The sequence below is a fragment of the Amia ocellicauda genome, chromosome 5 (assembly GCF_036373705.1).
Source record: "Amia ocellicauda isolate fAmiCal2 chromosome 5, fAmiCal2.hap1, whole genome shotgun sequence".
Taxonomy (NCBI): domain Eukaryota; kingdom Metazoa; phylum Chordata; class Actinopteri; order Amiiformes; family Amiidae; genus Amia; species Amia ocellicauda.
In genome coordinates, this window is record NC_089854.1 from 760,005 (window position 1) to 904,183 (window position 144,179).

The 144,179-nt window shown below is 42.6% G+C and overlaps 5 protein-coding genes across 7 annotated transcripts; all 5 read right to left on the reverse strand.

Moving 5' to 3' along the window:
* Nucleotides 1-32,432: 32,432 nt before the first annotated feature.
* LOC136749118 (sodium- and chloride-dependent GABA transporter 2) lies at nucleotides 32,433-47,514 on the reverse strand. 2 transcript variants are annotated; one of them, XM_066703080.1, is made up of 14 exons: nucleotides 47,245-47,514; nucleotides 46,909-47,043; nucleotides 46,296-46,436; nucleotides 45,640-45,727; nucleotides 41,351-41,483; nucleotides 37,620-37,754; nucleotides 37,148-37,251; nucleotides 36,443-36,567; nucleotides 34,837-34,949; nucleotides 34,608-34,745; nucleotides 34,390-34,492; nucleotides 33,149-33,249; nucleotides 32,815-32,985; nucleotides 32,433-32,685 (listed from the first exon to the last, which is right to left on the reverse strand). In XM_066703080.1, the coding sequence occupies exons 1-14, from the start codon at nucleotides 47,447-47,449 to the stop codon at nucleotides 32,548-32,550; spliced, it is 1,830 nt and encodes a 609-aa protein (XP_066559177.1). In that variant the 5' UTR covers nucleotides 47,450-47,514; the 3' UTR covers nucleotides 32,433-32,547. The 2 variants fall into 2 exon arrangements, with proteins under 2 accessions (XP_066559177.1, XP_066559176.1); XM_066703079.1 differs by having other exon boundaries at nucleotides 32,433-32,715; nucleotides 47,245-47,513.
* An 18,422-nt stretch (nucleotides 47,515-65,936) lies between these two features.
* Nucleotides 65,937-71,464, reverse strand: LOC136749120 (sodium- and chloride-dependent GABA transporter 2-like). The gene is made up of 9 exons (XM_066703083.1): nucleotides 71,342-71,464; nucleotides 71,029-71,163; nucleotides 70,106-70,209; nucleotides 69,643-69,767; nucleotides 69,268-69,380; nucleotides 69,039-69,176; nucleotides 66,999-67,101; nucleotides 66,591-66,691; nucleotides 65,937-66,467 (listed from the first exon to the last, which is right to left on the reverse strand). The coding sequence occupies exons 2-9, from the start codon at nucleotides 71,128-71,130 to the stop codon at nucleotides 66,141-66,143; spliced, it is 1,113 nt and encodes a 370-aa protein (XP_066559180.1). The 5' UTR covers nucleotides 71,131-71,163; nucleotides 71,342-71,464; the 3' UTR covers nucleotides 65,937-66,140.
* A 124-nt stretch (nucleotides 71,465-71,588) lies between these two features.
* LOC136749121 (sodium- and chloride-dependent betaine transporter-like) lies at nucleotides 71,589-77,945 on the reverse strand. The gene is made up of 4 exons (XM_066703084.1): nucleotides 77,743-77,945; nucleotides 77,442-77,576; nucleotides 76,822-76,962; nucleotides 71,589-71,680 (listed from the first exon to the last, which is right to left on the reverse strand). The coding sequence occupies exons 1-4, from the start codon at nucleotides 77,936-77,938 to the stop codon at nucleotides 71,589-71,591; spliced, it is 564 nt and encodes a 187-aa protein (XP_066559181.1). The 5' UTR covers nucleotides 77,939-77,945.
* Nucleotides 77,946-107,779: 29,834 nt separating this feature from the next.
* Nucleotides 107,780-135,235, reverse strand: LOC136749119 (sodium- and chloride-dependent GABA transporter 2). 2 transcript variants are annotated; one of them, XM_066703081.1, is made up of 15 exons: nucleotides 134,625-135,235; nucleotides 122,846-123,042; nucleotides 120,507-120,641; nucleotides 120,195-120,335; nucleotides 118,951-119,038; nucleotides 118,667-118,799; nucleotides 113,969-114,103; nucleotides 113,494-113,597; nucleotides 113,099-113,223; nucleotides 112,025-112,137; nucleotides 111,751-111,888; nucleotides 111,328-111,430; nucleotides 108,487-108,587; nucleotides 108,173-108,343; nucleotides 107,780-108,067 (listed from the first exon to the last, which is right to left on the reverse strand). In XM_066703081.1, the coding sequence occupies exons 2-15, from the start codon at nucleotides 123,039-123,041 to the stop codon at nucleotides 107,897-107,899; spliced, it is 1,854 nt and encodes a 617-aa protein (XP_066559178.1). In that variant the 5' UTR covers nucleotide 123,042; nucleotides 134,625-135,235; the 3' UTR covers nucleotides 107,780-107,896. The 2 variants fall into 2 exon arrangements, with proteins under 2 accessions (XP_066559178.1, XP_066559179.1); XM_066703082.1 differs by lacking the exon at nucleotides 122,846-123,042.
* LOC136750490 (octapeptide-repeat protein T2-like) lies at nucleotides 129,997-130,634 on the reverse strand. Its single transcript, XM_066705648.1, has 2 exons — nucleotides 130,592-130,634; nucleotides 129,997-130,547 (listed from the first exon to the last, which is right to left on the reverse strand). Exons 1-2 carry the CDS (start codon nucleotides 130,632-130,634, stop codon nucleotides 129,997-129,999), a joined length of 594 nt encoding a protein of 197 aa, XP_066561745.1.
* Nucleotides 135,236-144,179: the final 8,944 nt, after the last annotated feature.

Genomic DNA, 144,179 nt, shown 5'->3' on the forward strand with positions numbered 1-144,179 from the left:
TTTACTTAAATACATTCTAGGGTCTTAAAGCTCATAAGAGTTAGACTTAAGATAAGGATATGCTTTTAAGTTATTTTAGCGGTCTCAATCCCTGATGATAAGGAATCATTTAAAAAATAAAAACAACTGATCACTCAATGCTAAATAGATCACAACACTCAAGGCTAAATCACTCACACCATGGGGGGCGGGGGTGGGCTCAGACAACAGTAGGTATGGCGTGTGGTATCAAAATATTCAGAATACTTTTAAACTATATAATTTATAAGCTTTGTAAAATAAACCCAAATATCTCTTTTGCGGGGATAAACGCTGTTCTGAGTAGTTTGTGACTTGTTTAATACCAAACAAAGCATCACTATTAAAAAAAAAAAAAAAAAAAAATCACTGTAAAAGCGCTAGTTATTTTAGATCTTTATAGTTATTTGACTATAGGTCTAGATGCTTAAAAATGTTTTTTTGAGAGACCAAAAGGTTCTAATAAAAGTTTAGAGTAGAGAGGAGAGAGATCGTCTCCATCTTGGTTTCTATTTGAAATTTGATGCAGTGTCATTTTATTGGTTGGTTTTGATATGTTAATTGGTAACAGGGCGGTACAAAGGCCAGACCAGAACAATGCCTTACAAGCAGATCCGGCATGTGGCCATCAGTATAAGTATGAAGGTCTGGTCTTCAGCTCGACAGACTCATACTGACCTTTCGATTTAAGACTAAAGATCAACAATGTCCGGAAACAACATCAGCGACTTCGATTTAAACGAGTTTTTAGGCAAGTCTTCAGATTATTTTCATTGACTCAGAGCGTGTTGTGTGCATGTATTGTAAATAAGGCTATAGCATCTGTTTTAAGTTCTGTAAAATTATTTTTCAGCCAGTCAACAGGAGTTAATTCCCAACGCTGAGGAGATCATCTGGAACAACGACGGTAAGCTTTTTGTGTTTGCGCTCATGGGTTCTTATGTATGGGTGTGTGTGGTTTTGAAGCGGCTCATTAGAGTTATGAAAACGTTTTAATATATATTAATGCCGGTCTCTTTAATTACACAGAAACTATCGAAAGGCCTGTGATTAATGTCTCCGAGGATCGACCAAGAGAAGTGGTTGTCCCTAGACAGGCTGTCTGCCGACCGGGTAAGAACTAAACCCCCGTTTGTTTGTATAACGTTTCTGTAAGATGTTTGAGTCCAGTTTTGTTAATTAAAAAAAATTATCCTTTCTAACAGTATTAAGAAACGTGGTTCGAGACAACGAAAGGCCTTCCACATCGAGGGCTTGTTTCGTTTTACCTTTGAGAACCGTAACCTTTCAAGAATCTGAAAGGCCGTCAGCCCCAGTATCTGATAGCTGTGAGTATATATCTGCAGTCTGTAAATAAGAGGTTAAAGCTTTTTATAAAGCGGTGTGGTTAAAGGTTAAACATGTCTCTTACCTTCACAGCGGTGCAAAAAGCTAAACCAGCCGAAAAACATAAGAAACGGTTATTCTGTGGAGGTAAGTAAGATCTTTCAAACTTTAATGTTTTTAAAAGGGCTTTGTTTGTCCGTTGAGGGCTAATATTTAAGTGATGTGTGCCTGTTTCCTGTAGGGCGGGGGGTTCTGGGAAAGATCTTTAGAAGTCCGGACAGGCTTGTTTCTGGGAAACGTGTTTAGAAATGACCGATTGCCGTACCGTCTGGTTAGGAAGTTAAGCCGTCCGAAAGGGTTTAGTAAGTTGTTTGGCTTATCTCCCGCTATTATACTTCTGTTTTAAAGTGGTTGTAGGAAAAGGCTTGAAGGTATTCATTGTATTTAATATTTAAACAGATCGTGAAAACGTTTGTGAAACAGGAAGTCCCGGGATCAGGAAGCGTTTACACTTGGAAGGTTCGTTTAAAAATGAAATGTTGTTGTGTGTGTGTGTATAAAAGTTTTTTATTAACAATATTACAGTTTTTAAAGAAACATTTAAGAAACAGTTTATTTACAGCGGCTTCTCTGTTTTACATTTTTTATAAGGTTTTAGATTTTATCAAGTCCTAATAAATATATTGTCTGTAAATAATAAGGCGTTGTAGTGAATGTCTAAGGCTATTTTCAAAGGTCTAAAAAAGCTAAAGGTTTTGAATGTCCTGGACATGTTGTTTTAAGTTTGATTTCTGTCGCCGTTTAAAGATGTAAATGTAATGTATATTTTTATTCTTCCCAAGACTCTTGGGATAGTCATTCTGTGGATGAGCTATTGAGGACAATTACCCCGTCTAAGTGGGATCAAACATCTTCCCCGGTGAGATCACTGAGAGGATCCCCCACGGTGGTCTTGGAGACCCCCCAACATCTACTCAGGCCACAGCCTTCTGGGGGTAATTCAACACCCCAGATTCAGCCCGCCGCATTGTCGGGCGGAACAAATACAGCCATCCAACAACCTCAGGGGTCGCCGTCAGTCAGGGCTGACACACCACCCAATGACGGCCTGGTTTCAACATCGTCCCTCCAGACCCGTTTCTTGGCTACAGAAACGCGGAACAGTACCCTGCGCTTGGCCAGAGTGTCACCGCAAAGGCCTTCTTGGTCTCCGTCCGTGAGTATACGCTCGCTCCCTGCCTCCTTCGACCGAGATTTACCGGAGCGACCATCCTTTGAAGCTGAGCCAGGCCACCAGCCCCCGGAGCTACTTCCTGAAGGTCGGCATGAGTTGCTACATACTTTGTTACAAAATCAAAGACTTGTGTTAGTGGGGCAAAACCTGGTGATAGAGAGCCAAAACACCCTTATTAATACCCTTACTAACGAATTGTACCGTATTTAATGTTTTAATAGACACAAAACGCCTTACTATTGTGGGTTGTTGGCAAAATAAAAAATAAATTAAAAAATGTCCGGACTTGGTAAAAGAACTCACGAACTAAAGGATTATGAACAAGCTAGGGCCCCAAAAAGACCTTCCCGAGAGAACATCCCCGGCCCTGTTGTGAACTCCTCTGATGTCCCAATGAACCTGGAACTATTACAAATGATAAATGATTTAAATAACCCCCAACTACCACCGATAGAATGTGAATTAACAGACTTACCGGTGAACCCCGACCTGTTAGAGATGGTCAATGATCTAAATAACCACCTCCCACCGGTAGCGCTTATAGAGGTTCACCCCCTAGTTCACCCCGATTTGTTTGAAATAGTGGAGGCTTTGGAGGAGTTACCCCGACCAAATTCTGCCCCTATTATAAATGATTTGAGTCAATTAGAACACAGGATGGCGGCAGAAGCAGCCGTCTCTATAGAGGAGGGTCTTGACATTAACCGGTTGGATATCTTTGAAGGACTTTTACAGGCTTTAAATGAGCCTCCTCAAAAAGGGGGTTTTGTAGATGTCAGCAGTGGGGGTGTTCGGAATGTGGAGGGTTCTGAGACTGATAAGGCTGTGGAGGACATGCTCTGTGAGAATGTAGGGGGTGGAGGCTTTGTTCAAAATGATGATGTGTCCAAGAGTTCCAGTGATCCCGTGATTATAGATAGACCGGACTATAACAATTTTGAAATGATTCAGCGTTTTAATTTTGCAGAACTTTTAAATTGTGACAATTATGCAGAAATATTTGTCAACATACACGAGGCCTTGCAAAACATGCTTGAACAGGTTGCTGAAAGGGTCAGACCTCGAGATGTTGTACAGTTAGAACTCAGAGGGGATGATTTGTTTAGCAACCTATCTGTAATGCTGAGTGGAGATAATTTAGATGTTGATGAATTTCTGGCTAAAATCGAAGCGTTGTTGCAAAGTAACGCAGCCATCTTAGCTGATGAAAGTCTGTCTCTGGTAATGAATGTGGTTCGTAACCCTGAGGGTAGGGCGCTTAGAAGACTGTCAAAATGCTTGAAGAACGACATAATTAGGACCAAGCTCAGGCAATTAGTGGTGAGTTCCAGTGGGGACAATAACAGTTTTATTACAGTTTAATAAAACTACTCACCTCCGACATGCCTGAACCCCAAGCTCTGCAAGAGGCTTTAATGCTTCATCAGAGGGCCGGCTTAAACTCTCAACAGATGGTTGCCTTTTCAGACATTACCAAGTTTGAGGAGTTGTTGTCTTTAAAAATTGTTGTGTGGTACCGTTGTGAGGTAAAGGAAGTATTTGTGAAATTTCAGACACATCCTGAAACCCATACACAGACACTGTTTCTCTTCCTAAGTGATAGTCATTACTTTGGAATAAAGAGTTTGACGGCTTTTTTGGGTTGTTCGTATGTTTGTCATTGGTGTTATAAGGCCTTCAATGATAAGCTTAAGCACCGCTGTGACGGTTACTGTAACGTCTGTTTCAATCCGCAATGTCGTAAGGGTTTGGCCCCTACCATCCGATGTAAAGATTGCTTAAGGATTTGTCTCTCAGCGTTCTGTTTTTCCGAGCATAAGGTACAGAGGGCCGCTGCTGAGGGGGTTAAAAAACTGAGTTATTGTGATCAAACTAAATATTGCCCGCAGTGTTGCCTCCAGTACCGTTTTCATGAGGTTAAACCACACAAATGTCTGGAGCCGAGATGCAGGATCTGTAATGCTGATTTAACCCCGGGGTCCAAACACCAGTGCTTTATTCAGCCGGTTAAAAAGGAGCCGCCGCACAACCGGTATGTCTTTTTTGATTTTGAATGTCGGCAAGAAAACGGGGTCCACGTTGCTAATTATATACACTGTATTGACATGTTGGATCGTGAGTGGTCAGCTAGCGGTGAGAGTTGTGTCAGGGATTTCTTTACGCGGTATCGCGGTCCAAAATACCTCAATTACACATATATTGCCCACAATGCTAAGGGTTATGATTCTTACATTTTGATGAAGTATCTGGTGGAAAATGGGGTGACCCCAAAAATAATAGCTCAGGGTAGCAAGATCATGTGTTTCACCGACGAAGCTTTCAACCAACGTTACATAGACTCGTTAAATTTCCTCCCCATGAAATTGAGCGCTTTGCCTAAAGCTCTGGGTTATGAGGCTCAGAAGAAAGGTTGGTTCTGCCATTTTTTTAATACTAAGGACACTCAAAATTATCGAGGGTCCTACCCGCCCGCCTCTTATTATGGGGTTGATACTATGATGTCTCATGAGAGGGAGGAATTCTTTAAATGGTACAATACGGTTAAGGGAGGTGTTTTTGATTTCCGAGAAGAGATGGCCGCTTATTGTAAAAATGATGTGGTGATCCTTAAAGAAGCCTGTGTGCGTTTCCGCGCTGAGGTTATCAACACCTCGGGTCTCGACCATTTGCAAAGTGTGATCATAGCGTCTCTCTGCATGAAAATGTATCGGTCCAATTTCTTGCAGAAAAACACTATAGCGGTCACCACTTCTGACAACTATCGTGCTAGACAAAAGAACTTTTCGACTGTCTCCATACAGTGGCTGGAATACCTGAGTGCCCGGGATAACATCTTCAGCAAACATGCTTTAAATCAAGGGGAAGTCAAAATGGGGCCTTACTACTTAGACGGTTTTAGTGACGTGTCCGGGCGGCGTACTGCTTATGAGTTTGCTGGTTGTATTTACCATGGCTGTCCTCAGTGCTTCGACCCAAACACCTTTAACCCCGTAACACAAAAACTCTGCGGTGATATGTACTATGATTTCCAGGAACGAATTGAAACTTTAAAAAACACCTATGGTTTGAACGTGCTGGTGATTTGGGAACACGAGTGGACGACCCTGAAGCAACAGGATGCGGGGGTACAACAGTTTATGGAAACCTTGGACTTTCCTGAACATCTAGAGCACCGGGATGCGTTATTTGGGGGTCGTACCAACGCCCTCTGTTTACATTATGAGGTAAAGGAGGGTGAGAGAGTAGAATACTATGATTTCACCAGTCTGTACCCTTATGTCAACAAGACCAAAATGTACCCGGTGGGGCATCCAACCATTGTTTTTCGTGACTTTCTCGAAATCGGACATTACTTTGGTTTGATCAAAGTCACCATGTACCCTCCTCGCGAGCTGTCCGTGTTGCCTTACAGGTGTTCGGGAAAATTGATGTTCCCTCTGTGTAGAACGTGTGTGGAAACTGAAAATCAAACTACCTCTTGTCTGCACAGTGATGAAGAGAGAGCGCTGACGGGTGTCTGGTGTAGCATTGAGCTTGACAAGGTGGTGGAGAAAGGTTAAGTCGGTAAGATGTCGGTAAGGTGTATGAGGTTTGGCATTTTTCTGAAAAATCTGATTACATTATGACCCATCTGAAAGGGAAACAGGAGGCATCGGGCTATCCCTCATGGTGTGTTGACACCGCGGCCAAAGAGCGATACGTTCAGCAATATTTTGAAAAGGAAGGGATCCGTCTAGAGCCGGGGAACATAACTGTAAACCCCGCCAAGAGACACATGTCCAAACTGATTTTAAACAGTCTGTGGGGTAAGTTTGAGGAAAGAAATAACCGTCTAAACACAACCTTGATTAAAACCCCTGAACAGTTTATAGAATTTATGTTTTCCAAACAACATGCTGTATCACACTTTCAATTCTTAAATGACCACGTGGCACAGGTCCAGTGGAGGGCCCCTAAAGATTTCCCCACCAAACAGGGGAACGTTAATGTTTTCATAGCGGTTTTTACCACGGCTTACGCCCGGCTTGAACTGTACAACTTAATGGATCAGTTGCAGGAACGCACGCTCTATCATGATACTGACTCTGTAATCTTTGTCACCAGGCCAGGGGATTGGGTCCCTCCCCTCGGGGACTACCTTGGGGAGTTAACGAGCGAACTAGATCCTCAGGACCACATAGTGGAGTTTGTTTCAGGGGGTCCTAAGACTTACGCATACAGAACGGCTGCGGGTAAGACCTGTATGAAAGTTAAGGGTTTCACTCTGAACCATTGTAACAACAAGCTCATTAACATCAAGTCTCTGACGACCCTGGTACAAAGTTTTGTAACCGAGAAAGACCCGCCTCCTCGTGAGATTATTACAGCCGGAAATCAGATCTATCGCAATAAAAAGGGGTACACGTTGGAAAATAGATCACTAAACAAACGGTTCAGGGTGGTGTACAATAAAAGAGTGTTGAAGACTGATTATACCACTCTGCCTTATGGATATTAGCGGTGGTTTTGATAACAGACTTCAACACCCTTTCTCCTGTATTATAGCCGGTCCCTCCAATTCGGGTAAGAGCTATCTTATAAAGAACATCATAGAAGATGTGGACGCAACCGTGTCCCAAGCTCTTGACAACATAGTGTGGTGTTACTCTTGCTGGCAACCTCTCTATGATGATTTGGCTTCGAAAAAAAATAATCTGAAATTTGTGCAAGGTCTCCCCGCCTCGTTGTGTGACGATGACTTGTTCCCGCCCGGTCTAGTGATCCTTGATGACCTGATGGAGCAGGCCGGTGACAACAGTGAAGTGGAAAAAGCTTTCACAAAGTACACTCATCATAGGAATTTAAGTATTATTTATTTAGTTCAAAATCTATTTTTTCAAGGTAAAAAAAGCCGCACTATTAATTTAAACACCAATTATATAATTCTTTTTAAAAACCCCAGAGATAAACTACAGGTCACCGTCTTGGCTCGTAAAATGTACCCTAACCAGACCAAGTTCTTTTTGGAGGCATTTGAGGATGCCACCAAAAAACCCTACGGGTACTTGATTGCGGACTTAAAAGCACAAACCCCAGAAGACTTTCGCCTCAGAACAGGTTTGTGCCCGCCCGATTGGCCGGCAGTGTATGTGCTAAAGAAAAGGAAATAAATAAGAATGTCTGTTCGGATTAAAAGAAATCTGCCACTTTTGCAAATGTTATTTGAGGGGAGCCCGCGCCATAGGAAAGCTGTGCTGGCAGGGGCCCCCTCGGATTTGATCGAGACCCTGTGTGAAATAGCTTTTGACATCTTACGCGGTAATATACCCCTAACCCCTTCTCAACATTCTAAACTCAAAAAACAAAAAGCGGTTATCAAGATCATCGCTAATAAGAAGTATTCTATTAAAAGAAAAAGAAAGAATATTAATCAAACCGGGGGTTTTATTGGACCGCTGTTGAGCATAGCCGTGCCTTTCCTAACCAGTCTTCTACCTTCCAGAGTGGGTTAATAATGGAATATGCTCAGAAAATGTTTTTGATCCCTCAGGAGCAGCTTGAGAAACTGAGAAAAAATGTTGTTCGGGCCAGAGCCCATTAGACAAACGGCTGAAAACAACCTGGACTCTGAAATGAAAGCTATACTGGCCAGGGCCGATTTAAATCAGTATTCGAAAGCCCAGTTGTATAGCAACACGTTACAGCGCTACCTCCGTCTGGTTAGACAGGGTGAAAAAAATCAAAACATTTTAACTTTAACCATGGCCTCTCAAGAAAATGGTTCTGGGGCTGATGCGGGGAGTACGGTTGATAAAGATGTTGCGGTGACCGAACCTGTTGAGAGTTCAGAGGGAGATGTTGTAACGGATGTTTTGAGAAACATGCCGGCCAGAAGCAAAAGACATGCAGAATATATCCTGCACAAAATGGTTCAGAAACCGCGGGTAATGGCTTGGAATGAACAGGGTGAATTTGTTTTTAAAGGACAACTGATCAAAGGTTCACACATGTTTGATTTGTTGAAGAGTGTCACTAGCACTAATAAGGTACCCGATAGTCGCCAACCTGTAGGCTGGAATGCTTTCCTACAGGCGATGGCCTGTCTGAACATGCCCCAATCAACAGTTCCTAACCAAGAAGAGGTGGAGACTGATCTGACTCCGATATCTCATTACTCTGACCGTGCTGAGCGACCATCCTCAGGATCTATCCATCGTTGGGAAGCTTATTATCTCATGTTTTTATTTGTCTCCCCTGTAAATAATGACCCGACAAACATTTTTTTATTTTATTTATTTTATTTTCAAATGTTGTACATTTATTTATAACATAACCCCTGCTTTGTATAAGAATTGTGTTGAATAAAAACAAAACTAATGATTCAAAGGCTGTTTTCATTATTTTTTCACCTTAACACGCATGACATCTTTTAAAATCCTCACAAGAACACCCCATCTGTATACATGGCTGGCTAGGGTCGTAAGTCATTGTGTTATAAGGGGGGGTCCACAGTGTCCTGACAAACTCTGCCACTTTTTTATCATTTTGGCCTAAATCCTCACTGTACAAGGCCATAATATCGGGGTATGACCTTCCTTTAGATCTATGATATAAGAAAAACACACAGTGTTGACCACAAGTGAAGGTCTGAAGACTTTGTACTTGACGACCGCTGTAAATGGTTTCTTGACAGTTGTTGAGCAGAAAGTTATTGATCTTCAGAGGGAAAGGTCTGAAATCCGGGGGGTTTGCATAGGAATCAAAAAATTCACCACGGTGGTCCTCCCTTAGATAAATAGCCAGCCAATGTTCTCCGGGCATATTTTTAGGGTGTGTGTTGATTATGTACATTGCAGGTAAATTCTTGATCTTAAATTTAGGCAGCTGGTCGCAGGCGTAGACTCCTTGAAACAGTTTCCGTGAGCCGGCCAGGGCATTCATGATGTGGTTGAGCTCTCTGGTGTTCATTTTAATAATAATCATACAGAACGTTTCTCTGATTCACCTCAATAATGTTGTCAAACACAGCATACACGACCATATTTACAGTGCGTGGTAGAGGCTGCTTGAAACGCATCTCCAAACGCATATTGCCCGTCTTCATCAGTGAAAAATGTTGTCCACACTCTTCATCAGGGGTCAGGTTGAAACCGTACAGGGTGTAACCGCTGCAGTATTCCCGGCGATCGATCAGCAGAGGTTGATCCTTGAGATGGCGACCCGTAGCCAGTACTAGACTGTAATATTCACGAACCGCATTGCCGTTTTCAAAGTCAGGTTGAAAAGGTCTGGATGGAACCTGCACACCATCGACGTACAACGCTATAAATTCCGCGTTATAATGTTTAAAGTTAAAGGGGTTCTTGTTGTAAACCCCGGTAAATGCATCATTATCCACGAGACCTATAATAACCTGTTTTGGGAGCTGTCCTAGAAACAGATTTTCCTGGTTCATCACCCGTGTCCCTGCGGGGATACTGTGGACTTTCATATAGACTCTTTCGATCGGGTACTTGGCGTTTGCCGTCATTAACCGCCGGGGAGACGGACACTTTTTTCACAAACAGCGAGGCCGATAATATGGTCAGTTTATATTTTTCAGTATCAGGGGTCATCAGACAAAAAGCACTTTTACTACGGATCATTTTAATTTTAATGTTTACCCCGTTGAGCATGAGTTTTTCTTGGAAAAATATGTCTGCATGGATATGCCCCATTAGCTCAAAGGTCCGCCCTTCTGTTGAAAAGGCCGTTCTTTTTTGCAAACCCTTATTGAGTCCCTCTGGATCCTTGTCGTCCATAGCTTCCGGGGTGTCTTTGAAGAAAAGGCCGGGGCTGAACTGTTTGCTTAGGGTCTCCTCACTATAATTAAGGATACACTCCATCATGGCTCTATAGGGGTAAGTATTGCTGCTTTGACTAATGAGCCGATCTCCCAGGGTCACATCCACCTGTGAAAACATGGTGGCCACCGGGTAATTGATGACCCCAGCGTTGGCCGTCTTCTCGATTGCATCGCCATCCTCATCAGTCACTTTACAGTTCATTAAAATAAATGTGTTATTCAAATCAATATAATCCTCGCCATTGCCAGCTATAAAAAACTCCAGAGGGGCCGTGTCTGAAATTGCGGAAAGAGGGGGAATCTCTACATATATGCTCTTATCTATACTCGTTTGAGTGTATGGAACTGTAAACAGATCAAGTTCTGATTTGACGCATTCTTCCGATAGACTGTGGACAAAAGACATGTTTAAAAGATGTATCCTAAGGCTCTATTTGTCTTTCTTTGAGACTTTCTTTTTGAAGGTTTTTTCTTGTGCTGCTTCCTTCTCCGAGTGTTTCCACGATATGTTGGAGAATGAGCGATTCTTCGTTTTTTGTTAGCCACGGATCTTCGTCGCCCTGGTGGACACATGCTGTTTCTTCTTTTACCCCCCCTCCTCGCCATTACCATGAGACCCGAACCCTCCTGATGCTCATGGCTAGCTGCCCGGTTCATAACATTGGTGAACACGTCACTAACAATATTTTTAGCAGCTGATTTCAAGTGGGGTCTGGCTATAGCAAAGCCTCTCTTAAGCAGGGGTACGGCCATTCTAAAGAGACCACGAAAGAGTCCTCCTAGACCGGCACCATACATTGTGGGGGCTCCTACAAAACCGGGCAAGCCGTTCCCGGCTTGCGTCTTGTAATAATCCACATAGGCGCTAGGATCTACATAACCCCTCGAGGTAGCCATTTTAATAATGTACACACTGTTTCAGGGGTCGAAAATGTAGTTTGACAATAACTTTACCGAAGCGGAAGGGTACGATTTTACTTCGATCGTGATGTTGTCAAAGTGGGTCTTTGAGACTGGTATGTAGTGTGGCTTGTCATAAGTAATTGTGACCATGTCATTGCTTTTACCTTTAATAAGTACATTTCTCAAAAGGGGGACATAACTATCCCTGACCCTCTGGTGGGTTATGATATCCGTATACACATAAAGAGTGTAAAAGCCGCCCCTGATGTCAGCCGGGAAGGGGGCCACCACTTCTGAGAACTCTGTGTCAGAATAGAACTCTAATATACACCCCAGTTGGCCGCTGGTTTGAATGCTAATACCTGGTTTTGACACTCTGTTTTTAATAGGGTTGTAATATAGCTTGATGTTGGGGGTGCCTTCTGAGAACTGTTTATGCATCTCATCTAATATTTTATCCACATTGTCATAATAACCTCCTTGTATCGTGAATGTCCATTGACTCTTTTTAACATCATCAAAAATGGCGAAGGTGGCATCCTTATCTTGTAAAACAGCCCAAGTGTAAGGATACTGTATTTCCGCCAACCCCACTTCCCACGACCCCGTTAGATCTATAGATTTTCCAAATTGTACCATGTAACTGGATATTTCATTTTTAGGATATATATCGAGAGAGGCGTTACTGGGTAGAGTCACGTAGAAGCCTCCTGATTCCATCTTGAGTATCGAAAGTAATGCCCCCAACACACCCACGGGCATGTTGTTATAAGGATTGAATATCGCAAACCTGTTGTTCCGGGACCCAACTATTGAACTTTTCAGGCTATCCAAGCCATTTCACCAACACATATTTTTTCCGGTTCTGGGTTTTTTCAGCTAATATCTTTTCAACTCTGTATACACTGTCTTTACCCACAATAATTTTTTGTAACTCGGCTTCATAAAACGTTCCTTCTATATCCTCCCTGTCATAGTCTTTTAACCGGTACACGGGGGGGTCTCTAGCCAACTGTTCGGTAACTGTAAAATATTCGTCAGAAAATGTTTGTTCATAACCTTTGGCAAAAGTACTCCTTAGCTTTGAAACGCGAACCACATCACCGATGTTGAACTTATAAGTAGTTTTTCCCTTCTTAATAAATGGTCCGTATACATTTTTATAGACCTTAAAAGAATTACTTTGATCTACATCTATAGGCTTCATTTTAATACTGGTGTGATACCCTTGGTTGTAAGCATCGATAAAATCCTGAACTTTATCAAAATACCGCTGTAAAATATCTCCACATTTTGGTCTTTATGGTGCGGTTAAACCTCTCCACTACCGATGCCTTAAGCTCATTACCGGTGGTGAAATTATGTATTTTGTGTCTCTTCAGTAGATTCTGAAATTCTCTGTTGAGAAACTCTTTTCCTTTATCAGTCTGCAGTTTTTTAGGACATCGACCCTGAGACAATATATCCTCAAAGGCCCTTGTCACCGCCCGACCTGTTTTATTATGTAGAATGCGAGCCCAGGCATATTTTGATAACACATCGATACACATCAACATAAATTTGTGACCATTGTTATGTTTTGATAAATTTGACATATCGACTAGATCCATTTGCCATTGTGAGTCTATGTCATTTGCATATACGCGGTTTCTTTTAAAGTTAATCCTGAGAGGTTTATGTAAGGTATAGGCGTCTTGTTCCCGTAACCATTCTGAAACAACCACATCATTAACCTTCACTCCGGCCTCAGCGAGTCCTCTTTGAAAATCCTTCTTACCCGCCAAACCCCCAATCTTGGCTGGGTTGTAGTATAGTTCCTGCATTTGGGGAGCTTGCCGAGTCATTCTGTCAAATAATCACACAGACCCACACTATGCGCAAAGTTTTTATACAAGGTTTTTTATTCAACTTCAGGAGAGCAGATACCCCTTTTTAGACATTTGAGAAAAGTATAACATACACAACAATTTTTTCTACGGTCCAGACAAAAAGAAATCAGATGATTGGTTACTTGATCTATATCAACAAATACCTGTTTCTTTATCTTGTAGGCACACACCTCAGTTACATATGTAAATAAAACGACAATATGACCTATTTTAAAATTTGGCCCCCTTGAGCGCTTCATCCCAGTGTTCGTACCCCCCGGTCTTTGTTACAGCAGCCATTAACTTTTCCAGGTTTAAAAGTTGATCCTCATCGATGGTTAAATCTGTAGAGAAAAGGCTCGCGTTGGCTACTTTTCTGTCAAGCACATGGTGTAATAGTGCTCTCAGGTTAGCTGCAGAGTGTTGATGACAGAACCAGTTGCAGAAGCAGTCCAGAACATTCCCCATGTTCAAAGTCCCTTAGTTCAGGTCAGAGTCTGAATCAGTGGCGTAGATGTCGAATTCTTCGTCGCTGCCCCCAGCTTTAACTTCTTTACGGAAGAAATAAGCTTTTAGCTTGCCAGCGGTTTTTCTACTCGGCTCATCCAGGTAATTGAGCAGCTGCCCAAGTTTCTCTATTATAAACGGCTCCTTTTTCAGCTCCAGCAAAATCTCATCTATGATTTTCTGGACTTATCCCGCAGTGACATGTATGTGGGAGTAAGACAGCGCCTTGATTAGTGCCGGTTTCAGCCACGGTTTGTTCAGTCTTCTGTAAAACACGTTGAAATAAAACAGGAAATAGTAACAGTCTGGTTCAAACAAACAACTGGGGTGATTCACTTCACACCCCCGACAGACTTCTTTCAGAGCTCGGTCGATGAGAGCACTCAGAATATACACCAGGGTGCTTTTAACCACTCTGCTTACTTGGTCACATACCCCGGGCATAAATCCTGCATCTTCATCACGCCCCCGGGACAGTCCGATGCTCATTGGGTCGCCTGGTGGTTTGTGGGGTGTTTCTACATCCATTGGACTGACCCCCTCCTGAGACACACAGATGGTAGACAGTTCGGCAAAATCGAGGCCCTCCATGAGCTCCAGAGGCTGGGGATCCCCGAGACTCATTTGGACATCCATCGCACCGCATGTTGTTTCGTCCTGAGGGACCGGGGTCTGAGGTCTTGGAGGGTAACCGCAGTCAGAGGGTTCCGGAGTGAATACAAAATCTGGGGAATAGAACCAGGGGTGATCCCGGGTTTGAAGAGGCCTGTAGAGCCTGTCGACGTCCGCAGCTTTCGGGTAAGACATTCTCTTTAATTTTAAACCATGAATGAATTGTTGCGTCTTTTCCTATCTCTTCACTACGTCACGACACACCACCCTCTTAGAAGAGAGTAGCCCCTGAGCTGTCAGACCCCCCTCCAAAACCCCACACGTCGTCTGTTTTATCATCGTCGTCGTCCTTCAAGGGGGATATATAATCCATAATCCAGCATATTCTCCTTCTAACCGAATCCAGTTGCGAACATTTGGTCAAGATGTCAAAACCGTCATTTATACAGGTTATGACCTCTTTCAAGAACGGCCAGTCCACGGCGTCAAACATAATTTCAGTAACCTGTTTTTCTAGATCCTCCACACCCCCTTCAATAGGGTTTGTAATCAGGGTACTGCTAAACAAAACCTTACGATCTGTAGTTAGAGATAGACTCTTCACCACTCTACCATAGTTCTGCAAGTTTTCCCATTCACACCTTTCAAAACCCTGAGTCGGAGACTCCGTTTCGCATTCTCTTGGACCCTCTTGCAAGCCTTCTAGAGTCTTATCCACAAGCCCCAGATCTCTCCAGGCCATCACCTTCAACCAGTCCTCATAAGAGTATTCAATTACCGTCTCAAAAGGTTCCAACGTACCCTCCTTCTCTCCCAAAGCAAAAAGCTTCACTCCAACATAGCTGGGGTCTCTTTTAAAGCGGTAACCCTGTCGAGCCCCCCAGAACAACACCCAGGAGCGTTCAATCTTCAAATTGGTGAATACAGGAACCCTTGCCCGGGATTGTTTCTTGCGGGGTTTCATGTTGATGTCGCTGGACATGTTGAAGAAGCGGGATGTTTCAGATGCTGAGAATTAAAGAGGTATTGCCTAAAAGCAGCGCGGGTTCTTAAATAGAGAGGAGAGTTTCGGGGCGTTGCCTTCAGAGGGGTGGGGGTATTTATGGGTGGCCTTGTTGTTCAGGGTTTTATGGGTGTACACTTTCTGACGGATATGACGTAGGAATAATTAAGGAAATAACTCTACCTAAAATCACGCCCCCCAATTATGACGTAGGAATATTAATGTATTAATGGTGGTGGGATCCAGTGATTGTCCAGCTCTTGACTGCAGGTCTCTGCACACACAGGGTGTTTAAGGAGTTGCTGAACCGGCGCTGCTGTTGAAACTGAGTCAATCAATTCCCATCCCACACAGAGATCACCCAGACCAGCCCACCCTGCTCACTGATTGGGTCAGGAAGAACCGTCACTCAAACCTACTGGACCAATGGAGACCCATGATCCACGCCTCCCTGTAAATCCGGCCCTCATGACAAAACAGCGCCTAAACTCGTAAGGAAAAAATAAAACAAAGACAAAGAAACTGGGGTGAAAGCGAGGCTCGCAGCATCGCACCCACAGACAGGGCTGCAGGCAGCGTGTCAGTGAAATGGACTCCATCAGTTCGAGTTTTGTGCTCGATTTAACATTATTTGCTTTCAATTTTTTTTTTTTTTTGCTTTTGATATATATTTTTTTGTTTACAATTCTATACATTTTGCTTTCGATTATTTTATTTTTGATCTCTCTTATGTTGACTGTAAGACTTTGATATTGACTTTATTTACCTAATATCACTGACGTGCATGTGAAAGCCCCTGCCCTCACAGCCAAGTGCCCCCGTATAGGCGCGATACATCAGCCCCCCCACCAATCGAGAGACCACCAGGAACCGCCCCCCAACCCACTGCCTGAGAACATTTCATAAAACGTTGTTTTTCACAATGAGCCAATTAAATAACACTTTAAATTTAAGTTATGCTATGCTCTATTTCCTACTGGCTGTAATTTCCAGTGTGCATCTACTGTTGATTTGCCTTGATGCTGCAGGGTAGAGTTCTGTATTCAATCTCTGAAATTCTGTATTACACCTTCTTTCCTTGTGAAATACTGCATTAATGCAAACATAGGTTACTATTTAATTTCAATATTGGAGCCATTTGACAGTATTAAGAACTGCTTGCTTTTGCAATTTGTCCGTATACAAAACACACATAATGTAGGTGCATAAAACAGAATATTTTGCTTAAAATGATGCTGTTTGAAGTCCATGTCTTTTTGGAATATAAGGCTCCTTACCATCTTCTCACTTTATGTATTCATATAACATGTAGATTTTTTATTTAGTATTATGTATTGGTGGCGTTTCTTACTATTATTAATAATAGGAGTTGTAATTATTCTCAATTATACTATCCAGTGTGAGGTCCCAGGTGAAAATGGACTGGTCACTGAATATAGTAACTGTCCGAACCTGTTTACTCAGGTATTGTAGAAAGCGGTCTTGATGGGTGAACAAATTGAGTCAGAGTCAGCAATATTCTGAAGGAAAAAAAAAAAGGTATTTAACTATGCCCTTAGTATCCAGACACAAACAAGTCAAGAAATCATTCTTGACCAAAAAAAAAAACAAAATCCATAACTAATTGAAAACAATCTAAATCAGTACTAAGAAAAAACAACTCAAAACAACAGTAAAAACCATACCACTAAATGCTAGTAACCATCCTCATCATCGGAAGAAAAAGAAAACCCCCTCCTTGTCTGTTTGTTCAGCCTTTATACTAATTCCCCAGAAATGGAAGAGTCCACCTGTCACAATGCAAAGATAGGTGAAAAAAAGCAATCAAAACAAACATTACATTTGTACTGAATCTATGCACAGAATAACCTACACTAATATTCATTTCAATCAACCTAACAAGATAATACTTTACAATACTTTCCCCCCCCCCCTCCTCCCTCCATAGCAATATGCATAAACACACGCCTTTAAAACAGGAGAACTAATTCCTCCCCGGTTGAAACCCCTACAGCACTGCCGCCGTGCAGAACCAAAGGAAAGGCACACTTCCCATACCCATACACAGATCAGTTGCCTTACAAAAGCCCCCTCGCACAATAAACATGCATCCAATAGATTACATATTAAAAACAACGAACATCTTCAGATCGGCTCCCCGCGGCAGACCCCGACCTGAACAGAAGCAAAGGTAAATACCAGTGTTTTAAAGTATCAACTCCTCACATTTATACGCACATAAATAGATCTTCGATTACAACGAAAAACCAGCGGAAACTACGATACAACAATAGACATCAGGACCCCGAAGCAGAAGAACGCTAACGCTAACGCTAGACTTCTTAACATTCTGAGTAATTTAAGTTTTACTAAAAAGGTCTGATCTGATCGCGCTGGGTAGAGTCCAGCTTAAAAAAAAAAAAAAAAAAAAAAGATCCGGCCTCTACCGAGACCAGCCTGTCGAGACCAAAAGGTTAAAAGCTGCAAGGAATCCGTCCCCATACATTCACAGCTGCTCTCGTATCTTAACTCCATGACACAGATCCTTCAGAGTAGACCAAAAAGTAAAATGTAACATTAAAACAGTACAAATGCGGGGTGTCTGTCTAGTTAGTTAGATAGCTGTATTAATTCTCAGCATTAACACTGTTAGTAAGGTCTTGATGTTTTTATTTTTATTTTCTAAAGTATTTACATTTCTATACAGGATCAGTAAACTAAAGGAAAATAAAATAAAATGTCTGTGCTTTAAATGATTAATTTCACTTTACATTTGTATAGATTTTTATCTCAAATAACTTAAAGAAGACCTAAACTGACCACCCACCACCGCCTGTTCAGGAAGAAAGGTTTCTGTGAGCGCTAAAGACAAATTAAACTTTCCAAATAGCGACATTAAAAATAAACTAAGTTGAAAGTGTAAAGATTGCATCTAAGAGGGGTTTAAAATTAAATGACTATGACTACGTTTTAACAGATTAGTAATTGTAAGAATAAGTAGCATCTTAATAGTTACCTCAAATTCATGCAGACAGTTAACGGACATGGCAATTAAGCCTGGTTGAACATTATTCAAAATATAACACTGGTCATTGTCTGGAGCGTTACACAAATTGGTGGACATGATTTCTCAGGCTCTAAGGAGATTGAACCATCGTCACACGTTCCACATCATAGCAAACTTAAGAACATGAGAACCTAAGAAAGTTTACAAACGAGAGGAGGCCATTCGACCCATCGTGCTCGTTTGGTGTCCATTAATAACTATCCAGTCTATTTTTAAATTTCCCCAAATTTTCAGCATCTACCACATCGCTGGGGAGTTTATTCCAGATTTTGACTACTCTCTGTGTAAAGAAGCGTCTCCTGTTTTCTGTCTTGAATGCCTTGAAGCCCAATTTCAATTTGTGTCCCCGGGTGCGTGTGTCCCTGCTGATCTGGAAAAGCTCCTCTGGTTTGATGTGTTCGATGCCTTTCATGATTTTGAAGACTTGGATCAAGTCCCCATGTAGTCTCCTCTGTTCCAGAGTGAAAAGGTTCAGTTCCCTCAGTCTCTCAGTAGAACATTCCCTTCAGACCTGGAATAAGTCTGGTTGCTCTCTTCTGAACTGCCTCTAGAGCAGCGATATCTTTCTTGAAGTGTGGAGCCCAGAACTGTCCACAGTATCCAGATGAGCTCTAACTAGTGCATTGTACAGTCTGAACATTACTGCCCTTATTTCTTCAGTGACCCAAGGTTACAAAAGGCGTAGACATCTCCTCACCACCCCCCTAGCTCAAAACTACCACACCAACATAACCCCTGTCCATTTGAAAGCGTTAAACCCTTTGGACATGTTGAAGAGACAGAAATAGAGATATAGACAGATATAGAGAAAAATATCTATTTTACTAAAGAATCAGGATGGCTTAAATATAACTGTTATGGAGGGTTTGAAAAACAGTTGAAGACCCCCACCACCCTTCAGTGCCCTGTGAACTCCACCCTGTAATATTATAATTTTCAGTGCCCAGTCAACTCCGCCTCTAATATTCAAATTCTTATTCAGTGATGTGGGACACGCCCCCCTAGGAAGGGGCCCTTGAGTTCAACTCAAGTTCAAGGTCAAAGGTAAAATCCCAGCAGCCCCTCTTCCGAAAAAGTGCCCTATATAACTACTTGGATATTTTGTTAAGGAAATCAATTAATTCATTAACTAAAATAATGGAGTGACATACATATAAAAAATATATATATATGTATTGATAAATAACCCGAATACATTTCTAATAAGAAATTAGGAATAGGAAAATGAACAGCTGTTGGCAATGTAAGCAATGTTAACCACACAGTATAAAAGGGTTTGAGAATTGAAAAGGATTAAAAGGCTGAGAAATGAAAGAATGTGTGAAAGAAATGTGCTGCCACTTTCAGCACTAGAGTTTCTGATGGTGATGTAATGGAATATGATGGAAAATAAGGAATTTACTTATAGTATAACTTAATGTAAAATAAATAAATAATTGAATGAGATATAGTCATGGCAAGTGTAATTCATGATACTGTATGGAAATAGTCCTTTCACAAATGGAAAGACCCTAATGATCTACCTAATGTGAAATTGTCTATGTCCTGAGCTCCCCCTGCTCCGTCAGACAGCTCTCTCACAGAAGAAAAATGTCCTGGGAAATAAAGAATAGTAATTGATGTTGATACAGACGAAAAGAAAAATAACTGCTATTAATAACTACTACAACAATGAATATCTCTCATGCTCATCCCACAGGTCCCCTACCCAGATGCCATGACACATCAAAGTACATATTCTCCCCTCTCACATTGGCCTCCGCTCCTAGTGGTGCGGCCCATAATCCGTTCTCATGGCCACTGATGCCAGTGTCTGTGTGGACGGACAGGAGGGAGGGGGATGGTGGAAGCATAAAGTAAATAAAAAGTAATAATCTAACTAACTCTGCTGATTCCAACAGGAGGGTGGCGATGAAAGTGCTGAAAATAACATAATTTTATCTTTCAGGAAAATTGGAGAAAGGCCTGAAGAAATCATAGAAAGAGACAATACATTGAAAAGGGAATTGCTGTGTAGGCAAACAAATGATTATGGAAATACAAGAAAAGGAAACATGAATAGTCATACAAACTACAACCTCTTTTAAATCTAAGCGCAACCGAAGGATACAGTCTGGTGGGACTATGGGCATTTCATGAACTATCCTTTCCATAGTTTAATAGATTGACTACTGGATTTAAGGAATTATGGTGTTTGGCTGTATGACTGAAATGTGAAATGATATGTGATGTTTCAATGTAACTATAAGTGGGTACACATTGAATAATATTACTATAGTAACTTTTGAAGTATGTTATATTGGAATAGTGTTCAAAAACTAGTTCTATAATCTTATGAGGTAACAAAGCCAGTGCTTTGTAATGAACGAATAATACATATTTGCTGTAGTCAAAAAGGTATATAGCATAATCAGTCTACTGGGCGATAGAATTGACTTTAGAGCAGGTTCTAACTTTTGGGAAATTATAGATGATAATGTTTATACAAAGACGTGTACAGCAGTCATCACAATATTTAGTTTCGTAGAATAAGGATGGGATTATGTTATCCATTATTAAAGATGAAGGTTTATTAGAATATGAATGTCCATTAACGGGTAAAATACAAATCAAGACAATGGTCTTAGATACTTATACATTAGATAAATCGAAAGAGATAAGCACAATGTTTTGAAAGTTTGACAGCTCCACACAAAAACAGAGTATCTACACTAGGAAGCTGATTCAGTAACACAGGAGATATGATGCTGCTGACGACAGCTGAGTGCTCTACTGAAATAATTTGTGATAAATTGGAATCAAGGTTATTATTATTTTGAATTATCCCTATACTGGAAACCTTATAGATTGTGTGAATGTCAACTACTGTACGTGTGATAGAGATGCCTTTTATAAGGAGGATCTCTGATGTTGTGTGAACCACACATTGTGTCTTCAGATGACCGATCTATTCCACATGGCAGATATGCTCATTATGAATCGTGTCCTGAAGGAACCAATGACCCGTAGTGGCAGAGGTGCATATGGAGAATATGCTGGTGTTCTCGTTGAGACACAGTAGGCCGAGGGCACGGCTTTAAAGACAGCCACACGGCATCTTGAACAGACCGATGTTGAGGTCCACAACGCCGAGGTGATGGTTGACTTAATGGAGAAATAAGTTAAAATATTATAACTGAAGGTTTCCCAGATTATAGGCATCTACAATACAGTGGGGGAAAAAAGTATTTGATCCCCTGCTGATTTTGTACGTTTGCCCACTGACAAAGAAATGATCAGTCTATAATTTTAATGGTAGGTGTATTTTAACAGTGAGAGACAGAATAACAACAACAAAATCCAGAAAAACGCATTTCAAATAAGTTATAAATTGATTTGCATGTTAATGATGGAAATAAGTATTTGACCCCTTCGACTTAGTACTTGGTGGCAAAACCCTTGTTGGCAATCACAGAGGTCAGACGTTTCTTGTAGTTGGCCACCAGGTTTGCACACATCTCAGGAGGGATTTTGTCCCACTCCTCTTTGCAGATCCTCTCCAAGTCATTAAGGTTTCGAGGCTGACGTTTGGCAACTCGAACCTTCAGCTGCCTCCACAGATTTTCTATGGGATTAAGGTTTGGAGACTGGCTATGCCACTCCAGGACCTTAATGTGCTTCTTCTTGAGCCACTCCTTTGTTGCCTTGGCTGTGTGTTTCTGGTCATTGTCATGCTGGAATACCCATCCACGACCCATTTTCAATGCCCTGGCTGAGGGAAGGAGGTTCTCACCCAAGATTTGACGGTACATGGCCCTGTCCATCGTCCCTTTGATGCGGTGCAGTTGTCCTGTCCCCTTAGCAGAAAACCCCCCCCAAAGCATAATGTTTCCACCTCCATGTTTGACGGTGGGGATGGTGTTCTTGGGGTCATTCCTCCTCCTCCAAACACGGCGAGTTGAGTTGATGCCAAAGAGCTTGATTTTGGTCTCATCTGACCACAACACTTTCACCCAGTTCTCCTCTGAATCATTCAGATGTTGGCAAACTTCAGACGGGCCTGTACATGTGCTTTCTTGAGCTGGGGGGCCTTGCGGGCATTAACGGCGTAGTGTGTTACTAATTGTTTTCTTGGAGACTATGGTCCCAGCTGCCTTGAGATCATTAACAAGATCCTCCCGTGTAGTTCTGGGCTGATTCCTCACCGTTCTCATGATCATTGAAACTCCACGAGGTGAGATCTTGCATGGAGCCCCAGACCAAGGGAGACTGACAGTAATTTTGTATTTCTTCCATTTGCGAATAATCACCTTCTCACCAAGCTGCTTGGTGATGGTCTTGTAGCCCATTCCAGCCTTGTGTAGGTCTACAATATTGTCCCTGACATCCTTGGACAGCTCTTTGGTCTTGGCCATGGTGGAGAGTTTGGAATCTGATTGATTGATTGCTTCTGTGGACAGGTGTCTTTTATACAGGTAACGAGCTGAGATTAGGAGCATTCCCTTTAAGAGAGTGCTCCTAATCTCAGCTCGTTACCTGTACAAAAGACACCTGGTAGCCAGAAATCTTGCTGATTGATAGGGGATCAAATACTTATTTCCCTCATTAACATGCAAATAAATGTATAACTTTTTTGAAATGTGTTTTTCTTGATTTTTTTGTTGTTATTCTGTCTCTCACTGTTAAAATACACCTACCATTAAAATTATAGACTGATCATTTCACTGTCAGTGGGCAAACATACAAAATCAGCAGGGGATCAAATACTCAGATGGCGTCCGCAGTAGCATACATTCTTGTATTGATAGTTTAATTTATAATGTACTTTTGTAGGAGATGTCAAATTATTCAAACAATTACAATAAGAGCCATGAGGTAAGCATAAGTCCATTGACCTTCTCTTAAGATTGACTAAGGGAGAGATTTGTAGAATTTGCAATGTTCATAAGTTAAGATGCAACAGAAATATATATGTAAACTGAATTTGTAAAAACAACAAGAATTACTGAACTAAAGAGTGACTTTTGTATTCTGTAAGAAGCAACAAAATGGTTACACAATCATTGTTTGCCTGACCAAGCAAAGAAATGGACATTCCTACCCCCTGATTATTTGAATACCTCGCCATACATACATACACACCTCGTAGGTGGCAGACTGGGATGAATGGGAGCTGAAAACACAGCACCAGACCACCTGCCCCTCAGGAGGAAGAAATTATTGTAACTGATAAACACAATTATTGTGGCTTCTTTCTGCTTTCGCTCTATTGCCAACAGGTGGGACTGAAGAACCAGTATAAGAGTTTTGTAGTAACTGTATAATGTTTTATATTAATAGTATCATTAGAAATAATAGTATGTATACAGATTGAGCCAATTGGATCTATCAGGCTAGCAAAAGTCTGTTAGAAATTCCTCTCCATGACAAAAGGACCACACAGTGGATATAAGCCCACAGTTGCTCATTTGCTAGGATGTGGACTTAATTGTTTTTCCAGACAGGCTGGAGAGGTCACATGATAATGGTTGATTGACAGTTGTTAATGATGACCATGGGACTGGACTTCTCGGAGTGCATCAAAGGAAGACATCTGGTTTTCGCATCCCACACCTCCCCCTGGGAAGACAGATTACAAACATTCCAAAGCTACACTTATTGGAAGCATGTGCCTGGACCCTGCCCACAGAACCACGTGTCATGCTTTCTATAAATGCTGTTACATTTTGTTGTTCAGAGAGACTTTGCTGAGATTGGGGAGCTTCTATGTAGGGGCCTTCCAGGCCAGGCATGTTAAATAAACATATTATTCTCTGTGCCTCCAAGACTTACATTCTTTACAGGGTTCTTCACCAATAATCATACAATCATCGCATAGATCACACATATCCCCATTCTAATGATTGGTCAAACAACAACTAAACCTCTGGACCATGTCTGTATGCTTTATATATTGAGTACAACATAATTAACTGTTTAGCTATTTGCATTAATGAGCAGGTGTACCTAATAAAGTGGCCACTGAGTGTAGATTTGTTAATTTGCATGTATTTAAAATGAATGGCATTTACAGGAACCAGGAACACCAACTAACAGACCTTATTTGAACAGCTCTTACATGGTTATTATGAACATCATTATCATGTCTCAAAGAGCTTTATACAGTAATGGAAATAACAGCTCACACCATGTGCTCATCATGCTGCATGTCAGTGATATACATGACAAAAGAGTGTAAGTCTTATTTTGAGGAATAGAACATAAACATTGTTAATATGAAAATATATATTGAACATCATCTTACCTTAAGAGCAGTTTTTATGGATGTTGATAGAGCACACGAGGAGCTCTGTGTCTGCAGCTGATCAGTCTGTCTGCTCCAAAGTCACTGACAGACTCCCCCACCACCCCCGACACTGTGTGACACTTTAAATGATGACCCCAGAGAAACATGAACTCTGTAAATACTTACATCTATTAAAACTGCAGAGGTGGAATTGGTGCTTTTGACTGGTGTCAAAATATATTGGTATTTTTAAAAAGCACATATTCAAGTACAATCAAAGAACAGTTATTTGAAGTTATTAGGGACAAATTGATTGACACAGTCATGTGAATGATAAAGTAAAGCACCTCTGAGATCTGAGATAAAAATTATGTTTAACTGTAAATTCAATGTTTAAAAAACATTTTATCTTTTTTTAACATTTTCTATTTTATTGATGGCCGCTAGTTACAATCATTACAATACCAATGCACACTAGTGGTCATCCTTACAGTACACTTACATTGCTTTCAGCTACAGCAGCAAATGAGTGAGCATGTGCAGTAAGCACCTTGTCGTGTCCCCATACCCCCAGTCATGCATGCGCAGTACTGACCTCTGAGCTCTTTGCATGAGGGTCCACCCGAGTCTGAGAGGCTGAACTCAGTACAGCGGGATGGCAGAGAACAGCGCTGGACATTTGATGAGTTCATTCATAACAATGAGTTTGGAGGAAAAGATGCGACTGATGGATCAATGCTACTGTGTAGGAAAAAATAAGCACAATGGCGCAACAGCCTCATCCTGTCATAAGTGATCGACTGCATGTGATTGTATGGTGCTTATGAGCGCATTGTGTGGACATGACGAAACCGATTCATCTTTGACACCGGGAGTGTTTTATTATTATTATTATTATTATTATTATTATTATTATTATTATTTCTTGGCAGATGCCCTTATACAACATAAGTGCAAAAATACAGTGAAGTACAAGGTATCAATCATTACAAATTCAATTTAGCTAAAACAGCAATTCAAAATAATAGTTCCAGTTTACAATTTACACAAGTACAGTAAGTGACTTCCTACATCCTGGATGGTGAAAGCTAAGTACTGTAGAGATGTAGGGTCACAGACAAGGGCTACGGGAAAGGGAGCAAGGAGGAAAACAATCAAGAACGCGAGAAGCATAATAAAAACTGTGAAGTGTTATCTAGCAGGGATAGAGGACTAATATTACAAGTACTGTCGGAAAAGATGCGTCTTGAGTAAGCGCCGGAATGAGGTCAAAGACTCTGCTGTTTTGACTTCGGTGGGCAGGTCGTTCCACCATTTAGGGGCCAGGGATGAGAAGGAGCGGCTCTGGAGGAAGGAGAGTGGAGAGGAGGCATAGTTAGTCTTCTGGCATTGGAGGAGCGCAGTGGTCTGGAGGGGATGTACGGAGAGACGAGTGTCTGAAGGTAGCTTGGTGCAGTGTGGTCGAGACAGCGGTAGGTGAGGGTCAAAGACTTGAACTGAACTATCGGGAGCCAGTGGAGGGAGCGGAGCAGTGGAGTAGCGTGTGCGAATCGTGGCAGAGAGAATACCAGACGAGCTGCAGAGTTCTGGATGAGCTGGAGCGGCGGGTAGTAGATGCAGGCAGGCCGGCCAGGAGGGAGTTGTAGTAGTCCAGGCGGGAGAGGACCAGTGACTGGACGAGTAGCTGAGTCGAGTAGTTGGTGAGGAAGGGACAGATCCGGCGTATGTTGCTCAGGAAGAATCTACAGGTGCGTGTCAGCATGGTTTTAGGGCTCCCTCTGTCATTCTGTTATTGCCCAATCTGCACATATTGCATACCCAGGTTTTATCTACTAAAGTAAGGATTTAATTTTTATATAGCCTAGTTCTTTCCTGGTGTTTCTCTCTCCTTTTACTATAACTGATTTTTAGATTCTAGGGCTATTTTTCTGGATATTTTTCCTGTTATACCAAAGGTAGTGGCAGCTACACACTACTCTGCGTCGATCCAGTTAGAACACAACTTTACTAGGACAGGTTTCAATAAAGTATATCGGGCAGTGTTATATTTCCGGTAACAGGAGAGTCCAGATTCGTACTTAAAGGTGGCTACACTGTGAGTAAGAAAGCTCCATATGGCTTGTCGTGGTGTGAGTGTTCAGCTGGAGTAAGGGCTATAAAAACCACCTCTGTATAAGCGCCAAAGAGAGCCAGAATCCCAGGCAAACCCTTTTTGGTTAACCTAGTGGAACTGGGACCCCACCACAAGAGCAGTAGAAGGTGGGAGGGAAAACCTTACCATACAAAACTTAGCAACATGTCTGCCTAAGTAAATAACACACAATGAACAGCCATGATGAGATCATTACATTGAGCATGTGACCAGTGTGCTCCTCCACACAAGTCTGCAGCTATGACACTTATTTTGACAGCCGAAAGTCCCGCCCTCCCTATGACCTTTGAACCGGAACTTCTCTCTCCTTCCCAGCACCCCCCTCAGATACCCTTTGACCCTCCCTCCTTATGTACCTTTGAACCGGAAATCTTCTCTGCTTCCCAGCACCCCCCTGGGTCACCCTTTGACCCTCCCTATGTACCTTTGAACCGGAACTCCTCTATCCTTCCCAGCACCCCCCTGGGTTACCCTTTGACCCTCCCTTGTCAGCCATCTTGGCTGATATCGGCCATTTTGGATGTCAGCCATCTTGGCTGATATCAGCCATTTTGGATGTCAGCCATCTTGGCTGATATCGGCCATTTGTAAGGTCATAGGTCATCTGGTAAGATGGTAGCCATTTTGTTAGGGTGACATCCATCATAGTCAGTGTCCAAGGGCACTTCACCCTGCTGGTGTGGAGGTGTAATGTTTAATACCATAAACTGTGTTTTTAAGGTTATATTGTTTTGTGATACTGTGTTGGACAATTAAAAAATAAGAAAATAAAAGTTTTATGATAATGTTTAAGTAAATAAAAAGAGAATAAGAAAAGTTTTAATATATATATATATATATATATATATATATATATATATATATATATATATATATATATATTATTTTAGTTTATATTTTTTATGATACTGTTTTAGTAAATTAAAAAACAAGAAAAGTTTTATATATATATTAGGTTATATTGTTGTATGATACTGTTTTAGTAAATAAAAAGAATAAGAAACTTAAAGTTTTAAATACATATATATATATATATATATATATATATATATATATATATTATTTTAGTTTATATTGTTTTATGATACTGTTTTAGTAAATTAAAAAATAAGAAAAATGTAAGTTTTATGTATATATATATATTAGGTACACTCCATAGAATGGGATATATTTTCTTTCATTGTGAGTGTTGGGTTCTTTCATTCATTATGTTGTTTCTTGACTTTCTCTATTATTATTATTATTAAGGACATCAGCTCATGTATGACATTTAAAGAAAATGTGTGTACCATAACTACTGGTAGACAGTATTTATAATTACATTAAAGCTATTGACATATTTAAATAGTTCCCAGTTGTCACTTTGTTTAATATATAGTATATTTTCATGAGTTTTAAAAAACCACAATACTGTTTTTTCCATTAGTTAGTACAATATTTCATGGTTTACCTCGTAAGGCCATGACTTTATGACCAAATATTACCTTTGATATGTTATTTGTTCTATAATGGAGTGAATAGTTTCCATTCACATGAAGGAACCAAGAGCATCTCTAACTTGTAGACACCCGATGAAGTTTAGACCCACAATGATTTACTGCATTTGGAAAAGCTTTGAGAAGCAGCCAGAGCAGCAGTTTCCAGCTCAAGAGTGAGAGGACAGTGTAGCAGCTTTGGTCTGAAATCTCCTACAGGAAGCCAGACATACAGAGGGACAAGGCTGCCCGGACATATTACTCTTCACAGAGACAGAAATAATTGCCTTCAAAGTTTCAGTTTCTTTACTACAATTATCAAACAAAGGCCTCCCCTCCTACTTCAAAATCCTCCGGTGCTGACATGACCATTCATTGTTTTTACACAAAACCATGGTGTTATATCACTTAACGTTCTATGTATATCATGTTTTATCATCATGCCATGTTATGGTTCTTTGTTAGGTGTACATGTGCTAAAAGAATACCTGTGCCAGTCATATATCTCTCTGTGGATAAACCAGTATAAACATGTTTACCTTGACATGTTTTTAAAAAAGATTTCAACTTGTTTACATTGTTTTAGAACATAAAATGGTCATCTGAAGATTTCATAACTGAATAACTGTTTTGTTTGAATAGGGTGAAATACTGTACACCCCAAACTGCAATACAGACTAAGATTACAAGAGAGCATAGTAAGTGTAGCATGGTAAAATAATAAAGTACAAAACACTCATTCAATTTAGACTGACAGATTTAAATAATTAAAAAAAACACTCTGAGTACTGGGTTCGTAGAACTGCTACATAAACTAGATTTCTGTGGCTCTGTCGTTGGGGTGTTATGGCCATGCCTGGTTGTAGAGCCTTATCTAGAACGTAGCCATCGCTTGCTACTGATAACCGCATTCAGGGCTCTGCTGTTTCCCACCCAATCTGATAAGTATGTGCTGTCCTTCTCCAGGACACTAATCCAGAGAGAAAACTAAGAATAACAATAAAAGAAGGAATATGTAATCAGACCAGGTTTCATGGCTTTTACTACAGAGTAGTTTAATTATTGCCGCACAGTCTTTGTGTGCCATATTCAGTTTACTTATTTTAATAGCACAAATGAGTTGTTTCTATACAGTTCCCTTTAAGAGACCAATATTGACACATTTCTGTGTAAATATTTCTGTTATCTGCACATTTTAGGTATTCAACATATTGATAATGGCAAAAATGATGAAGGTTTGATTAAAAAAATAGACAGTTCTTTGTCTTTGGTTAAATCCCTCTCACTTTTAAAAGTTGGTACATGTGAGACAGATCCAAAAAGCTTTAATTCAGACTGTAGGTTGTTTATGTACATGAGTAAATTACTTTTGCTAGCCTAGTATAGTACTATACACTCACCTAAAGGATTATTAGGAACACCATACTAATACTGTGTTTGACCCCCTTTCGCCTTCAGAACTGCCTTAATTCTACGTGGCATTGATTCAACAAGGTGCTGAAAGCATTCTTTAGAAATGTTGGCCCATATTGATAGGATAGCATCTTGCAGTTGATGGAGATTTGTGGGATGCACATCCAGGGCACGAAGCTCCCGTTCCACCACATCCCAAAGATGCTCTATTGGGTTGAGATCTGGTGACTGTGGGGGCCAGTTTAGTACAGTGAACTCATTGTCATGTTCAAGAAACCAATTTGAAATGATTCGACCTTTGTGACATGGTGCATTATCCTGCTGGAAGTAGCCATCAGAGGATGGGTACATGGTGGTCATAAAGGGACGGACATGGTCAGAAACAATGCTCAGGTAGGCCGTGGCATTTAAACGATGCCCAATTGGCACTAAGGGGCCTAAAGTGTGCCAAGAAAACATCCCCCACACCATTACACCACCACCACCAGCCTGCACAGTGGTAACAAGGCATGATGGATCCATGTTCTCATTCTGTTTACGCCAAATTCTGACTCTACCATCTGAATGTCTCAACAGAAATCGAGACTCATCAGACCAGGCAACATTTTTCCAGTCTTCAACTGTCCAATTTTGGTGAGCTTGTGCAAATTGTAGCCTCTTTTTCCTATTTGTAGTGGAGATGAGTGGTACCCGGTGGGGTCTTCTGCTGTTGTAGCCCATCCGCCTCAAGGTTGTATGTGTTGTGGCTTCACAAATGCTTTGCTGCATACCTCGGTTGTAACGAGTGGTTATTTCAGTCAAAGTTGCTCTTCTATCAGCTTGAATCAGTCGGCCCATTCTCCTCTGACCTCTAGCATCAACAAGGCATTTTCGCCCACAGGACTGCCGCATACTGGATGTTTTTCCCTTTCAACACCATTCTTTGTAAACCCTAGAAATGGTTGTGCGTGAAAATCCCAGTAACTGAGCAGATTGTGAAATACTCAGACCGGCCCGTCTGGCACCAACAACCATGCCACGCTCAAAATTGCTTAAATCACCTTTCTTTCCCATTCAGACATTCAGTTTGGAGTTCAGGAGATTGTCTTGACCAGGACCACACCCCTAAATGCATTGAAGCAACTGCCATGTGATTGGTTGATTAGATAATTGCATTAATGAGAAATTGAACAGGTGTTCCTAATAATCCTTTAGGTGAGTGTATATGTGTGTGTGTGTGTGTGTGTGTGTGTGTGTGTGTGTGTGTGTGTGTGTGTAATGAAATGAAATGAAATGCAGTATATTCTTAAATATGATACATGTTAAGGCTACGTTTGAGCATTCACTATTGGAACAAATATAATAAGTACAGGGCTGGTCAAAATGTACAGATATAATTCTATACATTTCACTTTTGTTCTCTAAGAAAAGTGCTGTATTTGTCTTTAGTGTCTATTGATAAATATAAGAAGTATGTGTGTTTATCTGTGTTTGCTTAAATATATATGTAATGACATGCAATATATGCAAGTCTATACATTTCTTAATTAATTTTTTCTTACCTTTTTATTTTGCCAACTAAAAACACATGGACGTATGGCCATGTGGGTTCAAATCCCACTCTGGGTAAATATTCATTTTTCTTTTTAATTTACTAAAACAGTATCATAAAACAATATAACCTTAAATATATATAAAACGATTATTTTTCTTATTTTTTAATTTACTAAAACAGTATAATCAAACATTATAATCTAAAATAAAATATATATATGTATTTAAAACTTTTCTTATTCTCTTTTTATTTACTAAAACAGTATCATAAAACAATATAACCTAATATATATAACTTTTCTTATTCTCTTTTTATTTACATAAACAGTATCATAAAACTTTTATTTTCTTATTTTTTCATTGGCCAACACAGTATCATAAAACAATATAACCTTAAAAACACAGTTTATGCTATTAAACATTACACCTCCACACCAGCAGGGTGAGGTGCCCTTGGACACTCTAACATGTCACCCTAACAAAATGGCTACCATCTTACCAGATGACCTATGACCTTACAAATGGCCGATATCAGCCAAGATGGCTGACAAGGGAGGGTCAAAGGGTAACCCAGGGGGGTGCTGGGAAAGAGAGAGAAGTTCCGGTTCAAAGGTCATAGGGAGGGTGGGACTTCCGGCTGTCAAAATAAGTGATGCCGCCATCTAGACTACTTACCTGAATGCAAATGCACTTTAATTTCCATCCTTGACTTGTTAACAGCTACTTAGTAATAGAGGGGTTTAACTAGAGCATTTTAAATCGGAGTTACAATGGACAGAGGGGATCTCACAATACCCTGTATTGAAGTTCTCATTTCTAAACATATACATTAAAATACAGCAGAATACAGAACACATACAAGTGTAAAAAGATAACTGTGGAGAGAGATAACCCCCTTCCCACACACACAGAATTAACCAGTACGACTGCAAATCAGTCAGCAAAGACAGTAAAGACACCAACCGAGAGAGAGCACTGAAGTCTCCCTAGTAGTTTTTGTCAAAGAATCAATGTTATCCCATGACTCAATTGCCAGACTTCTGCACAGCTGACCAGTGTGAGCCCATTGTGCGCAGGGTGCTCGTCAGCACAAGAGCACGGTGTTGGACACTGTTCTAATGGGCCTCCCGTACAGAACTGCTCTTACAATGAAAGGTTCCAAAGAGAATAAACACATTGGGCTCAGAGCCACTGAGGAGTAGGAGCATTCATATCAAATCACACACAAGGGTGAAATCACTGCTGTGTTTATTTAACATCAGAAATACATTAACAGCATTCAAGCCATATTAGAGATGGCCAGTGGTTTCTGATCTCCCTGTCCTTAGGGCATTACTGTTAGCAACTCAGCAGACAGAGGTGTCCAGGTCAGGGGCTCCAGGCCTTGCTGCAGTCTCCCTCTGCCTCTCATCAGCACCCAGAGCAACAGGGTCCGATTCCAAGATAGAATAGTCTCCTTTCTGCTTCTGGGTGAGAGGCAGGTCCTGGGAAGGGCGACACAGGAGACGCAGACGCTTTGGAGACATAACCAGCAGACAGGCCAGTCACTGACCTCCGCTCAGAGGGAGAGAGAGAGAGAGAGAGAGAGAGAGAGAGAGATAGGAAGCGGATACCTGGCGCAGAGTTCCTGGAGTCTGGCTGAGTTTATACACCATCCACACAGGGACACAGACAGCAGAGGACAGTGTGAGGCACCAGCCCAGGACATACACCCAGCCTGGGTACACATAGGTGTTGTTATACTTCAGAGGGGAGTATCTGACTAGGGAGTAGATGAAGGTTCCCTGGGGGAGGAGAGGAGAAGAGTCAACTCCACCATAGAGGTCCCAGACGCGCGCACACACACTCACACACACACACACACACACACACACACACACACACACACACTTACAGTGATTCACCAGTAAAACAGAGTTTAAAGGAGGACCCTGGAGCAACACTCACGGTGCACACAGCCGGGGTGATGTAGAGCCAGCAGTACCCAACCAGAGGCCAAGGACGATAGCCAATCATGTCCTCGATGCAGCTGTAGATGAGATCAGCTCCTGTAAAACCAGGCACTGCAGTGATGATGTGATTACTGATTCAACACACTCACTCCGTGATGCGAGCTTAATTCTGTGAGACGTCTGAAAGCCTGTCAAGACCCCCTGAGGGCTAGGTGCAACTGATTTAAAATTATGGCATATACTGTATCATTGGGGGTTTGCAGCATTGATACTGCATTGATTGAGTCCCTTTCACACTAGCATCCTTCACACAGGTCGACCCTGCCCAGGTTTTGACATGGTGTCCAGCGGGTCGGGTATGTATTCTCACACTGTGGCTTCAATAAGATCTGCAGGACGTCCACAGTGTGCAGTGCCTCCCGTCTCACCCAACCCCAGGTCAGTGCTGGTGTAACGAGTATTAATATTAATTTGTGTGTATTTCACCCAAATCCTCCTTTTAGATTTTATTTTTACATATCCTTGAAGGGTATCGATTGCTCTGTAGTGTATTGCTCTGTAGTGTATCGGTTGCTCTGTAGTGTATTACTCTGTAGTGTATCGGTTGCTCTGTAGTGTATCGGTTGCTCTGTAGTGTATTGCTCTGTAGTGTATCGGTTGCTCTGTAGTGTATTGCTCTGTAGTGTATCGGTTGCTCTGTAGTGTATTGCTCTGTAGTGTATCGGTTGCTCTGTAGTGTATTGCTCTGTAGTGTATCGGTTGCTCTGTAGTGTATTGCTCTGTAGTGTATTGCTCTGTAGTGTATCGCTCTGTAGTGTATTGCTCTGTAGTGTATCGGTTGCTCTGTAGTGTATCGGTTGCTCTGTAGTGTATTGCTCTGTAGTGTATCGGTTGCTCTATAGTGTATTACTCTGTAGTGTATCGGTTGCTCTGTAGTGTATTCCAGAGTCCTGTTCATTATACATACACCAGAACACAACGCAGAATCGTAGTAAGACGGGCTACACTGGCTGGCTGACCTACCTCCTGAGTCGACACGCTTTCTACCCTGCCTGGCTTTCACTCTCATGACAATCAGAGAGCGGGTCATTGGTGGGTGTGCTAGTGCGAGGGGAGCTCAGAAGCACTGCATGTCAGGGAATTCACAAAGGCAATAAACTCAATATTAATTTTAACAAAGATCAGTTATCTGAAAATAAAGAGGGTTTGAAGAGCAGTGATACTGCGTACACCTACCATACACCCATCCCACACAAATGGTCTGAAACACAGCGATGGACAGAAGGCAGGTCCCATTGCAGGCATAGTAGTCAAACAGCTGGAACACATATATTCCACCCTGCAGAGAGACGGGTGAGTCTGTGAGAGACGACACTGTCGGGATATTGAAGTATCTGTTCCATAGCTGTTGGCAGATTGACTACACCGGCCATTACTGTTCCTTCAGCTCTTACCTCAGTGAGCATGAGGAGCCCAATCAGGAAGCAGAGCATGGAGAACAGCAGCAGCAGGAGCTCCCGTCGGTACACCCTCCGTAGGGCTGAGGGTGACGAATCCAAGATGGCCGTCATCACCGCCTCAACACCCACAAACTGCAGAGCGACAAACAGCACTGCCCTGTGATTCCTCTGAACAGGTTCCTGCCCCTTCCCAGAGCACAGGGACCCGCAGACAAAGACTCACATGTGTATCCAGCCCCAGCAGGATGATCATGATGAAGAAGCAGCCGGCCCAGAGCTGGGGCAGGGGCATCATGGCCACCGCCCGGGGGTAAGCGATGAAAGCCAGCCCTGGACCTGCACAGACACACAAGGAGAGGGGGACAATACAACTAGGATGATCTGAAATGGGGAAATGCCATATTAAATATGAATATGTACAGCAGAGTATAATTTCTGGGCAGTTATACACTCACCTAAAGGATTATTAGGAACACCTGTTCAATTTCTCATTAATGCAATTATCTAATCAACCAATCACATGGCAGTTGCTTCAATGCATTTAGGGGTGTGGTCCTGGTCAAGACAATCTCCTGAACTCCAAACTGAATGTCTGAATGGGAAAGAAAGGTGATTTAAGCAATTTTGAGCGTGGCGTGGTTGTTGGTGCCAGACGGGCCGGTCTGAGTATTTCACAATCTGCTCAGTTACTGGGATTTTCACGCACAACCATTTCTAGGGTTTACAAAGAATGGTGTTGAAAGGGAAAAACATCCAGTATGCGGCAGTCCTGTGGGCGAAAATGCCTTGTTGATGCTAGAGGTCAGAGGAGAATGGGCCGACTGATTCAAGCTGATAGAAGAGCAACTTTGACTGAAATAACCACTCGTTACAACCGAGGTATGCAGCAAAGCATTTGTGAAGCCACAACACATACAACCTTGAGGCGGATGGGCTACAACAGCAGAAGACCCCACCGGGTACCACTCATCTCCACTACAAATAGGAAAAAGAGGCTACAATTTGCACAAGCTCACCAAAATTGGACAGTTGAAGACTGGAAAAATGTTGCCTGGTCTGATGAGTCTCGATTTCTGTTGAGACATTCAGATGGTAGAGTCAGAATTTGGCGTAAACAGAATGAGAACATGGATCCATCATGCCTTGTTACCACTGTGCAGGCTGGTGGTGGTGGTGTAATGGTGTGGGGGATGTTTTCTTGGCACACTGTAGGCCCCTTAGTGCCAATTGGGCATCGTTTAAATGCCACGGCCTACCTGAGCATTGTTTCTGACCATGTCCGTCCCTTTATGACCACCATGTACCCATCCTCTGATGGCTACTTCCAGCAGGATAATGCACCATGTCACAAAGGTCAAATCATTTCAAATTGGTTTCTTGAACATGACAATGAGTTCACTGTACTAAACTGGCCCCCACAGTCACCAGATCTCAACCCAATAGAGCATCTTCGGGATGTGGTGGAACGGGAGCTTCGTGCCCTGGATGTGCATCCCACAAATCTCCATCAACTGCAAGATGCTATCCTATCAATATGGGCCAACATTTCTAAAGAATGCTTTCAGCACCTTGTTGAATCAATGCCACGTAGAATTAAGGCAGTTCTGAAGGCGAAAGGGGGTCAAACACAGTATTAGTATGGTGTTCCTAATAATCCTTTAGGTGAGTGTATATATTACAGTTATCAAAGAAATCTAACAGCAGATGCCATTGGTAAGCTCAATATACGCTCCATTAGTGTTTACATGAACAGGAAGCTGATACTATGCCTGCTTTCAACAGACCATGACAGGGCAGTGCTTTCAGTGGCCAGCAGATCTGCTGCTTACCAGACTCGGCCACCAGTGAGATGGGCACTCCCTGCTCCTGCGCCATGAAACCCAGCACAGAGAAGATGGCGAACCCGGCCACGAAGCTGGTGCCGCTGTTCAGCAGACACAGGTAGAGGGAGTCCCTGCAATGGGAGAGGCCATGAGCACCCCCTGACCAGCACAGCACAGCCTAGAGCTGACCCTGAGGCGACAACAGCCAACAGCTGCGTGTGCGTTCATAAACAGAATCTGTGTGCAGTGTTGTCTGGGGGGATTCGCACAGGAATACAGGAGTACAACAATACAAGCAACAGTACTAGTAATATTAGTGCTTTTAATCCCCATTAGATAGCGCTTCAAAGCATTTCATCATGCTTCTTGCATTATTGATTGATTTCCTCCTTGCTCCCTTTCCCATAACCCTTGACTGTGACCCTACATCTTGACAGCACTTAACTTTACTTTCCAGGATGTATGAACTCACTTACTGTACTTAACTGTATAAATTGGAAATTGTAAAATGTATTATATCAGGAATTGCTTTGTTTAATGCAAATTTGAATTTGTAATATTTGATGCCTTGTACTTAACTGTATTCTTGCACTTTGTATTGCACTTATGTTGTAAGTCGCCCTGGATAAGGGCGTCTGCCAATAAATAAAAAAAATAATAAAAAAATAAAAATAACTAGAAGTTATCTGCCAGCATGGTCACCGCACTCACTTGTAGAAGTTGTTGTGATATTTGTTGTAACTGCCAAGCGCCAGTAACCCTCCCTCACAAACACTGTACGAGAAGAAAATCTGTGTTCCTGCGTCTATCCACACCTGGGGGACACAGACAAAGAGCATGCGTGATTTTCTATTATTTAACCATAACAATGTGGACATCTGGAAATGTTAGGACTTGAGAACTTAGACCATAACAATAAGGTAGAGAACAGACTTTGTGTTGTGCTTGAAAAAACTGTTCCATGGTGTAAAAGTTAACATCAAAACAACAATATAAACTTCAAACATGAGTGTCAGAAAATATCCTACTAAAATCTTACTGTTAATGACTACCTGTCTTTAATATTGCATCAGGTTTGAAAGGGAGGGTTTGTGTTAGTCTCATACTGTTCATGGATAGGGGGGTCATGAGATAAATGTCTTCTGAGCTCAAGACTGTGGGGACAGCATGTGTCCTGATGTACCTGTGGGTCGGTGAGCCGGGCGGGGTCGGGGTAGAGGTAGAAGAGCAGCCCGTCAGCGGCACCAGGCAGGGTGAGCCCTCTGACCAGCAGCACCAGCAGCATCACATAGGGGAACGTGGCTGTGAAGTACACCACCTGAGGGCAGACGCACGCAATGGATTTCTATACCTTCTTTAGTTATCTATAGCAGGGACACGCAACCTGCATCCTGTTTATCATATTGTAATGCTGTCCTGCCAGGAGATGGCACTGTGTTGAGGAGGGGGGGCTGCTCCATCATTTGCATAAGGGACAGAGGCATGCTGGGAGTAGCCCCCTTGTAGGAGATGGACAGGACTGGGGGGGAGAGTGGGAGACTGTAAATAGTTTGACCATTAAGGTTGTAAATGTGACATTGTCCTGTGAGCCCCTAACCCTTCTGTGTTCACCCTTGTCTGTCCACCCTGGAGGAGGTACGATTCTAATACCGCCCCTCTATTTTTCTTACCTGTCACTCTGAGTTATGGGTTCATTGCTGTTTTTTTTTTTTTTTTTTAAGAACATCTGAGAAAAGGTAATTTGGTTCCTTTTATCCACATTAAGATTTTAAAAGTTTTAAGTGATTTAGGCTGTTTCTTTTAACAAATTTTAATTTTGAATGTTTTTATTTTTCATAATGTAAAATACTTCAACCCAATAAACACCTGAGCAAAGACTTTAAATAAAAGAGCATCTTGGACTTTGGTTTCTTTTCACCAGTAGGGGGACTTGGAGTAGATTTTCTTGGCAGAGATTGATATTTGACAGAGGCAGTGTGGAGGTGTTCTTGACTGTGCGGTGCTCCAAATCCAGTTCTGGTACAAGGGAGGCCCAGCTGTAGATGATCCACGTGAGGGGAGTATCTGAGGAACAATACCTGCCTGGCCCAGTGGGACTGAAGAGCGAGGAGGACCTTGATCGGCAACCAGGCTTCAGTGAGGCAGTGAGTTCTCGGAGTCCAGGATCAGACCTCAGCGGGAGGAGTGCAGCCCACTGGAGCAGTGATGTCGGTCAAGCCTCTTCTCCAACACCAGCCCACTGGAACCTCCACCACCAGCAGGAGACCCAGGCAAGGACCAGACCTCGGTGTGCAACCCTGATCAATGGAGTGGGCCTTCAATCTTGAACTTGGGGAGCACTGTCCCTCTGTCATCTGGACCAGGCTGGGAGCAGCCCCACCTGTCTCTAAGTTTCATTTTTTGTTTGTTTGTTCTCTGCCTTTGTCTCACCTCTCCTAATTAAGATCTTCAGGGAGAGTCCAGAAGCAGAGGAGGCCAACCAGTCCTGTGAATTACTTCGCCTACTTCACCCGCCCCCTGGAGACAGCTAAGCGGCGATGGAGTTTTACACCTGTTGAAGGAGACCAGTGGATGTCGAGACTCCAGTTCAGCAGGGAGGTACTACAGAAAGGTATGGGCTTTGCTCCTAAAGTCCTAAACTGTCTGGTGAAGCTGCTGCACAAAGAAAAAGACATCTTCGAGGTTAGCTTTGCTAATCACGATTTGCTGGAGGAGTGCTACAGCTTCTATAGTAAAGAGAAATTTGGAGTGGTGGTGGGTTTTGTGATGATAATCCTGTCGGACATCCGTTACAGAATAGTAACAGAGACGGTCTCTGGCAAGGACGGTGAGATCTGGCTCGTGAGGTTCAGTGAGCTCTCGATGAGAATAGATAAGGTGCTGGATAAGGACGGTGTATGGGGGGGATCGTGGCAGAACCAGATCCAGTTGAGACGGAGTGTCGAGAGCCTGGAGAAGGTCTGCCACCTCCCCAGCACTATGCAGATTGGGGAAGCCAGGGGGCTGGTCTACTATGACGGGATGCCAAAACTCTGCAGGCGTTGTCAGGGCTGAAACCACGTTGTTGCCAGGGCACAGCGGTGGTCTGCGGCAGTTGTAAGGGAGGACACCTGACACACACCTGCAGAGAAAAGATACTCTGCAACCTCTGCAGATGGGAGGGCCATACTTTCAAGAACTGCCCCCAGTCATACGCGAATAGAGTCGGGTCTCCCTTCTCACAGACCAGCAATTTGGTTCCGGACCCTGAGTCGGAACAAGAGGGAGACCCAGTATGGGAGGAGGAGAAAGGGAGAAGATGAACGGATATATGCCTTGGCTCCAGAACCTCCCCCTACCCCAAAGGAACCACCCAAGAGAAAGGGGGAACATCTGGAGGGGAGGGGTTGGGTGAAGGTAGGCACTAAAAAGAGAAAAGTGGTGGACAGAAAGGAGAATACTGGTAAGAAACCGAACATTGTCTCCTCTCTGGAGGAAGCCCAAGATAGTTGAGACAGAGTGTTAGGGTATATTGTCAAAAGTGTAGAATTGAGAACAAGGGCAGTGATGTTCAGACTGTACAATGCACTAGTTAGAGCTCATCTGGATACTGTGGACAGTTCTGGGCTCCACACTTCAAGAAAGATATCGCTGCTCTAGAGGCAGTTCAGAGGAGAGCAACCAGACTTATTCCAGGTCTGAAGGGAATGTCCTACTGAGAGACTGAGGGAACTGAACCTTTTCACCCTGGGACAGAGGAGACTACGTGGGGACTTGATCCAAGTCTTCAAAATCATGAAAGGCATCGACCACATCAAAACAGAGGAGCTTTTCCAGATCAGCAGGGACGCATGCACCCGGGGACACAAATGGAAATTGGGCTTCAAGGCATTCAAGACAGAAAACAGGAGACGCTTCTTTACACAGAGAGTAGTCAAAATCTGGAATAAACTCCCCAGCGATGTGGTAGATGCTGAAAATTTGGGGAAATTTAAAAATAGACTGGATAGTTATTAATGGACAACAAACGAGCACGATGGGTCGAATGGCCTCCTCTCGTTTGTAAACTTTCTTATGTTCTTATGTTCTTATGTATCAGACGCTTCTGTTCTAGTAGAAGTAAAAACACATCTAATCTTAATTAACATGGAAGTCCAAAAGTTTATTAAGAGCATCCAAAAAGAGCATCGAATGGGAAGAGTTGTTCTGCGCAAACTAAAATGGTAAGCTTTGTTCATCTTACTTGCAAGTTTGCAAGATGTATAACATAAAAATAGGATACACTTTGAAACTAAGCATGCAGATTTCACACACAGTATCCCGCTGAGACAGTGTAAAAACAATCTAACAAATAAGAATCTGAAAATGTATGCTAAAGTTGTCACACTGTTGCCCTGACTCTCAGTTTCATTTTGTATTTAAGCAGCATTTCACATTTCCTGGCTTCTCATTACAAAAATAAATGAATACATCAATAAAGAAATAAAGAAATAAATGCATCAATAAATCAATCAATCAATCAATCAATCAATCAATCAATCCATTTAGCAGTCCCACTGAGTAAGTCCATTTTGCTTTGTCTTACTATGCCTTGTGAGTGTGTACTGTATATAAAAGTTAATTGTAATTGAACATTAATTAATTCTATGGCTATAGATAGAATAATTACCTCAGCCTGTGTTTTGCAACTGAGGATGAGTATGGCAGATTACACTGAAGTATGTATTTATGTAATTGTTCTTTAGCTTTATGTGGCCCTTTTCAACACATGGTTAAATCAATATGACCTTTGATCTATGGTGCTCACAACAGGGATACAAGTTCAACCCAGCTTTCAGCATCCTGACACAGTCTCTCTCAGGGCTAATATTTCATCAGTGCTCCTGTTTCATATGGAAAAAATATCCCAAAACCTCAGTGGCCCCAGGTAATCACCTTCCCTGTGGATTTCACCCCCTTCCAGACACAGACGTAGCAGATGATCCAGGCGAGCAGGAGGCACAGGGCCAACTCCCATCTCAGGGCACCCACCTGGTCGATCCCCCCCGAGACGCCCAGAACTCGTCTCCTGCAGGAAGCAGGAAGAAACCGTTCAAGATCATATAAAATACAAATCTGTTTAGTGGAAGGTCTTTGCATATGATTGTGTGGCTTTTTACTAAGGAATTATACAGAGGAATTTATTCAAATGTTAATGCAAAATGGAATATCATTATGCAATCCAACAATTGCATAATCATGTTCCATTTATGCACACATTATTTGGGACAAAAGTAAATTGAAAATGCAATAATCCTATTTGCATTTTAATTTCCATATACTAGTATATATTCACAGACAATATTAAATTCTTAATGCAAAACCCAATTGCAATTGCATTTTCAAAAACTTCCCCCACTTTATGGTGGACTTTATTCAAATGATTATGTATTTGTGAAAACAGAACAACACCGCCCTTCTTTGCAAATACATGTCCTAGCTCTTACACCGTTTTCTGGACAAAATGGAAATGCAAATGTCAAACGCTATTGTAAATGCATGATCATCCCGCTTCAAGATGGACTTCATTCAATTGATAATGCAATTTTGAAATGAGAGAAACAGCGCCCCTCTTTGCAAATGCATGTCATACCTCTTACTCCGTTTACCAAACAAATTGTAAATGTAATGTCAAACGCTATTGTAAATACATGATCATGCTCTACTGACCTCTAACCTTCGACCTCTGAACTTCTGAACACACCCACGGGAATGAAGCTCTGCCATTGGTCAGCGATCTCTGTTCGCTGTTCTCTATTCATGAGAGAGCTTGATTTCTAGTATAACTGTTGATGCAGACCAGGAAATCAGACTGCTCCTGGAATTATGATTATTTTGAATTTTACTCTCGCTTCCTTTATTAAAAAACAAGCCTGAATACATATGATGACACTATTGACTGTAAACACTTTAAATGGAAGTAAAATTAGAAGTGGAGGTGCACTGTATAGAGCAACAAGTGTAGATCTAGTCTACCCAGCTAACACACATTATATTGCTTCAAATATGCCAGCCCTTGTACCAAATCACTTTTGACTTCAGAAATAAACACCTTTTATTACCAATAGACTTTTTTCCCTATATTAAAAAACAAAAACAGCTGAGTACATGTGTCACGTCAGTCATCCTGGGAATGAGCTGGAGTTAGGATCCCAGAGCAGGGCTATCGGGGAAGGAAGGGAGAACAGGGACAGGGATAGAAGTTTGGCAGACTAGATAAAGGGGAGATCCAAAAACCGTAATTGAGAGGCAGGCTAGAGATCGGTCGATCAGATAAACAGAGCCATGGAGAGAATCCAAAACACCAAGTCAAAGAACCAGGCAAGGTTAGAAAAACAGGAGTAGCTAACACGGGAGAAAGCTCAGAAAAGTTACCAATAGAGAACTAGACTTTGCAACAGGTGTTTGGTGACGGGGGTTTAAAGAAGAGTGAGATGAGGGTCAGGTGAGGTGCTTAGGGGAATCAGGAAAATAACTGAAGAGCTGGAGCGTGGGAGACATCTAGTGGTGAAGGTGAAAGCTGCAGGACTGATAACAAGTGAAACAAAATGTACTACACATTTTAATATGGATGATTTTTATCCACAGGACAAAATTAAAATGGTAATTGTGCTGCCATTTTGCTTAGTATGCTTTCATTTTTTTTTTATTAAATCATATTTATTATAATTTTTATTAAAATGTGTATTTTCTACTTGCTGCACACATTTAAAAAAATCTTACCTCCAGATGAAGTTTAGATTCCGTGTCCTTTAGAGCAGACTGTACATTGTCCCATGGTAGGCACATTTTGCACTCTAATATTTGTTCCATTTTCTTTCTTTGAAAGTGAACAATTGCCTGTACAGTGAGGGAAAAAAGTATTTGATCCCCTGCTGATTTTGTACGTTTGCCCACTGACAAAGAAATGATCAGTCTATAATTTTAATGGTAGGTGTATTTTAACAGTGAGAGACAGAATAACAGCAAAAAAATCCAGAAAAACTAATTTCAAAAAAGTTATAAATTGATTTGCATGTTAATGAGGGAAATAAGTATTTGATCCCCTATCAATCAGCAAGATTTCTGGCTACCAGGTGTCTTTTATACAAGTAACGAGCTGAGACTCTCTTAAAGGGAGTGCTCCTAATCTCAGCTCGTTACCTGTATAAAAGACACCTGTCCACAGAAGCAATCAATCAATCAAATTCCAAACTCTCCACCATGGCCAAGACCAAAGAGCTGTCCAAGGATGTCAGGGACAAGATTGTAGACCTACACAAGGCTGGAATGGGCTACAAGACCATCGCCAAGCAGCTTGGTGAGAAGGTGACAACAGTTAGTGCGATTATTCGCAAATGGAAGAAACACAAAATAACTGTCAGTCTCCCTCAGTCTGGGGCTCCATGCAAGATGTCACCTCGTGGAGCTTCAATGATCATGAGAACGGTGAGGAATCAGCCCAGAACTACACAGGAGGATCTTGTTAATGATCTCAAGGCAGCTGGGACCATAGTCACCAAGAAAACAATTGGTAACACACTACGCCGTGAAGGACTGAAATCCTGCAGTGCCCGCAAGGCCCCCCTGCTCAATAAAGCACATGTACAGGCCCGTCTGAAGTTTGCCAATGAACATTTGAATGATTCAGAGGAGAACTGGGTGAAAGTGGTCTCAGATGAGACCAAAATCTAGCTCTTTGGCATCAACTCAACTCGGCGTGTTTGGAGGAGGAAGAATGACCCCAAGAACACCATCCCCACCGTCAAACATGGAGGTGGAAACATTATGCTTTGGGGGGGTTTTTCTGCTAAGGGGACAGGACAACTGCACCGCATCCAAGGGACGATGGACGGGGCCATGTACCGTCAAATCTTGGGTGAGAACCTCCTTCCCTCAGCCAGGGCATTGAAAATGGGTCGTGGATGGGCATTCCAGCATGACAATGACCCGAAACACACAGCCAAGGCAACAAAGGAGTGGCTCAAGAAGAAGCACATTAAGGTCCTGGAGTGGCCTAGCCAGTCTCCAGACCTTAATCCCATTGAAAATCTGTGGAGGGAGCTGAAGGTTCGAGTTGCCAAACGTCAGCCTCGAAACCTTAATGACTTGGAGAGGATCTGCAAAGAGGAGTGGGACAAAATCCCTCCTGAGATGTGTGCAAACCTGGTGGCCAACTACAAGAAACGTCTGACCTCTGTGATTGCCAACAAGGGTTTTGCCACCAAGTACTAAGTCGAAGGGGTCAAATACTTATTTCCCTCATTAACGTGCAAATCAATTAATAACTTTTTTGAAATGCATTTTTCTGGATTTTTTTGTTGTTATTCTGTCTCTCACTGTTAAAATACACCTACCATTAAAATTATAGACTGATCATTTCTTTTTCAGTGGGCAAACGTACAAAATCAGCAGGGGATCAAGTACTTTTTTTCCCCCACTGTACTTCAACTAGTTAAATCCTTGTTAACACACAATGTTGCCACATTGTAGAAACGTAATTTAAATTGGCACAATGTTGTAGCACTGTGTGTGATGCAGACTAGCAGCTTCCATTCTGCTGCTTGTTGTACAATGGCGCCGAATCACCCGCACTTGGACTAGAGACAGAAAATAAAAACAATGTTGCAAAAATACTACACATGGGTCCTTTCAGATTCGTGCAATTTCCTTACACTTTTTAAAAAGTATCGGTAATCATAATACCCATCTGACAGGAGTAACTGTAACTGGAATACAAGTATCAAAATTCTGTAATTTGACTACGTAACACTGTTACTGGTATTTTGTTACTCCCCAACCCTGCTTGTCGCTGTATACAGTGCACCTCCACTTTGAGTTTTACTTCCCATTAAATTGGTTACAGTCAATAGTGTCATCATGGAGATTATTTTCACAAATACATAATTATTTGAATAAAGTCCACCATAAAGTGGGGGAAGTTTTTGAAAATGCAATTGCAATTGGGTTTTGCATTAAGAATTTAATATTGTCTGTGAATGTGCATTCCATAGTATATGGAAATTAAAATGCAAATGGTATTATTGCATTTTAATTTTAATTTTGTCCCAAACAATGTGTGCATAAATGGAACATGATTACGCAATTGTGGGATTGCATAATGATGTTCCATTTTGCATTAACATTGGAATTAAGTCTTCTATATGCTTCCATATTTCACTGGTGGGTTTCTGAAATAAACTTACTGCCAAAACTCTTCTACAGCAGAGGTGGCCTTTTCTGGGTCTGTCCAGTTGGACGTGTGGTTCTGGTTGTCAAACTCCACACAGCAATCTGTCAGAGGCACCAAAAAAAAAAACAGAGAGGAGTAAGTTTGAGTGAAGCGCTGGGTTCCCAAGACACTCCAGCGAAAACATCCTTAGTCTTATTCACATTTGATATTCAAGCTTCTGTGATGTTTATAATAACGTTTGAGTAGCACAACTATACAAATACACAAAATAATATTAATCACGGTAATTTTGTAAATCTTTTTACATATTCTATGTTGACTAATCAGGCAGTTCATCAACAGGAAACATCATGGCTATTCAACTATACAGCTAAAGCTCACATTGAGAAAAAGATTAGAACAATTAATAAATTAACATAATTCACAATTTAATTATTTTGAACTGATTAGGTGAGCTTATTTTAATACAGTTACTATGGTGTTTGGAAACACAGATAGAAATGTTAGCATCTTAAATTGTAGTAGAATAATTTTTTGAATTATCCAGATTTCCCTTTTCCCATTTCTCTTTCCCTCTGGAAACATGAGTTCTAGATTCTAGGTTTTACTGTTCTAGATCTCCTCCTGCCATACAGTATTGCAGATGCCTCTGTGTGTGAGCTTCAGTACCTGTGTTCCAGGTGTTTGTGCAGCTGGCCCAGGTCAGCTCAGAGCTGAAGGAGTGGAACAGGTAGAAGAAAGCCCAGGCCTGGATCAGGATATATGTGATGCTGCTGTAGACCATGATTACTACACAGCTAATGCCAATTCCTGGACACAAAGAAGGCAGACTGTGACTGCAGTATAGAAACTTCCCAGAAGGATATTTAGTATTAATATTATTATTATTTATTTCTTGGCAGATGCCCTTATCAAGGCCAACTTACAAAATATAAGCGCAATACAAAGTGCAAAAATACAGTGCAGTACAAGGCATAACATATTACAAATTCCAATTCACATAATACAATTTACACTATAGGTCTAAAATCCCACCCAAGATAGTGATCAGGTTTAAACTAATAAAGTATAAATATTGATTTTAAAGTTGAAGTAAGCTTGATATATATAGAATACCACAGGAATAATTTACTCTATATCATCTGCAGAGTATGTAAGGATATTCACCCTGAGGACTGTGTACTGGGTGTCATGTCAGAGCTACATGGGCGAACAGCTTCCTGCAAACAATAAGACTTTACAGAACAATCCCATCCCGACTCCCTAATATGAAGGTACCTACCTTCAAACAGGGGGCAGATCTTCCTCCAGCAGGTCTGGCCTGCCTGGCTGGTGTACTGCCCCAGACCCGTCTCCAGGATAAAGAGAGGTATGCCACAGGTCAGCATGAACAGGACATAGGGGATGAGGAAGGCACCTTCAACAAAGGAGAAGATTCAATAACTATGGAAGATATTAGCCTTTTACAGTTTTATTTTTAGTTTACTCTTTTCTGATAATGAATACAACTATAATGTATAATGTATAATGTAATGTATAATGAACTAATCCAAGAAGCTCAGTGACTCACTGGTGAAGACGAAAATGTTTCAGTGCTAATTTAACCTTGATAACTCACCTCCTCCATTCTTGTAGCACAGGTACGGAAACCTCCACACATTCCCCAGCCCGACAATCTGCCCAGCCACAGCCAGGAGGAACTCCCACTTGTTTGCCCACTGCCCCCTGTCCTTTATCTTCTGCCCCTTCTGCCCTGGGCTGCTCTCCTGCAGAGTCAGCTCACACTGGACTTCATCCTGGAGGTCCTCAGCCATGCTGAACATTTTGCTGGGAAGTTCAGAAGAAATTTTGCAAAACGACTCTAATTGACGAGAGTGAATGAAAAACATTATGAAATATCACATGTGAAACTTTGCTGCATTGCAAGTTTCTTTTTTGAACTACAAGATGTTCCTTGTTTGAGATATACTCTTATCACAAGGTCAGTATTCCTACCCAACACTGTCTAGCAGTGCTGATGGGGAGAGAACGTACAGTTTTTTTAATTGTCTCATGACAATATGTGTAATATGTAAATATTGTGTAAAGATGCTGCCTGTATTCTGAGTGTTGCTGCTGCAGTATAAATTGTATCTCAAAGCCATGATGGTTGAAGTCTCTGCTGTATAACTGAGGTTGTACAGCGAGTGGCTTCTCTTGTGCAAACTGAACACTGAACTGACCTTATCTGACTCCTGGGTCTGCTTTAAAACTCCCCATCAGCAATAAACAGTGTTTTGTGCCTTTCAGTGTTGATATTCAAATAATGTTTGGCTTTAAAGTGTGAATACATTTTGGTTGATGAAATAGCTCAGCTGTTGCTTTAAGTAAAATATATGAACTATACATATTTAAATGTATGCATCTGTAAGAATGTGTAATTTAAATCTTTAAAAAAAAAATCATTCTGCCCCCTCAAAGATATTATGATATGAAATCTATAGTGAATTAAGGTGACATACTCTCACAGGCACAGAGCGAGGAAGTTCTGCATTCAGGGACGTATGGAAGTGATATATGGTTTTGTTGTATATCAGGCAGTATTATATTTCGGATAACAGTTCCATTGACAGGAGAGTCCAGATTCAGACTTCAAGCTGCTACACTGTGAGTAAGAAAGCTCCATATGGCTTGTCTCTGGTGTGAGTGTTCAGCTGGAGTAAGGGCTATAAAAAAAAATGTCACACTGCAGTTCAGTCAGGGACACAGAGGGAAACGGACAGTAATACATACTTTTTCTTGGGTAATCCCCAGCGCTCTGCGTCATGAATTGTTTTTATTTCAGTCTACCTCTGCCTGTCATCGGCACGCAGCAGAACAACAGGGTCAGAGCTCAAAATAGAACATTCTGCTCTCTGCTTCTGGGAGAGAGGCAGGTCCTGGGAAGGGCGACACAGGAGGCGTAGACGCTGTGGAGACACCAGCAGCAGACACACACACACACACACACACACGCACACGCATACACACACACACGATACCCAATGAGGTTAATTTCCAATCAGAAAAGCAGCACTTACAGAGATTCACCATCAAGACTACAGTTTAAAGGAGGACCCTGGAGCAGCACTCACGGTGCACACAGCCGGGGTGATGTAGAGCCAGCAGTACCCAACCAGAGGCCAAGGACGATAACCGATCATGTCGTCGATGTTGCGATTGAAGAGATCAGCTCCTGTAAAACCCCATCAGTCAAGAAAGGCACTTCAGTGACAATGTGATTACTGATTCACCCTGCCTGGTTTTCACTCTCATGACAATCAGAGAGCGGGTCATTGGTGGGTGTGCTTGTGTGAGGGGAGCTCAGGAGATCAGAAGCACTGCATGTCAGGCAAAAAACTTAATGTTAATTTAAAAAAGGTCAGTTATCTGAAAATAAAGATGGTTTGAAGAGCAGTGACACTGCATACACCCACCATACACCCATCCCACACACAGCAATGAACCACAGCAATGGACAGAAGGCAGGTCGCATTAGAAAATAAGAACGTAAGACAGTGTCCAAACGAGAGGAGGCCCTTCGACCCATCGTGCTCGTTTGGTGTCCATTAATAACTAAGTGATACAAGGATCCTATCCAGTCTGTTTTTGAATGTTCACAAATTGTATCTTCAGCCACATCGCTGGGGAGTTTGTTCAGATTGTGACGCCTCTCTGTGTGAAGAAGAGTCTCCTGTTTTCTGTCTTGAATGCCTTGAAGCCCAATTTCCATTTGTGTCCCCAGGTGCGTGTGTCCCTGCTGATCTGGAAAAGCTCCTCTGGTTTTATGTGGTCGATGCCCTTCATGATTTTGAAGACTTGGATCAAGTCTTGAATAATTGTAAAATCCATTGATAACAAGATCAACTAACATGCAGTCTTTAGGACCATGCATATGCTACTGATTATACAGTTGCAACAGTCATTGCAGCATTATTAAGAAACCCATTCCTTCTCTGGCCATCTACACCCACAAAACACTGGACTCGAAACACTGGCATTGGTCATTGGATTAACTCAATATTTTAATAATTCATAAGCACGCATCGCAGAACACAAACGTAAATAATAAAAGAAGAAGGAGGTACCCGGCAGGTCATATTGTGATTTCAGATCCTGGAATGTATGCAGGTAGTTACCCCCTACAACGTCAGCAAGATCATGAATTCCCCTGTCCCTTCACTGAGGAAATGAAAAAGGGAGGTGACCAGTCAGAAGTGTATAATTAATTATACTAAAACAGGTGGCTTGGCAGATACAATCTTGGCAGCACAGGTTATTCAAAGGGACTTAGATAATATTCAGTTGTGGGGCGACACCTGGCAGATTAAATTCATTGTGGACAACTGCAAGGTAATACATGCAGGTAACAAAAATGTCCACTATAATTACACTATAGGAGGACTAGAACTAGATGAAGTAACGCATGTGAAAGATATAGGAGTCTATGTGGACTCCTCACTTTCTCCATCCAAGCAATGTGGGGAAGCAATAAAAAAAAGCAAACACAATGCTGGGGTATATTGTCAAAAGTGTAGAATTGAGAACAAGGGCATTGATGTTCAGACTGTACAATGCACTAGTTAGAGCTCATCTGGATACTGTGGACAGTTCTGGGCTCCACACTTCAAGAAAGATATCGCTGCTCTAGAGGCAGTTCAGACGAGAGCAACCAGACTTATTCCAGGTCTGAAGGGAATGTCCTACTGAGAGACTGAGGGACCTGAACCTTTTCACCCTGGAACAGAGGAGACTATATGGGGACTTGATTCAAGTCTTCAAAATCATGAAAGGCATCGACCACATCAAACCAGAAGCGCTTTTCCAGATCAGCAGGGACACACACACCCGGGAACACAAATGGAAATTGGGCTTCAAGGCATTCAAAACAGAAAACAGGAGACACTTCTTCACACAGAGAGGCATTACAATCTGGAACAACCTCCCCAGCAATGTGGCTGAAAATTTGGGAACATTTAAAATCAGACTGGATAGGATCCTTGGATCACTCAGTTATTAATGGACACCAAATGAGCACAATGGGTCTAATGGCCTCCTCTCGTTTTTAAACGTTCTCATCTTCTACTAGTTTAGGGAGATCTGCAACCTGAGCACCAGGCAGGCAAGATACCATGCGGGTCTCCTTATCACTAGAACACACTGTGTGATCTATGCCTCTAAGAATTGAGTCTCCTACTATAACTACCTCCCTCTTCTCAGGGGGAGTGGGCACCATGGTGCTCTGGTGCTCAACTGCCCTCCCATCACCCTCTGAGCTGTCACTGTCCAACTCGGTATCCAGCAGTTGGAACCTGTTGGGCAATTCTAGCTCTTGGGGTGTCTCTAGGGGTTGTGCGCGCCCTGTTCTGCGGTTACGACCTACTGTAACCCAGCAGTTCTGTCCACTTTCCTGCTCTGAGGTCTGAACTCTCCTAGGTTTTGGAGTGCACACCATCTCTCTCATGGGCTGATTAACCAATTCTTCTATATACCTAATACAGCGCAGATCAACAAGCTGAGCCTCAAGATCACAGACCTTTCAACCTGCCGACAACGTTCACAAATGAAACCTTCCTGGCAATCATTCTGCAAACCTGCCACATGCTTCTAAATGTTAGTTTCTTTTTTGTTTGTTTTATTTCGTTTTTTGGCTTTTTGGCTCTTGGCTCTTGGCCTGACTTTTTTGTCACAGAGAAACAGTGCAGTGGTTTCTCAACAGTAGCTTTAAGTTCCCTTTTGTCTAGCTGACCCCAGTTCACACCTAACTGGATCCAACTGGATCCACCTGGCACAACTCACTTAACTGAAATCCTGCTAGTCCTAGACTAAATCACCTTTCCTTCAGCCTATTTACTTTCACCAACTCAGCAGCTATACTGAATTGACTTAAATTAAGGCAAACTACAGACAATATTGACTTCAATTGAGGCAGTTAAAACAAAAAGAGGAATGCTAAGAATGTCTGAAACTAGGAACACAACAAGATTGCTGCCTCTCACCTGTACTGTCCTGTGTCTGTCTATGGCAACTTGTAAATCCTTCCTACTTTGGTTACACCTGATTTAACTAAAGCAACAACAAAATGTTTAGATAAAAACTGGCCTGAATAAAACAAGTTGTTAAAAAACAGTGGTTCCTCCAACAACCAATACAGACTATCACTGTCCACGCTCCTCTGAATACTAAAAACTTACCAGAGCTTTAAAAGGTTCTTATAAAACAGAAGAAGAGCTGACAGGTCAACCGAAGGGATGTGAATTAAAAAGTGCTTGTCATAATGTAGCTTCCCCACACCCTGCAGGACAGCAACAGCAAAACATGTCCAAAGTGTGGGGGGCGGGGGTCAGGGGGGTACAAAATCTTCTGGGCAGCCTGCAGCCAAAAGACTGCCAGCCCTGCTGCTGATATCAATCAAGCCCTGCCTCCTTCCCTGAAGGGGTAAGTAGAGCACAGCCCTACGCATCCAGTGCAAATCAGACCAGAAGAAGTACAGCAGCACTGGGTGTATCTGTGTAACCAGGGATGGAGGTGGGTCAAGACAGATTAACTTGTGCCAGAGCATGGAGGCCACCAGGTTATTAATAATGAGCACCCAGCCCATATAAGAGAGCTGAGGTAACAGCCAACGCCACTCTCTCAGCCTGCTCTGCACTCTCTCAAGCAGCCCAGTCCAGTTGCTACATGTCTCCCCAGTCTCCCATAGGAACACCCCCAAAACCTTGGGGCTGGACTGGCTCTATTTCAACGAACCAGGTCAGCACTACCCAAATTTATTTTTGAAGAGGAGACCTTCTCAAACTCTGCCTGCCACTTGCAGAGAGCCTGTATGTCCTACTGACTGGACACACATGCAATCAGGTCATCAGCATATGCCAACACCCTGACTGCCTGTGACGGGTGTGCGGGGATGGGTAGTCCAGTCAGCAGCTTTCTTGATTTGTGCAACAGGGGCTCTATGGACAGTGCATACAACATGCCAGATGGGAATGTTGATGGGGATGGACTGACTCAGACTGCCATTGATTTTCAGCACATTGAACACACGAGAGTACAGCAACTGATTGAGCTCTATACAGCACGGGCTGACCCCCACAGACTGGAGCACCTTAAACAGGTAAGGTTGGTCTACCCGATGAAAAGCCTTTTCCTGATCTAATGAGATCAGACCACATTCAAAATCGAAGATCTTGGAGGTTGCCAATATATCACTACACAGGTGCTACCAATAAAAGATTCAAAATAATAAAACCAGTTGGTTGGAGTGCCCCGACCCCCCAGATCCATACTGGTCCAGTGTGTGTGCAAAAGAGTTTGTTGCCACGACACCATGCAGAAGCCTCCACTGCAGGTCTGCGGAGTGCTTTGGGAGTGAGGTTTTTACAGGCTCCAACCCACTGGCCCCTGTTAAAATCCAACAAATCTCCCAGCAAGATCACGCCGGCCTTAAGCAGGACCGACCTGAAGCTGCTGGAGAGCAGGAGTGGGCAGCTAAACACGGGGTTCCACAGCAGTGGCTCCTCCAACAGCCAATACAGACTGCTGCCCCAACCTCCCCAGGGAGAAGCGCTGCCACACCCTTAGAATCATACAATAAAAAACAAGAATACTGTTTATTAGGTTTAGTATTTTACATTTCAAATAAATAAAAAACATATTCAAAAAATGTAATACTTATGATTAAAAAATGTTTTTAAACAATTTCTAAAATCACTTACAATTTTTAAAATCTTAATGTGATTAACTTAAACAAAATACATGAACTCAAATAAACGTGCTTAAATCAATAAAACAATAAAATTGTGATTTAAAGCAAACTGCAAACCAACAAAAAAGGTCAAATACATTGAAAGTAACTGAAAATGCATCAGATAAATCAAAAAATTAATAAAACAATAAAATAAAAACAAAAACAAAACAATCTGATGCATTTAAAATTAAATCCAGACGGCCAATGTATTTGACAAAATAACAGAACAAAACAACAAAAAAAACAAAAACAAAACAAGTACATTCTAAAATCAAATCATTCTTTAAAAACAATTAAAATTCGTTTTTCAAAATCATTCATTAAAAGGTTAAAAGATCTTGAACTCGGGCTCCAGCAGGGGGAGATGGCCGTCCCCGGAGGTGGGTCCCATCACGGGATCCTGAGCTCCCCCAGATCTTGTATTTGCCAGTTCTTGAAGGCTTCCTCCTTGCCCCTCTGATGGACCTCCAGATTGACGTAGTCTTTTACAAACACCATGCCCCTCCGCGCGATGACAATCGGGTCCAGCTCCTGCTTATTGAATAGACATATGTTCCGTCCCTCCCACAGAGCCTGTTTCACTGCGCAGACGACACGCCACCAGCACCTCAGGGTTGGAGATGTAATTCCCCTGGCTGGTCCATATAGGATCCGCTGGGCAGTCGCCCGCACAGGAACGGCAAACCTGTGGAGGAACGGAGACCCTGCCAGACCCTGCAGGCGGAGGGGCAATCCCTAAAGATATGAGCCTCCGTCTCCTTCCCCAGGCAACCCTTGTAGGGGCAGATGTCATAAGGGGCTAGGCCCCTTCTGTGCATGAACACTCGGGTGGGGAGACACCGACTCACAGCCATCCAGGAGACATCTTTCTGCGTGTTTGTGAGGCAAACGTGCGTAGCGTTAGCCCAGATAAACCGGCAGGTTTCGGGAGGGAAATCTTCTATCCGGCTGGTCTCCTGGTTAGATCTCATCTGGCTACAGATGGTCTTATAATCCCAGGAGGCCAGCACGACTTTATGGAGGCCTACTTCGAGCGCAAAGGCTCGGAGCGCCCTGTAGAACGGCGGGGGATCCCACGAGTGCGGCCTGGTGTTATCCATGGCGCAGAGGCCGAATGGTCTCAGGCTGCTGGCGAAATAAAAGCGGTTCATAAAACTCACTTTCTTGCCTGGATGTTCTTGACCACATATGACAGCCCCTGCGCCTTTATAAGCTGCACAATGTCCGGGACCCCCCTGCCTCCATCCAGGGTACCCTTCACCATCTGCACTCTTTTCAGCCTCTCCATTTTGCTCCCCCAGACAAACCAAAATATAATTCTTGTCACTAATTTTGTGATGACTTTGTCTTGGGGGAAGATCATACCTACGTAGAGAAGTATTGGGAAGAGGATGGCCTTTACGACCAGCACCTTACCAGCCATCGTCAAGGTCCTTGTGCTCCAGCTGTGGATCTTTCTTTGGACTTTAGATAAGGCTTCCTCCCAGCTCCGGGTGCCCGTGTTGGTCCCGTCGATCGTGATCCCCAGAACCTTGATGAACGGCTTCACAGGGAACACGGTCAGCGGGCCCCGGCTGACAGGCCATGCCCTGGAAAGGTAGACCTCGCTCTTGGCCTTTTTGATAGCGGCCCCCGTCGCCCTGCAGAAGCCATCCAGCAGTTCCTCAACCCTGGCCACGGATGGCGCGTCTGTGCAGACCACAGCCACATCGTCCATATAGGCCAGGGCTTTCAGTTGCTCCACGCCGGAACCCGGGAGATGGAAACGTGTCACCCGGACGTCCCGGCGGATCGCCTGCATGAACGGCTCCAAACAGAGGACGTACAGAAAATGGTTCGGTCAGGTGGCGGTTCACAAGGACCCTGCTGCTTAGACCGCTGTAAATGATCTTAACCCATTTCCAAGAGTGAGGCCCATCCTCTCCATGACAAGCTGCAGGTATTCGTGGCCCACTCTATCGAAGGCTTTCTCCTGGTCCAAACTGATTAGGGCCAGGGGAAGCCCTCTCTCGTTCGAGTAGGCCACGACATCCCTGAGCAGCATGGCGTTGTTGGCCGCCGATCTCCCCCGGGCACCGCAGACCTAGTCGGGACCCACGACTTGAGGGAGTGGCCGCTGCAGCCAGAGCGTCAGTGCTTTGGCCAGTATCTTGTAGTCGGTGCACAGGAGGCTGACTGGCCGCCAGTTCCTCAGATCCTTTGGATCTCCCTTCTTATGAAGAAGAGAGAGGATACTCCTCTTCATAGAAGGGGCCAGTCTACCCTCTCTGTACATCGACCCCAAGACCTGGGCCAGATCTTCCTTAAGCACCTCCCAAAAGATCTTATAGAATTCAGCAGGGATCCCATCGGGACCCGGTGTCCTTCCAGAGTTAAGACTCTTTATCACCTGGGAAAGTTCAGTGGTGGTGATCTCTGGATCCTCCTCCGCCTCCTCGTCCCCCTCGTTGTGGGACTCCAACAGGGACAGAAAGTGATGAATCAGATTTTGATCCACCACCTTCTGATCGTACAACTCCCTGTAGAAGTCCCGCACCACTGCCTCAACAGCCTCTCTGCCCTCCACCTCCTGCCCCGAGGAGTCGATCATGGAGGACATTGCAGGCCGCCTCTTCTTCGTTTTCTTGAAGAAGAAGCGACTGCACTTCTCATCGTCCTCCATGATGCGGACCCTGGAAAGGACCTTGATCTTTTCTTGCTCCTCCTGATAGAGGGCGGAGAGACTCAGTTTGACCCGGGCCACCTCCTCAGCTAGGTTGAAGCCTCTGAGCTGTAATAGATTCAGGTGCTGGAGGCGGGCATTTAGTAAAATACTGTTTTATTGGGAAAGTATTTTACATTTCAATAATAAAAACAATCAAAACTAATTTTAATACTTGTGATTAAAATTTTTTTAAATCATTTCTTAAAATCACTTTAGATGGGAATATCTCGCCCGCCTCTCGCGAGCTTTCCGATTCCCGAGGTGAATGAAGTAGCCCTTGGTCCTTTTCTTCACCATCTCCCACCACTCTATGGGAGAATCAAAAAGGTCCCTCAGGGTCCTCCACTCCTCGAGGCCTCTGCTAAAGGTCTTAATAACATGAGGGTCATCGAGCAGAGAAGTGTTGAGCTTCCAGACCCCAGGCCCCGACTCCCGTGTGCTCGAGATGAGCACCTCTGTCGTCAGGAGCCTGTGGTCTGAAAAGAAGACCGCCTCCGAAGACATGGCGGTCCTCTCTAGTGGCTTACTGAGGAGGACGAGATCTATCCTGGAGAAGGAGGAGCCAGAAGAACTCACCCAGGTGAACAAAGGAACCAGGTCCCGACCTGCGTCGCAGAGTTCAAAGTCCTCCACGAACGCAGCGAGGTCCCTGCTGGATCTATCGTTGCGGGGCTTACTCCGGTCTACATCCCTCAGAGCACAGTTGAAATCACTTGAAATGATAACTGGTAAGGTGCCGATCAGGAGCGGGCGTAGCTGAGGGAGAAAGAGGACTCTCTCTCTCTGGCTGGTGGGGGCATAGACATTGACCAGCCTCAATACAGCCCCCTTGTATTTAAAGTCGAGGCTGGCCAGCCTGCCTGCCTCTATCACCCTAAATTTTGAAACTGATATAAATGGGTTCTTCAGGAAGTCCGGGCCCTGGCTGCAGGAGGCCTCCCTCAGGGACGTTCGCCATTCGGCCTGGTCGGTCCCTGGGATCCGAGGCCTCTCCTGGATCCTGGCTGGTGACGTCAGTCCTGGTCAGGCCGGGCTCTGGGTAGATGATCGGCCGGGCTTCTGGATGGGACCCACTCTATGAGGAGTCCGCCGACTCCTCTGGCTAGGTCCCTTGTCGCTCCCAGTCCGTCCCAATCTCTACTTGCCTTGGCCTCCGGACCGCTCCAAGGACCCAGGACTCTGCAGCTCTGTCAACCGGAATCTCCCCGTCTCGTCTTGTCTGGCCTGGTGGAACAGCTCCCTGCAAGCAAAAGAAAAAAGACTGTCAAATACAGTTCAGTGCCCCCTGCTGGACAAAGGTTTCTCTCACGAGAAACAAGAAGGGAAGGAAGGATATGGGGAGGTGTCTTAACTAAAAACATGCATATGTCACAACCCAATCCACCCCCCCCCCAGCTGCAGACGAGGCAATAAGTGTCCAGGGCAGGGGGTCACTGGGGGTTTGGAGGATACAGCAGCCTCTGATGCCCCACTAGCCACGTTCAGGTGCACCTCAGCGTGGCCGGGCTGTAACTGTACACCTACACTGTGCCCAGCAGTGTTTCCACTCATTGTCGTGGGTCCAGCTGCCCTAGGAAGTGACTGAGAGACACGAAAGGTCAAACCGCATCTGGGACCCTCAGCACTCTGGGATTTAGTGTTTTACACTAGAGGCTGAAATACCTCTAACATTAAGTGCAATAAACTTTGGGCTGAAACGTTTTTACGATATCTAACACAGTCTTATGGTATAATTTATACCAGATATTCAAAAGTACAAACCGAGACACATTGAAACAATATATAAAACAAATTACAACACTTAAAATTTCATCTAGTTTATTTTGTTTACCAGCGCATCGTAAATAACCATGTTACTCCTCCCTGTATCATGATCTGATTAACATTGACGATATAGCTTAATTTAAGTATCCTAGATATTCTCTGTTATTATTTATCTGTAGGAGAATGAACTGCGTTGCATTATTAAATACAGTGCGCCTGGTTTAAATCTGTCCTGTGTAGCCACTACATGTCTGTATCATGAAATATACAGTATGACAGACACAGCCAGTTTCTTAAGCAAATCTCATACATGTGTATAGAAATACGACTACAACACTCTGGGATCCATAACTTACTGGAACAGTTTTCCCACAAATTCAGTGTTAGCATGTTTTCTCAGTATACCTCCAGCTTAATCAATGTCGCAAAATAAAAATCACACATCAATAACATCAACTTTTATTGTCAATGGGATTCCTTTAAAAACATATTTGACACTGTAATTAATGGATCAGTTGTATGAATCGCTCAGTTTTGTAAGGTTGTAAGGTTTGTATTTCAGCAGTCAGTAAAGCGTTTATATTTGGATTACCATTAACATATAGTTATAGCGATAATGAGGGATTACAAATATAATTAAAATATACAATTCTTCATTTGATTGATCACATACAAGTTAGCCTCGGTTTTAAACATTTTAATAGTTTTAAGATAGTGTAAACAGAGGGAAGCTAAAAACAGTGCCATTTAAAAAATTCTGAGAAAATTTACAAGACATCAGGACATTTAATTTAAATCCAGGATGAATATTTCATGTTTGTGTGTATTTATAACAAAAAAACGGAATGTATGTCGTCAGGGCACATTGTATTGCAGTCCTGCAGTCCTTTCTCCAGCAGGATTTTTACGATTTTTTCAAACACTCTTAAATGTCTTTCTGTGCCAAGCAATTTATCCTGTGTGGCACTTTTCCACCGTGCATTAATAACTGCCCCAGATTAATCGTTTTCCCAAGGTAAACACACATAATCCTTCTTTGGAAAAGTTTCTACCGCATCGAGACCGGCCGCCATTACTGTAGTTACAATTTCCAGATGCAGTGGCGCTGCGTCAGGACGTCACAGTATGTATGTGCAAAACTGTGCCGCCTGAAACTAGTCCGGGCACAGGCGGAGATGCAGCTGAGACCCAGTGGATCCCCCTGGCTTGGCACAGCCACACTGAGGTGCAGCTAAACATGTCTAGTTGGAAACAGGGTATGAGCTGCCTGCAGCCGGAAAACACAGCTAGAAAGATTTACCAACCCCTGCCCCCCCTGCTGGAGCGACAGGTACAGCAACACTTTGCGCACCCAGTGCAGCCCGTCCCAGAAGAAATCCAGGAGCAGGGTCTGTATCTGGGACACTAGGACCGTGGGGGGGTCCAGCAAAAGTGTGCCAGAGCATCGAGGCCACCAAGTTATTAATAACAGTCGCTCTCCCCCTGAAGGAGAGCTGGGGCAGTAGCCAGCGCCAAGCCCTCAGCCCGCTGGCAAGGACGCCGAAAGCAGAGTTGTGTGCAAACGTTTATAGAACTGGAAAGCATGTCGAGAGCAGGAGCAGGAGTAATTGCTGTGCTGAGACTGGAGAGCCTGAACCTGGCTGCGATCCACTCTTAGTCTGTGTCGCTGTCCTTCGCTGGAGCCAGACAGCGAAGACTGCGGATCCAGGGCAGTAGAGTTCTCCTGCTTGGCCTTGCTCTTCACTCACTCTGTGAACCTATATACCCACACACATTTATATGTACACCGATCAGCCATAACATTATGACCACTGACAGGTGAAGTGAATAACACTGATAATGTCGTTATCATGGCACCTGTCAGTGGGTGGGATATATTAGGCAGCAAGTGAACATTGTGTCCTCAAAGATGATGTATTAGAAGCAGGAAAAATGGGCAAGCATAAGGATCTGGGCACGTGAGCATCAGAACTGGACCATGGAGCAATGGAAGAAGGTGGCCTGGTCTGATGAATCATGAGTTCAAGGCATTGACTTGGCCTCCAAATTCCCCACATCTCAATCGAATCGAGCATCTGTGGGATGTGCTAGACAAACAAGTCCGATCCATGGAGGCCCCACCTCGCAACTTACAGGACTTAAAGGATCTGCTGCTAACGTCTTGGTGCCAGATACCACAGCACACCTTCAGAGGTCTAGTGGAGTCCATGCCTCGACGGGTCAGGGCTGTTTTGGTGGCAAAAGGGGGACCTACACAATTTTAGGCAGGAGGTCATAATGTTATGGCTGATCGGTGTATACTGCTGTAGCATAAGGTACACTTATAAATTTCAATCAAAGAATTGAAGTTATAGTATTACCTTATCACGAATCCTGGAATCTTGTAGAACTCAATTTCCGTAATAATTGGATGCAGACACCAATTCCAAAGATATAAATTGTAAAATGTATTAAAAACAAAGACTAAATGTAGCACTACACTAATTATACAAAAAGGAAAAACTAATTAAAATTCAACTCTAGATCTACAAATCAAAGACATATCACTTCCGTGACCAAATCAAAGACCATTGGATTGCATATGATATCACACAAATCGTTAAACAAAAAAGATTATAAACACATTGACTACCATACCAGTTAGTAAGACGAAGGTGAGTCTCTCATTAGTATTATTAGTCAGACATTAAATAACTACGCAGGTTAGTATTTATGTCAGGTAACTTCTCGTTATATATATATCAGTCTCATTTACGTTTAGGTGACGAGAAAGATCCTATCATTACTTGTTACCACAATTTCCCTTAACTGATTATTATTCAATGATTAAGGATAGGCAGGGCCACCAATAATCTAATGTCTATTAACATGTGTCAATTTCAGACTAAACAGTTAAACAGGAATGAGAAGATATTTCTCGGCGTTGACAGATTTTATTTCTAAACTTGTCAAACAAAACAGTTTAATGCAACACACATTTATATTTAAGAAAACTAAATGATATTACACATTCTAGAGTTATGAATCACAGATTAACATTTCTAATTGATTTCTCAAATGTCATGAATCATAAACTCCAAACTGTTAAACTTATGTGAACTTCGTCGCAGAGAGGCCTCTCTGTCTTCGGGCTCAGATAACAGCACACGGCACGAGGTCCGTGTGGTTTGGAACAAAGGCAGTCCGGTTCGGCTTTGTCCAATAACTTCCACTCAGTCGATGCACCTGGAAGTTGGGGTTTCGCGAAACAGTCTTTTCCAAACAGATTTTCCACTGGTTTGAAGGCTCCAAGGTTGTGCACAAAATCTTCTTTGCAAGCAGGGTTCCACCGTAGTTACTTGAAGACAAAGTCTTTGAGGAAAGCAGGGCCCTGTTTGTTCCAAGGGTCAAGTTTCTTAAGACTCAAATAGCTATTTAAATGACTGACACTTTCGTATACAGTCGACTTAGTCAATTGTCCAGCTGTAAAACTCCACTCATCAGGTGGGCACAGGCGGGCAGCGCAGTCTGTAAAGTTCTTTATTTAATAAAGTCCTTTAAAAGAATTCTTCGTACGGCTCAATCTCCTTCTCCCAGTTTAACTCTTCTGTTGCCGGCAAAGACTTGGTTGGTTCCTGGTTCCGGTTCGGGCAACAGAGCTACAGGTTGAGCTGTGGCAGCGAATTACTGGTTCAGGTGAGAGAGAGTGAGATAGATGCCGTGCGCTACCCTTTATACGCCTGTCAGATCAATAGATGATTGGTTCTTGAGTTTGTGAGATTGGATTTCAGTTTCAGCCCCCAGTGTCCTATTGGAGGGGGGCTTGATTTATGACTGATGTCAATCCATGCCATCTTTTGGAAATGCCGGTTGGCCCGGGTTCGTTGCTCTGTGTCGGGATTTCGGCTCTCGTCCATTTCAAAGAGTTTTTATTATTATTATTATTATTATTATTATTATTATTATTATTATTATTATGTCTTGGCAGATGCCCTTATCCAGGGCGACTTACAACATAAGTGCAAACAAAGACTTTTTATTACCTACAGGCCCCCTTCCCCAGACATCTCCTAGCAGGGATTCCAAACTATTTGGCCTATTCTCGGTGCCATCCTCCCAAGACTGTCACTTTGATGTAAACCAGTTCACAGCTGATGAGTTAAGGAAATCTGATAACTTTGGGGTGGAGAGGTCTTCTTTAGATCAGTGTTTCAGCTCAGAGCTAAAATGCTCTTATAAAAATACACCCAACATAACGCTACACTGCTGTATTGTAACTCTGCTCCAAGATGTAGTTTGTACTGCTGATTTAATTATACTTTTATCTTTATCTAATTAATCGTGCCTTACGTTTTATACTTTATAGTTTATTGTTTATTTTTATATTATTTAAAATAGAAATAATAGGATTATTTAGTACTTGCCCATCTACAGTACATTATATCTGTGTTTTAGGTAACTAAAGGGTGCTTTGCTGTTTCTACCTGTAGGGCTGGGTGAGAGTGTGGATCAGTGGGGTCTCTTTACATTCCTTTATGGTGTATTTCTTTATCTTGCTTTGTTGAGTACTTATGCTGTGTATTTTCAGTAATTAATCTAGTGGAATTCATGTTCTTTCTACAGTGTGGGGTGTTTTCTCTCATGGCTTGGTGTGCATTTTGTGAAGCCTTATTTTGTATTGAGGTCAGAGACTGCCTCTGACTTTACTGTCCTTTCATAACCCTATCTTAGTATCAAGTATCCCTTTCTATTTTTATATGCTGTATTAACACATGATCCTATTTTCATAAAAAGGCTGTTTGGTATTCTTCACCTATATATATATTGGCCTCCCTCTGCCTTGGTTCAATCCTATATTACCAGACATTATGAGTATAGACAAATGTGGTGGCAGCAAACCCAATTAGATAACACAGCCCCACAAGGGTGGGGGGGCTGACGTTACAATATCTACCAGAGCCTTGGTGCTTTTTGCAGAAAAAATAATAATAATGAGGCTAGGCCATTTCAAGTCTAAAAACATACCTTTTTGTCTTTGATAGTGCTGCATGCTTGTGACAACACTAAATTCTGGCAACACTGGCACACGGATATTGTTCCCTCACCTCGACCTGCAAAGCCGTTTAGCTGCCATAACTGCGGCTCCATTGTATGATTGATTAGCTAGTTGACAGTGCACATGCGTGGTGCCTAAACAAGCGTTTCCACACACAGCTTTCCAGACAGCTTATATAACACATCTGACTGGGAGACACACAGAAGCACATGGAGCTGAAGTCACTATCATGTCTGTGGAACGAGCTTGAGTTGATGTGTGCTTTGTGACAGGTAGACTGTGGCCATAAAGGGATTCACATGGTCACCAACAATGCTATGGTATGCTGTGGCATTCAAATGATGCTCAACTGGTATAATGTGTGCCAAGAAAACATTCCCCACACCATTACACCACCACCAGCCTGTACCATTGACACATGACAGGATAAATTCATGCTGACCCTACCATCTGCATGTCACAGCAGAAATGGAGATTCGTCAGACCAGGTGATGTTTTTCCATTCAATTTGTCCAGTATTGGTGATCACATACCTACTGTAGCCTCATCTTCCTGTTCTTAGCTGACATGAGTGGAATGGTATGGTCTTCTGCTGCTGTAGCCCGTCCGCTTCAAGGTGTTGTGTGTTCAGTTATGCCCTTCTGCACAACCGTGTGTGGCTATTTGAGTATTTGTGGCCTTTCTGTCAGCTTGAACAAGTCTGGCCATTCTCTTCTGAACTCTCTCATTGACAAGATGTTTTCACCAATAGAACTGCTGATTACTTTGTTTATCGCACTCTAGAGACTGTGTTGAGTGAAAATCCCAGGAGGTCAGCTCTTTCTGAGATACTGGACACTGGAACCACCACACCTGGCACCAACAATCATGTCAAAGTTGCTCAGATGATGCATCTTCCCCATTCTAATGATTGGTCGAACAACAACTAAACCTCTGGACCATGTCTGCATGCTTTATGTACTGAGTACAACAGAATTCGCTGTTTAGCTATTTGCATTAATGAGCAGGTGTACCTTATAAAGTGGCCACTGTGTGTAGATGTGTTTATTTGCATGTATTTAAAATGAATGGCGTTTACAGGAACTAGGAACACCAACTATCAGGCCTTATCTGAACAGCTCTGATATGGTTAGTATGAACATTATCGTCTCAAAGAGCTTCATACAGTAATGGAAATAACAGCTCACACCATGTTCTCATCATGCTGCATGTCAGTGATATACATGACAAAAGAGTATACAGTCTTATTTTGTAGAATAGAACAAACATTGTTAATATGAAAATATATATTTAACATCATTTTACCTTAAGAGCAGTTTTTATGGATGTTGATAGAGCACACGAGGAGCTCTGTGTCTGCAGCTGATCAGTCTGTCTGCTCCAAAGTCACTGACAGACTCCCCCACCACCCCCGACACTGTGTGACACTTTAAATGATGACCCCAGAGAAACATGAACTCTGTAAATACTTACATCTATTAAAACTGCAGAGGTGGAATTGGTGCTTTTGACTGGTGTCAAAATATATTGGTATTTTTAAAAAGCACATATTCAAGCATAAACAAAGTTTATGAAGTTATTAGGGACAACTTGATTGACACAGTCATGAAACACAGTCATGTGAATGATAAAGTAAAGCACCTCTGAGATATGACCAAAAAAGTATAAAACAGTTTATCTTTTTTAACATTTTCTATTTTAATGATAGTTACAATCATTACAATACCAATGCACACTAGTGGTCATCCTTACAGTACACTTACATTGCTTTCAGCTACAGCAGCAAATGAGTGAGCATGTGCAGTAAGCATCTTGGCGTGTCCCCATATCCCCAGCCATGCATGTGCAGTACTGACCTCTGAGCTCTTTGCATGAGGGTCCACCCGAGTCTGAGAGGGAACATTTAGGGTAACAGTTCCATTGACAGGAGAGTCCAGATTCGGATTTCAGGCAGCTACACTGTGAGTAAGAAAGCTCCATATGGCTTGTCTCTGATGTAATAAGTGCTCTTTTTGGGGGTGTGGAATATCACTTATTGGCCAAATCAAATTGCTCGTTAGCTTGTTTTCTGTTAGCAGCTGCAGCTAATCCAGGGGTTTTATAAAAACATGTGGGAAGAGTTCTTCTGCAATTCCTTCAGGCAGCATGGGGGAGTGCATGCCATTTGTTGCTGGCTTTGAGATTGTATGCAGAGGAAAACTAGGTTTCTTACTTTGTTTTTGGGGATGGTTTGATTTGGCCAGAACCAGAATCCCAGGCAAACCCTTCTTGGCTAACCCAGTGGAAATGGGACCTCAACACAAGAGCAGTAGAAGTTATGAGGGAAAACTTTACCATACAAAACTTAGCAACATGTCTGCCTAAGTAAATGACACATAATGAATGAGATCATTATAATGAGCATGTGACAAGTGTGCTCTTCCACACAAGCCTGCAGGCGTGACACCTGAATGCAAATGCACTTTAATTTCCATCCTTGACTTGTTAACAGCTACTTGGTATCAGAGGGGATTAACTAGAGCATTTTACAATGGACAGAGGGGAATCTCACAATACCCTGTATTGAAGTTCTCATTTCAAATAACAACCTGGCAAAAACAATTATGCTACTGCAGTTAAGTTCTAAACTAAATACAGGAGAATACAGAATAGTCATACAAGTGTAAAATGATAGTAGAGAGATAACCCCCCTTCCCACACACAATTAACTAGTACAACTGCAAATCAGTCTACAAAGACAGTTAAGGCACCAATAGAGAGAGAGCACTAACGTCTCTCTAGTAGTTTGTCAAAGAATCAGTATTATTCCATGACTCAATTGCTGGACTTCTGCACAGCTGACCAGTGTGAGCCCAGTGTACGCAGGGTGCTCGTCAGCACAAGAGCATGGTGTTGGTCACTGGACTGTTTCAGGAGAACCCATTGTAATGGGCCTCCCGTACAGAACTGAACTAACAATGGAAGGTTCCAAAGAGAATAAACACATTGGGCTCAGAGCCACTGTGAGGAGTGGAAGCATTCACATCAAATCACATACAAGGGTGAAATCACAGCTGTGTTTATTTAATTTCAGAAATACATAAACAGCATTCAAGCCATAGTTGAGATGGCCAGTGGTTTCTGATCTCCCTGTCCTTAGGGCATTACACTGAGTTAGCAACTCAGCGGACAGAGGTGTCCTGGTCAGGGGCTCCAGGCCTTGCTGCAGTCTCCCTCTGCCTCTCATCAGCACTCAGAGCAACAGGGTCAGAGTTCAAGACAGAACAGTCTCCTTTCTGCTTCCGGGTGAGAGGCAGGTCCAGGGAAGGGCGACACAGGAGACGCAGACGCTGTGGAGACACCAACAGCAGACAGGCCAGTCACTGACCTCCGCTCAGAGAGAGACAGAGAGGGATAGAGTACCTGGTGCAGAGTTCCTGGAGCCTCTCTGAGTTTATACACCATCCACACAGGGACACACACAGCAGAGGACAGTGTGAAGCACCAGCCCAGGACATACGCCCAGCCTGGGTACACATAGGTGTTGTTGTACTTCAGGGGGGAGTATCTGACTAGGGAGTAGATGAAGGTGCCCTAGAGGGAGGAGACAAGAACAGTCAACTCCACCCAAAAAAGTTCCCAGACACGTGCACGCACACACAGATAATTATTAAAGCAGCAAGACAGTTTAAAGGCGGACCATGGTGCAACACTCACAGTGCACACAGCCGGGGTTATGTAGAGCCAGCAGTACCCAACCAGAGGCCAAGGACGATAGCCGATCATGTCCTCGATGTTGCAATAGAAGAGATCAGCTCCTGTAAAACCCCATCAGTCAAGAGAGGCACTTCAGTGATGTTGTGATTACTGATTCAACAGACTCACTCTGTGATGCAAGTTTAATTCTGTGATGTCAACCCGCTTTCTGCCCCTTCTGGCTTTCACTCTCATGACAACAGAGAGCGGGTCATTGGTGGGTGTGCTAGTTTGAGGGGAGCTCAGGAGATCAGAAGCACTGCATGTCAGGGAATCCACAAAGGCAAAAAACTAAATGTTAATTTAAGAAAAGGTCAGTTATCTGAAAATAAAGAGGGTTTGAAGAGCAGTGATACTGCGTACACCTACCGTACACCCATCCCACGCAAATGGTCTGAAACACAGCGATGGACAGAAGGCAGGTCCCATTGCAGGCATAGTAGTCAAACAGCTGGAACACATATATTCCACCCTGCAGAGAGACGGGTGAGTCTGTGAGAGACGTCACTGTCGGGACATTGAAGAAGCTGTTCGATAGCTGTTGGTGGATTGGCTTTGTCACTGTGACACAGAGCTGTGCCGGTAAACGGTATACTGCCTCACTGTGGTGTCACACCCTCACAGTGATGTAAAATAATGTATTGTAATTACTTTGATTTTTTTTTTAGGTAGCGATTCTGAAGCCTCGCTATTCAGTGATGTGGTAAGGCCTTCACTGTGGTGTGAAAGTTTGGGGTTTGAATCCCCACTGTGGCTGTTACCTGAGCAAGTGCTATGAGAATAAAGTTTCATACTCAATTAGAATTCTCATAGCCTATTAAACCAGAAAATACATTAGGGCATTTTTTTCCTATTATAGTAATCTATTTTGTATCATTGTAGGCTATTTTCGTTTTGTTACAGTATTTAGTATTGTTATGATAGTGTGCAGATGTGTTGCTTTGGACAGGAAGTAGATAAATAATGCAATAGGAAAGAAATAAGAGGGGGCGTTGGAGAGCAGTAGGCGCTTTAGGAGTGTCTGAGAGTAACCGCGGAGAGTCAGTCTTCTGGTTGAAGTCACATTTGTTCAGCGTCTTCTTGTATCTTGTGTTTAAGCTTCTTTGAACAAGAAAAGCTACCCTGTGTATGGTTCTCAGCGTTGGGTTCCATTGTCCAGGGAAGCAGGCAGCAGTGTACAGCTTTGAAGAGTCACAGAAATCCAGAGAGAACACAGGGAAAGACATGCGGTTCTTCAAGCTTGATTCACCATACAGCTATCATCCCAAGTGGAAATACAAACAAACAAGGCGCAGTCATCATCTGGAGTTGAGGAGGACAACCTGCAGCGTGACTGGTCTGAAACAAACTTGTTTACTTCTGGGACTTGTATGTTGCAAGACTGTTGGGGTTTTTGAGACTACTAACTGGTTGGCGCACTAACTGTATTCTCGACAAGGAATGAATGTTTCCCTTCACTTGGGGGGCTGGATTGGGTATGTTTCCTAGCTCTAGATTTAATGGTTTGTGGAAGGAGTTTTTCCTAGTAGCGTCAGGGTGCCCACATTTGCCCAAAAGTAACTGTGTGTGCATTGTGTGCACCTGTACTCGGGTGTTCTGGGACAGTTAATACATGTTTTTTTTTGTTTTGTTTTTCATCTTTCATCTGACAAGATATGTTTTCATTTGAAGTGGTAGACTGCTATATACCTACCTGGCACCTGAATTGGCATCTGTATCACCATAATAGGAAGTGTGTGTTTGTCTACATAGCATTGAGGCTCCACCTTAAGCCTTGCTGCAAAAATATCACGCATTTTGAACCAACTATTCTATTCGCACCCCACTTTTGTTGGTGACCTTATTGTTAGTGATGAAAGGCTTGTGATGAAAAGTGCTTGAAAATTGTTTTTAAGATGAATAGTGAAACATTGCAGCTCCGATGTGATCATCCTTAAAGCCAAAAAGTCATGTGGGCATTTTTTGCAAGGAACCGCCACACACAACATAACTGAAAGCACATGTTTGTAACACTTAAAAACAACAACAACAACAACAACATTGAAACTGATTCATTTACATAGTTCTTTTAAATTCTTTTTTGAATCTGAAAAATGTACTTCAAATGCTTTAAAAGTCGTGATTTTAAGTTAGAAACTTAGTAACACTTTATTTTATTCTGGTTGTTGTGTGTGTTTTAATATTACCTTTATTTTGTATTTGTGTAGTAACTAGTTCTACTGTTTGATTGAACAATAACTAAGATGAGTATTCCTACTTCTTCAGAATAGCAGAACAAAGCCATGGGCTCTGTGCGACGGCAATGCCGAGCACCACAGTAAATTATTCAACAATATATCAATACCAAGAATCTATCAGCCCTATGCTCACACCTATCCACACCTCATATACTGTTCCTTCAGCTCTTACCTCAGTGAGCATGAGGAGCCCAATCAGGAAGCAGAGCACGGAGAACAGCAGCAGCAAGAGCTCCCGCCGGTATGCCCTCCGCAGGGCCGAGGGGAACGAATCCAAGATGGCCGTCATCACCGTCTCAACACCCACAAACTGCAGAGCGACAAACAGCACTGCCCTGTGATTCCTCTGAACAGGTTCCTGTCCCTTCCCAGAGTACAGGGACCCGCAGACAAAGACTCACCTGTGTATCCAGCCCCAGCAGGATGATCATGATGAAGAAGCAGACGGCCCAGAGCTGGGGCAGGGGCATCATGGCCACAGCCCGGGGGTAAGCAATGAACGCCAGCCCAGGACCTGAACACAGGGAGAGGGGGACAATACAACTAGAGTGATCTGAAATAGGGAAATGCCATATTAAATATGAATATGTACAGCAGATTATAGTTCCTGGGCAGTTATATGTTACAGTTATCAAAGAAATCTAACAGCAGATGCCATTGGTAATCTCAATGTAAACTGCATTAGTGTTTACATGAACAGGAAGCTGATACTATGCCTGCTTTCAACAGACCATGACAGGGCAGTGCTTTCAGTGGCCAGCAGATCTGCTGCTTACCAGACTCGGCCACCAGTGCGATGGGCACTCCCTGCTCCTGCGCCATGAAGCCCAGCACAGAGAAGATGGCGAACCCGGCCACGAAGCTGGTGCCGCTGTTCAGCACACACAGGTAGAGGGAGTCCCTGCAATGGGAGAGGCCATGAGCACCCCCTGACCAGCACAGCACAGCCTAGAGCTGAGCCTGAGGAGACAACAGCCAACAGCTGCGTGTGCGTTCATATACACTGAGAGAACCTGTGTGCACTGTCAGTATTGAGCTGTGTCGTGAGTGGTAATATGTACAGCAGCCGATACAGACCTGCTGCTGTACACTTACTCCCAAATACACACTGAGATTGAGACGATTGAGGCCTGCCAGCTTCTGTTAATGTCAGTGACAATATGTGCAAATATGTCAATATGACATAGGAATACAGGAGTACAACAAGAATATATCTGCCAGCATGTTCACTGCACTCACTTGTAGAAGTTGTTGTGATATTTGTTGTAACTGCCAAGTGCCAGTAACCCTCCCACACAAACACTGTACGAGAAGAAAATCTGTGTTCCTGCGTCTATCCACACCTGGGGGACACAGACAAAGAGCATGCGTGACTTTTTATTATTTAACCATAACAATGTGGACATCTGGAAATGCTGGGACTTGAGAAATTGGATCATAACGATCAGGTAGAGAACAGACTGTGTTGCACTGGAAATGCACTGTTAATGACTCCCTGTATTCAATATTGCAATGGGGCTGGTTGCATGAACTAAGTCATTGTCTTAGAATAATTATAAGTCATACTAACGATAGAAACTTGGATAAAATGGTTGCATTAAAATGTCTGTCCTGTAAACTGGTATTACTTAGTCAATCATGCAACGCATTCTGGGAATTTTAAGACACTTTATGATAAAAAAACATGGTGGACACATCTCTAAAAAACACATCTCAAAGTAACTGAAAACTTTCTGAAAACTCACTAAAGCACAAGGCGTTGGATAAAATAACAAAAAAGGTCACAGCGTCTACCCACTGTGTGCAGTCTGAAGACAGGCAGAAACTATGGAAGAATCTGCTAAAACAAATATTTAAGAGGAAACATCTGCATACTGAAGAAGGACTTCCCTTAAAACATAAAAGGACCACAGGATTGGTTATTGAAATCTTAGCGGAGGAGTCTCAATGGGAGGCTCCACCTGTCAGCATCAGTGACAGTGTTGACATTGTCTCAGGCAAGCAGTTTCAATGGGAGGAAAGTTAGCCTCCAGACTAAGTCTAAGGACCCAGGTTTGAAAAGGAGGGTTTGTGTTAGTCTCATACTGTACATGGATATGAGGGTCATGAGATAAATGTCTTTTGAGCTCAAGGCTGTGGGGGCAGCATGTGTCCTGATGTACCTGTGGGTCGGTGAGCCGGGCGGGGTCGGGGTAGAGGTAGAAGAGCAGCCCGTCAGCGGCGCCAGGCAGGGTGAGCCCTCTGACCAGCAGCACCAGCAGCATCACATAGGGGAATGTGGCTGTGAAATACACCACCTAAGGGCAGACACACGCAATGGATTGCTTTAGTCTCCTATACTGCTCACAATAGGGACACACGTTCAACCCATCTTTCAGCATCCTGACACAGGCTCTCTAGGGGCTAGAAAAACAACAGGGCTCCTGTCTCATAAGAGAAAAGTATCCCAAAACCTCAGTGGCCCCAGGTGTTCACCTTCCCTGTGGACTTCACTCCCTTCCAGACACTGAAGTAGCAGATGATCCAGGCGAGCAGGAGGCACAGGGCTAGATCCCACCTCAGGCCACCCACCTGGTCAATCCCCCCGGAGATGCCCAGCACTCGCCTCCTAAAGGGAGCAGGAAGAAAACGTTCAAGATCATACAAAATACAGATGCGTGTTTAGTGGAGGGTGTGTTCGTTAGATTGCGTGGCTTTTTACTGGTGGGTTTTTGAAATAAACTTACTGCCAAAATTCCTCTACAGCAGAGGTGGCCTTTTCTGGGTCCGTCCAGTTGGACGTGTGGTTCTGCTTTTCAAACTCCACACAGGAATCTGTTAAGAGTTACCAACACAGTGAGGAGTGTTGAGTTTGAGTGAAGCGCTGAGTTCTCAAGACAGTCCAGAGAGTCAACAAAAAGTCCTTAGTCTTACTTACATTTGATATTCAATTTCTGTGATGTTTATAATAACTATTGAAGAGCACAGATGAGCAAATACACAAAATATATAGTTCCATGCACTTTTGTCAACATATTTACATATTCTATGTTGACTAAATCCGGCAGTTCATCAATCGATATAGATTTTTTTTTGTGATCAAATGTTTTTATTTGGGTAAATCAATACAACACAACGACAGGAACAATATAGTCTTTCCCCCTTGTTAGTTTTTATCACCCCCCCAACACCACCCCCTCCCTAGAAGAAACGAAGAGAAAAAAAAACACCTCCCCCAACCCGAGAAAGAGCTACAAAATTAAACACAAACAATGCTACAAAATAAACATGGAAAATCAAATGAGTGCCTCAACAGAGTCTGCAGCCGCCCTCCAAGCCCACGCAGTCTCGCCCCCAGCCCCATGGAGCAGTGGAAAGCTCCAGATTAATAATATCATGAAAAGAGCAGACCCAATGAGACCAAGGGAGAGAGAGTGCGGAGGCCGCCAGCGAAGAGCCAGCATTCTTTTTGCGGCAGTAAGCCCAGCCAACCAAATGATAGTTCATCAATTGATATAGCTTACCTTGAGAAAAACATGAGAACAATAAATGAATGAATATAATTTACAATTTAATTATTTTAACTACACTGAGAACACTTAAATCACACATCGGATCTCGAGGAACGAAATATATTAAAGATCAAAATCTTTACTGTACATTGTGTAATTCGTTGAGAATAAAATGATGTAACAACAGTCAATGGAAACCAAAATCACCAACTGATTGAGGACTGGATCCAAACTCACACCGAAAATCAAAGTAAACAATTGAAATCACAGGCTGTTCCAACTTGCGTGAATTTCATTACGGCAACTCATAATGTGACTCGGTACTGTGTATGGCCCCCACATGCCTGTATGCACTCCTGACAACGTCTGGGCATGCTCCTGATGAGACGGCAGATGGTGTCCTGGGGGATCTCCTCCCAGACCTGGATCAGGGCAGCAGTGAGCTCCTGGACAGTCTGTGGCGCTACTTGGCGATTGCGGATGCACCGATACATAATGTCCCAAAGGTTCTCAATTGGATTCAGGTCTAGGAAATGTTAGGGCCAGTCAATGGCATCAATGCCTTCGTCATCCAGGAACTTCCTACACACTCTGAGGCTGGGCATTGTCCTGCACCAGGATGAATTTCCTGGCTCAGTTTTGTCCCCTTTCTTGTGGATTGGTATGACATTTGCTGTCTTACAGTCAGTTGGCACATCCCCTGTTCTAAGTGTCATTTGGAATATTTGAGTTAGAGGCCGATGAATAATTTCCCTCATTTCTGTTGTACAAATACAAGTTGGAAATATCCCATCTGGCCCAGGTGATTTGTTTGTTTTTAATTCTGCTAGTCCCTTTAGTACCTCCTCCTCATTTATCCTGATCTCTCTTAGGGTTTGACTGGACTGATTGTTAACCTGTGGCATGTTTTCCTTTTTTTTTTTGTAAAAACCTCTGTGAAATACTCATTTAGAACATTTGCCACATCTCTTTCCAAGATACTTCCATTGTTGCCCTTTATCTGTTTCACTTCCTCCTATATTGACCTCTTGCTGTTGTAATATTGAAAAAAGCTCTTTGCATTAGTTATAACTCCAAGAGCGATGTTTCTTTTTATTTCCCCCTTTGCTTTCCTGATCCTTTTCTTAAGATCTCTTTGCAGCTCAACATATTCTATGTATTTTGTTTAATCTCTGTCCCTTTTGTATGTGCTATACAACATTTACTTCCTCTTCCTTTGCAGAATGATTGTCTTCCTGGATTAACTCATCCAAGAAGATTTCATTTGTGAATGCTGTCGGCATGATGAAATCCTAGAGATCAAGGTTCATGATCTTGAGGCTCAGCTTGTTGATCTGCACAGTATTAGGGATATAGAAGAATTGGTCATTCAGCCCATGAGAGAGATGGTGTGCACACCAAAACATAGGAGAGTTGAGACCTCAGAGCAGGACAGTATAGAGAAGTGCTGGGTTACAGTAGGTCGTAACTGCAGAACAGGGCGTGCACAACCAATAGAGACACCTCAAGAGCTAGAATTGCCCAACAGGTTCCAACTGCTGGACACCGAGTTGGACAGTGACAGCTCAGAGGGAGATGGGGGGGCAGTTGAGCACGATACCACATGCCAGGCCAGGGAGACAGGCTGAGATTAGAAAGTTTAACACGTGGTTGAAAGCTTGGTAGAGGGAAGAGGGGTTTAGGTTAATGGAGCATTGGTCTTTCGGCTGGGATAGATAGGACCTGTACAAACAGATTGGTCTACATCTAAACAGAAGGGGGGCTAATGCATTGGGAGAGAGTATGTGCAGAGCAATTGAGAATCATTTAAACTAGGGACCAGGGGGGCAGGGAACCCTGACAATGGGAGATGTTCCTCTAAGGAAAGAAAACCAAGGGAAACTGCTAATAGGAAAGTCCTGAAATGTTTGTACCTCAATGCCAGGAGTATAAGGAACAAGATGTTAAACTTGGAAGCCACAGTGCAGGCGTGTGACTATGATGTTGTAGGAGTGACAGAAACATGGCTTACAGAAAATGATGGGGATGAATACAAGTTGGAAGGATACACACAGTTTAGGAGAGACAGGCAAAATCAAAGAGGGGGTGGGGTAGCATTATATGTGAAAAATGACATTGAGGCAGAAGAACTCAAATTAGATCCCAGTAACAGAACAAAATCTTTGTGGGTGAAACTTTTGAACAAGAGATCCGGAGGATTAGTGGTAGGTGTGTGTTACAGACCACCCAACTTATTCAGATATTCAGAAAGATGCTGCATTGTACAGTGTAATAAGGACTGCATGTAGCAAGGATGTGGCTGTTATAATGGGGGGTTTCAATTTCCCAAACATAGACTGGTTGAGATGGTAAATGACTGCTTTCTAACTCAATTTGTCAGGGAACCAACCAGGGAGAGCGCATGTATTGACTTGATCATTTCAAATGACCAAGATAGAGTCAGAGGGACACTAGTTGTGATCACAATAAGGTTAGCTTTGAGGCATTCTTTCAAAAAACAAGGTCCAAGTCTAAAACAATAGTCTACAATTTTAGAAAAGCAAACCTTGAAGGTATGAGGCGGTACTTAGAAGAGGTAGACTGGAGCCCATTGGATACAGAGTCAGTTGAAAATGGATGGGTATATTTTAAGAATATACTACTTGAGGCTCAGGAGCAATTTGTACCAAAACTTAGCAAAATGAGGACCAAAAAGCATGGGCCAAAATGGTTTAATAGAAGTATGCAAACAAATATCAAGAGAAAGAAAATGTTGTATAGCGCATACAAAAGGGATGAAGATGAAATAAAATACATAGAATATGTTGAGCTGCAAAGAGATCTTAAGAAAGGGATCAGGAAAGCAAAGAGGGAAATAGAAAGAAACATAGCTCTTGGAGCTAAAACTAATGCAACAAGCTTTTTTCAATATTACAACAACAAGAGGACAATAAAGGAGGAGGTGAAACAGCTAAAGGGCAAAAACAGAAGTATGTTGGAAAATGAACAAGATGTGGCAAATGTTCTAAATGAGTATTTCACAGAGGTTTTTACAAAAGAAAAAACAGATGACATGCCACAGGTTGACAATCAGTCCAGTCAAACCCTAAGAGAGATCAGGATAAATGAGGAGGAGGTACTAAAGGGACTAGCAGAATTAAAAACAAACAAATCACCTGGGCCAGATGGTATATTTCCAACAGTACTTAAAGAAATGAGGGAAATTATTTATAGGCCACTAACTCAAATATTCCAAATGACACTTAGAACAGGGGATGTGCCAACTGACTGGAAGACAACACATGTAATTTCAATCCACAAGAAATTGGACAAAACTGAGCCAGGAAATTACAGACCAATCAGTCTCACCTGCATCACTTGTAAAATGTGCGAAAAAATGATTAGACAGAAAATAGAGGAGCATCTTAATGAAAACCATATTCTTGGAGATAGTCAACATGGGTTTAGACGAGGCAGATCATGTCTTACTAATTTATTAGAATTTTTTGAACATGCAACTGCAGCTGTAGATCATGTGAAAGCATATGATATGATATACTTAGATTTCCAAAAAGCATTTGATAAGGTTCCACACCAAAGACTGATCCTCAGATTGGAAGCTGTAGGCATTCAGGGTAATGTAAGTAGATGGATTATGAACTGGTTGATGTATAGGAAACAGAGGGTGTCGATTAAAGGAGTTGCTTCTAACTGGAGTGAGGTTGTTAGTGGAGTTCCACAGGGATCAGAACTAGGGCTTTTGAATTTTTTTTTACCTATAAAAGTGTAGAATTGAGAACAAGGGCAGTGATGTTCAGACTGTACAATGCACTAGTTAGAGCTCATCTGGATACTGTGTACAGTTCTGGGCTCCACACTTCAAGAAGGATATCGCTGCTCTAGAGGCAGTTCAGAGGAGAGCAACCAGACTCATTCCAGGTCTGAAGGGAATGTCCTACTTGGAGAGACTGAGGGACCTGGACCTTTTCACCCTGGAACAGAGGAGACTATGTGGAGACTTGCTTCAAGTCTTCAAAATCATGAAGGGCATCAACCACATCAAACCAGAGGAGCTTTTCCAGATCAGCAGGGACACACGCACCCGGGGACACAAATGGAAATTGAGCTGCAAGGCATTCAAAACGGAAAACAGGAGACACTTCTTCATACAGAGAGTAGTCACAATCTGGAACAAACTCCCCAGTGATGTGGTAGAAGCTGAAAGTTTGGGAACATTTAAAAATAGACTGGATAGGATCCTTGGATCACTTATAAATATTAATGGACACCAAATGAGCACGATGGGTCGAATGGCCTCCTCTCGTTTGTAAACTTTCTTATGTTCTTATGTTCTTATCCAGATTTCCCTTTTCCCATTTCTCTTTCCCTCTGGAAAATCTTGAGTTCTAGATTCTAGGTTTTACTGTTGTAGATCTCCTCCTGCCATACAGTATTGCAGATGCCTCTGTGTGTGAGCTTCAGTACCTGTGTTCCAGGTGTTTGTGCAGCTGGCCCAGGCCAGCTCAGAGCTGAAGGAGTGGAACAGGTAGAAGAAAGCCCAGGCCTGGATCAGGATATATGTGATGCTGCTGTAGACCATGATTACCACACAGCTAATGCCAATTCCTGGACACAAAGAAGGCAGACTGTGACTGCAGTTTAGAAACTTCCTAGCAGATTATTTACACTGTAGGTTTAAAATACCACAGAAGATAGTGAGCAGGATTAAACTAATAAGTTAGATATCGATTTTACTGGTGAAGCAGCTAAATAATGATGAGAAAATTACATGTCACCTTGAGGACTGTGTACTGGGTGTGGTGTCAGAGATACATGGGCAAACAACTTCCTGCAAACAATACGACTTTACATAACAATCCCATCCCAACTCCCTGAGAGTGGAGCACCGAGGTTTAATGATTCAGTGCAGCTCTATTCTGCCAGAGCTGGGATTCAAGCCCAGCATCCTGCAAACACAAGTCCACACATACCATCACGACATCAACAGAGTCGTCTTCCTGTGGCCCTCTAGCTACGTGGGTGAACTCACTACACAGGTCCTGATGGGGGGAAGACAGAAGAACGAATGGAGCCGGGGTTCCCACCTTCAAACAGGGGGCAGATATTCCTCCAGCAGGTCTGGCCCGCCTGGCTGGTGTACTGCCCCAGACCCGTCTCCAGGATAAAGAGAGGTATGCCACAGGTCAGCATGAACAGGACATAGGGGATGAGGAAGGCACCTTCAACAACGGAGAAGATAGAACAACTATGGAAGATATTAGACTTTTACACTTTTATTTGTAGTTTACTCTTTTCTGATAATGAACACAATCTAATCCAAGAAGCTCAGTGACTCACTGGTGAAGACAGAAATGTTTCAGTGCTAGTTTAACCTTGATAACTCACCTCCTCCATTCTTGTAGCACAGGTATGGAAACCTCCACACGTTCCCCAGCCCGACAATCTGCCCAGCCACAGCCAGGAGGAACTCCCACTTGTTTGCCCACTGCCCCCTGTCCTTTATCTTCTGCCCCTTCTGCCCTGGGCTGCTCTCCTGCAGTGTCAGCTCACACTGGACTTCTGCCTGGAGATCCTCAGCCATGTTGAAAATGTTGCTGGGATGTTGATAAGATATTGCGAAAAATGACTTTAACTGATGAGAGTGAATGAAAGAAACATTTTGAAATATCACGTGTGAAACTTTGCTCCATTGCAGCGATTTCTTTTTTGAACTACAAGATGAGATATAGTCTCATCACTAGGTCAATACTCCAACCCAACACTGTCTAGCAGTGCTGATGGGGAGAGAACATACAGTTTGTATTTGATTGTCTCATGACAAACAGTCCTCACAGGGGGTGGGGGGAGTGAAAATATACTGCCTGTATTGAATGTTGCTGCTGCAGTATGAATCATATCTTTAGGCCATGATGGTTTAAGTTGTATAACTGAGGTTGTACGGCGAGTGGCTTCTCTTGTGCAAACTGAACACTGAGCTGACCTTATCTGACTCCTGGGTCTGCTTTAAAGCACCCCATCAGCAAAAAACAGAGTGTGACTTACTCTCACAGGCACAGAGAGAGGAAGTTCTGCATTCAGGGAATTAAGGAAGTGATATATGGTTTTGTGGTATATCAGGCAGTGTTATATTTCGGGTAACCGTTCAGTAGTGATAATGGCACTTCATGTCAAAGTGACAGCTGGAAGCCCCGCCCCTACCATTTACCCTTTGACCCTCTCCAGTCAGCCATCTTGTAAGGATGACCTCCATCTTGTTAGGATGACAGGCATTTTGGAAAGGGCACAGGTCATCTTGACAAGTGTTCGCCACCATCTCACCCTGATGGTGTGTGTGTGTGTGTGTGTATATAATGTTTAAGAGTTTAAACTTATTATTATTTGTGTGAGGTTATGTTTTATGATTAGGTTTGGTATGATAAGTTGTTAGCAAAATAAAATAAAATAAAAAGAGAACAAAAACATAAAGTTTTAATAGAAAAAGTATTTTAAACTGTGTTTAGTGATGTGTGTGTGATGATTTTAGGTTATATATTTTATGATTATTTTTGGGGTGGTACAGTGTTAGAAAAATAAAAGAGAAAAAAAGGTATAGACATTCAAAAAATGAGACTCAGTAAAATATATTTCAATGTCAATCTTTTATTGTGACAGCTCTAAAAATGACAACAAGGCATCAGGTCAGATGTAGACAGTGAGATTAGATACTGACTCGGGTGACCAATGATCCCGCTACAGCAGCCAGGAAGAAACAACTGAACTGTACTGCACTAGCTACTCCCTCTACTTGTTTATTGGCCAGGGCAGTGACACTGATCATGGCTATTCTGTCTAGCACAGTGTAGAAATTGGGTTTGGTCATGATAGGGATAGTATTTCCAAAAGAACTAAGTAGAACTTTTTGGACAGATGTAAAAGCAGATTCACCAGGCTCTTTATACAGCATTCTCTTGAGCACATTGGGGAGGGACGCCACTGTTTTCTCAACATCAGCAACTAGTGATTTCACATCAGAATTACCAGTACCATACAAATCACCAAACTTGTGAGCTATTACAGTGAGGATGACATCTTCAAGCATAGATTCCTCGAACATACGTAAACGTAATTCCAGGGGGCCCGGGGGTTTCTTTCTCTGAAAAAAATAGGAATGAAAATATAATGTCTTATTGCACAGAAAAGCAGAGCAGACACAAACAGTATTTTATTTATGTTTGTAAAACACTTGAAAGCCTTGTTTTTTATAACCTTCTCAACTATTTGTATTACTTTCTCTTCCACACTTTCTAACAAGTCACTAAACCATCTTGAAGGTAGAGTGCATGTTTCTAGGCTATGCAAAAGAGTTTTCACTTCTTTCTCAGTCTGCCTGTTGATACTCATTCCACGTAGGGTACGAGCAGCACATAACACAACATTTAGCAGGCGTGTGACACTTATTTTGTCACATATAAGAGCTACTCCAGACACTTCCTTGCTCATGATCTAAAGTTAGACAGATGTGATGTAGTTGGCTGGGGTCTCCTATCAGACAGGCCTCACACTTATCAACTAATTCACAGCCTATACAATGTTGTAACACGAGGGCTACACTAGCCTTTACAGAATGTGTCATCACCAGTCTAACATGCTCATCCTGGTTTTTACAATTATATCTCACACCTTCACTGTCTGAATCAAAAATCTTGCCAGTTCTAGCAAGGCAAGAACAGAAGCAGGCAATGTTCAGTCTTGTTCGTGGTCTTAAAGAGCTGACAGAGGAATCAATATCACAGGTGTCAGGGCTGCCATTATTCTAATGAAGTGAAAAGAAAATAACACTTAAAACTGAAATGAGTCTCTAAGTAAATAAGTACATGACTATAGAAGGTTCTAGAGTCTTTATAGTTACCTCTCTTTCATCTGATTGCCCAACTTCCCCGTCAGAGGTGCTGGTTTCATCCTCACTGCCATTCAACCTAACAGTATGTATGTATGTATACGTTTTTAAATTATTATTTATTCTAAACACATTTTTGCTAAATAAAATAAAGTTTTACCTCTTACGTTTTGTGCTTGGGGCCCCAGTATCGTCATCAGCAGAGTGGGCATCAGTGGCGTGGCTGTTAGGGGAGCTCTTCTTGGTTGGTGTTTCCATAGTGAGCAGGGATCCTTCCAGATGTTAGCTGAGAGCTGGCCGAGCCGACCTGATGACATGTTTTCAATGGCTGCATGTCCATGTTTTATACAGTGAAAGGGGGCGGAGGGTTCGTTTGAGGCGGTGGGGGTAGGCGGAGTTGGAGGCGTGTATATATTTTTTTCTCAAACCTTTGGGGTTGGGGGGGAGAAAAATAATTTCTGGTGGTTGCTCGGAATGTGTTACAGAATACAAGTTGTGAGCAACCGCCAAAAATGTTTTTTTTGGTGGTGAGTTCAAACCCTAGGTGTAGCAATGCGGTTGTACCCTTGAGCAAGGGGCTTCACTTAGATGGCTCCAGTAAGGTACAAATGTAAGATGACCTTGCTAAGTGATGATACTGTAATGTAAAATGCACACACATTCTGGCCCAATAAATAAGCATCACCGTTTGTCCCATTTTACGTCACACACAGCCGCTGCTATACCACTGAACATTTTCAACAATATATTAACCACCACCGTGTTCATCATGTCAACTGACTGGGACCTCTTCGATGAGACAGAACTACTGGAACTAGTATCATGTATTGATGGTAAGTATAATTCTGAAACAGGGGTATTGGGGCTGGGTATGTATAGTAATATAGTCTGGTTCAAAAGTATTAGTACATGGTACATAGTTAATGTATATATGCTTGTATTATTTCAGCGAAATTACCGGCTGTGGACTTGCAAAGAGCGGAGATACTGCAGTGTAGAATAACAGAGCCATCACTGCTGGACCAAACAGCCAGCTGCTCGACCCTGGCGGACGTGTGGGGGGTTGTGACACTCACAACCCCCCAAACGTCCGCCACCAACAGCGCCTTCCAAACCGCAGGAAGCACGAGTTCTGAAGATAGGGCCGAGCAATGTGTTCAAAGCCACATAATGCCATTCAGATGTTATAGAATAAGGTATTTCATATTATGAAATAATTATACATTGTATCTTCTAAAACATAATGACAAATAATGTGTAAAGTTACGGTATCAATGTCTGTTTTCACTTTTCATGTTGACAGGGGATAAACGCATTGGGAATAAACAACACGTATTTTCAGAGACGCTGACCGGCGAGGCAACCTTTAACCCGCATACCTATGCACGGCCCCACCCTGTCCAAGTCTCAGAACAAACTTTTAATGGTGGTATGTAACATTCATTGGGTTACTGATGTGTTTTTATTATTATTTATTGTTTTCCAAATGCCATGAAAGTTACGGTACAAAGCAAGATACCATAACACCTTCTATGTGTTTCTCATAGCTGAAAACGCTTTGCGGCCAGGGCAAGCAGGCCCCCTACAGAGGCCAGTGAAAGGGGGGGCAAGGGGCCCACTTCTGAAGAAAACAGGACGTGTTGATAAGGAAGCTATGGGTCTACGACATGGCCAACAGTTGCCATTCACACTGACCACAGACACTTTGGAAAAAAAGGTACAATTCAGTTGTGGAGAATAGAGAAAAACACGCAGTAAGACAGCCCATGCTGCTCAAGATTCAAGTGATGACGAGCAGGTGGTGACACCTAAACGGAACCCTGCTTGTAAAAGACAGCAGGTTATTGAGGACCCCCCAGATGTGGAGGTACACAGTGTGGGGCAGCTGGATGCCACAGATTTCCTAGAGAGCATAGCTAATTTATTGCAAAGTCACACCGAAATCCTAATAGATGGTAGTTTGAGAATAACGGTCACAGTCATTAGAAATATGCAAGGTGGGGCACGGAGGCGTATAAAAGGCATTTTGTTTAGCAAGATAATAGACTCAAAAAGGGCATGCCTCATTGATTTCAAAAACCAAGGTAACAATTTATGTTTTGCCGCCAGTGTGTACCGCTTGTGGAAGGGTAAAGAATGCACAGATGCAGAAATGTTAGATAGTGCCAAACGAATACATAGTCAGCTAGGGTTTTCGATGCAGAAAAAAAAAAGTTTTTCAGACATCCAGGCGTTTGAAAGACTATTAGGCGTCGTTATCAAGGTGATGTACTATGGAAACGGATGGGAATATTGTACTACCAGGCCTACACCTATAAATTCTAAAGTCCTGTTTGTGTTACTTTTGTAAACATCAGAACATTTATCGGTGCTAGTATTTCTGTGATTATTGCCACGCAGTATATGGGCATAAAAATAGTCACACGTGTCGGAATTTGTGCAGAGCGTGTTTAGACCCCCACTGTTTTGAGGTTAAAGAGAACATCACCAGATGCGATGTATGTAAAATATTCAGGAGACACAAGGCTAAAGCTGCCACCAAAGAGATTCAGTGTGTTCAACACTTTTACTGTACAGAGTGCTGGACTTTTCTCCCAATAACGCACACTTCTGAAGAAAAGCTGTGTCCGCACTGTAAAAGTGTTATCCAGACACCTGACAATCATTTATGCTACATGAGCGTAATAAACATCCCCAAACAATCAGAAAAATACATTTTCTTTGATTTTGAATGCTTGCAAGAAACTGGGACACACATCCCAAATTATGTTAATGCCTCACACATAAACAACAAGCGCACATGGGAGTTTTATGGGGATTCTTGCTTATCTGACTTTGTGAAATGTTTCATCGACACGCATTTTAAAAACTACACTTTTATTTCACACAATGGTAAAGGCTATGATAACTACTTGGTCATTAGAGAGCTCATACGTGAAAAGGTTGCTACACACTTAATCACACAAGGAGGTAAAATTATGTGCATGACAGTGATTCATAAAATTTCTTGCCTATGAAACTGAGTAATATGCCAAAAGCAATGGGGTTTGAGGGTGAGAAAGGACATTTCCCACACTTCTTTAACACGGTCGCAAACCAAAATTATGTAGGACCCTTACCTGCTGAACAATTTTACGGGGTAGACTACATGATGGGTCACGATAAAACAGAGTTTCAGGAACTTCAGGAATTTCTACAAACAAGAAGCTTCAGGCTACCCCCAGTGGTGCAAAAATGACACAGACCGTAAAAGCTACATCAGAGAGTATTATGACAGAGACCACATGGACCATTACAACATTACTAAGAATCCGGCCAAAAGACAGATTTCAAAACTGTTTTTGAATTCTTTTTTTGGAAAATTTGGACAACGACACGATTTACAAAACACCAGTATTGTGAGAGACCCAGACTAATTATTTAAATATGTGTTTGCACTATACCACGAGGTCTTGTCTTGTGACTTTATTGACGATGACTGTGCCTGTGTCACCTGGAAACATACAAAAGAGCACTACACACAGCTTTCAAATGTAAATATTTGTATCGCTAGTTTCACCACCGCCTATGCTAGGTTAGAACTGTACTCTCTTCTGGATGCATTACAAAATCGTTGTTTGTATTATGACACTGATTCAATCATTTATGTAAGCAGGCCAAACCAGTGGGACCCCGAATTAGGAGATTATCTTGGTCAATTGACAAGTGAGCTGCCTCCAGATCAGCACATTACAGAGTTTGTTGCAACAGGACCTAAATCCTATGGATATAAGCTCTCAGGAGTGAAAGCTTGTAACAAGGTAAAGGGTATCATTTTAAACGTGGCTAATAGTGAGAAAATGTATTTTGATAGCCTAAAAGATTTGGTACTTGACTATGCGGATAAGGAGGCTGGTGCAAATGGTGAAATAAAAGACATTACACTGCGGCAACCGGGGATAGTACGTGTTAAGCGAGACTGGCACTTAGAGACGAGAACACTGCAAAAGACACTGAAAGTCGTGTATAATAAACGTGTCCTGGGACCAGACCTTACATCTTTGCCCTATGGGTATTGAACAATGGATTTTAGACTGCAGCACCCGTTTTCATGTATATTGTCAGGGCCCTCAAACTGCGGCAAGAGTTTTTTTATAAGACAATTATTAGACAATGGTAGCCATGTGTTATCGTGTATGCCTGATAATATTGTTTGGTGTTATAGTTACATGCAGCCTCTCTATAAAGAACTGAAGTTAAAATACCCTTTTATTAAATTTATAGAGGGGTTGCCTGAAACATTTAATGATGATGAATTACTACCATGTGGTAAAGTAAACATGTTGATCATTGATGATCTTATGGAAAAGGCATGTGAAAGCGATGCAAAATACGTGCACCACAGAAACCTCAGTATTTTATATATTGTACAGAATGTGTTTTGTCAGGGACAGAAAAGTAGAACTATCACTTTAAACACCAAATATATGGTCCTTTTCAAAAACCCGAGAGATAAATTACAGATTACAACGTTAGCTTGACAGATGTATCCAGGCAAGTCTCAATATATTTTGGAAGCTTTTGAAGATGCCACCAAGAAGTCTTTCGGATACTTATTTGTCGATCTCATGTCAAATACCCCTGATGAATACCGTTTAAGGACGGGTCTTTTCCCCCCTGATACCCCGGTGGTTTATGCGTATAAAAAACAGAGAAAGTAAAAGCTGTTGGCTTTCCAGCTTTGAGCACATTTGCTGTCTGTGACTCTGGCTGTCAGTATGTCACCGCGCATGCAGAGAAACCTGGCTCTCCTGCAGCTGCTGGTTAAAGCCGCCCCGCAACAAAGGAAGGCCAATCTGTGCGCCGAGGGGAGCGACCTGGTGCAGGCTGTCAGAAATCGCTCTAAATACACTGAAGACAACATCCGCTTGAGCGCTAAACAATTTTGGAAACTCAAGAAATGTGGCCACATTATAAAAACTCTTAGTAAAAAGACAGTGTCTGTTAAGAGAAATCTATTGATTCAGTCTGGGGGGGTTTATCGGTAATTTGCTAAGTATTGCCATCCCCCTCATTACCGGCTTACTGACCAGATGAAAATGCAATTCACTGAGAAAAAGTATCTAGTACCTCAGAAACAGATGGACCGAATTAAAGAGGACTTTCCAGTTGAACACGACATCAGAAAAATAGCCACGTATAAATTGGATGGTGAAATGAAAGATATTCAGCAAAACTCTCAATTGGGTGAATATGACAAAGCGAAACGCTATGCACAAGTGCTGCAGAGGTACTTGGCCCTGACGCGGCAGGCAGAATCTGAAAAAGCCACTTTGAATTTGCAGATGCCTGACACCGATACCCCGGCCGAAAAACCGCACACAGAGCCTGTTTTCGATGAAATTTTAGACGCTATCCCACAAAGGCAAAAGAAAAATGCCGAAATATTACTTAAGGAAATGGTGTCCAACAATTCTATAGCTACCTGGAACGAGAATGGGAAATTTGTGTACAAGGGGGGCCCTGTTCGCGGGTCTCATGTGATTGATCTGGTTAGGGCTGTCACACAGCTGCACACGTTGGCCACAGGAAGAGCCCCAAAAGGTTGGGGCAGTTTTATGACAGCGATGGCGGAGATTAACATCCCCGGTTCAGTACTGTCTAACAGAATGAACAGGGAGGTGTTGGAGAAACTGAAAATGACGCCTACTAGAGACAGTTCTATGTCTATACAGAGAAATCCTATTTCTCCTGAACCAGACTTTAATATTTCGATGGCTGCCCCACCCGAAATGCCACAAAGAGCTCAACCTGCTAAGAAGCGCCGGCTGTTTGGAAAATTACCATGGCTGTCTCTGTAAAGCGGGTCCTCATGGTTTTATTTATTGTATTATTATTTTGGTTGTCGTTTGTTTATATATAGGCTATAGAAATACATCAATTGTTGTTATCTGTAAAATGTTTAATCCTTCTGATAATATTCTGATAATAAAAAAAAATATTATTATTATTATTATTATTATTATTATTGTGTTTGTATGTCAAAGAACATTATCAGTGGTGTTTAACTGTTTTTGTTTATTTGTTTTTTGTGATAAGTGTGCTGAATAAAAAATGTAACGCGTGATAAACAATGGTGTTTGTATGTATGGATTTATTAATTACATATACACATAATTAATGTGTATATAATATTTTATTATCAGGTTAGCAGGCGTTACATATATGAGAATGTCACATGTTATTAAGCTTAAACACACACACACACACACACACACACACAAGCATTATTCTATCATTCTATAGCGTCTATAGTGTTATTCATACACTGTTCTAACATTGTTTATTTCTGTTCATGACTGATTTAGCAATTATGACAGATCCTAAAATCATGCATTCGGTTACACATCTGACAATTCTCATTTACATGGAAGCTTAAACAAATACATAGGTCTCGTTCTCCTGTTATAACTTTTCACAAACTGCATTACCATGTTGTCATTACTAATTAAATCTTCAGAATACAAATCCAATATCTGATTATAAGCTAAACCTTTACAACGCTATTGTAAAAAAATACACACAGTGGTTTCCACATGTTGTGGATAAAGCATCCTGCAACTGTCTGGAGTTATACACTGTTAACACTGCGTTTGTGTTTAAAAAAACACATGATTGATTTAGGGAAAAAGGAGCATTGGGGGGGAATCCTTAAGAATCAAAGAATTCGGCCTTCCCATCTCCTCCTAGATAGATAGCGAGCCAGTGCTCTCCGGGTCGGTCATGGGGGTGTGTGTTGATGACGAAACAGGCCGGCCTGTGGACTCCTGACTGTTTGGGGAGCTTATCAGATGGAAACACACACAGAAAATAGTCTCTTGTGTAACTGTCCTTAGTCATGATGGCCCCAATCTGTTGCGTATTCATGACCAGTTTAGTGAAAGCCACAAGGCAAACGTTTTTCAACTGTAGTCGTAAAGGACTTGTCGTCTCATGTTAATTTCAACAATGTTGTCAAAAACAGCATACAATATCATGTTCACGGTGTTTGGTAATGGCTGGGCAAAACTAATTTCTGCTCTCAGGTTCCCTGTTTTTATGAGTGAATAGTGCCCGGTGCACTCTTGATCTGGGCTGAGGTTGAATGCAAACAGTGTGTAACCTCTGGCAAACTCCTTACGGTCCACTACCAGAGGTTTGTCTTTGAGGCGCTTTCCAGCTGTTTACACCAGGTTAAAGTACTCCCGGACACAGTTTTCATTTGCAAAATCCTGTTGTAGCGGTTTAGTAGGGATCTGCTCCCCATCTGCATACAGGGCCAGGAAATTAATATCACAATGTTTAAAGTTGAAGGGGTTTTGTGTAACGTCACCACTGAATGCGGCGTTATCCACAGAACCAATTACTATTATTTTAGGCAATTGTCCCAGAAACTAATTTTCCTGGTTGCACACCTGGCTTCCTCTGGCCAGACTGAACACTTTCATCTGAACCCGATCTACAGGGTATTTTGCATTAGCCACCTGTAGCGCATTGGCGTTGCCCAGCCTGACAGCGGGGGCCACCCGGACCCTCTTCACAAACAGAGCTGCTGAGAGAACCGACAGCTTGAAATCCTCAGCGTTGCTCATGAGACAGAACGCTTCTCTGTTACGGGTGAGTTTAATTTTTATATCAACGCCGTTCAGCATTGATTTGTCTTGAAAAAACATGTCTGCATGGATACAACCCAACAATTCCAGTTTTTGGCTTCCTGCTATATAGGCAGCTCTATTTCTGAACCCAGGTTTGCACCGTTCAGTGTGGTTACTTCATGCTGGCTGGCTGTGTCCTTGACAAAAAGGCCGGCAGAGTACTGTGTGTTCAGAGTGCTTTCACTGTAGTTGAGAATGGATTCTATTATAGCCCTGTACGGATAACAGTTGTTGCTCTGGCTAATAAGTCTGTCACCGATTGTGATGTCGACCTGGCTGAAAAGGGAGGCCACGGGGTAATTTACCAGGCCCACCCGATCATCCTGGGCCAGATCGGTGCCATCATGCTTAGTAATTTTACAAGTCAGGTAGATGACTGTGTTGTTCAGATCTAGATACTCTTAGCCATTTCCAGTGATGTAAAATTCCAGTGGGGCGTTATTAGAGAGCGCTGTGAGGGGCTGCACCTCCATATAGAAACTCTGCTTAATGCTGGTCTGTGTGGTCGCCAGCTGAAAAAGGTCCAGTTCAGATTTGGTGCACTCCTCAGAACTGCAGTGAACGAAAGCCATGTTTAAAATATATCCCCGCGATGTTGTTGCCTGGAGCTCCTCTTCTTACCGGCCCCGTTTCTCTTATGATTGTGTTTCTTCCGTACAGTCCTTCTTTTAACAGGTGCCGGGGGCCCTGTGATCCCCAGTGGTGTCGTTCTTTTCCTTTTAATGCCTGTCCTGATATACATTAGTCCCGAGCCCTCCTGTTTCAGAGCATTTATTCTACTGGCCACCGCACTTGTAACCTACCCGACCACATCTTTAGCTATGTTTGTGGCAGCCGATCTGACGTGTGGTTTAACAATTTCTAATCCGCGTCTCAGAAAAGGCATAGCTTTTCTGAATAATTATCTAAATATACCAGCTACCCCCGCACCATATTGTACCGGCATCCCGGCGAAACCGGGGAGGCCGTTACCCGCCTGATACTTGTAGTAGTTCCTATACATGTGCGGGTCTCCATAGTTTTTAACAATCACCATGATTTAAAAGTGGTTGTATCTAACAGGTTGGAAATGCAACTTCACTATCACCTTGCCGTATGCGAATGTGACATGTTCGTTCTGATCAGTCTTTATTTCAATGCTGATGGTGTCGAAATTGATCCATGCTCAGCGGAACATAGTGGGGCTTATCATATAACAGCGTAACAAACTTGCCTTCTTCTCCTTTTTTAGGTACACAACATAGAAGCACACGTGTCACCCACTAGTTGGTGTTCAATTATATCGGTATAAACATACATGTGGTTAAAACCCGCAGTAATATCCGCAGGATGGGGTGATTTTTTTCCCCCTTCTCGGGTATGAACCCCAAGACATGTGCTAGTTGGCCCCTGGTAAAAAAACAATAAAGTCGAATTCCCGAAAAGCCTTATGTTTCTACTAATATAGTTGTATTGAAAGTAAACCTTGGGCGACGTGGGGACGGTCTTGACAGCATTGTTCATGGCTGTTAACAATACATCAATGTTTTTATAGTAGCCTTTCATAATACCAGTTTGTATCGGTTGCCTCAGAATGCAATTCTAAGCTCTGTTTCCTGTCAAACATATTGATGCTCATGGGGTAGTGCATCTCCACCGTCCCTACCTCCCATTTACCTGGTAGATCGATGGATTTGGCTAGATGGTCAGTGAAGTTGGAGCTCTTGTTGTTAGGAAATAGTGTCTCCGAGGCATTGCTGGTTAAAGTCAGGTAAAATCCATTTTCACTCATTTTTTTATCCTCTCACAACCCCCGGGGCTATGTCTTTCACCTCTGAAGCTTTGATCCAACTATTAAATTTAACTCCTCAACCCAGCCATTTGACTAAAACTTGTTTATTCCGGCCACGGCCTCTGGAGTCTAAAATTTTCTGTATTCGATAGACTCTGTCACCATTTTGGTTTATCTTTTGTAACTCTTTGGTGTAAAACTGCCCTTTTATGTCGTCACCAGCATAATCTTTTAATTTGTAAATAGGCCTTAATCCAGGCACACATTCTTTAAGTATGAATATTTCATCTGTGAATTTCTGCTCATACCCCTTTTCAAATTTTTATTCTCGACACCCTCACATGATCACCTTCTTTAAACTTAAATTTTGAAGGTTTGCTTTTTACAGATGACCCATACACAGTCCTCCACACTCTCAGGGCATTGTCAGGGGTGACATCTACTGGTTGTTCCTTGATAGTTCTATGGAATGTGTGATTGTAACTGTGAACCAGGTCTGGTAAGACATCCACATATCTAAAAGTGTTCACAGCTGTAAAGTACTTCCACATTTTCGATTTTATAGTCCTATTGAATCTCTCTACCATACTGGCTTTCACTTTACTATTTGTCACAAAATGCCTGCCATTGCCAGTCAATGTCTTGTACCAGTGTCAAGTTCCTCTTAAACCTCACCTGTGCTGGTCTGTGCACTGTGTATGTATATTGATCCGATAACCATTGTGAAACGTTCTCTTTTTACACGGTCACCCTTTGCTCTGGCACTTCTCAGTAGTGTATCGTGTCCTCCAAAACTACCGGCTTCTTTAGGCATATAATAGATCTCTTTTAATCTCTCTTCATGGTTCATTTTCTCGTGACTAATTAATAAACTCTTCAACTTAGTAACTTATACTAATTAGTAACACCCAGGTGGCTGAGTGGGTAAGGCATTGGACTTAAAATCTAATAGATGTATGTCTGTGTGGGTTTGAACCCCATGCTGGGTAAGTACTTCTTTATCAAAACTTTATTTTGTTCTCTTTTTCTAATTTACTTTATTTTGTACCATCCCCAAAATAATCATACAATATTTAACCTAAAATCATCACACACACATCACTAAACACAGTTTAAAATACCTTTTTTATTAAAACTTTGTTGTTGTTCTCTTTTTATTTTATTATATTTTGCTAACAATGTATCATACCAAACCTAATCATAAAACATAACCTAACACAAAAAATAAGAAGTTTAAACTCTTAAACATTACACACACACACATACACACACCATCAGGGTGAGATGGCGGCGAACACTTGTCAAGATGACCTGTGCCCTTTCCAAAATGCCTGTCATCCTAACAAGATGGAGGTCATCCAAACAAGATGGCTGTCATCCTTACAAGATGGCTGACTGGAGAGGGTCAAAGGGTAAAGGGTAGGGGCGGGGCTTCCAGCTGTCACTTTGACATGAAGTGCCATTATCACTACTCGGTTCCATTGATAGGAGAGTCCAGATTCGGACTTCAAGCTGCTACACTGTGAGTAAGAAAGCTCCATATGGCTTGTCTGTGGTGTGAGTGTTCAGCTGGAGAAAGGGCTATAAAACCCACCTCTGTATAATCACGAATGAGTGCCAGAATCCCAGGCAAATCCATTTTAGCTAACCCAGTGGAAACGGGACCCCAACACAAGAGCAGTAGAAGTTGGGAGGGAAAACCTTACCATACAAAACTTAGGAACATGTCTGCCTAAGTAAATAACACACAATGAACAGCCATGATGAGATCATTACATTGAGCATGTGACCAGTGTGCTCCTCCACACAAGCCTGCAGGTGTGACACCTGAATGTAAATGCACTTTCATTTCCATCCTTGACTTGTTAACAGCCACTTGGAGGGGATTAAAAATAACGTTTTAAATCTGAGTTACAATAGTATTTAAGTTCTCATTTAGAATAACGACTAAAACAATTACAATACTGCAGTGAAGTTACAAGCTAAAATACAATAAAAAAAAGCAGAGGAGACTACAGACCATTCATGCTTTTGATCTTTAAATTGTATTATACTTGTATCTTGTAATTACTATTATATTGTTTCACACTGCAGTTCAGTCAGGGACACCGAGGGAAATGGACGGTAATACATACTTTTTCTTGGGTAATCCCCGGCGCTCTCTGCAGAGTGAACGGTTTTTATTTTAGTCTACCTCTGCCTGTCATTGGCACGCAGCAGAACAACAGGGTCAGAGCTCAAAATAGAACAGTCTGCTCTCTGCTTCCGGGAGAGAGGCAGGTCCTGGAAAGGGTGACACAGGAGGCGTAGACGCTGTGGATATACCAACAGCAGACACACAAACACACACACACGATACCCAATGAGGTAAACTTCCAATAAGCAAAGCAGCACTTACAGAGATTCACCATCGATACAGAGTTTAAAGGAGGACCCTGGAGCAGCACTCACGGTGCACACAGCCGGGGGAGAATCACTTCAGTGATGATGTGATTACTGATTCAACAGACTTGCTCTGTGATGCCATGTTTCACACTAGCATCCTTCACCCAGGTCGACCCTGCCCAGGTTCTGACATGGTCTCCAGCGGGTCGGGTATGTGTTCTCACACTGTGGCTTCAGTTAGATCTACAGGATGTCCACAGTCTTGTCTCATGCTACCCTGCCTGGCTTTCACTCTCTGAAGTCCCGCCCTCCCTACGTACCTTTGAACCGGAACTCCTCTCTCCTTCCCAGCAACCCCTCGGTTACCCTTTGACCGTCCCTTGTCAGCCATTTTGGATGTCAGCCGTCTTGGCTGATATTGGCCATCTTGGATGATATCGGCCATTTGTAAGGTCATAGGTCATCTGGTAAGATGGTAGCCATTTTGTTAGGGTGACATCCATCATGGTGAGTGTCCAAGGGTGTGGGGGTGTAATGTTTAATAGCATAAACTGTGTATTTTAAGGTTATAATGTTTTATGATACTGTGTTGGTAAATTAAAAAAAAAGAAAAGTTTTAAATACATATATATTATTTTAGGTTATATTGTGTTATGATACTGTTTTAGTAAATAAAAAGAATAAGGAAAGTTCTAAATACACACACACACACATTATATATATTATATATATATATATATATATATATATATATATATATATATATATATGTTTATAAAGGTAATATTGTTTTAGGATATTGTTTTAGTAAATAAAAAGTGAATAAGAAAATAAAAGTTTTATATTTTATTTTAGGTTATAATGTTTTATGATTCGTTTTAGTAAATTAAAAAATAAGAAAAATAAAAGTTTTATAAATATATTAGGTTATATTGTATAAATTTGAGAAAAATAAAAGTTGTAAATACACATATATGTTTTATTTTAGATTATAATGTTTGATTATACTGTTTTAGTAAATTAAAAAATAAGAAAAATAAACGTTTATATATATATATATATATATATATATATATATATATATATATATATATATATAAAAAGGTTATATTGTTTTATGATACTGTTTAAGTAAATTAAAAAAGAAAAATGAATATTTACCCAGAGTGGGATTTGAACCCACATGGACATATGTCCATGTGTTTTTAGTTTATATGTTTTATGATTAGGCTTAGGATGATACTGTGTTGACAAAATAAAAAGGTATGAAAAAATGAATTAAGAAATGTATGGACTTATAATATATTGCATCTCATTACATATATCTAAATATATTTTACGCAAACACACATAAACACATGTATAGATCTAATTGTTATATTTATCAATAGACACTAAAGACACAAATACACCACTTTTCTTATAGAGATACAGTGAAATGTATAGAATTATATATGGATGTTTTGACCAGCACTGTACTTATTATTTTTGTTAAATCTGTAAATGCTCAAATGTAGACTTAACATAGATCATATTTTAGAATATATCACATTCCATTATATATATATATATATATATATATATATATATATATATATATATATATATATATATATAAAACAAGCATTTTACAACATGGAACATAGTCAGAAGTAGAAAAAGACTAAAAAAAATGTTGTACAGGTACTTGTAATCATTAATTTCTGGTTCACAACACCAAAATTGGACAGAAAGACACACTGACCTGTACTGAGTAATGTCATTCCATAACATTTCCAACATATTCCAAATATATTCTATTAAGTCTTTCACTGTTGGCTTGAATTAACGTTCTTCTTTCAAAGTTATACCCAATTCCTCCAACAAAGTACATTAAGTGTCTATTATAAATAAGATGAGAAACACTTTCAAACATGCATATTACAACATGGGACATAGTCAGAAGTAGAAAAATACTCCAATATTATGTAAAGATACTTGTAATCGTTAATTTGTGGTTCACAAAACCAACATTGGACAGAAAGACACACTGAACTGTACTGAGTAATGTCATTCCATAACATTTCCAGCATATTCCATATATATTCTATTAAGTCTTTCACTGTTGGCTTCTTTTTCAAAGTTATACCCGATTCTGGCAACAAAGTACATTAATTATCTATTGTAAATAAAGTGAGAAACACTTAAGTTTCTATTCCTTTGGAAATACCATATTTTTCAAACCTACAAATACATGGTGACAACTGCAAGCAAGAAACACATACAAAACACAGAAATAGGGACCACATTGCAAGGATATAATAAGTACAAATGGTATTTTACTGCAAATTTTTAGTTTTGTAAAATTATTTATATAACTTCTAGGAGTAATCTGCAAACTACATAGTGAAAATGCAATCAGTCTTCAGGAAACACATACAGTGGACAGAAATAAGCACAACGTTGTATTTATATGACCCAAAACTGCATCTGCTAAACACTGAAACTCTGAAAAATCACTACAAACTCTATGTTTTGTAAAATGGCTTATTTCACAGACACAGAAACAAATAGGCTCACCCTCAACATATTCCAACACTTACAAAAATTATGATGTAAACTTAAAGGTATACCTGTAGTACAGGGGTATTATTAATCTAGTCTATCTTGTCTAATACAGAGCTAACAACTGCAATGACAGCGGGTAGCAGGGGTTAGACAATGCTGTGCGCTGGGGTTTAAAATGATTCTGTAGGCCAGGGCTTCAAAACTTTACTCCATTTAAACATTGCCAAATTAGCCTCCAACCCCTAAAATACTAAGACATGTTTTTTGTATCATATGTATCATGTTGTATTACTATGTACATGAATGTGGTTTATACTTTTGGTTTTAATTTTACATAATTGTATCATATTTTTAATTACAAAGTAATATATATAAATAACAAATACTAAATAATAATAATAATAATAATAATAATAATAATAATAATAATAATAATAGTAATAATAATGCAAAAACATATTAAACAATCATATTTTTACTGACAAAATAATTTATATAAAATAACCATATAATAATAATAATAATAATAATAATAATAATAATAATAATAATAATTTAAAAACATATTAAACAAAACTCACCCTGACTTTGTCACGACCTCAGGATGGGGAACCTCTGTAGACCCTCATCCACTCTGTGAACAGTTTGTAGGTGACTTGTAACACAAGGGCAGAAACATGAAAACTCAGTCTTGGTGGGTGTTTCTGTCCAGTGGTCTGATCTGATACAACTTTCTACTACATTTTGTATTCTATTAAAATAGAACACATGAGTAGTTCATAAAAAAGTGTTACAAAAGTGTACAAAAATACATGAAATACATAAACAATACAAACATTAAGAACAGAAACCACTTTCAATCTGACATTTCACAGTATAGAAATTAAATCAGTTTGAATTACCTCATGGCTTTCCTCAGGCTCGGAGCCAGGCCCGTCTTGCCATCAGCGTCAGAAGCTGAGCGCTCTGTGTAAGAGTCAGAGTATCGTTCAGCTGTGAGCGGTGGAGAGGGGAAAGGGAGATGCACAGCAGGCAGAGTGTCTGTGAGACGGGTCTCTGTCCTGCTTGTCCTGCAGAGCCTCTCTTATCTGAAATGGCACTGGACACACCCAAAGCAGCAACGCCCCCAGACAGCAGGTCCTTAAGAGAGGACACTGTCAAATTTAACATTCAATAAAAGTCCACTGTTTTGACCATTTTCAGTTGAATTAATCCTCAGCATCAAATTCATTGAGACCGTACACAGCTTCCAGATGCCTTGTTCTTTAAGATATGTTGTATATTTAGGCTACCCTGTTATTGCTTGAATAAAATGTTATTTTATGAGAGCAGTAAGCAAAAGAGGGAACAAGGATATATAATTGAATTAATAATTTTAAGCACTCTTGCTATTAGAAATAGTTAAGATGAAGGCCTAAACTGGCTATCTAGTAACTGTTTAAAAAGAACTGGTTTTCTGTGAGTGTGCTAAAGAAATGAACTTCTCATTTCTGTCATCACAGTGAACTAACTGGAATACATAAAGTATACACCTAACAATTGCTTAGAATGAAATGCTTTTCTTTATGAAATGTAAGATTAGTGCTCAAAATAATGAGACATCTATATTTCTACCTGGGCTTGATTATGTTGACAGTTTATGGCTGTGCTTTGCCATTGATCCAGATTTCACCTTGTTCTCCATGGGTTGGTTTCAGAGCTTGATTAGCACTAGTGTAAGTACATTACTCAGAATATGGCACTCACCATTGTTTGGTATACAGAATGATTTAGCCTGAAGGACAATAAAGCATTGGTATATAGTACTATACTAGGCTAGCAAAAGTAATTTACTCATGTACATAAACAACCTACAGTCTGAATTAAACCTTCTTGGCTCTGTCTCACATGTACCAACTTTTAAATCTCAATTTGATTTACTAGTAAAAGTTACAAAGTGAGAGGGATTTAACCAAAGACAAAGAACTGTCTATGTTTTTAATCAAACCTTCATCATTTTTGCCATTATCAATATGTTGAATACCTAAAATGTGCACATAACAGAAATATTTACACAGAAATGTGTCAATATTGGTCTCTTAAAGGGAACTGTATAGAAACAACTCATTTGTGCTATTAAAATAAGTAAACTGAATATGGCACACAAAGACTGTGCGGCAATAATTAAACTGCTCTGTAGTAAAAGCCATGAAACCGGGTCTGATTACATATTCCTTCTTTTATTGTTATTCTTAGTTATTCTCTGGATTAGTGTCCTGGAGAAGGACAGCACATACTTATCAGATTGGGTGGGAAACGGCAGAGCCCTGAATGCGGTTATCAGTAGAAAGCGATGGCTACGTTCTAGATAAGGCCCTACAACCAGGCATGGCCATAACACCCCAACGACAGAGCCACAGAGATCTAGTTTATGTAGCAGGTCTACGAACCCAGTACTCAGAGTGTTTTTTTTAATTATTTAAAACAGTCCTATACTTTCTCACTGTATATCGATACATGTACATTAAGTAAAAAAAAATAAACACACTTTGATGTTGTGGTATTGCATGAGCATTTCACTTCTTTTCTACGGATTATATCTGCTTAGAAATGTTCAGTCCTGATCATTTAGACAATCTCATTCTTAAACATGAACTATTTATCTATATTGTGTATATATGGATTACCTTTAAATATATGTATATCTCACTGTCTGTCTGTCTGTCTAAATGGAATGAGTGTTTTGTACTTTATTATTTTACCATGCTACACTTACTATGCTCTCTTGTTATCTTAGTCTGTATTGCAGTATGGGGTGTACAGTATTTCACCCTATTCAAACAAAACAGTTATTCAGTTATGAAATCTTCAGGTGACCATTTTTTGTTCTAAAACAATGTAAACAAGTTGAAATATTTTTAAGAAACATGTCAAGGTAAACATATTTATACTGGTTTATCCACAGAGAGATATATGACTGGCACAGGTATTCTTCTAGCACATGTACACCTAACAAAGAACCATAACATGGCATGATGATAAAACATGATATACATAGAATGTTAAGTGATATAACATAAGAACATAAGAAAGTTTACAAACGAGAGGAAGCCATTCGAACCATCGTGCTCGTTTGGTGTTCATTAATATCTAAGTGATCCAAGGATTCTATCCAGACTATTTTTAAATGTTCCCAAACTTTCAGCTTCTACCACATCGCTGGGGAGTTTATTCCAGATTGTGATGACTGTCTGTGTAAAGAAGTTTCTCCTGTTTTCCGTTTTGAATGCCTTGAAGCCCAATTTCCATTTGTGTCCCCGGGTGCGTGTGTCCCTGCTGATCTGGAAAAGCTCCTCTGGTTTGATGTGGTCGATGCCTTTCATGATTATGAAGAGTTGAATCAAGTCCCCACGTAGTCTCCTCTGTTCCAGGGTGAAAAGGTTCAGGTCCTCAGTCTCTCAGTAGGACATTCCCTTCAGACCTGGAATAAGTCTGGTTGCTCTCCTCTGAACTGCCTCTAGAGCAGCGATATCTTTCTTGAAGTGTGGAGCCCAGAACTGCACACAGTATCCAGATGAGGTCTAACTAGTGCATTGTACAGTCTGAACATTACTGCCCTTGTTCTCAATTCTACACTTTTGACAATATACCCTAGCATTGTGTTTGCCTTTTTTATTGCTTCCCCACATTGCTTGGATGGAGAAAGTGAGGAGTCCACATAGACTCCTAGGTCTTTCTCATGCGTTACTTCATCTAGTTCTAGTCCTCCCATAGTGTAATTATAGTGGACATTTTTGTTACCTGTGTGTATTACCTTGCACTTGTCCACATTGAATTTGTTCTAATCATTAATAGTCTTGAGGCATTCCTAGTGTGGAATACATACAGGCACTAATCTATCTCAGTCAAGTGAAAATAGGTACACTTCATAGAATGGGATATATTTTTTCATTTTAGAAACCCACAATACTGCTTTTGTTTTACATTAGTTAGTACAATATTTTGTGGTTTGCCTCGTAAGGCCATGACTTTATGACCAAATATTATCTTTGATATCACATTTGCTCTAAAATAAAGTGAATATGTTTCATTCACATGAAGGAATCAAGAGCATCTCTAGCTTGTAGACACAGGATGAAGTTTAGACCCACAATGATTTACTGCATTTGGAAAAGCTTTGAGAAGCAGCCAGAGCAGCAGTTTCCAGCTCAAGAGTGAGAGGACAGTGTAGCAGCTTTGGTCTGAAATCTCCTACAGGAAGCCAGACATACAGAGGAACGAGGCTGCCCGGACATATTACTCTTCACAGAGACAGAAATAATTGCCTTCAAAGTTTCAGTTTCTTTACTACAATTATCAAACAAAGGCCTCCCCTCCTACTTCAAAATCCTCCGGTGCTGACATGACCATTCATTGTTTTTACACAAAACCATGGTGTTATATCACTTAACGTTCTATGTATATCATGTTTTATCATCATGCCCTGTTATGGTTCTTTGTTAGGTGTACATGTGCTAAAAGAATACCTGTGCCAGTCATATATCTCTCTGTGGATAAACCAGTATAAACATGTTTACCTTGACATGTTTTAAAAAAAGATTTCAACTTGTTTACATTGTTTTAGAACAAAAAATGGTCATTTGAAGATTTCATAACTGAATAACTGTTTTGTTTGAATAGGGTGAAATACTGTACACCCCAAACTGCAATACAGACTAAGATAACAAGAGAGCATAGTAAGTGTAGCATGGTAAAATAATAAAGTACAAAACACTCATTCCATTTAGACAGACAGACAGACAGTGAGATATACATATATTTAAAGGTAATCCATATATACACAATATAGATAAATAGTTCATGTTTAAGAATGAGATTGTCTAAATGATCAGGACTGAACATTTCTAAGCAGATATAATCCGTAGAAAAGAAGTGAAATGCTCATGCAATACCACAACATCAAAGTGTGTTTATTTTTTTTTACTTAATGTACATGTATCGATATACAGTGAGAAAGTATAGGACTGTTTTAAATAATTAAAAAAAACACTCTGAGTACTGGGTTCGTAGACCTGCTACATAAACTAGATTTCTGTGGCTCTGTCGTTGGGGTGTTATGGCCATGCCTGGTTGTAGGGCCTTATCTAGAACGTAGCCATCGCTTTCTACTGATAACCGCATTCAGGGCTCTGCCGTTTCCCACCCAATCTGATAAGTATGTGCTGTCCTTCTCCAGGACACTAATCCAGAGAATAACTAAGAATAACAATAAAAGAAGGAATATGTAATCAGACCCGGTTTCATGGCTTTTACTACAGAGCAGTTTAATTATTGCCGCACAGTCTTTGTGTGCCATATTCAGTTTACTTATTCTAATAGCACAAATGAGTTGTTTCTATACAGTTCCCTTTAAGAGACCAATATTGACACATTTCTGTGTAAATATTTCTGTTATGTGCACATTTTAGGTATTCAACATATTGATAATGGCAAAAATGATGAAGGTTTGATTAAAAACATAGACAGTTCTTTGTCTTTGGTTAAATCCCTCTCACTTTGTAACTTTTACTAGTAAATCAAATTGAGATTTAAAAGTTGGTACATGTGAGACAGAGCCAAGAAGGTTTAATTCAGACTGTAGGTTGTTTATGTACATGAGTAAATTACTTTTGCTAGCCTAGTATAGTACTATATACCAATGCTTTATTGTCCTTCAGGCTAAATCATTCTGTATACCAAACAATGGTGAGTGCCATATTCTGAGTAATGTACTTACACTAGTGCTAATCAAGCTCTGAAACCAACCCATGGAGAACAAGGTGAAATCTGGATCAATGGCAAAGCACAGCCATAAACTGTCAACATAATCAAGCCCAGGTAGAAATATAGATGTCTCATTATTTTGAGCACTAATCTTACATTTCATAAAGAAAAGCATTTCATTCTAAGCAATTGTTAGGTGTATACTTTATGTATTCCAGTTAGTTCACTGTGATGACAGAAATGAGAAGTTCATTTCTTTAGCACACTCACAGAAAACCAGTTCTTTTTAAACAGTTACTAGATAGCCAGTTTAGGCCTTCATCTTAACTATTTCTAATAGCAAGAGTGCTTAAAATTATTAATTCAATTATATATCCTTGTTCCCTCTTTTGCTTACTGCTCTCATAAAATAACATTTTATTCAAGCAATAACAGGGTAGCCTAAATATACAACATATCTTAAAGAACAAGGCATCTGGAAGCTGTGTACGGTCTCAATGAATTTGATGCTGAGGATTAATTCAACTGAAAATGGTCAAAACAGTGGACTTTTATTGAATGTTAAATTTGACAGTGTCCTCTCTTAAGGACCTGCTGTCTGGGGGCGTTGCTGCTTTGGGTGTGTCCAGTGCCATTTCAGATAAGAGAGGCTCTGCAGGACAAGCAGGACAGAGACCCGTCTCACAGACACTCTGCCTGCTGTGCATCTCCCTTTCCCCTCTCCACCGCTCACAGCTGAACGATACTCTGACTCTTACACAGAGCGCTCAGCTTCTGACGCTGATGGCAAGACGGGCCTGGCTCCGAGCCTGAGGAAAGCCATGAGGTAATTCAAACTGATTTAATTTCTATACTGTGAAATGTCAGATTGAAAGTGGTTTCTGTTCTTAATGTTTGTATTGTTTATGTATTTCATGTATTTTTGTACACTTTTGTAACACTTTTTTATGAACTACTCATGTGTTCTATTTTAATAGAATACAAAATGTAGTAGAAAGTTGTATCAGATCAGACCACTGGACAGAAACACCCACCAAGACTGAGTTTTCATGTTTCTGCCCTTGTGTTACAAGTCACCTACAAACTGTTCACAGAGTGGATGAGGGTCTACAGAGGTTCCCCATCCTGAGGTCGTGACAAAGTCAGGGTGAGTTTTGTTTAATATGTTTTTAAATTATTATTATTATTATTATTATTATTATTATTATTATTATTATATGGTTATTTTATATAAATTATTTTGTCAGTAAAAATATGATTGTTTAATATGTTTTTGCATTATTATTACTATTATTATTATTATTATTATTATTATTATTATTATTATTATTATTATTATTATTATTTAGTATTTGTTATTTATATATATTACTTTGTAATTAAAAATATGATACAATTATGTAAAATTAAAACCAAAAGTATAAACCACATTCATGTACATAGTAATACAACATGATACATATGATACAAAAAACATGTCTTAGTATTTTAGGGGTTGGAGGCTAATTTGGCAATGTTTAAATGGAGTAAAGTTTTGAAGCCCTGGCCTACAGAATCATTTTAAACCCCAGCGCACAGCATTGTCTAACCCCTGCTACCCGCTGTCATTGCAGTTGTTAGCTCTGTATTAGACAAGATAGACTAGATTAATAATACCCCTGTACTACAGGTATACCTTTAAGTTTACATCATAATTTTTGTAAGTGTTGGAATATGTTGAGGGTGAGCCTATTTGTTTCTGTGTCTGTGAAATAAGCCATTTTACAAAACATAGAGTTTGTAGTGATTTTTCAGAGTTTCAGTGTTTAGCAGATGCAGTTTTGGGTCGTATAAATACAACGTTGTGCTTATTTCTGTCCACTGTATGTGTTTCCTGAAGACTGATTGCATTTTCACTATGTAGTTTGCAGATTACTCCTAGAAGTTATATAAATAATTTTACAAAACTAAAAATTTGCAGTAAAATACCATTTGTACTTATTATATCCTTGCAATGTGGTCCCTATTTCTGTGTTTTGTATGTGTTTCTTGCTTGCAGTTGTCACCATGTATTTGTAGGTTTGAAAAATATGGTATTTCCAAAGGAATAGAAACTTAAGTGTTTCTCACTTTATTTACAATAGATAATTAATGTACTTTGTTGCCAGAATCGGGTATAACTTTGAAAAAGAAGCCAACAGTGAAAGACTTAATAGAATATATATGGAATATGCTGGAAATGTTATGGAATGACATTACTCAGTACAGTTCAGTGTGTCTTTCTGTCCAATGTTGGTTTTGTGAACCACAAATTAACGATTACAAGTATCTTTACATAATATTGGAGTATTTTTCTACTTCTGACTATGTCCCATGTTGTAATATGCATGTTTGAAAGTGTTTCTCATCTTATTTATAATAGACACTTAATGTACTTTGTTGGAGGAATTGGGTATAACTTTGAAAGAAGAACGTTAATTCAAGCCAACAGTGAAAGACAAGTATCTTTACAACATTTTTTTTTAGTCTTTTTCTACTTCTGACTATGTTCCATGTTGTAAAATGCTTGTTTGTCATAATAAAGGTCACCATCATGTGTGTGTGTGTGTGTGTTTTATTAATTCTATACATTTGAGCATGAACAAATGATATTATATATTATATATAATTTGATACAATTTGATTCACAAATATTGCTTCACTGTGTCTCTCTAAGAAAAGTGGTGTACATGTCTTATCGTCATAACGAGAAAACATAAAGATATATATATATATATATATATATATATATAAAGATATAGATATATGTGTTTGTGTGCGTTTGCTAGTATATATATATACACATCATATTTCCCTGGTATGGTTACAATATCGTGTTCCACCACCTGTGTGCGTCCTGGCAGGGGAGAAAAGACATCTTTGTTTAGGTCAACCAGCTCCCTCAAATCTTGTGCTTGTTGCGGGGACACATCCCCTATCGTTACTTCTTCCCTGGGTGTTCCCAGAGGAATCGGATCAGTTATCTGTGCAGCCCACAGTGCTTCTTGTTCAACCCACTTCTTCAACAAATGTACGTGGTACACTTGTTCTGGTTTCCTTCTCCCTGGTGGATGGATTACATAATTTACTGGGCTTACCTTGGCCAGGACTTCGTAAGGGCCTCTCCAGGTGGCAAGGAACTTACATTCCGTCGTGGGCACCAGGACCAACACTCGATCTCCTGGACTGAACTCACGAGAGGGAAGAGCACGATTGTAGGCATGACACTGGGCTTCTTGGGCTTTCTGGAGATGCTCCTTCACGATGGGCATCACCACATTAATCCGTTCCCTCATCTCTTCCACGTGTTCAATGACCATGTTATGGGGGCAGGGTTGCTGTTCCCAGTTCTCTTTTGTGATGTCGAGGAGGCCTCGCGGTCTGTGGGAAAAAAGAAGCTCAAAAGGTGAAAAACCTGTGGAAGATTGGGGTACTTCCCTGATGGTGAACATGAGAAAGGGAGCAGTTGATCCCAGTTACGTCCGTCCCTTTCCATAGTCCTCCTCAACATGCTTTTTAACATTTTGTTAAACCACTCCACTAGCCCGTCCGTCTGTGGATGGTAAACAGAAGTGTGAAGACTTAATTCGGAGAAGACGGCACACATCTTTCATTACCTTGGACATGAACGGTGTACCTTGGTCCGTCAGAATTTCTTTGGGCAGCCCGACTCTGGAAAACATTTGGATTAGCTCTCGGGCTGTATTTTTTGTGGTGGCAGCACACAAAGGCATGGCCTCAGGGTACCTTGTGGCATAGTCCACTTCCACCAGGATGTGCTGGAAACCTTTGGCCGACTTGGGTAAAGGTTCAATTAAATCCATGCCTATTCTCTCAAAAGGTGTGCCTATTATCGGTAGCGGTATGAGTGTGTTGCGGAACGATGGCATGGGGGCCATACGTTGGCAGTCTGGACAGTTTTGACAGTAACGTATAACCTCAGCATGGCCAAAAGAATTGTTGCAGCAACCTCTCTAGGGTTTTCTCTCTTCCCAGGTGTCCTCCAAGCAGGTGGCTATGGGACAGATTCAGAACCGGCTTCTGCAGGATCCTCACCCCTTACCTCCCCCTCAGGGTCCTCATCCCCCAAGCATACCCGAACTGGGGAAGGTGGTTCTTCCCGCATCTCATCCCTGGTGTCGAGGCGGGGTTGGGCAGCAGCCCACAGCTCCTGGAAGAACAGGCAGTCTCTCCCCAGTACGACAGGATAAGGAAGTTTCTCAATTACCCCTACTGTTCCCACATATCGGGGTGGAGATCCTTATTTGGGTGGTGGCGTATCTTTTCATGTCCCCATGTACGCAGGTAATTGCAATGGGAGGAAGCCACTTCCTCTGAGGTTTAGGCGCAATGTCAGGGATCACCAAGGTAACCATGCTGCCTGAATCCAGCAGGGCATCAATGCCACGGCCTCCTACATTGACCAGGCTGAGACGGGGAGGTTCATTACTGGAACCCCCCTGGGGGTATCTCACACGACAGGGTTTGGCTGCAGCCACGACCACCTGCATGGGTTCCTCTCTCTTGGGGCAGTTCCAGGATATATGCCCTTTGTCCCTGCAGATGAAACATTCCCGTCCGTCTCTGTCAACTAGTCCCCTGGTGGTCCCGCGGGGTTCTGGGTGGGTGTTGCTTCCCTGTCGCCGGTGATCACTCCTGGCCATGTAGTTCAGGGGCGGGGGTGAAGCGGGGCGCTGTTGTTCTCCCCCCCTTTGGTTCTTCTTCTCCCCGGGTTTCTCAATCCTCTGTGGCTTTAACAGTTCGTTTGAGGCGTGACATCGCTCCACCAAGTCCACAACCGCATCAACGGTGGTAGGGCTGCACTTGCCGACTACTTTTTTGAGTTCATAAGGCAGACCTCTAATGAACCGGTCCACAACGATTCATTCCACCATGGCCCCTGGGTTGAGGCTCTCCGGTTCTAACCATTTCTTGGCCAAGTGGATCAAGTCAAACATTTGCGATCGAGGTGCTTGCTCCGTTTGAAATGTCCAAGCATGGAACCGCTGAGCCCGTAATGCTGGGGTGACCCCTATTCGAGCAAGAATTTCTCGCTTTAATTTCTTGTAATCATTGGCATCGGCAGCCTCCAAGTCGTAGCAGGCTTTCTGTGCTTCCCCACAGAGGAACGGGGCAAGGATTCCGTCCCACTTTTCCTCTGGCCAGCCTTCATGCTCAGCCGTCCGTTCGAATGTCTTCAAGAAGGCTTCCACGTCGTCAGCAGGAGTCATTTTCTGTAGGTATCGTGTAGCGATGATGGGGACTGAGGCCGCTTGGAAGCTCATCTTGGCAGCAGCGAGTTCAGCAGATATCCTCTGCATGTCCAGCTCCATCTTCTGCTGACATCTTCGCTGTTTTTCCAGCAGGAGGCGGTTGGTTTCCTGTTGAGCTTGATTGGCTGTAACTAGTTGTTTCAGCAGATCCATGTTCTTTTTCAGGTTCTACGTTGTGAACTCTGAAGCAATTGCCCGCATTCTCCACCACTGTAATGAGGTGCGGGGTGGGGCAACAGCAGCCAATGAATGTTAGGCAGGAACAATGTCAAAATACAGCAACACAAAACACGGAAGAGGGTAAATACAGCCCCAGGCTGTTGGTTTATTGTCGTTCCACCTTGGATATTGGGAAACCAAAAAGAGAAAACAAAAGCCTAGCTCTTTGTAAGGAGCGCTATCTGTAGCAGGAATGGTCTGCTACCCAAAACAAAATCCCTAACTAGCCTAGGACAGCTAAGCTGTTTCCCAGGGTTAACAAAACCAGACAAAACAAACAAAAGTCTTGAGGGGTTAGGCAGTCTTGTGGTCAAAAGGGTTCCAGGGGTCGTCACCAGGGTCTTAGTCTTCCAGATCAATCCAAACGCCGCTCGAGGTCCTCAGCCAGTCCAAGTTGTCATCCTGTTTTCAATTCTGCTTGCTTGCTTGCTTGCTTGCTTGCTTGCTTGCTTGCTTGCTTGCTTGCTTGCTTGCTTGCTTGCTTGCTTGCTTGCTTGCTTGCTTGCTTGCTTGCTTGCTTGCTTGCTTGCTACTCACGCCACCCTCCTTGTCTTTCCGTCCACTCCCCACCTTAAAAGGACAAAGAAGATACCACAGGGTGAGTTTTATATAGCCTGCACTGATCAGCCGCACCTGCTTGCAGTCTGGGTGATTAGTAATCACAGGCAGGTGTGGCTGTTCTGCTGCCTTGCCAGTGTTTTTCTACCGGCTGTCCATGGTCCTGATCCATGGAGGGTCTGGCTCTGCTGTCCACGGTCCTGTCCATAGCAAAGGATAACATTAGGGCAGGCACATAGCGGTGATCGAAGACCCGGCCCCTCACCTCGTTACAATATATATATATATATATATATAAAATCTCTTATTTTTTAATTTACTAAAACAGTATCATAAAACAATATAAAATAAAATAAAATATACATGTATTTAAAACTTTTCTTATTCTCTTTTTATTTACTTAAACAGTATCATTGAAACATAAATAGTAAGTGATGCTGCAATCTTCACTATTCACCTCATTGTCAGAACTGTAGGTAAATTACTGTAATGTAGTAAGCACATTCATGTCTTTTGAGCAATTGCAATAGGGTAAATCAAACAAAACTGAATTAAATAACCATGCATGATATGTTGTACCTTTTGGATGCTCCATAGGATTATGAACATCCCGGGAACATCTTTCCATTTACTGAATCTATTTGGTGTGAACATGAAACTTGTTTCTTGTGCGCAGAAGATAATTTCATATGTACATGAGAAGACATATATATATATATATATATATATATATATATATATATGAATGTACCTTGAAAGCATCCATGCACTGCAGTGTCTTCATTAGGGAATGAGAGTGAGGGCAGTGGAAGCAAGGGTGGAGGGGGAGACAGAGCGGAGATTACGGCAGAAGGTGACAGAGGGAGTGGGTGGAGTGGGTGGAGTGGGGAGGGAGGGGAGGGAAAGGGAGAAGGAGATTAAGTGGTGGTCTGAGATGTCCAGGGAATGGTACCCCAACACAAGAGCAGTAGAAGTTGGGAGGGAAACCTTACAAAACTTAACAACATGTCTGGCTAAGTAAATGACACATAATGAATGAGCATGTGGCCAGTGTGCTCTTCAACACAAGTCTGCAGGTGTGACACCTGAATGTAAATGCACTTTCATTTCCATCCTTTATCCGTCAACAGCCACTTAGTAATAGAGGGGATTTAAAAGAGCATTTTAAATCTGAGTTACAATGGTATTTAAGTTCTCATTATGAATAGTGACCAAAACAATGGCGCTACTGCAGTAAACTTACAAACTACAATACAATAAAATACAGCACTAACAATGAAAGGTTCCAAAGAGAATTAAGACATTCTACTCAGAGCCACTGTGAGGAGTGGAAGCATTCATATCAAATCACACACAAGGGTGAAATCACAGCTGTGTTTATTTCACTTCAGAAATACATTAACAGCATTCAAGCCATATTAGAGATGGCCAGTGGTTTCTGATCTCCCTGTCCTCAGGGCATTCCACTGTGAGCAACTCAGCAGACAGAGGTGTCCAGGTCAGGGGCTCCAGGCCTTGCTGTAGTCTCCCTCTGCCTCTCATCAGCACTCAGGAGAGCAACAGGGTCAGAGCTCAAGACAGAACAGTCTCCTTTCTGCTTCCGGGCGAGAGGCAGGTCCTGGGAAGGACGACACAGGAGACGCAGACGCTGTGGGGACACCAACAGTAGACAGGACCATCAGTGACATCTGCTAAGAGAGAGACAGGGAGGGAGAACGAATAAGGGGAAGAGAGACAGAGAGGTAGAGAATACCTGACGCAGAGTGCCTGGAGTCTGACTGAGTTTATTCAGCATCCACACAGGGACACAGACAGCAGAGGACAGTGTGAGGCACCAGCCCAGGACGTACGCCCAGCCTGGGTACACATAGGTGTTGTTGTACTTCAGAGGAGAGTATTTGACCAGGGAGTAGATGAAGGTGCTCTGGGGGGAGGAGAGGAAAAGAGTCAACTCACCCATAGAGGTCCCAGACACACAAACATGCACACAGATACCCAATGAGGTACATTTCCAGTCAGCAAAGCAGTGAGACAGAGTTTAAAGGAGGACCCTGGAGCAACACTCACGGTGCACACAGCTGGGGTGATGTAGAGCCAGCAGTACCCAACCAGAGGCCAAGGACGATAGCCGATCATGTCCTCGATGTTGTGATAGAAGAGATCAGCTCCTGCAAAACCCCATCAGTCAAGAGAGGCACTTCAGTGACGATGTGATTACTGATTCAACAGACTATTTAAAGCAGCTGTTGAGATCAAGAAGTAAACAGAAGTATTTACAAGTTGCCACAGACAGACACAGGAGAGTACAGGTGAGAGGCAGACATCTTGTTTTCCTAGTTTCAGACCAGCCTTAGCATTGCTCATTTTGTTTTAACTTTGCCTTAATTGAAGTTAGCATTGTCAGTAGTTTGCCTTAATTGAAGTCAATTCAGTTCAGCTGCTGAGTTGGAGAAAGTAAATAGGTTGTAGAAAGGTGAGTTAGTCAAGGACTAGCAGGAATGCTGTTGCAGGAGGAGCCAGGTATGGCCAGTTAGGTGTGAATTGGGGGCAGGTAGACAAAAGCAACTTCAGCCCATGAGAGAGACGATGTATACGCTAAAACCTAGGAGAGTTGAGACCTTAGAGCAGGACAGCATAGAGAACTGCTGGGTTACAGTAGGTCGTAACCGCAGAAAAGGGCGTGCACAACCCTTCGAGACATCCCAAGAGCTAGAAATGCCCAACAGCTTCCAACTGCTGGACACCGAATTGGACAGTGACAGCTCAGAGGGTGATGGGGGGGCAGTTGAGCACCAGAGCACCATGGTGCCCACTCCCCCCCAGAAGAGGGAGGTAGTTATAGTAGGAGACTCAATTCTTAGAGGTGTAGATCACACAGTGTGTTCTAGTGACAAGGAGACCCGCATGGTATCTTGCCTGCCTGGTGCTCAGGTTGCAGATCTCCCTAAACTAGTAGACGGGCTACTGGCCAAAGCGGGGGAATCCACTGGTCATGGTCCACATTGGGACCAATGACATAGGAAAAGGTAGGACAGAGGTTCTGCAAGACAAATTTAAAGAGTTAGGAAAGAAACTAAAGAGCAGAACTTCCGGTACCTCGTGCAAGGCCAGGGAGACAGGAAGAGATTATACAGTTTAACACGTGTTTGAAATCTTGGTGTAGGGAAGAAGGTTTTAGATTTATGGAGCATTGGTCTTTCTTCTGGGATAGATGGGACCTGTACAAACCGGACAGTCTACATCTAAACAGAAGGGGCCTGTAAGATATTATTTGTTAGAATGTATTTTTCTATGGGAAAATCTATACCATCTGGTTTGGTAGAGGAAACAGACTTTCTCCCTTTTATCTGGTAGCCCTGGTAACCCCTGGTAACCTTATCTGTATGTCCAGAAGACCAAAAGGGACTTATTTTCAGTATTATAATTTAATGATATTAGTTTCCTGTTTTTGTCAAAATAAATGATTATTGCACATCTGTGACTTGACCGCATCTTCCCTCTAAAAACAATCTTAAAAGAGAAAGCAATTGATCTATGAGTTTTCAGTTCAACTATTTATTTAGATTGACTGAAAAACCAAGCATATCAAATTCTCTTACAGGCCTAATGCATTGGGAAAGCGTATGGGCAGAGTAATTGAGAATCTTTTAAACTAAGGGCCAGGGGGGCAGGGAGTTCTGACAATGGGAGATGTTCTACTAAAGAAAGAATACCAAGGGAAACTGTAGTAGGAAAGTCCTGAAATGTTTGTACCTCAATGCCAAGAGTGTAATGAACAAGAAGTTAGACCTAGAAGCCACAGTACTGGCGGGTGACTATGATGTTGTAGGAGTGACGGAAATATGGCTTACAGAAAATGATGGGGATGAATACAAGTTGAAAGGATACACACAGTTTAGGAGAGACGGGCAAAATCGAAGAGGGGGTGGGGTAGCATTATATGTGAAAAATGACATTGAGGTAGAAGAACTCAAATTAGATCCCAATAACGGAACAGAATCTTTCTGGGTTAAACCTTTGAACAAAAGATCCTGAGGATTAGTGGTAGGAGTGTGTTACAGACCACCCAACTCATGTAGCAAGGATGTGGCTGTTATAATGGGGGACACCAAACGAGCACGATGGATTGAATGGTCACTTCTCGTTTGTAAACTTCCTTATGTTCTTATAAGAAATATAAGAAACTTTACAAATGAGAGGAGGCCATTTGACCCATTGTGCTCGTTTGGTTAATAACTGTCCATTAATAACTGAGTGATCTAAAGATCCCATCCAGTCTGACTTTAAATGTTCCCAAATTTTCAGTTTCTACCACATCGCTGGGGAGTTTGTTCCAGATTGTGACTCCTCTCTGTGTGAACAAGTGTCTCCTGTTTTCCGTTTTGAATGCCTTGCAGCCCAATTTCCATTTGTGTCCCGGGTGCGTGTGTCCCTGCTGATCTGGAAAAGCTCCTGTGGTTTGATGTGGTCAATGCCTTTCATGGTTTTGAAGACTTGGATCAAGTCCCCACGTAGTCTCCTCTGTTCCAGGGTGAAAAGGTTCAGTTCCTCAGTCTCTCAGTAGGACTTTCCCTTCAGACCTGGAATAAGTCTGGTTGCTCTCCTCTGAACTGCCTCTAGAGCAGCGATATCTTTCTTGAAGTGTGGAGCCCAGAACTGTCCACAGTATTCCAGATGAGCTCTAACTAGTGCATTGTACAGTCTGAACATCACTGCCCTTGTTCTCAATTCTACACTTTTGACAATATACCCTAACATTCTGTTATGACTCACTGTGTGATGCAAGTTTAATTCTGTGAGACGTCTGGAAGCATGAGATCATTCCTGAGGCAAAAGTGAAAGGCCTCTACAGGAAGTAAAGTCATTAGATGATGCTTTAAAGACAGTGGGGAAGGAGATCGCACCTACCGTACACCCATCCGATGCAAATGGTCTGACTAACTGCAATTAACAACACAGAGACTCCATTGCAAGCATAGTATTCAACCAGCTGGAAAACATATATTCCCCCCTGGAGAGAGACAGACAAGTGACCACATTAGACCAGGAGGATCAAACAGTGTGACCGTTGATGATCAATCTGTTGTACAGATTCTAGTCAATCAATATAATATATGCTGGTCAATTGGTTTCATGAGCCCTTTTACTGGCTTCACAAAGCTCTTAGAGGAGACCACCATTAACAGCATTAACATAAAAATTGCTTCATCAACATCAATAGTTAAGAGAAATCTAATCACCTAATTTCTTAACTTATTGCTAAAAAACAAAATACTCAGCATACTTTATGTGTACTAGAGATGGTAGTTCATTCAGCCCTTGACTCCTGACCTCAGTGAGCATGAGCAGTCCTATCAGGAAGCGCACCGCACACAGCAGCAGCAGCAGGAGCTCCCGCCGGTACCCTCTCCTCAGGGCCGAGGGGAACGAATCCACGATTGCCATCAAAACTGTCTCAACACCCACAAACTGCAGAGCCACAAAACAGACTGTGATTCCTCTGAATACATCTCAGCCCCTTCCCAAAGCTCAGGGCTCAACACAGAGCAGGCACCCCTGGCACTATGGCTCCCTGAAGGAGAATGTTACGCAGTGACAGACTCACCTGGCTGTCCACTGCTAGCAGGATGACCATGATGAAGAAGCAAACGGACCAGAGCTGGGGCAGAGGCATCATGGCCACTGCCCGCGGGTATGTAATGAACACCAGCCCAGGACCTGCAAGAATGCACAGGGGACAATACAACTGACAATGGAAAAGAGCCTGAAACAAATATTACTGTGAGACTGGGAGGGGGACACAGAGAGATGGGGACAGTACAGAATCCCCTTGTCCAGTGTCAGAGCACTACAACACTTTTAAACCTGCAGGACACTTTCAGGAAAGAAATAAAAGATCTGTGTGGTGAGTAAGATACACATTTCATACAATACACTAGAAGATTTTAATATTACCACTAACAAAAGTGTCACAGCATGACACATTCGGATCGAGGATACTACCCATAGGGAGATAGGACATGGTTACCATAGAAACTGTGGCCATTTATTATGTTTTTTGTTTTGTTTTTGTGTTTATTAAATCACTTATTGATTGATAACATTTGCATGTGTTCTTTTTGCTGATTTGTCCAGAGTTTACTCCACTTAAGACTAACTGCACTAATTGGTCGCACTAATTGGGGAGATATAAGCCTGGAAGGAAGGCTGTTACAGCAGAGAGCTTCAGACTATTCGGCACTATTTGTTCTTGGCACAGCACGGAAGCTGTCTAAGCCAAGCCACGCAGTGATCAGAATAAAGCTGCATGGCACTTAATTATCGCATCACAGTTTGCAAGCCGATATAGTAATTTTTTGCCATATCGGCCCAATGCTGATCTGCTGATTTCAAAGAGAGATTTACTATTGAAATTACTGTATGGTTGGCAGCTACAGACTGTTGCCCAGTGCTTGCTTGTATTTGGTTTGTTTACTTTTACAACTTTATAAAACTGTTATATTCTTACCTGGTGTCTTGTTTGTGTGCAAAGATCCAAATGTTTTAGGTGCTTAATTTAGTGATCGGATGCCTCGTTAACCCACTAGGAGACCGTGACCAAGTGGGGTTATATGAATAAGACTACAACCTCAGTAACTCTGATGCTGAAGGGGAGTGGCGCAGCCGATCTGCTGCTTACCAGACTCGGCCACCAGTGAGATGGGCACTCCCTGCTCCTGCGCCATGAAGCCCAGCACAGAGAAGACGGCAAAGCCGGCCACGAAGCTGGTGCCACTGTTCAGCAGACACAGGTAGAGGGACTCCCTGCAATGTGAGAGGCCAGGATTTCAAATGTCTCATCAAAAGCACAACGGAGTCTCAGAGAGAGCTGCCCACCTGAATGTCTTGAATATTTCAGTGTTTAATGATTAGCACATACATGGAGGAGTTCTTGGGAGATTGTCTCGTCCCTACTGAGAAGAGGGTAGAAAACCTCTGGACTGTATCAGTGGATTTGAACATTTTCAACAGTAAAAACTCTTGAGGTTTGGGAATTTGAAATGCAAAACGCACCTGTCAGGCTGTGACACTCACCTGTAACAGTCATTGTTATACTTGTTGTAACTGCCAAGAGCTATAAGCAGTCCTGCACAAACACTGAAGGAGAAGAAGACTTGTATCCCTGCATCCATCCACACCTGGGACAGACAGAGATATAGAGTGTTTGGTTATATGTGATGTTAACGTGATGCTGAATAATTCTGGGAGAATCTGCAACTACAGAATAAAAGCATAATCTGGAAAGGCAGTAGAAGAAGAAAATACACTGTGCTATTTTATTCTTAAAGTCCAGCCTGCAGGATTAGAAAACTGTCCAGACAGAGAAGTAAGAAAAAGTGTGTTGATAACTTGCAGATGATCCAACTTCCGGTAAGAGACCGGTCTCTCTGTCTTAATACACATAATGAGGAGGGTCTGTATTTGTGTCGTATTGTACACGGACACAGGGGTCACGAGAGAAATGTCTTCTGAGCTCAAGGCTGTGGGAACATCGTGTGTCCTGATGTACCTGTGGGTCAGTGAGTCGGGCGGGGTCGGGGTAGAGGTAGAAGAGCAGCCCATCAGCGGCACCAGGCAGGGTGAGCCCTCTGACCAGCAGCGCCAGCAGCATCACATAGGGGAACGTGGCTGTGAAGTACACCACCTGAGGGCAGACACACGCAGTGGGCTTCTTTAGTTCTTTAGTCACCTACAGTGAGGGAAAAAAGTATTTGATCCCCTGCTGATTTTGTATGTTTGCCCACTGACAAATAAATGATCAGTCTATAATTTTAATGGTAGGTGTATTTTAACAGTGAGAGACAGAATATTAACAAACAAATCCACAAAAACGCATTTCAAAAAAGTTATAAATTGATTTGCATGTTAATGAGGGAAATAAGTATTTGACCCCTTCAACTTAGTACTTGGTGGCAAAACCCTTGTTGGCAATCACAGAGGTCAGACGTTTCTTGTAGTTGGCCACCAGGTTTGCACACATCTCAGGAGGGATTTTGCCCCACTCCTCTTTGCAGATCCTCTCCAAGTCATTAAGGTTTCGAGGCTGATGTTTGGCAACTCGAACCTTCAGCTCCCTCCACAGATTTTCTATGGGATTAAGGTCTGGAGACTGGCTAGGCCACTCCAGGACCTTAATGTGCTTCTTCTTGAGCCACTCCTTTGTTGCCTTGGCTGTGTGTTTTGGGTCATTGTCATGCTGGAATACCCATCCACGAGCCATTTTCAATGCCCTGGCTGAGGGAAGGAGGTTCTCACCCAAGATTTGACGGTACATGGTCCCATCCATCGTCCCTTTGATGCGGTGCAGTTATCCTGTCCCCTTAGCAGAAAAACACCCCCAAAGCATAATGTTTCCACCTCCATGTTTGACGGTGGGGATGGTGTTCTTGGGGTCATTCCTCCTCCTCCAAACACGGCGAGTTGAGTTGATGCCAAAGAGCTTGATTTTGGTCTCATCTGACCACAACACTTTCACCCAGTTCTCCTCTGAATCATTCAGATGTTCATTGGCAAACTTCAGGCTTGTACATGGTGGAGAGTTTGGAATCTGATTGATTGATAGCTTCTGTGGACAGGTGTCTTTTATACAGGTAACGAGCTGAGATTAGGAGCACTCCCTTTAAGAGAGTGCTCCTAATCTCAGCTCGTTACCTGTATAAAAGACACCTGGGAGCCAGAAATCTTGCTGATTGATAGGGGATCAAATACTTATTTCCCTCATTAACATGCAAATCAATTTATAACTTTTTTGAAATGTGTTTTTGTGGATTTGTTTGTTGTTATTCTGTCTCTCACTGTTAAAATACACCTACCATTACAATTATAGACTAATAATTTCTTTGTCAGTGGGCAAATGTACAAAATCAGCAGGGGATCAAATACTTTTTTCCCCTCACTGTATAGTGCTCACAACAGGAACACAAGCCGGCTTCTCAATGCAGTTTTGAACATACTGTAAAATATTATTTGTTAGAATGTATTTTTCTATAGGAAATTCTGTGTTATCTGGTTTGGTACAGGAAACAGACTTGTCTCCTTTGATCTAGTTCCATAAAAATTTGAAGGAGGCCCTGACATGACAAATTACTTGAGCATGAGTACAAAGTCCATTGTACCTGTCCTCTGATTGGCTCTTAGCCATATTCCAAAGACCCCCCCATTTCTAGGTTACATTACTATCACACACCCTTATCATGGTGTCATGCTGACAAAATGTGATTGGTTGAAAGGAAACCTTATAAAACTAGGGACAAACAAAGAGAAGTGAGTTCAAAGAGAAGACAACGTCAAGAGAAGAGCAGGAGGAAGAGAGAGAGAGAGACACACCCGCTGCCTGACCAGACTGATCTAAACTGCCCCGTGAGGAGAAATCGGGTATTATCTGTTTCTTTCTGTAATTCAGCAGAAGCTTAATATTACTTATTTTCAGTAATATAATTGAATGATATTAGTTTCCTATTTTTGTCACAAATAAATGATTATTGTGACTTGACCGCATCTTCCCTCTAAAAAGAATCTTGAAAGAGAAACCAATTGACCAATTCTCTTACAATCCTGACACAGAACGGAGCCGGATAGCAGAGTGTAGCAGAGCTCTCTAGATTCCTCACTACAGGGTGGAGGGTTTGAATTCTGTGTGAGATCCTGCTGTGGTACCTTTGAGCAAGGTGCCTTCACCAGATTGCTACAGTGAAAGCCTGGCTGTATTATTTAAACTAAGATAGCAAACTACAATGTTGCTCCCATTATGTGTGGAATGGCACATAGCCATGCAGCAAACAAGACCCCATGGAGAGAGGACTACAACCCATCAGGGAGACCTCATTGGATATGCCGTACCTGCAGTATACCGTGACAACACTGTACTGAGAAACACATCAAAGAGGATGTAACTATGTATTACTTTGAGACTATGCTGAGACTGCCTTGGTGTCAGTTTTGGAGTTTTCCAGTTCCTGGGAGAATTGAAACTGATAAATATTGAAGGACAGTCGAGAGACTGTGACGAAGGGAAACAGGAGTTTTGAAAATAAAAGGGTCGACCAATAGAGTGTTTGTGTAGGTAATGAGACCAGAGACCACAAATACATTGTGATTACTTGTGTAGGTAATGAGACCAGGGACCACAAATAGAGTGTGACTGTTTTGTAAAAGGTGAACAAAACAAATAAAGATCGAGGTTGTGAAAAGACTGTAGACTTTTTGCGGCACAAATCAGCACAAACACAGCACAAATGAATGGAATAGCTTTGGTGATTATTTAATTATATGGGGTGCCAACTTCACGGAGGTTTGTGACCAGACTCTATGGGTATTGAGACCAGGGACTACAGTCTGAATTATGGCAGCACCGGATCTGTCTGTAAACGGCTTTCTTAAAGAGAAAGGTGGAAAAGAACAGATGGGATCCCGTTTGGATTCCGAGACAACATAGAAAATGGTGGGGCAAGGAAATCAATGATAAAACTGATAAAGGAATCATAGTTTTGTGCCACATTAATGAACTACTGGAAAATACAATAAAGGAAATGGACGTGGGTCAAACAAAGTTAGTAAAGGAGCTGGGAAATAAAGTGGAAGGATTAGAAAATGAAATTGAAAGACGAGACAAAAAACAAAAAAGTCAAATAGGGAAAGTCTGAAAGCTGAAGAGGCTTGGGAAGCTGAAGAGGGAATTTGTTTGGGAAAGAACATTGCTGCTGCTTTCACCACATGGGTTTGCTGGGGGGTAATATTGGTTGAGGAATGAGAGAGGATGTAGAATTAAGTGTGTAAAAACAAATACATACGGAAACAGAATGAGGAAATGTTTTACCCTGTTGCACTCTGAACTTTCTGTGTGAAGGGTGCTATATAAATAAAGTATTATTTATAATAAGTGCTGGTCTAGCTTATATTAGTATTTTACATATGTGAGATTCACAAGTCCTCCTCAGTCCTCAATACTGCCTGAAGAAACCTATATAATGTTTTATATTAATATTATGATGATTATAATTATTAATACTATCAAGAAAGTGTATTTATTGCTGCTCTAGAGGTAGGTGTAGAGGTGTAGAATTGAGAACAAGGGCAGTAATGTTCAGACTGTACAATGCACTAGTTAGAGCTCATCTGGATACTGTGGACAGTTCTGGGCTCCTCACTTCAAGAAAGACATCACTGCTGTCACTGCGTAACATTCTCCTTCAGGGAGCCATAGTGCCAGGGGTGCCTGCTCTGTGTTGAGCCCTGAGTTCTGGGAAGGGGCTGAGATGTATTCAGAGGAATCACAGTCTGTTTTGTGGCTCTGCAGTTTGTGGGTGTTGAGACAGTTTTGATGGCAATCGTGGATTCGTTCCCCTCGGCCCTGAGGAGAGGGTACCGGCGGGAGCTCCTGCTGCTGCTGCTGTGTGCGGTGCGCTTCCTGATTGGACTGCTCATGCTCACTGAGGTCAGGGGTCAAGGGCTGAATGAACTACCATCTCTAGTACACATAAAGTATGCTGAGTATTTTGTTTTTCAGTAATAAGTTAAGAAATTAGGTGATTAGAGAACAAGGGCAGTAATGTTCAGACAATGCAATGCACTAGTTAGAGCTCATCTGGATACTGTGGACAGTTCTGGGCTCCACACTTCAAGAAAGATATCACTGCTCTAGAGGCAGTTCAGAGGAGAGCAACCAGACTTATTCCAGGTCTGAAGGGAAAGTCCTACTGAGAGACTGAGGAACTGAACCTTTTCACCCTGGAACAGAGGAGACTACGTGGGGACTTGATCCAAGTCTTCAAAATCATGAAAGGCATCGACCACATCAAACCAGAGGAGCTTTTCCAGATCAGCAGGGACACACGGCTTCGGGAACACAAATGGAAATTGGGCTTCAAGGCATTCAAAACGGAAAACAGGAGACACATCTTCACACAGAGAGTCATCACTATCTGGAAAAAACTCCCCCAAGTCTTCAAAATCATGAAAGGCATCAATGTTTGGGAACATTTAAAAATAGACTGGATAGGATCCTTGGATCATCCTTAATGGACACCAAATGAGTACAATGGGTCGAATGGCCTCCTCTCGACTGGACACCTTCTTATGTTCTTATATAAATGGACATCAGGGTCAGATGCCATAGATTAAATATGTCTGTCAAAAATATAAAGAAAATAATTGGAAAATTTAATTAATCTGTAGTAACCCCATAACCCCAGTGACTCCAGGTGCTCACCTTCCCTGCAGTCTTCACCCCCTTCCAGACACAGAAATAGCAGATGATCCAGGAGAGCAGGAGGCACAGGGCCAGCTCCCACCTCAGGCTGCCCACCTGGTCGATCCCCCTCGAGACACCCAGCACTCGCCTCCTGCAGGGACCAGAGGAGTCCATTCAAGGTCATATTATACAATGAATAAGCTTGCAAATGACCTAGATAGGGTCAAGAGGCCTCCTGTGCTTAATGTCTTTTATTATTAGTGTGTGTTTCTGTGTGCGTGTCTTTTTGGAAATAAACTTACTCCCAAAACTCCTGTACAGCTGAGGTTGCCCTTATGGGATCTGTGCAGTTGGAAGTGTGGTTCTGCTCATCAAACTCCACACAGGCATCTGTCAGAGGCACCAACACAGAGAGCAGTGTGACCTTGTGTAAAACAGTGTGGAAGAGATTCAACAGAGCAATACAAATACAGATCATTCTGAAGAGATTCAAGTATACTAATGTATGATTTTACCAATTCAGGATCATTAAGAAAAAGACAGACGTTCAACTGCTGACAGAGAGGAGTTGAGACCCACCTGCTAACCCAGATGGAGAAGAATCGGCTTTGATCATCCTACAGGTTGGAACTAAGCAGCGTTTTCCATAGACCTTCTGACTGTGTGGCGGTTTGCAGTTTTTCCAGAACTAATATTTGATCATTTGCATGTTTTCTATTTTCCCTTGGCGGCACATTCACCGGATAGATACTGTTGTTTGACTTTCCCTCCAACCTTATATATCTTTCTTAGTTTTTCTTTGATGTGTGTATCAGGGAGAGTGAAAATGCTGAAATGTAATCCAGTAATGTTGAATGCATTGAGTGTTTGACGCCTTTATTTTTAAATTGTATTCAAAAATAAAGGGACGGGCTATCTAAAACCATAAGCAGAATAACTGCCTGTAAACAGTTTGGGAAGTACTGGGCCAACATTATACATGGGACAACTGGAGGGGCTATGTTAAGAAATATTGGTGTTCCTGTTACAGTGCTCCTTATTTTGAGGACCATTACCAAGAGGCCCTAAACTTTTATATGGATACTAGTTTCCCTTGTAATATATTATAATTGTCCGAAGGTGCAGTTATCAGGCAGCACTGTGGGGTAGTGGTTAGGGCTTTGGACTCATAACCAGAAGGTTGTACCCCTGGGCAAGGTACTTCACTTAGATTGCTCCAGTAAAATGCCCAGCTGTATAAATGGGTACAGATGTAAGTCGCCCTGGATAAGAGCGTCTGCTAAATGACAAATAATGTAATGTAATGTAATAAGGGTCGGGCAAAAATCCTTTATGCAGTTTCGCTAGACGGTTATGTCCTGGTGGCTTAAGTATACCTACATGGTGCCCGAACATATAAACAAACCCCCACTTTATTACAGCGTACCTTGTGCCTATACACACACGAGATAGAACAAGGTTTTGTAATGTACTTGAGAGCCAGTGATACTGGATGTGATACTAAGGGTCATTCTCTGCACTGGTGTGACGATATTGGCGGCAGTACCTGTGTTCCAGGTGTGTCCACAGCTGGCCCAGGGCAGCTCTGAGCTGAAGGAGGAGAACAGGTAGAAGAAGGCCCAGGCCAGGACGATCATGTATGTAGTACCACCATATAGCAACATGACGAAAGTGCAACTGCCAATTCCTGTAGACAAAGCATGAATATTTTACATGTTTCGAGATAAATTTTATACATGAAATGTCATATATTCAAATCAATATTGTGCCTTCTAAATCAAAGCAGGCTTAAACTTCAGAAGCACTATAGCTGTAGGTATGGCATAAGCTGTGAAAGGAAGCAAATGGGAAATCTAGCCTTCAAACAGGGGGCAGATCTTCCTCCAGCAGGCGGTGCCCCCTAGGCTGGTGTACTGCCCCACAGCCGTCTCCAGGATAAAGAGAGGAATGCCACCGGTCAGCATGAACAGGACATAGGGGATGAGGAAGGCACCTTCAACAAAGAGAGAAGGTAAATATTTCTAAGGAGGTTTCACATGAAAACCCTCAAGAGCAACAACAGTGTGTTTGATAAGTATGTGTAGACCATGCTTCCACAGTGGGGCCCTTGAAACTAGAAACTACAGCTGAAGATGAGCTGAGAAAAAATAGAGACATCATATAAGACACAGGCTTATGCATGAGATTTCAGCAACAATGTGTGAGACTGTGAGATGGGGTCTTAATGCTTCCCCACTGTACAACTTACTATATCAAACGTGAACGGTTTCTGTCACCGCATTTCTGGAATGTGAAAAGTCTCAAACAATGACAGTTTGCAAACGTGAGAACTATGTGAATGTCTTGTGCTCACTGTTGTATAGTCAAATAATGTATTTCTTACTCTTCTCTTTGACATTTCTGGCTTGGATTTATTTTAGTATTTGTGTTTTATTCCATATATACTTATGTACTATTAGTAATGTCCTCTTAATACTTAATTCAATGTATTATTATTACTTTATTATTATTATCAATATATAACACAAATGGAAATTGGGCTTCAAGGCATTCAAAACGGAAAACAGAAGACACATCTTCACACAGAGAGTCATCACTATCTGGAACAAACTCCCCCAAGTCTTCAAAATCATGAAAGGCATCAATGTTTGGGAACATTTAAAAATGAATATAAATGGACATCAGGGTCAGATGCCATAGATTAAATATGTCTGTCAAAAAACACAGAGAGTAATCACAATCTGGAATAAACTACCCAGTGATGTGGTAGAAGCTGAAAGTTTGGGAACATTTAAAAATAGACTGGATAGAATCCTTGGATCACTTACATATTAATGGACACCAAACGACCACGATGGGTCGAATGGCCTCCTCTCGTTTGTAAACTTTCTTATGTTCTTATGTTCTTAAGAATATACTAGTATTACCATCCATTTGTCATTTGTATGACATATCCTTCATTATTTTTTAATTAAGAGCATTGTGAACTTTCAATTATTTAATTAGTCAATTAATTAATCAATTCTACCAAATATCTTATTGGCTCATCCTTTTTAAGACACTTTAGTTTTGCTGAAAGTTTCATTACATTATCTTAACTTGTATTGGATATATGATCTTTTTTAATGTTTTTCAATGATAAACCAATGGAAAAAAATTGTGGAATTATCCAAGTGTTAATTGGATATACCTTCCTTAATAAATAAGGTACAGGTGTGGTTTTGGTATCAAAATTAAATAATATTCAATAATTTTTAGCTTCTATCAGACAGTACTTGTAATATTAGTCCTTTTAATCCCAGCATTTTATCACGCTTCTTGCGTTACTAATACTTGCATTATTGATAGATTTTCCCCCCTGTATTCATGCACTTTGTATTGCACTTATGTTGTAAGTCGCCTGGATAAGGGCGTCTGCCAAGAAATAAAAATAATAATAATAATAATAATAATAATAATAATAATAATAATAATAATAATAATAGATGTCAGGGGTAATTGGTGACGTTTCAAAAAAGGTGCTTTTTGGCTGTGCACTGTTAGGTTACTGTTCCTGAAGTAAAAGCTTTGTGTTTGTGTTGTGTTCTTTGTGTGATTGGGGTGTGTGAAAATCTTTCCATATATCAAAGGGGGAATGACTGATAAAGTTTGGGAACCACAGTTTTAAGTGGTTTTCACAGTTGTTTATTTTAGTTTCAGTGCCACTGCAAAATCCTGTTCTGTCTCTGAGTGTCCCAGGATTACAGGGGTGGGGGCAACCCTAGGGCACAGAGACTGGGAGCATCATGGGTATGATTGAATTTGAAGTTTGCTAAGCAGTTTGTCGTGCATGATTTTCTGTAATTAGCTGTGGAAAACAATGCATTTCTGAAAACATAATTGATTCATTGACCTTCTCTCACAGCTTTGTCTTTTGGGCAGTTAATTACATGTGTGTGTTCTTGTAATGTGCAAGTCCTAAAGACATCGATAGGTTTTGTTGCTAAAGTACATTATGACAGATGTAGTACATGCAAGTTTCAAGATATTTATGTGTATAATCCAATATTATGGTTTGTGTATTCATTCCAAATAAGATATACAGTATATGCAGTAATCCTGGGTTTTATATAACAGTTGCTGCTCTTTGTTAGATTTTCCCGATTACAAGATTATTGACACATTTAGTTTCATGGCAAAATTTGTTTTCACATTCACCTCCTCCATTCTTGTAGCACAGGTACGGAAACCTCCACACGTTCCCCAGCCCGACAATCTGCCCAGCCACAGCCAGGAGGAACTCCCACTTGTTTGCCCACTGCCCCCTGTCCTTTATCTTCTGCCCCTTCTGCCCTGGGCTGCTCTCCTGCAGTGTCAAATCACACTGGGCTTCGGCCTGGAGATCCTCAGCCATGCTGAAAATGATGCGGGAAAGTTGAGAAGATATTGAGCAAAACGACTCTAATTGCCAAGATTCTCCTCAATAATGTTTAAAACCTAAGAGCAATTGATGAGAGTGAATGGAAAAATACAGTATGAAGTATCACATGTGAAACTTGCGTTGCAAGTTCTTTTTTGAACTACAAGATGTTCCAATACTCCAACCCAACACTATCTAGCAGTGCTGATGGGGAGAGAACGTATAGTTTGTATTTGATTGTCTCATGTCAGTAATTCCTTGCATATAATATACTACTGAGTGTTGCTGCTGCCGTATAAATTGTATCTCAAAGCCATGATGGTTGAAGTCTTTGCTGTATAACTGAGGTTGTATGGCAGGTGGCTTCTCTTGTGCAAAATGAATACTGAGCTGACCTTAGCGGACTCCTTGGTCTGCTTTAAAACGACAGGTTGCGAATGCAACCCCGGTTATCCAAGAAAGAGAAACCGCCCAGAGGGAGAGGGGCTATACAGTTACTCATGGGAACTCTGTGAACGTAAGTGTATCAAAGCTGCCTACTGGACCGGGGGGGGGGGTCCCCCTCAGCAGACCCCCTCTTCCATCTGCTATAATTAGTGGGACACACACCCCCATTCTTCCTCTTTTGCCGGAGCCAGACTTCCGCACGACAACCCAGCTCTGGGCGGTTTCTCTTTCTCGGATAACCGGGTTGCATTTGCAACCTATCGTTATCCTTCGAGTCGAGAAACCGCCCACAGGGGGAGGGGTGAGTGTATACCCAATGCGTCGTGTGGGAGGCCGGCAGCAGAGAGATGAGGCTGCCGCAAGGCCGCGGCCAGATAGGGCAAGGCCTCAACTGCATCGGTAGAACAGCCGAGGTAGGGGAGAGGCCGGGGGCCAATCCCTACCATGAAGAAGGTAGAAGGGCACATCTGAGGCACAGCCTACGAGGATGTGCACGACCAGTGGTGCACAGACGGAGGGAAAACTAGGAGGGGTAGCAGGGCTCAACCACCGACACTGGACGGGAGGCCAGGGGCAGAGCCAACAAGGCTACTGAGGCTCGACTGAAGCCAACACCGGATGTCCTATAGAGGAAGCCGGGCCTGTCACGTCCAGTCTGTAGAAGCGAATGACAGCACAGATATTAGGAAGCGGGGCACCTTGAAAGAGGGCCCATGAAGCTGCCAGGCCTCGAGTGGAGCGTGCCACCAGGTGTTTGGGCACTGGAATGCACGTGGACTCGTAGGCCATAGCGATTGTGTCCACAATCCAGTGGGACAGCCATTGTTTAGAGACGGCTTTCCCCAGCGTCCGTGCCGCGTAAGACACAAAGAGTTGGTTCGTAGTGTGGCTCCCCCTAGTGCAATCCATGTAGCACTGCAAAGCCCTAACCAGGCAAAGCAGGTGCAGTCGCCTGTCCTGTTCGGATGAGAAAGGATGGAAAGCCATCAACTCCACCGACGAGTTCACATGGAAGGGTTAGAGGATCTTAGGGAGGAAAGCAGGGTTACGCCGGAGCGTGACCCTGGACCCATCGCCAGCGAAGTCAGTGCAAGTTGGGTGCACCGAAAGTGCATGCAGCTCACCTATGCATTTCACAGATGTGATGGCCAGCAGAAACACCGTTTTCATCGAGATCAGCCTCAACTCAGCCGAGTGAAGTGGCTCGAAGGGGGACTTTGGAAAGTCCATCCAGCACTACGTCCAGGCGCCACGCTGTTAGAGAAGAAGCACGTGGGGGCCAAAGCCGACGTGCGCCCTTCAGGAACTGAGACACCAGGAAATGTGCTCCAGGTGATGCACCGTCAATGTGGACATGGCATGCAGAGATGGCCGCCAAGTACATCTTGAGGGTGGACGGGGCCCTGCCCGCGTCCAACTGCTCCTGCAGAAACTCTAGGATCACCGCTATAGGGCAGGTGACCGGGTCATGAGCTCTCTCCAGGCACCAGGAGTGGAAGGCCTGCCAAGCGGTACGAGTACTGCAACCTCGTAGAGGGAGCCCTCGCCGATTGGATGGTAGCCACCACTGCCTCTGAGAGCCCTAGGGCTGAGAGGCGTTCCCGTTCAGGGGCCAGACCCAGAGCTGCAGGAGGCCAGGGTTCGGATGCCACAGTGTGCCCTGGGTCTGCGACAGCTGGTTTGCCCAGAGGGGGAGCTGCCAGGGCGACCTGGGGGCGACCAGCAGGACTGTGGCTCTCTCCCTACTGATCACTGCCAGTACAGCTGGGAGAAGAGGGAGTGGCGGGAAGGTGTAGAGGAGACTGCGTGGCCACGGGTGCGCCAGCGTGTCGATCCCCAACGGCCCGTCAAGGTCTCGGATGGAGAACCATTGAGGGCAGTGCGTGGACTCTCGAGTGGCGAAGAGATCTACATGCGCCCTGCTGAACCAGTGCCAAATCTGCTTCACCAGTTGTGGGTGAAGCCGCCACTCCGAGGCCAGGGGAGGTCCTCTGGAGAGGAGGTCTGCCACTGTATTGGAGCGACCCGCGAGATGAACTGCTCGGAGTGAGCAGAATAGGGGATGCGCCCAGAGCAACAGGTGGCAAGCCAGGCGATTGAGTGCAGTCGATCGGAGTCCGCCCTGCCTGTTGATATAGGCCACCGCAGCCGTGCTGTCCGTCCGGATCAGCACGTGATGGTCCTGCAGGACTGATGTGAAGTGTCTCGTGGCCAGGCAGATGTCTAGGAGGTTGAGCACATTGATGTGGGGGGCTCGGTGAGCTTCGCCCCACACTCCCCTGACTCCGCGACCATTGCAGACGGCGCCCCAGCCGTGGTCTGAGACGTCCGTTGTCACAACCACTCAGTGGCAAACCAGCCCGAGGGGCACACCGAGGGTCAAATTCGAAGGGCTCCGCCACCAATGGAGTGCCTTCCAACATGCCGGAGTGACACACACTCAGCGGAGGCGATCGCGTAGTGAATGCATGTGAAGAGCAGCAAACCACCGCTGCAGGGGCCCAGTGGCAGGGCTTGAGACGCGGCCGCCAGGAGGCCCAGCAGCCTCTGGCATAGGTGCACCGTCACACTGCCTCTCAACCGGAAGTGGGAGAGGCACAAAGTGATGGCAGTAACTCTCAAGGGCACCAAGAAGGCGCGCATGGCAATGGAATCGAGGCACAACCCTAGAAACTGTGCCTGTTGAGTCGGCGTTAAATGGCTCTTCTTCCAGTTGACCCAAAGTCCTAAACCATGGAGGTGGTTGAGGACCTGGGTTGTGTGGGCTAGAACCTGCTCCCTGGATTGTGCACACACAAGCCAGTCGTCTAGGTAATTCAGGATGCGGACACCCTGAAGCCACAGGGGGGCCAGGGCGGCATCCATGCACTTGCGAGGGGCTAGCGACAGGCCGAAGGGGAGGACAGCGTATTTGTATGCCTTGCCCTCAGAGATACAGAGCTGCAAAGTGTAGAAACTTCCTGTGGTGCTGCACGATCGGGACATGAAAGTAAGCGTCTTTCAAGTTGATCGTGATGAACGAGTCCCCTGGCCAGATGGCATGGGAGATGGTGCGCTGTGTGAGCATCTTGAAGCGCAAAACCTGGCGGTGGCGGTTCAGGGCTCTTAGATCTAAGATCAAGGTCTGGGTAGCATTGTGGGTAGACCTGAGCCAGCTGAGCAGACTGTTCCCTCGCTCGCAGTGAGCGGGTGAGCATGGCCTTGACCACAGAGCCAAATGTGAACCCAGGTAAGATAGGCGCGTCAATAAAGCGGGCCCTGTCCGTCTCTGGGACACGTCTGGCCTGGGATAGCCACAGCTGGCGTCGCGCAGCCACCAACCCTGCCAAGGACCGGCCTGCGGCCCGGGCGCCGTGACGCAAGGTGTCCACCAGGAGGTCACCTGTAGCTGCCAGTTCTCTGAGGGGGCCCATAGACTCAGGGCCAAGGGTCTCTATCAAGCCAGCCATGTAGAGAGTAAACAGGCTGGCGGTTGTCTGCAGGCATGACATCTGGGCCCAAGCTGCATAGGCTTTTAGGAGAAGGTGCTCTGTAGCCCTGCACTGCCTGTTAGGGCAGGCGAGGTCCTGGGTTTCAGCCGACACCGGTGGGAGTGACACCAGGGTGGCAATGGTTGAATCCACCAAGGGGAAGGACAGGAGACCTGCTTCCTGCCTTGGGCTCGGCTAAAGGCCTCACTGCCACGTGTCGGGACGGGAGCCGAAGCCGGCCTGTTCCACGTGGCCTGCAACTCCGTGAGGAAGTCAGACAGCATGGGAAACGCTCTTGGGGGCGGTGGGAAGGGGCCCGGCATTCAAAAGCGACCGCGGCGGGGCCGGGTCCTCCGGCCATGGGACCTGCAGGTGCTGGGCTGCATGCTGGACTATATCAATAAAGTCCAGCGGTGGCAGCAGTGGGGGGGACCACCTCAGCTGCGGCGGTGGATGGGGCCAGGGAGGGGCTGGCCTCCTCCTGGCTCCGCATGTCCTCATCCACGTCCTCTGGGTCAGAGACCAGGTAGGACAAGCTGTCTCCTGCCCACGAGGCCTCCAAGCTCCCTTCAGTGAGGAGGGATGCCATCAGTGGTGGGGGCTCCCTGTGCCCAGAGGGCGGAGCTGGCTCAGAGGGTTGAGGAGCCACAGTGTGAGCCTGTTGTGGGGCCATTTGAAGCTGCAGGACGTCCCACAGCTGGTCGAGGTGGTCATTGAGTGCTCGGACATCAGCGTGAGGCCGGGCGGAGCATCGTTGTCTCCTGCTAGGGGGGGAACCCAAAGCAGGGGAGGACGGCTGGTGAGGACACCTGTGCACAGGGCGCCCCCATAGGGGCGGCTGTTCGGAAGGAATAGCAGTAGGCGATAGCAGGGACAGGGTGGGCGAGAGCTGGAGCAAAAGCACCGAGCCTGAGGCCTGAGAGGCACTGGCCTGAGAGGCCGTAAGTGACCTCTGGCCAGATGCCCTGAGCAGTCTGTCACGCAGGGGTTGAATACCAAACTGCGCGCAGATAGGGCAGAACTGCACCTCCTCCATGGCTCTGTGGGCGTGCTCAGGACCTAAGCAGACCATGCAGTGCTCATGAGTGTCAGCACTGGGCATAGCAGCGGCGCAGGAGGTGCAGAGGCGTGGGGTGGTTGCGGCTCCGCACTCCATCCTAGCGGGGATCGGGGGCTGCTCAAGAGATATGATAGACACAATAGGTGGATATACACTTATAAACACACTATTGGTAGCCAAAAATAATATTCTCTACATGCAACCAGGTCAATAGAGAGTAAATATCCAGACAGTGAAGCAATCACTGGTGGAAAACAACATGTACTACACTCTATCAACAGAGCAGCAGTAGCGTGGTGGAAGCAACCAGGCAGGTGACAATGAAACGCCGGCCGGTGTGAGCACCTGTGGCTGTGTAACAGGTACTACACAACCTAGACGCGTCACCAGCAACTCAGGGGCTGTTATGGTTGGCCGCGAGTGCAGGCACTGCAGCCTCTGATGACACCAGCTGCGCTGAACCCACAGGCACAGAGACAGCGCCGGGCTCAACGCGCCGGGGCCCGCAGATAGCGGAGCACACAGTGCAAAGTCATGGTCGATGTGAAGATCACACTGGATACAGCGGATACATACTCAGACCTCGGGACTTGCAGTGCAGCGTCGCCGAGTCGCGGACGCACCAGGCAGAAGATCGCCGGGGCCCGCAGGTACGTGCGTTTAAACACTGAGGCTGACTGGACACACTGGACGCGGCGGAGATGCACTCAAGCACTCAGTGTGCAGGCAAGAGCCATTTCCCTGAACAAACACACAGAGCCCTAGGAGGAAGGGAAATGCGATCCCAATCTTTAGCCGTAGCCGCGGGCTACAGTAGATGGTGTAGACGGGAAGGTGCTCCCTTCCCGGCTCGGGATCGGCGGGAGTCCGGGGACCGAGGGGGCCGAGCGGACTTTTTTTTTTTTTTTTTACCCGTGCTCAATTGCCTGAAAAGAAATAGATTGCTGTGGAAAGAAACCCTGCTGATAAAGGTTGTTAGACGCAGCAATACAATTTAATAAGACAATGAAAGTCTATATGTAGATTGTGTTTAATGCTCCGTGGATCGAGTCCCAGTCGTGAACGGCAAAAGAGGAAGAATGGGGGGGTGTGTCCCACTAATTATAGAAGATGGGGTCTGCTTGGGGGGGGGACCCCCCTGGCCCGGCAGGCAGCTTTGATACACATATGCCCCGTTTCCACTGGCGGACGGTCCGGCCCCGGACGCTTAAACGGGTGTTTCCACTGGCTAAGCATCCGGACGCGCTGTGTTTTGTGGCCGGTTAACAATTTGGTGCTGGACGCGTCCGTAAGCGTCCGTCCACTGAGGACACGAGTCCCAGTCAGAAGAGAGGAGCGCTGGAATGAGACACAGGAGGAGAGCAGACATTGTGTCGGAGATATAATCTCAAGTGCCTGTGCGATCACGAAGAAATTAGTTTAGCTGCTGCTGCTGCTGCGTCACAGAGGGGAGCTGTCTCTGTGTCTCTGTGTCTCTGTATCTCTGTGTCTCTGTATCTCTGTGTCTCCGAGTCTCTGTATCTCTGAGTCTCCGAGTCTCTGTATCTCTGTATCTCTGAGTCTCTGTATCTCTGTGTCTCTGTATCTCTGTATCTCTGTGTCTCCGAGTCTCTGTATCTCTGTATCTCTGTATCTCTGAGTCTCTGTGTCTCTGAGTCTCTGTATCTCTGTGTCTCTGTGTCTCCGAGTCTCTGTGTCTCTGAGTCTCTGTATCTCTGTATCTCCGAGTCTCTGTATCTCCGAGTCTCTGTATCTCCGAGTCTCTGTATCTCTGAGTCTCTGTATCTCTGTATCTCTGTATCTCTGTGTCTCTGAGTCTCTGTATCTCCGAGTCTCTGTATCTCTGTGTCTCTGTATCTCCGAGTCTCTGAGTCTCTGTATCTCCGAGTCTCTGTATCTCCGAGTCTCTGTATCTCCGAGTCTCCGAGTCTCTGTATCTCTGAGTCTCCGAGTCTCTGTATCTCCGTGTCTCCTAGTCTCTGTATCTCCGTGTCTCCAAGTCTCTGTATCTCCGAGTCTCTGAGTCTCTGTATCTCTGAGTCTCCGAGTCTCTGAGTCTCTGTATCTCCGAGTCTCTGAGTCTCTTTATCTCCGAGTCTCTGAGTCTCTGTATCTCCGAGTCTCTGAGTCTCTGTATCTCCGAGTCTCTGAGTCTCTGTATCTCTGTATCTCTGTATCTCCGAGTCTCTGAGTCTCTGTATCTCTGTATCTCTGTATCTCCGAGTCTCTGAGTCTCTTTATCTCCGAGTCTCTGAGTCTCTGTATCTCCGAGTCTCTGAGTCTCTGTATCTCCGAGTCTCTGAGTCTCTGTATCTCTGTATCTCTGTATCTCCGAGTCTCTGAGTCTCTGTATCTCTGAGTCTCCGAGTCTCTGAGTCTCTGTATCTCTGTATCTCTGAGTCTCTGTATCTCCGAGTCTCTGAGTCTCTGTATCTCTGTATCTCTGAGTCTCTGTATCTCTGAGTCTCTGTATCTCCGAGTCTCTGTATCTCCGAGTCTCTGTATCTCTGTGTCTCCGAGTCTCTATCTCCGAGTGGCAGTCTTACTAACTAATAGAGTGAGCGCACCTCCGTTCTGCCCAATCAGCACTGCCCAGCCAACTGCGTACATGCCCCCATTAAAAACAAACAGCAAAGCGCTGTGCAGTGGGATTAGGGCATCTGCAGAGTCAGAGCGATCATTAGGCAAATTAATACCAAAGAAAAACAGCACTTCGGAAATATGGGATTATTTCGTGACAGACACCGAACAGAAGAAGGTCATTTGCAAGAGCTGTCGTGGAATTGTACTTGAAAAAGCACCACAGCCGGCTATTTGAGGAGTGCATTGCAACCTCATCCGACCGCTGGACAGGAGATGTACAATCCCTCTCGCACATATTGTAGCCGAGTTCCAATCCCGCAGATCTGTGCATTGAATGCAGGTTTAAAGTTGAGAGGAATTGACACACGTGGAATATTACGGCACAATAGCAGACTTGTGGTCAAGCAGGACAAGCGACCGTGTCTGAGTCTCACTGTGCACTTTATCAATGAAGACTTGCTGTCTGCAAACGGCAACTTCCCTGTAGGCCACACAGGACACAATATTGCCCATGGACTAAGGGAGTGTTTATGCTTGTTTATTATCTTTAAGTGTTGCTTTTGTCTTTTAGATGTTATTGATTGAATATAATCACTTTGAGACTAATTGTTTGTATAACTTAATTACCTGCTTTATGATTTATATTTCACTTATTGTTAATTGCATTGCTTTCTGTGAAGCACTCTGCTCTTGTTAAAGAAATATATACAAGTTTTTAATTATTATTGTTGTTAATTACATTAAGTCTGGCAAATGCAAAACTGTACCATCCCCCAACCCCGCTCTTACCGGCGGAAACACCGTCAGCTCGCGACTATTAGCTCAGATCAAAATTGGCCCGAGGCCACACCTAGTTGCCGACCCCTGTACTAGACTACAAGGCAGTAGAGGGTCTACAGTTAAAGGCATGTTGTTCTCTAATTTAGAGTGTGTGCTGCACACTATTGAGAATATTTGAGCTGAAGCTTGACTTTACAAAATTAAATCGCAAATCAAATCGCAATCGCAATATCTCTCAGAAAAATCACAATTAGATATTTTCCCCAAATCACCCAGCCCTAGTTATTATGTTTAAAAAAGAAAAGAAAGAAGGAGCATAAGGTAGCTGCGGCTCGCCTTCCATTCTCGCGTTCGCTCTGCACAGCGTCAAGGAACCCGCGCTGATGACGTGTGATTGTCTGCGCGGCAGTATGCAAATATGGATTGACAGACAGGATGGACATCCTATCATTGCATTCGGACCAAATGCAATGATTGGTTGATCATTTTTCAGTCCTGTACCTTCCACAGAATATATATAATATATATATATATATATTTTTTTTTTTACATTTAGACCACTGAGAGACTTTCAACCAGTATAACAAAAAATGTTTCTGGAAAAGATTGCACACCCTACCTTTAATCTTCAATATTGATTACATGTTGAAATATAAACATAACTAATTACTAAATTATTTGACATTAATGATATTTCAGATGATACTGTGCTGAAAAAAAAGAAACTTACAACAGCATAAGATGTCTTTCGGCTGGCTTCAAAGGGGTTTGTGCACCTTTCAAGTGGTCAGACTAAGAAACCAGGTTAGACCAGTTAAGACTAGAAAACCAGCATAGGTTGGTTTCATATGGTTGATTTGTTTTCATCAAACTAATTATCATTATTACTTTTGGCAGGTAACTAAAACAGGTTCCCGACAAATTGCTTTAAAATATTTGAAACATAATAAAACACACACCTCACCTGTCCTTGCCTCACTGTTTATGCAGCTTTCTCTGAGAACTGCAAGCAGAGACGACCCAAATTTGAAGATTAAAAGCTTCAACTATCTAAATTTCTTATGAAACTGTTTATCCTATCCAATCATCGTTGTTGCAATAACCATTATGAATATAAGCTGCACTTATATCAAGTTACACACTAACTAATGGAGCAAACGGTTATTATAACGCAGTGGCCTTAACGATATATTCACTGAGGTTAGTTAGTCTACTTTTTACTTTAAATAAACTCCTAAAACATAATGGTAATAAACGAGATGTACTACACAAACAACATTATATTAAGTACCAATATACACGAGGTGAATTCAAACAAGTGCTACACGAGCACAAATACAGGGCATATGTGATTTGGATTTGAAGCTTGAAGTTACTGCCAATGATCAAACTGTCAATATTAAAACAAAAAAAACAATGACCGCAAACGGTAAGAAACCTGCACCGACAGCACAAACGAACGAGTCAGAAAAGGAGTGCATGACTGACGTCACAGATCATTTTGTTATTTCTATGCAAGGGAATTACTTTCAGAGTTAGTTTTAATGGCACAGCACCAGTTTGGAGCGATTTGAGCGAGATGGGATGGAGAAAGACGTTGCACAAACCAGCACAAACGTTAATTTTTGCGGCACAAACACAGCACAAATGAATTGAATAGTTTTGGTGATTATTTAATTATATGGGGTGCCAACTTCACAGAGGTTTGTGACCAGACTGTATAGGTATTGAGACCAGGGACTACAGTCTGAATTATGGCAGAACCAGTTCTGTCTGTAAACAGATTTCTTAAAGAGAAATATGTTAAGGTGGAAAATAAAATTAATATGGACATGAGTCAAACGGATAAATGAGAATTGAGAGAGGATGAATAATTAATTCAGAGGTGTGTACTAAAAATAAATTAGGACATTTTTTTACGAAAAATATAGATAAATGAAATTAAAGTGAATTGAGTTAAAATCATGAAACTCCAGGAAATTCAGACTGGAAGAGAAGCCGTGAGACAGTGCCACACAGAAAGGATTTCCCCCTCAGGAGAGGGGGGGCAGTGTCAGTGGCTGTGGCCTTGGCCTCCCAGCTGTATACCTTCCAGACAGCACGGTTTCACACCAGAGGTTGAGATAGCAATGGGGGAGAGAAGGGGAGCAACTTTGTAAATGCACGGATTATCATATTATAATAATTTAATTATAACTACCTTTGCATCTGTCTTCACAGGCAGGAGCATTAGTGGACACTGGAAACAATTAAATAATTTGGACTAATGCTTATGGCAACCAAAAGGCCCTTTCCAGCCACCTAGCCCATTGTGCTAGCATTGAGCCTTCAAAAACCAGCAGTAAGTACAAATGGTCCAGAATAAGACTAAGAGAGTCATAAATGACTATTAATAGAATTATAGCGTTACTTTATACAGAATGCGATTTAATTTTTTTTTTTAAATCAAATGGGTCTTACAAATAAATAAATGTATTTATAAATGGTAATAATACAAATCGATACATATAACTGGAATATATGTAGCGGGTCACTACACAGCTTCTAAAAGGGGTTTCAAGTAATTTAACACTGACTACACCACCTTGTGTTTATAGAGGGCAAGGTCCTGTAGATCCCCTTTAACTTCCCACACAGGTTCTTTAATTGGGGGAGCAATTATAAAGTGCACCGTGTAAGGAGGAGGCAGAATTTATATATAACAATGTTTATTTTGTTAAAACAAGATAAAAAATAAAATACTGAGATCAGTTGTGCAAAATACAGCAACTGATTGTGCAAAATCTAGCAATAATAAATTACAATATTCCCAGAACAGCAAGTCATTCAATTAAGAAGTTGTCAATATCCAGTATGAGTAGGCAGCACTGTGGAGTAGTGGTTGGGGCTCTGGACTCATAACTGGACTCATATTGTGGGTTCAAATCCCAGGTGGGGCGGTGCTGTTGTACTCTTGAGCAGGTACTTCACTTAGATTGCTCCAGTAAAATGCCCAGCTGTATAAATGGGTACAAACGTAAGTCACCCTGGATAAGAGCAAATGACAAATAATATAATGTAATATATCTCTGTATCAAAGGGAAGTTAAAGTTTAAATATCAAATGAGAACCAAATCAAATCCAATTAACACGAATCTCGAAACAAGTAACCAAATGGCAAAACTCCAAACATGAAACCCAGATCTCACAGTAAGAGTAACTATCTTCTAATAGATTAAAATAAATACGCTCACTCACTCGCTGCTCTGCACTTTCACAGTCAGTTCCCCGCTCTCTCTCCCATCTCAGAAGTACTTTTAAACCCCAGGGTGAGCTCCGGTTGGCAGCTCCTCGTCAAAGCAACAGGTACGCGGAGCCATTAATGTGACGCGGAAGCAAAGTGTGTGTGCAGCCTGCTGAGAAAGAACACAGACCCGCCAAACAACCTCCAACACACAATCCCTGGCAGACGAAAATGCACACACAGCCCCACCTGAGCCCTCGCTACATATACTTCTAGTAAGAAATTAGCGAAAGGAGAAAGAACAGCTGTTAGGATATAGAGCAATGTTAACCAAAGTTCAAGAAGGTTTGAGAAAGTTGACAAGGGTTTGAGAGTTGAAAAGGCTTGAGAAGCTGGAAAAGGAAAGTTGGTTTTGAAAAAAAAAAATAATAATGTGCTGCCATTTTCGTCACATGAGTTTCTAAGGGTAATTGAAAGAGAATACAGAGGAAAATAAAGAATTTACTTGGTGTAAATTAATGCAATTTTTATATAAGTAATTGACTGAGACAGTAATAGTAAGATTAAAGTTAAGAAACTGGCAGTAATCAGTTTCAGAAAGTATCAAGCAGACAGAAGAAATAAGCAATCCCCCCCCAAAAAAAGACAGTGTCTGCGGCCTCAGCTCCCCCACTCGCCTGCCAGACAAGCAGCCTGAGAGGACTGTAAGAGAGAGAGAGAGAGTAATGGTTGCATTACTAATAATACTAACACTAATATTGATATAGACCAATAAGGAAAATACCAGATGAAAACTGCATAAAAAACTATTACTTTTATATTGGGAATTGTTCCTAATGATACTATGAAAATAATTACAAATGTATGTCATTAATTATGCAATTTTAAATAAATTCAAATGAAAATAATTGATTAATAACTGCCATCATTAGTCTAATAATTACTAACCAAGGAGCTGGTATAATTACTACGATAATATTAATAAGATCTCAGGTATTTATACATTAGAATTGCAAGAGGATAGAGATAAGCACTTTGCTTTGAAAGTTAGCTCCACACAAAAACTGAATATTTATATTGATAAGTAAAATTATTATTAAATTGATTTAGTAAGTGCAGGAAATATGATTCTGCGGACAACTGAGTACTATACCGAAATCATTTGTGCTTGTGATACATCATACTTAAGATTATTAAGACATTGTTCCTCTACTGGAAACCTTGGAAACTGTGCAGATGTCAACTACTGTATGATGCATTAAATATAGTAAAATAGCTTTTTCTATACTGCTTTCAACCAATCTGCCTATCAATGGCCCCTCTTCTGTGCCCAAGTGGAGGTCATAAGCTGAACTCGGGAATGCACTAGATAAGTGTAGAACCCGTCTCGGAAATAAGTGGAGAAGTCGTCGAGATAAAGCAAATAAAACTTTAATCAAGTCGGCTCGGAAGCACCACGTCAGGAAAACTCCTTGAGTGAGGACTTAATGTTTACGAACATGAGTGCAACTTTATAGGAAAATGACATAACATCTTATGGCCGTTCATCCAATCAGAAGATATAGGTCCAGGTCCGTTTACGATCTGTCCTCCCGTGGAGAGGTGATGGGTCCAAAAAGCAGATGTCTGTCTTTGTCTTTGATGTGCACTAAGAAGATGCGATCCCACGGTCGTCATTTACAGTGAGGGAAAAAAGTATTTGATCCCCTGCTGATTTTGTATGTTTGCCCACTGACAAAGAAATGATCAGTCTATAATTTTAATGGTAGGTGTATTTTAACAGTGAGAGACAGAATAACAACCAAAAAATCCAGAAAAACGCATTTCAAAAAAGTTATAAATTGATTTGCATGTTAATGAGGGAAATAAGTATTTGACCCCTTCGACTTAGTACTTGGTGGCAAAACCCTTGTTGTCAATCACAGAGGTCAGATGTTTCTTGTAGTTGGCCACCAGGTTTGCACACATCTCAGGAGGGATTTTGTCCCACTCCTCTTTGCAGATCCTCTCCAACTCATTAAGGTTTCGAGGCTGAGGTTTGGCAACTCGAACCTTCAGCTCTCTCCACAGATTTTCTATGGGATTAAGGTCTGGAGACTGGCTAGGCCACTCCAGGACCTTAATGTGCTTCTTCTTGAGCCACTCCTTTGTTGCCTTGGATGTGTGTTTTGGGTCATTGTCATGCTGGAATACCCATACACGACCCATTTTCAATGCCCTGGCTGAGGGAAGGAGGTTCTCACCCAAGATTTGACGGTACATGGCCCCGTCCATCGTCCCTTTGATGCGGTGCAGTTGTCCTGTCCCCTTAGCAGAAAAACACCCCCAAAGCATAATGTTTCCACCTCCATGTTTGACGGTGGGGATGGTGTTCTTGGGGTCATTCCTCCTCCTCCAAACACGGCAAGTTGAGTTGATGCCAAAGAGCTCGATTTTGGTCTTATCTGACCACAACACTTTCACCCAGTTCTCCTCTGAATCATTCAGATGGTCATTGGCAAACTTCATATGGGCCTGTACATGTGCTTTCTTGAGCAGGGGGACCTTGCGGGAACTGCAGGATTTCAGTCCTTCACGGCATAGTGTGTTACCAATTGGTCCCAGCTGCCTTGAGATCATTAACAAGATCCTCCCGTGTAGTTCTGGGCTGATTCCTCACCATTCTCATGATTATTGAAACTCCACGAGGTGAGATCTTGCATGGAGCTCCAGACCGAGGGAGACTGACAGTTATTTTGTGTTTCTTCCATTTGCGAATAATCACACCAACTGCTGTCACCTTCTCACCAAGCTGCTTGGCGATGGTCTTGTAGCCCATTCCAGCCTTGTGTAGGTCTACAATCTTGTCCCTGACATCCTTGGACAGCTCTTTGGTCTTGGCCATGGTGGAGAGTTTGGAATCTGATTGATTGATTGCTTCTGTGGACAGGTGTCTTTTATACAGGTAACGAGCTGAGATTAGGAGCTCTCCCTTTAAGAGAGTGCTCCTAATCTCAGCTCATTACCTGTATAAAAGACACCTGGGAGCCAGAAATCTTGCTAATTGATAGGGGATCAAATACTTATTTCCCTCCTTAACATGCAAATCAATGTATAACTTTTTTGAAATGCGTTTTTCTGGATTTTTTGGTTGTTATTCTGTCTCTCACTGTTAAAATACACCTACCATTAAAATTATAGACTGATTATTTCTTTGTCAGTGGGCAAACGTACAAAATCAGCAGGGGATCAAATACTTTTTTCCCTCACTGTACCTGTGCAGAAACAATTTTTGCCTATCTGGAGAAACGATTAAGTCATAAACAAATTTTCAGCAAACAGCTGTAGGCTATTTCGGGACTGTGTGATCTTTTATTACTGACAGGATTTTCTAACATGAACCTTGTTGACCTTTTGCTTAGCCTGCTAAAGAATATCTGCTCGGTCTGTATACAAGCTACTTCTAATGCTAGTATTAATATAAAACATTATATAATTATTACAAAACACTTTCTTCAACTTCCAATTCAGTGTCTTCATTCTCTGCTGTTTGGCAATAGAGCAGGTTTATTGCCTTTGATACTAAATCCATTTGTCCTCAGTCACATGGAGCCTCCAGAACCAAGGGGATAGAATAAGATTTGTGTCAATGGGTGTGTGAGTTTTGCTCCTCCCGAGTGAGGGACGGTGTCGTGTAGTAGAAATTTAGAGAAAGTCTGCCAACGAGGGTGTTTTAATTGCAGCTGTAACCATAGTAGATACATTATGAGGTTTACATAGTTGTTGAGATGCTCTTTGAACAGTGCATTTAAGACATAAAAAAGAAACATACAGACATAGCAGAACTACTGATCTCAATCCTTGTAACAAAATCATACCCAGATTACCAAAGGTATCAGCAAGCCATCCCCAGAGGGTTTTTCCTCCGGAGGACTGGTGTATCTTTGTAGTTGCTTTCCTAATGTGCTCTATAAGATTATCAATGTGTTCTGAGTTATCTGGTATGTAAGTACAGCATTCCTGCCCTATAATGGCACATGTCCTTCCTTGTGCTGCTAGCAGGAAATCTAGAGCTAGCCTGTTCTGGAGGGCAACAGTTCACGTAGCCACTATTTCATTTGTTAAATTGCTGAGAACTTCAGTTGTAGAAATACTTAATGTTTCTAATATACCAGCTACTAATCTGATTTCCTTTATTGCTCTTCCGACTCCATACATAGGAAATAGTATGGAAGCAAACCTGTCTCCTTCCCCTATCTCACATTTAGGGTGAGTAAATTGTTCTATATCTGGAAGGTATTTATCTTCAGTGTGGCGCAAAGCTGGCACCACAAATCCTAAATAACAAGAACCAGTGAACTTACAAGGAAGTTCCCAATATGCCTGCATGCCACATATCCAATAGGTCCCATTCCATGGGGTGTAAAATCGACAAGTCTGATACCTAAAGTCAAGACCATCGATTGCCACAGTGTGATTACAAATACTATTACCTATAAATTGGGATTGCATGGTTTGATTATAGTATGAAACACACACAGATCCTATGTTACTGTAAGCCAAATCACTATATGGCATTTTAAAATCTTTTCTATTCTGATCCATCTTCGGTCTAAAGTACCATTCTCCTGTGATGCCTAAGGCATGATCATATGCATACCGTACATTAGAAGCAACTCTAAGTTGTGAATAATCAGAAAATACTGGAATTGGAATGGGGATCATTGGAACCCTTTTCTTAGTGTCGTGTGGAATGTGGGAACAAACCCAACATTTTGTCTTGTTAAGGGTATTTGCATAGGTGCGTGTCATTGGGATAAATTTGTTATCTGTCCATGATTCAACTAAGGACAGGCAGATCAGTCCAAATACTGTAGTGTACACAGTACCTTTACCAGTTAGGGGAATGTCAAAATTCAGGAAATCTGCAACTGTTGCTTTCCTAGAAATGAGAAAAGATAAAGGTTTAGTACACAGTTCTCTTGGATTATAATTTTTAACTTGTGACCAATGTTTCCATCTAGTACCCCCCTCCTGTCCGTCAATACAGACCGAAGTGTCTGTAGAAAGAAGGACATTATGCGGTCCTGTCCATTTGGGCCTGAGCCCTGGTCTGCTTGGGATTATTTTACACATTATTTGTGAACCAACCTCAGGAAGCGTTGTTGGCATTTCCTCTTTGAGTTCCAAGTCCCTGAGGGACTGGAGATCATGTGCTTGTGTTCTAAGTTTTTTAAGTGTGTACATAGCTGTGCCACATATTGTTTAAGATAGTCTTTGAATGGAGCACTGGGATCAATGGGAACCCAGATGCCAGCAGGGAGTTGCATTGCTCTCCCTGTCATTAACTCATATGGAGAAAGCTGAGTACTCCGATTAGGTGACGCTCTGAGTTTATACAGCACAGCGGGGAGCGCTACTGTCCATCCCTTGCCTGTAGTTAGCAGGGCTTTTTCCAAACTTTCCTTCAGTGTCCGGTTAGTGCGCTCCACTAAGCCTGAACTCTGAGGGTGATAAGGTATGTGAAATCGTTGTTTTACCCCTAGCAGTAAACATGCTTCCTTCATTACCTTACCGGTGAAATGAGTCCCTTGATCTGAGTCCATTTGACGGGGCACACACCATCGGGGAATAACCTCAGTTGCTAGGACTCGTGCTGCAGTGGTGGCAGAGCAGTCCCTGCAGGGGAAAGCCTCAACCCATTTTGTGAAATGGTCAATTATTACCAGGCAATAGGACTTCCCATGACATTTTGTCAGGGGTCCTGTAAAGTCAATTTGAATATTTTCCCACGGACCTCCAGGCCGGGGCTGGTGTGATTTAGTGACTTTGATCGGTTTACCTGGGTTTACTTGTGCGCAGGGAATACACTGTTGACCCCACTTTGCAGTGTCCCTGCCTATGCCAGGCCACCACCAGTGTTCACGCAATTGAGTTAACATGGCCTTGCGACCCGTGTGAGCTGGGCCATGGTACTGGTCCAGAAGTGTTGACCTAATACACTGGGGTGCTAATACACATTGTAAGTTAGGACTTCGCCACAAACCGTCTGAGTGCACTGCACCTCCCCTAACCCACTTTTGTACTTCATCCTCCTCACAGTCTTTCTGTAGCTGTGCGAGGTCAGTAGTTTCTTGTTCTAGGATGCTCGCAAGTTTACTAGAGCAGGGGAATCCTGCTAATGTCACATGACTGCCTGTCTCTGCTGCCTTTTTTGCAGCTAGGTCTGCAAAGTGATTCCCACGGGTGCGCGGGCATCCATCATCAGAAAGACTCTGATGAGCTTTCACTTTAACTACTGCTACCTTTTCTGGAAGATGTGCTGCCTGAGCTAGGGCTATAACATACTCATAATTTTTGATTACTTCTCCTGCTGTTGTTATAAACCCTCTACATTCCCAGGTTGCCATATAGTCGTGTACTACTCAAAATGCATAGCGACTGTCAGTGAATATGTTAACTTTAATGTCTTTCGCTATTTTTAATGACTCTGTCAGCGCCACAAGTTCTGCCACCTGGGCTGAACAGTGTCCTGGCAGGGATCCAGATTTTACCACAGTGCTATCATCCAATACCACCGCCCACCCAGTGTGGGGGATTCCATCTATTATTCTCCTAGATCCATCAACATATAGTTCCAAGTCAGGGTCTATGAGGGGGTTTTCTAGGAACCGACTTTGGTCCTCCTGGAGCTCCAGCTCAGAGCATGTATGCTCTTCTCCCTCCTCTAACATCCCATCTGCTGGGTTTACTCGTGTGTCTTTTATTATTTGTATGGATTTATCTCTGGGGAGCAAAACAGCTTCCCATCTAGCTCGTCTACTATCGGAGACTGAACGCAATTTGCCGGTGTGTAATAATTCAACTAACGTGTGTCCTGTGTGCAATTCAACTGTGTGTTCATTACAATCGGCTCACATGCCTGCACCGCCCAAGAGGCTCGGTCTACTGCTGCCATACAGTGATGCATACCTGCTGCTACCGTAGGTTGCTTTGTGGAGTAATAGGCGACGGGACATTGCCTATCCCCCTGTTCCTGTGTCAGAACTGCTGTATAATAGATCCCATCTTGGGAACAGTAGAGGTGAAATGGTTTAGTATGATCTGGTAACCCGAGGGCGGGGGCATTGCTGAGAGCCTGTTTTATTACACGATAGGCCATTTCCTGTTCATGTCCCCAGTCTATGGGGTCCAAGGGAGCCGGGCTCCCTTTGATTAGCGCCTGTATCGGACCTGTGGCTTGTGTGAAATTAGGGATGAAAGTGCGGCAATAATTAAGGAGCCCCATAACTTTACGCACAGCCCTAACATTATGTGGTTTTGGCATATTTAGAAGGGCTTCTCGCCTATTATGCGTCATAGATTTTTGTCCTTGTGAAATGTTGTGTCCGAGATATTGAACCTTAGTTAAGCCTATTTGTGCTTTCTTAGGGCTTGCTTTAAATCCTGCTGTTTGTAAGACACAGAGGACTGTAATTAATGCGCCTAAGTGTGCGGTCTCATCAGGAGATGCAATTAAAAGATCATCCACGTACTGGATGATTAAACTATTCCAGGGTGTCAGATCTATTCCTTCAAAAGTCTTGGCCATTGCCTGGTGAAAGAGTGTCGGGCTATTATGAAATCCCTGTGGCACTCTAGTCCATGTGTACTGTTTGTTGCATACAGTAAACACAAATTTATCTTGGGAATCAGAGTGGAGTGGCAGGCTCCAAAATCCATTACTAATATTTAGGACTGTAAAAATTGAATGTTCGGGTTTCAAATAGTTTAATATAGTGTTGGGATTGGCTACAATTGGGTGTAACTTTATTAAATTGTGTGTAATCAATTGTAAGTCGCCATGAGCCGTCTGGTTTGGCCACTGGTCAGATTGGAGAATTAGTGGTTGAATGCGTTTTGCGTATTATTCATTCATTTTGCAATATTTAAATAATTGTCTGAACTGCCGTAAAAGCTTCTGGTTTAATAGGATACTGTTTGTGTGCTTTGTGTATGGGACCTGGGATAACTATAGGTTCAATGTGTGCCAGACCACAATCTTGTTTATGTGTTGCCCAAACATCAGGAAATGCCTGACATACATGTCCAAGTGGCGTGTATTAACATCCACTAGTGCGCCGGCTTCTCTAAGGATATCTGTGCCTAATATTGTCCCTTCTGGGTTTTTACAAACCCAAAAAGACACTGGTATTAGGAGATCGCCTATTTCTAGAAGTTGAGGTCTGCTGAGTGTGGCTGTGATGCATGCGCCGCCTACACCTTAGATCTGTAGTCTGCATTTAGTCAGTGGAAGGGGGAGATCGGTTATCGAGACAGAGGCACCTGTATCCACCAACATTGAACACTGCCGACCCCCTAACAGTGCGTTTATGCGGAGGCGGGGATCTTCCTCGGGGGCCGAGGCGACCTATTTCCTATTTAGTTTCTCTGTCAGATCTTTGCAGAAGCTCCGCATTTCCTCTCGGCTGATCAGGGTTTGCTTTCATCTGATTCCAGGGCGCTTCGTATTCGTCTGGAGCGGCCTGCTTTCCAGCACTTGCCTCCCGTGTGCCCTGTCCTCCCACAGAAAGTGCACTTAGGGCGGGTTGATTTGGACCGACAGTCTTTAGCGACATGTCCTATTTTTCCGCAATTGTAACGTTTACCTCCGTTTTGTGTTGTGGCAGATATAGCTGCCACAGCATTTATTTTAGCTTTTGACTGCTTGTTTTCTACCTCTGAAGCCCATTGCACAATCTGCTGATATGTATTTCCTACAGGCACACCCATATTGAGGATGTCTTGGTGTGCTTTACTAAACCCTTTTTTTAGTAATTTTAAAAAGATCGTATTATCACGTTCGGCGTCCGGCATTCCGGAGTGTTCTCTAAAAGTAGTGTATTTTTGTATACTTCTGTACGAGGCCACAGACTATACCCCAATTTCCCTGTCCTGCTCCGAGAGTTGTCTTTACAGCCGTGATGAAGTTAGTGATCCTTAGATTATTATTATCATTTCCAACTGTTTCCAGGAACCATCCTGCTGGGTGGCAGTTAACCTGACCCAGATTGGCCATGGACATTTAGTTTTAATTATTATGTGTATGTCTTTAGCGTACATTTGGTGTACATCTAACATCTCATTTAGTTTTTCCCAAAAGTCTAGATTCCCATGATTGGGTTTAAGTTTTGGAAGGTCGCTTAAGATTGTGTGTTTCTCTCCGGGCGTAAAGGGGCGATGCACCGACGTTGTTAATGCGTGTAAATTTCCGTCGGCATCGCGATGTTGCCTAGTGCGCGTCTCTATGGGTGCTAATTTTACTTTCTCTGACTTGAATGAACTCAAATTTGGGTAAAGTTTAGACTCGGTGGGGTTGTCCGAGTGTTTATACGGTGGAGGGGCAGAGGCACCAAATCCACATCCCCCATTTTTTTCGCATTCATGTTCCCAGGCTTTTCGGTCTAAATCGTCCCAGTCGGGTTCATCGCCTTCTATATGTATATTCTATCTTGCACATCGTTTCCCTACATTATTAGTTCGTTCTTTATTTTTCCCTTCCTCATTTCTAGTTATTTTCTCATTATTTATCTGTTTGCATCTCAGTGACT

Coding starts and splice junctions, on each gene's coding strand:
- LOC136749118 (XM_066703079.1), bottom strand. CDS start 47,449: ATGTTCAGCATGGCTGAGGACCTCCAGGATGAAGTCCAGTGTGAGCTG. Junction 41,484..45,639: donor GCTGTAGAAGAGTTTTGGCA/GTAAGTTTATTT, acceptor TGCTTCCTGCAG/GAGACGAGTTCTGGGCGTCT. Junction 34,746..34,836: donor TGCTGGGGCTGGATACACAT/GTGAGTCTTTGT, acceptor GTCGCTCTGCAG/TTTGTGGGTGTTGAGGCGGT.
- LOC136749120 (XM_066703083.1), bottom strand. CDS start 71,130: ATGCTGCTGGTGCTGCTGGTCAGAGGGCTCACCCTGCCTGGCGCCGCT. Junction 66,692..66,998: donor TTGCGTGGGATGGGTGTACG/GTAGGTGTACGC, acceptor GGGGTTTTACAG/GAGCTGATCTCTTCTATTGC. Junction 66,468..66,590: donor TAACCCCGGCTGTGTGCACT/GTGAGTGTTGCA, acceptor TCCTCCCTCTAG/GGCACCTTCATCTACTCCCT.
- LOC136749121 (XM_066703084.1), bottom strand. CDS start 77,938: ATGGCTGAGGATCTCCAGGCAGAAGTCCAGTGTGAGCTGACACTGCAG. Junction 76,963..77,441: donor TATCTGCCCCCTGTTTGAAG/GTGGGAACCCCG, acceptor CTTTGTGTCCAG/GAATTGGCATTAGCTGTGTG. Junction 71,681..76,821: donor CACAAACACCTGGAACACAG/GTACTGAAGCTC, acceptor AACTCTTAACAG/ATTCCTGTGTGGAGTTTGAA.
- LOC136749119 (XM_066703081.1), bottom strand. CDS start 123,041: ATGGCTGAGGATCTCCAGGCCGAAGCCCAGTGTGATTTGACACTGCAG. Junction 118,800..118,950: donor GCTGTACAGGAGTTTTGGGA/GTAAGTTTATTT, acceptor TGGTCCCTGCAG/GAGGCGAGTGCTGGGTGTCT. Junction 114,104..118,666: donor GGGTGAAGACTGCAGGGAAG/GTGAGCACCTGG, acceptor GTCTGCCCTCAG/GTGGTGTACTTCACAGCCAC.
- LOC136750490 (XM_066705648.1), bottom strand. CDS start 130,634: ATGTACGCAGTTGGCTGGGCAGTGCTGATTGGGCAGAACGGAG. Junction 130,548..130,591: donor GCTGATTGGGCAGAACGGAG/GTGCGCTCACTC, acceptor ACTCGGAGATAG/AGACTCGGAGACACAGAGAT.